The 144,179-nt window shown below is 41.9% G+C and overlaps 2 protein-coding genes across 3 annotated transcripts; one reads left to right on the top strand and one right to left on the bottom strand.

Moving 5' to 3' along the window:
- Positions 1 to 27,004: 27,004 nt before the first annotated feature.
- Positions 27,005 to 59,065, bottom strand: RIBC2 (RIB43A domain with coiled-coils 2). Of its 2 annotated transcripts, XM_063446744.1 has the most exons (8): positions 58,975 to 59,065; positions 54,143 to 54,266; positions 47,002 to 47,083; positions 45,496 to 45,840; positions 42,979 to 43,097; positions 39,363 to 39,590; positions 31,264 to 31,430; positions 27,005 to 27,180 (listed from the first exon to the last, which is right to left on the bottom strand). In XM_063446744.1, exons 2-8 carry the CDS (start codon positions 54,257 to 54,259, stop codon positions 27,099 to 27,101), a joined length of 1,140 nt encoding a protein of 379 aa, XP_063302814.1. In that variant the 5' UTR covers positions 54,260 to 54,266; positions 58,975 to 59,065; the 3' UTR covers positions 27,005 to 27,098. The 2 variants fall into 2 exon arrangements, with proteins under 2 accessions (XP_063302814.1, XP_063302813.1); XM_063446743.1 differs by lacking the exon at positions 58,975 to 59,065 and having other exon boundaries at positions 54,143 to 54,400.
- Positions 59,066 to 59,171: 106 nt separating this feature from the next.
- Positions 59,172 to 136,561, top strand: SMC1B (structural maintenance of chromosomes 1B). The gene is made up of 25 exons (XM_063445056.1): positions 59,172 to 59,321; positions 79,835 to 80,023; positions 80,115 to 80,227; positions 85,760 to 85,963; positions 87,131 to 87,369; positions 88,010 to 88,265; positions 91,897 to 92,037; positions 92,187 to 92,269; positions 95,137 to 95,344; positions 95,482 to 95,667; positions 97,278 to 97,457; positions 101,359 to 101,505; positions 102,367 to 102,504; positions 105,470 to 105,586; positions 106,714 to 106,820; positions 110,757 to 110,898; positions 113,532 to 113,677; positions 115,696 to 115,849; positions 115,953 to 116,045; positions 118,734 to 118,890; positions 125,013 to 125,167; positions 128,977 to 129,128; positions 132,775 to 132,844; positions 133,553 to 133,663; positions 136,331 to 136,561. The coding sequence occupies exons 1-25, from the start codon at positions 59,213 to 59,215 to the stop codon at positions 136,412 to 136,414; spliced, it is 3,681 nt and encodes a 1,226-aa protein (XP_063301126.1). The 5' UTR covers positions 59,172 to 59,212; the 3' UTR covers positions 136,415 to 136,561.
- Positions 136,562 to 144,179: the final 7,618 nt, after the last annotated feature.

Here is a 144,179-nt window from a genome sequence, read left to right as displayed (position 1 = left end):
AAAATTAACACTGCTGTACACAAGAATAGTCCTGGTTCTTCAAACGTACTTTCCAGGCTAATCATGGCAGCATATACACATGGGTTAGCTCCTCCCCTTACAGCCGATAGGACAGGAAAACCACCAAGGTTTTAAAAGGAGGCTCCATCCCTAAGGTCCTCAGTCTTTTTCCTGTCCTACAGCCCTTAGGACGTGAGCAATTTGCTCCCTTAACTTACGGACATGTATGTTTTTTATCTTTATTACTTTACTCCTCGTTCAGGCCTTGAAAGGTTCTGTGTTATAACACTCTAGAGGAGCACTTAGCTGCACTTTGCTTCATATAGGCATTGATTGAAATCATGCCTCCACTGAGTGTGGTGAAGCCAATATGTGACGTACCACTGGTCTCACGGGCCCTGACTGAACCATTATTCGAACCTCTAGAATGAGCTTCCATGGTGGTAGCACAGAAAGTGCTGGTGGCTGGTACCCCAGCAAGGAAAATGGGTGAACTCCAGGCTTGATCCTGTGAACCCCCTTTCACTACTTTTCAACAGATATGGTCATCTTGCATTTGGCATCTGAAGATCCTGCCTATGGTGAATGCTTATCTAGGTCATTCTCTACCTGTACTGAAGGGTACCGATTGAGCGTTGATATCCCTTGTGCTTTGCTTCATGTAAGCAACAATTGAACTCAAGCCTCCGCTGAGGGTGTTGAAACCAATATGTGACGTACCACTGGTCTCACAGACTCTGACTGAACTTCTAGCAGGAGCTTCCATGATTTTAGCCCAGACGTTGCTGTTGCTGGTGACTTGTACCTCAGCAAGGTGAATGTGTGCACTTAGCTGCACTTTGCTTCATATAGGCATTGAATGAAATCATGCCTCCACGGAGTGTGGTGAAGCCAATGTGTGACGTACCACTGCTCTCATGGGCCCTGACTGAACCATTATTCAAACCTCTAGAAGGTGCTTTCATGGTGGTAGCACAGAAAGTGCTCGTGGCTAGTACCCCAGCAAGGAAAATGGGTGAACTCCAGGCTTGACCCTGTGTACCCCCATTCACTGAATTTCAACAGGATATGGTTGTCTTGCTGGTAGCACCAGAGATCCTGCCTAAAGTGAGAGCCTTTCAATGCCATTCTCTACCTGTACCAAAGGATTTGGGGCATTCTCCACTAGTACTGTTACAGCATCTCGTGGGCTTCCATGGCAATGGTCTCTGCTGAAACTTTGTAAAGTTGGCATTTGGACCTCTTTGAAATAGTTTGTCCTGCATTACATATTGGACATTGAAGTAATTCGTGAGGCACAATTTGGACGTCACGTCCGTTCTCTACCTGTGCTGGAGGGTATCAGGGCACTCTCCTCTCATGCTGTTGCAGCATCATGGGTTGCCATGGTAATGGTTTCCGCTGACACTTTTTGTTAGCTAGCATTTGAACCTCTTTAGACACGTTTGTCTGGCATTTCAGACTGTTCGTTAAAACAGTCTATGATGCACAATTTGGTACTCAAGTACTTAACTCAGTTAATTCTTCTATCTATGTTGAATTATTCTGATTATTTGATTGGCTATTCTGTCCCTCCCTTTGTAAGCGTGGGTATTCCCCATGTGTATATGCTGCCATGATTAGCCTGGAAAATGGAAAATTTACTCATACTTACCGTAATTTTCTTTTCCTGGCTATTATTCATGGCAGCATATACTTCCCACCCATTAATGTCTCTATTTATGTACTGTAGAGCTTGTAAACTGACTGAGGACCTTAGGGATGGAGCCTCCTTTTAAAACCTTGGTGGTTTTCCTGTCCTATCGGCTGTAAGGGGAGGAGCTAACCCATGTGTATATGCTGCCATGAATAATAGCCAGGAAAAGAAAATTACGGTAAGTATGAGTAAATTTTCCATTTTTTACAAATACTCTTAGTCAACCCCGTAATCAACATTAATTTAGTGGATAGATTCCAGGCATAGGGGAAATCAGATGGTAGAGGTGGGGTATAGGGAAAGTAGAACGCAGGGTAAAGGGAAATAGGAGAGGTGGGCTTTATGGGATGATGGTGGATGAGGTAGTATGTAAAGGGAAATAGGAGAGGTGGGCTTTATGGGATAATGGTGGATGAGGTAGTATGTAAAGGGAAATAGGAGAGGTGGGCTATATGGGATGATGGTGGATGAGGTAGTATGTAAAGGGAAATAGGAGAGGTGGGCTATATGGGATAATGGTGAATGAGGTAGTATGTAAAGGGAAATAGGAGAGGTGGGCTTTATGGGATAATGGTGGATGAGGTAGTATGTAAATGGAAATAGGAGAGGTTGGCTTTATGGGATAATGGTGGATGAGGTAGTATGTAAAGGGAAATAGGAGAGGTGAGCTTTATGGGATAATGGTGGATGAGGTAGTATGTAAAGGGAAATAGGAGAGGTGAGCTTTATGGGATAATGGTGGATGAGGTAGTATGTAAATGGAAATAGGAGAGGTGGGCTTTATGGGATAATGGTGGATGAGGTAGTATGTAAAGGGAAATAGGAGAGGTGAGCTTTATGGGATAATGGTGGATGAGGTAGTATGTAAATGGAAATAGGAGAGGTGGGCTTTATGGGATAATGGTGGATGAGGTAGTATGTAAAGGGAAATAGGAGAGGTGGGCTTTATGGGATAATGGTGGATGATGTAGTATGTAAATGGAAATAGGAGAGGTGGGCTTTATGGGATAATGGTGGATGAGGTAGTATGTAAAGGGAAATAGGAGAGGTGGGCTTTATGGGATAATGGTGGATGAGGTAGTATGTAAAGGGAAATAGGAGAGGTGGGCTTTATGGGATAATGGTGGATGAGGTAGTATGTAAAGGGAAATAGGAGAGGTGAGCTTTATGGGATAATGGTGGATGAGGTAGTATGTAAATGGAAATAGGAGAGGTGGGCTTTATGGGATAATGGTGGATGAGGTAGTATGTAAAGGGAAATAGGAGAGGTGAGCTTTATGGGATAATGGTGGATGAGGTAGTATGTAAAGGGAAATAGGAGAGGTGGGCTTTATGGGATAATGGTGGATGAGGTAGTACGTAAAGGGAAATAGGAGAGGTGGGCTTTATGGGATAATGGTGGATGAGGTAGTACATAAAGGGAAAAAGGAGAGAAGGGCTTTATGGGATAATGGTGGATGAGGTAGTACGTAAAGGGAATTGGTGCTTAGTGATGGGGGATTACAAAAAGGGGAGAGAGAGGGATCGGGCAAGAAATATGGAAATGGGTGATTAGTGGTGTGGATAAATGAAAGCAATGATAAAAGTGAACTGAGTGAATGAGTTGGTTCTATCTGTCTGTCTTTCTGTCTGTCTATTTAGATTCCCTATTTCAGGGTGCATTATCCAACACAGAAGTCGATATTAATTTCAAACAAACTTCACTCTTTCCTAATGAAAGCTTAATAATAAACTAAAATGGCTACATTGATTAAAAGTCCCAAGAGTGCAGTTCTTTTGAACTGTATATAGATGTATAGAAATAAAGATATATATTTTTTCAGTTTGATTAAATCATCCAGCGTTCCATCAGTCTCTTGGAATTCTAATTTGGGGGAGAGATGGAAGACATTGTAGTGACCCCTGAACGAAGGCTGAATCTCTCATTGTTTCATTGTGTCCTCTGCTTCACCCCCTAGAGCTCGGCTTATTTCTCTTAATGTGTCCTGGTTCGATCACATGGCTAGTTTTCCAGTGGACAGAATGTTCTTTTTGTCTTTATTTTTGGGACATCATTTACATAATGACAGAGCGTTGACTATGCACCAGAAGCAAATCTCTAAAGTGACGTTTTACCCTCTTCATCCAGATGCTGGATAATACATTGTTGTTTAACTGACACTCATGCTAATATCTTGTAAAAGATCCTACATGCAGAACTTGCTGCTTGTCTCCGTACTTTCGTTTAGTCTCCAGAAATGGCTAGCCTTGTTGTAGACTACACTCAGCGTGTCGTTTAGCTATTTATTGATGCTACAGTGAGTTAAAGACTATTTGTAGGGAATAACTTAATAACTAATAAGGTACTCTGAGGGATACATTTCTCCAAGAAATAACCGCTGTTACTTGTCCAGAATCCCCTGGCCCCATATTATGTTTGCTCTTTAATTAATTCCGATTGCAGTCCTGTGTTTTGTCTCTTTAATTCATTCAGAGTGCCGGATTTCATCACACTGATTAATGGATCAAATCTTTCTGCGCTCCTGGCTACGTGTAAAATTCTCAGAAACACAACAGCTGGATGAGACATACCGAATATTATTTATCCAAAGTTGTGGTGATGTTAACAGCTTATGAGTAGAAATCAGATTTTGTGGTGTTTTCTGTCTTAGAGTGAGGCATAAAACAAAATGTTACACGACCTCATGTTGTCACCTGACTGAAGGTGCCGTGCCGTTGGGTACTAGTTCCAGTGAAATTGACTAAAATAAGATTATTTATAAACCCTGTGCGTTTTGGATTGGGAGGTGCAGACTAGATTGGCCAATTGGCTTTTATTTGCTTCCAATATCAATGTCCTTGAGTTATAATAAAATTGTATTATTCCAGGCTGGCTAAACTTTAAATGTGGCCTATAAATTGTAAAAAAAAAACTGAGGGCAGCAGTTAATCCGTGAGGTTTCCCAAAACCTCACAAGCAATACAAGTGATTTATTTATTTTTATTTAGAAAATATTTTACCAGGAAGGATACCTTGAGATTTCTCTCGTTTCCAAGTATGTCCTGGGTTCACAAAACATTGCATTGTTACAATAGGGTACAATATAACACAATATAACAAAAATACAATATACACATACATACATTTAATGCATGACAGCAGATGATAAATATATTCAACCATGACAGGTGCATTCTGTGCTGAGGTATGTTGCCATAGATCCCTTAACATATTTTAGATTTAACGAAGATTTGACTGTGTCCCTGAGGTTATTCTATAATTGGGTGCTCTGTAGGAAAATAAGGATCGAGCCACTTTATTTTTGTATTGCGGTATGCTAAACATCGTGCTAGTACTGGATCGGAGGTTATAGGAGGTGGGAACTGCCGGGGAGAGCATTCTACTCAGATAGGGTGGGAGCTTCCCAGAAAAGCTCTTATGCACAAGGCTGGAAAGATGAAGAGTGCGTCGGGATTCCAGCAACAGCCAGTTTAGCTCTTTTAAAATGTCACAGTGGTGGGTAAAGTAATTACATTCTAGTACAAAGTGGCAGTATGAATTATATGATGTATTACGTTTATTAAGGTGGGTTTGCGGTGCAGTGCATACACTACATCCCCATAATCAATGACTGGCATTAGTAGTTGGTGCACTATCCGTTTCCTTACTGTAGGGCTTAGGCAGGATTTTTTTCTGTACAGGGCACCTAGTTTTGGGTAAAGTTTTTTTCAATGTGAAGACCAAAAGGATAGATTGGGGCCTAGCAACCTACCTAGATATTTAAAAGCGCAGACTGCTTTCAGTGTCCTATTTGAATTTGTTCTGATACACAATTGTTGATTTTGTAATTTACAAGGTACAGTTCCAAAGATCATTGTAACAGTTTTTAGGAAGAATTTGTTAGCCTCGATCCACTTTTCTACGTCTGTGACTTGGTTTTGGAGCACAGCCACAAGCTGCAGTAGCTTGTCTTTACTAGCGTAGATTACAGTGTTGTCTGCATACATGTGTACAGTTGAGGATTTGCAGACGATAGGCAGATCATTTATAAATAATGTGAATAGTAGGGGGCCGAGTATGGAGCCTTGGGGAACACCAAACGTGACTGGAAGAGGGAGGGAAGCGCTATCAGAAATGGCCATATATTGCAATCGGTCTGAAACATACAATCGAATCCAGGTTAGCGGACGATCACCAATGCCCGAGTTTTTACGTTTTTGCAAAAGAATGCCATGGTCTACTGTGTCAAAGGCCTTGGCAAAATCAAGGAAAATAGCTCCAGTTAAGTCTCCTTGTTCCATGCCAATTTTGGATGTCTAAAATTGAATTTCTCAATATGAGGATTTTGAAGATTTGTCAGTCTTGATCTTTATTTGCGGTCTGCAAATTAGTGTCATTTGTTATCTTAGCAAGCAGGGTGGTAGCACATACAAAAAATCATTATTAAAGGCATTTGCTACATCTAAGGGATGTTGCAATGTTTGGTTGTCCATTTTGACAGTGGAGGGTTGGGAGTGGATTGTTCAGGAGAGAATCCGATCTAGCAAGGTATGGTTATGGCTTTTAATGTTTAGGCGAGTTGGGGAGGAAATGAATTGTGTTAGCGTGCATGATTTATTATTTTTAGGATTCAGCCAATCAATATTAAAATCTCCAAAAACCAACAGTTCACTTTTTTGGTTTTGAGCTATGGTTTCACTTAGTAGTGGGCTATGTCAAAAAGGGAATGCACAGGGGAGCTAGGTGGGCGGTAGATTCCAGCAACAATGATAGTTTTACCGAAAGGGATCTCAATTGTGACAGAAAGGAGATCAAAGGCAGAAGGGGAGTTATAGTTTTTTAAAGGAGCAAATTTGATGGACTTGTCAACATAAATAACAATGCCTCCTCCTCTCTTTGCTCTGTCATTTCTAAAACATGAATACCCCTGTATTGCATAGTCGTTAACCATGATTCTGAGAGCACAATGATTTTTGGTTTGTAATGGGAACACCAGGCTTGCAGTGCATCCAGTTTAGGCAGTGAGCTACGGATGTTGCAGTGCACAAAAGAGAGGCCTTTTTTTCGTGGGGAGATTAGGACTAGAATTAGCTGGGGGACCAGGGTTAGACTCCACATCATTTGCGAGGGCAAGTAACATAAGGAATAGGAATTTGGACATCATTTTTGTTTGGCCATATAGTGAATGGGATACTTTATAATTTTGTGAGGTGGGGGTAGGAGGGCTATTTTTTAGAACTCTCCACCAGCACTCAGCAGATAAGTTACAGGAGCAGAGCAGGCCATGGTGTATGATAAATTGTGTTCCAGTTTGAGGTGTGTGCTTATGGCGGTAGTGATGTGAGAAAAGGGTTATTACGAATAACAGGATGGTCATATTTGGATTTATTTTAGTGGTATGAGGTGTGTAGATGGAAATGAAAAACAAAGAGTGAGAAACAAAAATTTAAAAATAAATCAAAGTATATAATATTGGTGTGTGATATATAGCTATTTGTAGGGAGAGAGGGTATGTATTCTATAGGGTTAAGAGATGGGAAGGATGTGCTGATCAGTGTTTGCATCTGTCATTTCAGGAGATTGAAAGTTCTGTGGGAGACTATCTATAAATGAGGAAATGAGCATGGGGTGGGTGGGTGGTTGGGAAACGGTCTTCCAGAAGCCTACCTGTTGCAAAGGGCAGTGGAACAGCTGATTGAGCTCTGGGTGCTTTGCTGGGCTGGGTAAGTTTAAAATCAGACTGTTGGAGAGAGATGTATATTAGGGTCAGATGGGCTAAGGGATGGGGGAGATGCATCTATGGACATTTGATTTAAGGTCATTTAAGGAAAAACAAAGGGTAAGAGTGAAAATTACAGAGCTACGACGACGGAGGTATTCATGAAGGGAAATAAAACCATGAAACAAATAACAAGAAAGATATATGGGCCTGAGCTGGTAAAACTAACTTTTAACATACTGGACAAGACAAAGGCGATAAAATAAGCAATGTGCCAGGGATGAGCAAAGTATGATTAGCACAGGCTGTAGTTACAAAGACATGGAAATAAATACATTGAAAATAATAAAATAAAATAATGATCCCTAAATATAAAAACACACACAACAAAAATAACAGGGTATGTAAAAATAAAATGAAATGTATAGAGGGCCAACTCACACTTTACTGAGCTACTAAGAGCTCTGCTGTTATTCGCCTGGACGGTACAATCCCCATCTATGGATATATACAACTCTATAGTACTTGTCGTCCAATATATATGGAGAAAATAAAGCAGAGAAAGGTCTTGTGGTGTAGTATATCAATACACAAGATAGGTAGTAAATGAGTGGTATCCTACTTACAATATGCAGAGCAATGACCTGCTCTGGTATGAAGAGCGTTGGATGTATTATCCCCACCTGGGATATGCCGGCTATACCAGGAAATATGATGACAGGAATGAGATGATAAAATAATAAAATAGAACTCTTATAAATTAAAATACTTTATTGATATATGGTAAAAAGGTATAACATATCTATTTGTGTAAGGGGCAAATAGCTGTATATGGAGTAAGGATCCAGCATAAGCGTAGGATAGTATAAAGGGAGCAAGTCGGTTGTGGTGTGCCGAGACCGACGATACGGTAGGCCTGTAAATAAAGAGGGCAAAAATGAATAATCAAAGATTTAACACAGTCAACAAATATATACAAATTAACCAGACATTTCCTTAAATGCATTACAGCATTTAATTCCTGGAAGAATTTTGAAGGTAGGAATCTAGGCCCGAAAGTGGACACCATTTGTTGTGGGTAGGATAGTATGTTATCTCTACTGTTGGTCCGTGTTGACTCGTTTCGGAATGTGGTAGAGCCAATAGGTAATGATATATGTGTTTACGTATGTGGGATCGTTGAAGACAATGATCTGTCTGAGTGGTGGTGATGGTAGTGGATTCTCTGGCCTGAGAAAGGCATAAAAGGCAATGTGCATGGCTGGTAATGGCCGACTTGGTAGTATAATTGAATGGTTGTAGATCTAATAGGTCCGATAAGGATGAAAAGTTGGATGGCTATTGGTAATCTCTGAGAGGAACGTGGGGAAATGGATAACTGAAAACCTCTGAGTATATTCTTGTCTGGTATGATAGCATGAAGTTATGGTAGTTTTGGCCATAGGTTATCCTGTGTTGTTGAATGCCTGTAAAATATATAATTAACGGTGTGTGAGATAGTTTAAGGTGTCAAAAAGAAGCAAAACCTAGGAGAAATGTTATGACATAGGTTGAGCTATGTCGTGTTTCAATGAGATTCTTTACGCCAGGTGAAAAGCTGTGTTATGTGTTCTACAAGTATGGGACGAAAGTGCTAGGTGGGATAGTGCATGCTATGCTGCATGAGTATGTCTAATCCATGATTTTGTCTCTGGAATGAAAGAGTGGCCGTGACTGTATGGGCGGCTGTAGGAAGCGTATGATGAACATGCCTGGAATATAAATGAGACAATTGTTGGCAGGGATGTATACCCCCATCTGGTACATGAAAGTGAAATGTGATAAGTGACCAACCAAGTGAGTTCCCCAGAAATATCATGACCTTATGGATGAGTAGTGGCGTTTGTTGATGATATGACATGTGCCTAGTTGTCTGAGTAACAACGGATTGATGACCCAGACCATAATTTACCCCATGCCACAGCAGCTGCTACAATGGGGTAGATCTCCCAAAGGGGCTGAGGTGGTGGAAAAATTTCCAAACCTGGATATCATGGCCAACAGCTCCAAAGCAATCGTTCCCGGTAGATCGCTGCCAAACCCGTGGTAGACGCCGCGTCTGACCATCTGGTTGGAGAAGTGACAGACAATCCTGGAAGGAACATGCTTTTACCATGCCAAGTGGTTAAGAAATTCCCCCCCATGTGCAGGTCTGCTGTTGCTGAGGTGTCTAGGGACATCCTCTGATCGTCATGTTGGAAGTGTGGAAAAAAGGGGAAAGTACTCTGGATGTGAAAGCGTGGTCTTGTGGTATGATTGGAATGGCAAAATTAAGGAACCTAGAAGGGATTGTAGTTCCTTGCAGTTGTAAGTACTAAGCAGGAGGTAGTGATTGATGTAGTTGAGAATGTTCCCTATTTGTCTTGTGGTAACTTGCGTGTATGGATGCCGACTCCAGTCATATGCCCAGTAATGGCCTTCTGTTTCTTATGGGGTACTGGGACGCCCAAGTGGTCAACCAAACTAAGCTGCCGTGAGGCTTCTAGTGAAAAATATGTTATCTTTGATCAACAAGAAGTCTTCTAGATAGTGTATGACTGTAAGGCCTCTGGATATGTTATCATAACCAGCACAGAGTATCTGTGAATATCGATAGTAGGCTAATCTGTAGCTCGAAAGTTGAGCGGGGAAAGGATTGCCCAATTTATGCCATGTAAGTGCCAGTGTGTAGGGTAGATGGTAGCCGTTTACTGCGTTGATGAAATTGGTCTTACTTAACCAAGCTTCAACCCATGCTTGAGTGATAGCTGTAAAGGTAGATAAATGGTGTTGTATAGTAAGAAAACTCCTCGGAGGGTATGAGGGAGTTGAGACTTGGGGTAGCGGAGGTGTGTGGTGCCAATAAGTCTATGGTTAGTCTTTGTTTAAGGGAAGATTCCTTGTTACAATACCAATGTGTTTGTGTTTGGTGCCATGCTGTAAATGGTGGAGATTGGAAGACCCCTCTGCAAATCTTGGCTATGAGTGTGTTTACAGCCAATGGTTTTGTTGTGCTGACTGTAAGTGAGGGCATGCTATATTCCTTGAAGGTGTATTTATGATACCTGTATGGGAGCCCTTTGAAGCTCCAGAGCTTTAGTAAATCTACTACAAGTCTGGAAGGGTGATGAGTCAGCAGTGTTGAAAATGCATTGGTGTGTACAGATGGTGAGTACGTTATTTGTAAGTTGTATTGGGACACATGGTTTGTCATGTTCCCTGAACCATTTGAACATATATGCAACAGTCTATATACAATGCAACTACTCATATCAATGGTCTCTGGTAGTTCAGAGGTGCTGGTACCTGGAGCCTGAGAGTGCTCGTCCATTTGTTTGGGACAAAATCCCTTCTGTATGGGTACCTGCACAAATAAACATCTCTACATATTCCAAATGCCAACCCAACCAAGGGATGGTCAGTTCCCGATTTACCTGGAATCCCTGGATCTGACCATCACAGATACATCATCATACATATATATGCCTTGCTTCCCCAATGTGCTAGGATCATACGTGCAGGGTTAACGTCTTGTGTGTCATAAGAATTGATAGTACCAGGTAACCGAGTTTCGGTTGGTGCTGGTTGTACAGTAGCGTAAGGCCAAGCCTTGTGAGGGCTGTGGTGACCAACTCGAGATTGCCAGTCTGTCATAATTTTTTTGGCTCCTGAGTTTATGAGTGAGGCTAGCATAGCCTGGGTGTCACCTGAGTTGAAGTAGCTGGGCCTTCCCCTGCCCCCGTGTTGTCCGTTGATGTATGGAGGAGTTTGAATAACTCTGCTTTCCTTGCTGTAGCAGGGTAGGGGATTTGTCACCTCCTTAGGTCGGTGGTAATGTGTGGGATCGTCCAGGATCTGATTGCTGCTGGACTAGCAACATCTCCTCTGCTTGAAGGTGTATCAATTCTAGCCGGGGTGCTAGGAAGAGGTGATTCTTCACCATCTTTTTGAGAAATACTTAAATAACAATAAAGATTGCAATTATTATTTGTACCCAGGGTTCTTGTACTGGCTTGCTAGCTAAGCCGTAAGGCGAAACGATTAGGCTTGGTGTTTTTTTTTGGTCACTGGTGAGGCCCTGCTAGTTGCCAAGTGGCTTGAGAGGCTCTATCTATGCTTGGCGCGAGGGGATTTTGTGTGGCCACCGAACGTTGTGGCAGGATGTTGGCCTCTCGGTGACAGTAACCAGAAAATAGAAGGGGGTGTGACAGGTGAGGCCCTCTCTACGATACAATGCGAGGCGGCTAGCTCACGAGTGGCCTGAGGGGTGTATGCCTCCGAGTGTGAGGCGGGTTGTTGGTCTCGCGGGACCACTAACCGAAGCATAATGCAGAGAAAAAAGGGGGTAATACCTATTGGGCCCTAGAACCCTAATTGCCAGTACACTATTAATATTGCAGGGAAGGTAAGAGATGAATAACTACGTGAGCAGGTGTATGTACCTGGTAGTATGGTATTGAACCTGACAATCCGTATAGGTTTTTTAGTAGTAACTGTAACCTGAATGGATAAAACCGTATGACATAAGGAAATATGGCATAGACCAAGCTTATCTTAATACGTACAGTATATGTGAAAAGTAAAGTGCCGTGATGTGTAAATATTAAACATCGTAGCCATACTGGTTAAATATATATCAATCCTAACCCATGAAGTGCCGTATGTACAAGTGAAAATGTGGTCTGTCCCCACCTTGTAAGTTGTATGTCCCCTTGCTTGGGGAAAGTCTGTTGTGTGAGCAGCGTGCTGTGAAAAATGTATGTGAACTATATTACCAGTTACACATATACAGATGCGTCTGCTATTGTGTAATAATATATGTATTTATACCAGGTGTTGATATAGTACTTGCTATGTGAATTGTTGTATGTCTTATTGAATGGTAGGGGTCAGTGAAATGCAAGTGCACTGGAGATCTGCCGAGTGCCCTATAGGTGGCAGTGTAGTTGGATACTGATTGGTATGTGAAATGTTGTTTGTCTGTTGACCTATAGGTGTCAGTGTTTTGGTGTTTGTAAAACCCCATGAAAATTGTCAATGTACTTGACAGACCTGTAGGTGGCAGTGTTGATAGAACCACTGTTGGGCTTGATGTGAAATGTAAATTATTGTGAATTAAACCCGAAGTTGAGCCCGTGCTGGAGTTTAATTTATGGTTTATGGTTATGTTTAAAACAATCTTATGTGTAATTTATATTGGCTGGTAAATTGTATATGACGTGTGAAGACAGTTTTGCTGTTGACCAGTAGGGGTCAGAAATGCTGATTGTATGTTAAAATACCCTTTAACCACTTAAGGACCAAACTTCTGGAATAAAAGGGGATTATTACATGTCACACATGTCATATGTCCTTAAGGGGTTAATCCTACCGTTTGACAGATAGGAGTCAGTATAAAAGCGAAAATGCTGTAGTTAGTTTGTTTGCTTATGAAGTGAAATAAAGTCTGAGAAGCCTGTAGTATACGGATTGACCGGTAGGGGTCAGCATGTAGGTGAAAATGCTGTGTTTAGTTGGTTTGCACATGAAATGCAATAATGTCGGAGAAGCCTGTAGTACACCGTATGACCGGTAGGGGTCAGTGTGTAGGCGCAAATGCAGTGATTCGTTGGTTTGTGCATGAAATGCGATAATGTCTGAGAAGCTTGTAGTACACTGAATGACTGGTAGGGGTCAGTGTGTAGGTGAAAATGCAGTGGTTTATTGTTTTGTATATGAAAATGCAAAAAACATCTAAGACGCCTGTAGTACACCGAATGACCGATAGGGATCAGTGTGTAGGTGAAAAATGCTGTGGTTGGTTGGTTTTTACATGAAATGCAATAATGTCTGAGAAGCCTGTAGTACACTGAATGACCGGTAGGGGTCAGTGTGTAGGCGAAAATGCAGTGGTTCGATGGTTTCTACATGAAATGCAATAATGTCTGAGAAGCCTGTAGTACACGAATGACCTGTAGGGGTCAGTGTGTAGGCGAAAATGCCGTGGTTAGTTGGTTTGTACATGAAATGCGATAATGTCTGAGAAGCCTGTAGTACACTGAATGACTGGTAGGGGTCAGTGTGTAGGTGAAAATGCAGTGGTTTATTGTTTTGTACATGAAAAGCAAAAATGTCTAAGAAGCCTGTAGTACACCGAATGACTGATAGGGGTCAGTGTGTAGGTGAAAAATGCAGTGGTTCGTTGGTTTGTACATGAAATGCAATAATGTCTGAGAAGCCTGTAGTACACCGAATGACCGGTAGGGGTCAGTGTGTAGGCGAAAATGCAGTAGTTTGTTAGTTTGTACATGAAATGCGATAATGTCTAAGAAGCCTGTAGTACACCCAAAGACCGGTAGGGGGTTTAAACGAATGATATGCATGAACATGCAATGGTTTTAGAACAGACTTAGACAAAATGCAGCCGTAAAGTGAGGACCTGACCCGTGCATGGTGCCGTGGGACTGATGCCTGGCGTAACGGGTAGGTTGACTTACGGTTTGTGAGTCACTTGGACACCATCCACGGCGATGGATTGAAGAAAGAAGGTGGTAGGCCGGAAAAGCCTGTGGCTGGATTCCTGACACAAAATGGAGTAATCAGGTAAAATGGCGTCTGGATGACCCGGAAGTGGAAATCATTCTGATGCTGACCTCAAGCGAAATGAGTCAGGTAAGGGGTGTCCCTTATATAGGGGAGTGAATTAATTTAAGCCCCTCCCACAAATACAGGCCAAACGGCCTTAATACATATAAAAAGCAATTGTGAATAAGAGTAAAATCCTTCCACTACCAACACAACGCATTTCACCCGGCTGGGATTCCTCAATACCAGTGTACATCGAATTGATAGAGGCATATGTAAATATATATATTCATATTAACACAAGAGTGTTATACATTTTTACACCTGTAACGGAGCTCCCTGTACCCCTGGCTGGGTACCTCCGCCAAGGACCGCTTCCTAGCTGGAACAGGGGGCAAACCGCAGCACTTCTGCCCACAGTCGCCATGGCTTGACTGGGGTCCTGGAACCGCTCCCTCGTGGCGCCGAAAAGGGAATTCGCTCTATCCACCCCCAGACACTGGACGACACTCAGTCCTGGGAGCTCTGGTCCTTACAAGGACTTTCCCCGTTGAATCCTCCACACTGGAACAGTGATTAAAGAGTAGCCCTTTCCCCTCCCAGTAACCGGATGACACATAGTTCTGGGAGTACAAGCTGGAATACGTTTATTGGCAGCCAGAACTGATCTTATATGCAGGTCCCCATGCAAGGGACACCCCTCCCCCCAGTCCTGAGAGTAAACCACTGTAGAAACAAATGCACAATTCCATTGGCTCTCAGATCCAGGACACTGCCATACATAATAAGATAATCCCTCCCCTGTGCCTGGGAGATAATTGCGTTAAATACTGTATTAAAGCGGCACTGTCATGGCCAAATCCCGTTTTTTTTTAACCCCCCCTCCCGCCTCCACTACATCCAATTGACCCCTTAGTCACCCCCAAATGCCCCTAAGCCTCCCAGATTACCTATTTTTAATCTTTATTTTCTGCCCCGATCTTTATTCAGGGCGCCGCCATCTTTGTGGGGGTAGGTGAAGTCCCTATGGGACACGTCATCTGCCCACACTAGATAGCGCTGTGAGATTCCCGCACATGCCCAGTGAAACACCTGGACATGCGAACGTGAATTTCACCTATTCATTCATTCATCAGACAGACGAATGAATGAATAGAAAAATCAGACGAACCAACTAACACTGAGTATCAGTGTTCGTTTGTTCGTCCAGTTTATTACAAGGAGGGAGCTACTCCCTCCTTGTAATATGTAAAGACAGAAGCGGCAGGGAGCAGTGCTCCCCACCACTTCATAAGCCCCTCAGGTCCCCTCCTCACTCTATGGGAGTCACTATGACCCCCATAATAGCACAAGGGAGATTAAAATCTCCCCAATGCCCCTACTCGCTATACCGCGAGTAGGGGCATGTCCACTAAACAGTGAGCCTGTGGCTGCTCACTGTAAAAAAAAAAAAAACTATTATCTGGCCCCCACCCCTGCGCGGTGGGTGGGGGCCATATATCACAATGGGGGGGACCTACTGTCCTTCCCCCCGACCCGCACCCCTCCGTGGTGGGTGGGGGCCATAAAAATAATGAGGGGGGGGACCTACTGTCCTCCCCCCTGACCCCGACCCCTGCGCGGTGGCTGGGGGCCATAAATCACAATGGGGGAACAACTGTCCTCCCCCCGCCCCCACCCGTGAGCGTTGGGTGGGGGCCATAAAAATAATGAGGGGGGGACCTACTGTCCTCCCCCCCGGCCCCCACCACTGTGCGGTGGGTGAGGGCCATAAATCACAATGGGGGGGACCTACTGTCCTCCCCCCACCGCCCTCACCCGTGAGCGTTGGGTGGGGGCCATAAAAATAATGAGAGGGGAAATACTGTCCTCCCCACCCCTGGCCCCCACCCCTGCGCGGTGGGTGGGGGCCATAAAAATAATGAGGGGGGGGGGACCTACTGTCCTATATTAATATTAATAGTTAATATATTTTTAGCCCCCTCTTTGTTTTTCTCTGCGATATCGATCTTTAGATATATAAAATATAAATGTTCAATATTCACATATGTACACAACGCTCCCACGGGCGATGTCTATACTGGCCACATTGTCTCTTGATACTGTCTCTCCTGGGCACTACGACTCTTGGTCACTGTCTCTCTTAGGGCATTGTGTATCTTGGGCACTGTCTCTCTTGGGCATTGTGTCTTGGGCTCCGTCTCTCATGGGTACCGTCTCCCTTGGGCACTGTCTCTTTTGGGCACATCTCTCTTGGGCATTGTATTATGGCACTGTCTCTCTCTGGCACTGTCTCTCTTGGGCACTACCTCATGGGCACCGTGTCTCTTGGCCACTGTCTCTCTTGGTCACTGTCTCTCTTGGGCACCGTTTCTCTTGGGCACTGTCTCATGGGAACTGTCTCTGAAAACTGTCTCTGAAAAGAAAAGGTAAGAAAAGAGAGATATAAGGAAAGAAAAGGGAAATAAAAAAGAATAGAGATAACTGATCCTAACTCAAACCATGGTTAATAAGCTACCTGTCCAATAATCCATTCTCCCACTCGCTGAGTACGTTTATGTGTTTTGTATGTTAACAATATCTGATCGTGTTTCAAATGAAATTTTTTCGATGTTGAAAAGAAGAAAGAAGACACACGTTTATTAAATGGAATCTATTGTTAATCATAATGTTTTCAATTATGTCGTTGTCTTTATGTTATTAATAAAAAGGAATACAATAAAAAAAAAAACAGCTATCTATAACACTGTGATAAATCTCCCCCAATCCACTTTATACTAAATGTATCTTTGGTTCATATTTCTTATTCACAGCTTAAAGACACCCACAAAACTGTTTATTTTTCTGCACCAATTTAATGAATCATTTAGGCTTTATTAAGTAACTGACCGATGAAGCCTGGAGAGCATTTAGTGGCGAATGTGAAATTCTGTTCTAGATCCTAGTCACATGCACAAACGCTCTGCTCCGGTCTCAATCATCGCCAGAAATGAGAACATTTTTCTGGACTGGAGGCGAATTGACATCATTGCTCGGCTATGGTACGTCCAATTATAACAGTGAAGTCAGTCTAAGTGTGTTCGGAAAAAAAATAAAATTCGATTTTTGGTAGACAACCTTGCAAAAGAAATCTATTTTTTACTCTTTAAATGATTTCTTCGCATCTGGACGGTAGAGCGTTCTCTCTTTTTTTTTTTTATGCAGTATGTTTTTGGTAGAGTAGTATTATACGCTACAACGAATGTAAAAATGAATCCCAGATGTCAGAATGGTGTTTGAGTTTAGCAATCCTGAAGTTGTGCCAAAAAGGAATTTTCACAAAGTAACACGGTGGTAAAATATAAGATTGTAAAACGTCTTTCCATGGCTTTGTTTAGTAATGTGCTCAGACGTAAGTGTCCATTTCTACATAGACATGGGTTCTTCTGTCATTTGTCATTTTAAAGAGTTTACCAAAGCACAATACGCCTTCAGTAATGTTGACAAATAACGCAGTGTTAGTCTGCTAACAGCATTGTGTCTATTTACCCTTATTGTAATACCATCAAAGCAGAGAGCCGGACAAATAGAAGATTATTCAGGCATAGAGAGAAGTTGATTCTAAACAGTTAAATATGTTTTTTAACCTTTGTGATCTACGGATTAGATAGCTGAACAGCTCAGCTTTTGTTTATATTTATTTTACTTATCTTAAAGGTTCATTGTCTGAGATTTAAGACATAATGGGGAGAAATGATTATCCCATAGTTCTGTTGGTTTTTTTTTTTTGTCTCTCCAAAAAGAATTTTGATCTTGATTGAAAAAGTGTCACAGTTGTAGAGTTTAATTCCAGAATAAAAGTTCAGAATAAAAGTCAGATGCTCAGACAGACAGACACACATGTCTACAAGTTATCAAGCAACAAAACGACATATATTGATCAATGATTGGTCTACCTGTTGCAGATAATAGTAGAATGATGCAAGGATACCGTATCAGATGGAGATGTGAGATAATTTTTTCTTATTAGCAGATCTCAAAGAAGAATTAGGACATAAGGAATTATTTTAGGTACCTGGGACATTTGTCATAGGGTCATTGTATGACTGTAGCTTAACACTCAAAGGGTGCATTCCAATCTACACATTCCCTCCACTCCAAGACTGACCTTCTTAAGTTAATTGGTAAATGGGTTGCACAATTATGTTCTGCACCACACACCCCTTTTCCCAAAAAATAAATATATAATGAAATTGATTAAATGTTTTGTGCATCGCTTTCTCTTGTTTGTCTCTTGTGTCTCTCCTACAATCACTTAGCGTCTGCTTTTTCTCTTAATCTCTCTTACATGTTTGGGTGTCTCCCCAAAACCCACATATGCCTGTCCAAATCAATTTACTCTCTAGTGTTTATCATCTCAGAATGTAAAAAAAAGATGTACTCAGCTTTACTCCCCCGGTGCACTGGTCTCACTGCCCATCTCCCCAGCTTAGATAATCAATCATCATTGTAGCAGAGCCCTAGTCCTAGCAGGGACTATCCTCCGCTGGTCACACCAAAATACACTCAGATACAAGTAAAATATTCCAAGAATCTCCCACTTCATCCCCAGCAACTGGACGACACTCAGCTCTGGGGGTATAACTGAATTTTATTGACACCTACACGACCTTTATGAAAATGCAGGGGTTTCAATCCCAAGATCCCTTATACCTGAGAGATAATTGCCTGAGTAAACTCATCTAATTGAATTATCTCTCAGGCACAAAACAATCCACACAAATTGTGTACCCCAAAAGTCCCCCAACCATACCTGGGAACACCACAAAAACCACATTCCCTGATAGCCCGACCTGTGTGAGCAACACAAGAATCACTCAGATCGGTTCGGTAGAACGGGAGTGCCATTGTGTGGAAATTTTGACCGGCCAGACATGAGACTCTAGCCCAAAATAGTACCAGGGAAATATATGTCTTGGCCGGTCTCCGTTTGTGGGGCTCCCGTGCGAAAACCATGCAAGGGAATCTCTTGCTTTCAGGGTACGAATGCTCCCCCTGTTCGGTAGTTTATATCTCCCGAACACCGTTCATGTAGGTGGTTGGCAACAGGAACGGGCAGCGGTCGACAGTTTACCGGTGTTCGTGTGAGTGCCTAGCTGAAAATAATTCCAGGCACTCGATGACCAAGTACCGTTGCCCTTGTTCGGGAGACAAGATGGCCACCATTCTCTCAGCCACATGTTCAGTTATACGAAATGGCAGCCACCCAGGAAAAGTACTCACTAATTGTTTCCCTTGTGGTTTCGCACTTGAGTGGTTGGTGTTAACGTTCTAATGGGACACAGGGGTGGTCTTTGTTCGGGAGATGAATGAATTCCATTCGTATGAAGTCTCCCGAACAGCCAAAGAAGAACCACACAAAATAACCGGGGCAAAATACACGAAATAAGATACGGACAGCCAATATAGGGGATAAAAAGTAGCTTTCAGATGTCCATTCCACTACACTCATGATCTCAGCCAATTCCAGGTTTCTCCATAATGAAGCAATTAGAGGCAATATGGGTCATTTGGCATCTCCACACAGAGTGTTAACTTGTAGTAGTTCTGGTGCCTATAGTGTCCCTTGAATCCCCCTTTCAATCTTGAGCTATGTTAACCCCCCAAAGGTCCTTATGGAATGTCTCACTGGGACTCATTGGGTTTTCCTAACTTTCAGTCTTTTAACAAAAATCAGAAGTAGGGAACAAGTATTCCGATGTGCAGCCACAGAAGCCCTGCTACCCCCCCCCCCCTCCTTGGACCGGTGCGGGTTATCCCATTCCCAACTGGACACACTAACAGAAGTCTGAAATCAGCAGTACCCAAAGAGCGTTTCACGTCTGTCCGCTGCAAAGCAATTCTCAGCTGAGACACGAGGGGCGAGATCCAAAAGCAGAGCCGGCAGGGAGAGCACAGAGGTGGGTGCCTCGTAAAGTTCATCGCCACCGAAGATCTGGACACCCGGAGAAATGCCACCTGCATGGGCCACAAAACGACAGATCATGACAAGAACACGCCTGGACGCAGATACCAGACTCAGGTCCTGTATGCGGCTCACCGAGACATGAATGAATCGGCTGGGCGGGACTGCACTCCGGCCCTAGGTCAGTGGTGAAAAATTAAGTGGGCCACCCGTGAACAATCTGCATGGAAAACGGGTATAGGCTGAACCACGAGCTCAAATACCGCAATTTAGCGATAACTATGACACAAGCTGACGCCACTCTCCTACTCATTGCCTAACACAATGGTATTTGATTCTCCTGTGTTTTATATGTTTAGGTTGAAGTTTCTAACCAGTGGCAAAACGACATGTTATTCTGTGCCTCGTGCTCATGTTATTCTGTGCCTCGTGCTCATGTTATTCTGTGCCTCGTGCTCATGTTATTCTGTGCCTCGTGCTCATGTTCTTTTATGCTATACTATTAAGCCCAACAATAGTTTAGTTACCTAGCCTGCTTACATCATACTACCATTACCATACCTACTGACATTTTATATATGACCACGTTTTATTACAAAAATTGAGCAGTTTACCCAATGTCATGACGTTATGTACTTTGCATTGCCTGCATTAGCTGTCGTGGCGTTACAGGCCTGTTGTAAACCCTTTGCACAACAAAAATAAAGAAAAAAAATATTAAAAAAACAAGAAAAATATTCTTTCCTCACCTAGAAAAATGCTGTCGATTTAACTAATTGGTGCATTAGAAGGATTACCAATCCGGACGTTTTTTCATTGGATAAAGATTTTTAGACGCAACCTAAGTGACTTGTTTGCGATTAGATGAGTCTGTGTGTAATGGCATCCAGCAAGCAATGTCTTACAGAGGATGAAAGGCAGGTTCTGTGCCAGTTTGTCATTTAACATAATTATAATTACTATTGTCTGCTTTCACACAGAGATAAAGGGACGTTAGTATTTACACGGAGGAGGAATCAGCCGGAGGATTGTGAAGTGCTGACAACAAATGAACGAGCTGTAAGTAACTGGTGCAACAGACAACAAAGTACTCTCATAATAACACACTTTAAAAGCTAATTTCTGTCATTTCCTATGAAACGGCACTTCCTCCTAAGATTTTGCTTCTTTAGAAGAGTGATGGCATAAAAGGTACAGTTGGCTTCCTTCACTAAACCAGAAATAGTTGGGAAGGGACAATGTATTTTAAATTATAGGCCAGAAATAACCTCAAACATGCTCAAACTGAGGATTTATTTCCATATTTTCTTTTGCCCTAAATGGCTTTCAATTAGGGATGAGGAGGCACGGGGTTGAGGGTTGAAGTCCTTCGTATTATGGTGGTGGAAACGTTGTAAGTCTGTCTCAGGAGGTACCAACCTCTCTCCCCTACACACTCTTCGTTTTCCGGGTTATAAAGTATGTGAGAACACAACTTACTGGGACACTTTTTGGTTTTGGCCCCGAGACTCCAGGTCTGACAAACCATTACAGGCTTATTATTATTACTTATGAAGCGCCTTCTAATTCCATAGCGCTGGAATAACAGACCAGTATTTGCAACAAGACAAGTTGGACACACGGGAACAGAGGGGCTTGAGGGCCCTGCCCAAAAGAGCACTTACTTTCCAGAGGGAGTGGAGTAAAGTCACAATATATACTATATTTAATGTACAGGAAAAGTGGCTTGCTAGAATAGTTTTCAATTAAGACTTGGTTTTTGTTTTTTGATAACACAGTCAGGGCCGTCTTTACACATGGGCACGCTGGGCAGTTGCTCGGGGGCCCCACAGGCATTTGCCCAGCGCGCCAGCCGACAGGGGAGATCCTTTGACCCGTTTTATTCCTGTGGGCCTTTTCGGGCCGATGGGATCCTCTCAGTAGCAGACTAATGGACTATTCTTCTCTGTGTGTACATATACTTTTTAATTATATTTTTACCATTGCAAATTTTTTATGTGCTTTCCTATACGTCTATACGTCCATTGTCCTTCCTGACCATTATTAATAGGACATTGACACCCACGTCCCCTTCTGGTTTGTGTCAGCATCTTATGTTATATAGACAAGTGGATTTAACTTGGTGATGAAAGAAGAGAGGAGTGGATCATGATGGGAAATCAAGTAACCAACACGCTTGAATTTTAAGTCGCTGTACAGCCGTGATGCCACTGTATGAATTGAGTGTAATAAACATTGCAAATCTTGCAAGAATCTGCTAAACAAGCAAAGGAACGTGGATGCCCTGATATTAATGGAGCGACCTAAAGGTTAATGTGTTCCTTGAAGAAAGCTGCTAAAACGTACTAAAATGGCTTCTGATTTTAGCTTTTAAGTCAAGTTTGCCGTGCATGATGCACTAATCAGTTTTGTTCTCTCCCCCATGCCCTCTTATACGATTATGGCTGCTGTTTTGTTCCTGTACTAACCTGGACTCCTAAGCCCAAGATTTCAGGGTCCAGTTGTTATAGTCCCCCAAGGCAGGGTGCTGATTACCCAATCGGTCCTGCAGTAAGTCCACAGGCTCTTAACTTGCTAGCACGGGGTCTCCTTTCAGTCCTAATAGTCTTTTAGAGGGCTTGGTAGAGGAGAGATCATGCTAACCAAATGTTAGTTTGCAAGTTATATATTGGTTAATTTATTTAATAAAGTCTACCCATTTGCCTTTGTTGGATTGATGTGGGATTATTAAAAATCCTTATTGTACTTGTATTGAATTATTGCACTAACTCCATTTTAACTTTATACTGTGACAATCCTCCATTTTGTCCTCCTAACCTGACTTCTCCAATCCTCCATTTTGTCCTCATAACCTAACTTGTTCATTTTAAAACTACCTTACATGACAGAATTTCCCAGCACATCTAATACAATAGACAAAGACTGTATTTTCTATAAAGACATGATTAACACAGGAATTGCTGACTTTTCCTTAAACTTGCAACATAGTATAATTTGAAGGCCATGAGAACACAGTAGTAATGAAATGTTCTATTCATAAGAGACCTTGCACCTGGCCACGAGGCCTGAGATCACCGACCGTGTAAAATGACGCTCAAGACCCCCTTGTCCCCACCCGTGTCCAGAACAATCCCACCTCTTGGTGGGTGGACACGGGACTAACCACTTAGTTTTTGAGCCAATTAATAATATTGATAGGTGGACACTAATCCCGACACTTAACAATTAATCCAATTAATGATGTTTATTTGCTGATATTCTAATAATCAATGATGACGTAAAATGTCTCTTAAAAGGGCCTGCGCGTCCGCTTTTTAATCACTTGCCAATAAATTTTCTCGAAGTTATTTTAACCTGAACCTTGTGTGTCAGACTTAATTACTTCAGCGTATATACGCAATTCAATTTTATTGATTTGGACAGGAACAGATAGACATTTAAACATTTTGGTTTACTGCTAAAAAGTACCATAACAGGATAAAGGGGTATTAAACCTCCAAACATGATGTGGTCTCAATTAATGTATAATTCTGTATTTATGTTTACGTTATAAAAGGTTACATTGGGCAGAATGAGTACGGCATATAGACATTTAAGTAAAACAGTGGTAAAGTGGTACATAAACATGTTAAATTTAATGATGAAAAAAATAATTTGGGGATTTCTAAATTGGCTATTTTTGCTGATCTTTTGAAAGACCTACCCCCTTGTTTTGTTAATGATGTCAATCAACTTTAACATTAAAAGGTCACTATAACCCTTAAGTCCATAATAGTTTTTAGGCTTTATTTTTAATGCCTGGAGATGAGAGGGCTGCATTGCAATTAATATCTATCTATCTATCTATCTATCTATCTATCTATCTATCTGTCTATCTATCTATCTATCTATCTATCGGTCTATCCATGTCTCTCTCTCTATCTATCTATCTATCGGTCTATCCATGTCTCTCTCTCTATCTATCTATCTATCTATCTATCTATCTATCTATCTATCTATCTATCTATCTATCTATCTGTCTGTCTATCTATCTGTCTATCCATGTCTCTCTCTATCTATATCATGTTCTAAACAGCGGAGGGCGGGGGTGGATTGCATGAGGAAGGGATGGGACCCTCCCACCGTTGCTTGCAAAGGTAGATGCCAATTATGTCAGTTACCAGTTTGCAGTGCCCGATGATGACAGACATTTTTTCACAGACATTATGCAGTTTAGATATGTACTATCATTTAATTATTGTTAATGCATGACTGTTTTTCGTAATAAGGCAAGCAAGTCCTGGAATACAGCATTGTTTGGAGGACAAGCCTGTAACGTGTCTCTTGCATGAACTTTATCTGAGCATCGTACACGGCAGTGTGTTCTGCTTCTAGCAATGTAAACAATTGCAAACACTGGCAAATGATACATGATTTATTGGAAGTGATGCAGATGGATTTTGCAAAGTGTTATATGAGCAAAAACAGGAAATGCTGCCTGTACAGGCCGCTAATCATAATTTCATAAACAAAACTTGTTTTCAATGACGCAAACATAAGATTAAATCACTAAAATGCCATACTTGAGAATTCAATAAGAAATTATAATCGCTGGAAATCTGATTTGTGCTCAAGAGGTATTTCCTCCTTCTGTGTGGGTTTTATTCACTGGCGCTGAAATGGACATGGGAATTGCATGTTTTAGACCTGATGCCATATTCAGTGGAGTAGAGAACTCCCTAAACTGGTACCCGGCCATGTGGTAGAGCTGCCCACTATTTCCATTTTAAATTATAACAAAGAAGGAGCCAGCAGTTCCCTCCTTGTAGCTAAAACAAACTAACAATAGGACAAATTCCACAGACAAATTTTCATCCATCAAGCAATTTGCTTTCCGTTTCCATACTTGTAATTAGTATTTGGTTATTTGTCTATAAGGCGTAGTAAAAATACATAGGATAAAGTTGTCCCTACTTTGTTTTAACTAGTAAGATCAGATATGAAGAAAATAAGAACAGATTGGGAGAGAGGAAGAGAAGATTACATTTTAGGAGAAAGGTACATTTTAGGTGACAGATTTAATTATTACACTCTCTCCCTTTGCTACTTGCCTTTATTTATACTTATTATCTTTATTTTTTTTATTTTTAAATTTTTTATTTTTGCAGTGCATATTAGTTTGACAAACGTGCACAAGCTACCCCAACGGCAATCCTCACGCAATGTTTAGACATCTGTTACAAAGGGGTAGTTGAAAATACATGCACAATTTTTGTTTAACCCCTTAAGGACACATGACGTGTCTGACACGTCATGATTCCCTTTTATTCCAGAAGTTTGGTCCTTAAGGGGTTAAGCAGATAGTCTTGTGTAACTCTAGTGAACTACGGTAAGAAAGTATACAATACATAGTAAAACAGGCTAGATATAACAGTTCCTTTAGATTAGCAATTAGGCTCATGTTTGGCTGACTCATAAGGTGGCTATACATCTCTCTTGCCTACCTAAGCTATGAGTGAGTGATTACATGTTGTGCTAGTCTTAAGCTAGAGTGTGAGTGACGTGAAAATAATAAAGCATCAACAAAATGATAAAAGAACATACATGAGATATATAGGTGCAACAGCAACGTTTAGGATTAGGCTTGCCACTGGCCAGGTTTGCGGGAAGCAGTGTGTGTAAAGCATTTTCAAGCGCTTTTGTCAGCGTTAGATTATGTTACAGTCCAGGGTCATGCATTCAGCCTATTCCGGTCGGCAGGTTGCTCTGAGTGTGGATCCTAAGGGGGTCCCAGGTTTCTGCAGTTGGTGCGGTGTGGGGGATATGCCTCCCGCCCCAGGCCGACTTGCAGGCCAGCATCTTGGATCCACGGTCTTGGGGCCTCAAAGGGTCCAAATCCTGCCCTTCCTTGGGTAGACAGGTGGACCGGATGTTGTGCCTCCGCTGGCTGCGAGTGGTCCCCTGCCCGTGTGGACGATGCACCGGGGTCTTGCCCTCCGTAGCCTGCGGCCTAGGTGGGCCAGAATGTGGGTGTCTGCGTGCGCGTTCCGATGGGATGCCCAGAGGCTTCCCGCCACTTCCACTTCCCACTCTGCTCCGGGGATCCCGTGTGTGTTGAACGGGTATAGCATGCCCCTGTCTTGCCTTTAGGGTAGCGCAGAGTCGCTGACAGATTTCGTCCAGGTGCTGTAGGTATCTGTCAGTGTGGTCTTGTTGCAGCTTCCTGGTCTGTGCTTCACCAGCTCCTGAGGCCGCCGCCATCTTTGTTAAGTAGGTCGCGGGATTTGCTGTCTCAGGGTCTGGGGCTTGTTGTTGCAGGCCAGCCAGTGTGGACCGGGATAACCCCCACCGGTCCAGAGGAGGGGGGGGGGGAAACGGAGCTGTGTCTTGTCCTGCGGACGCCCAGTGCCGCACAGTACAGGCGAGCGGCCGTCTCGCCTGTCCGATGGGCTCACGAGGCCTCCCTCTCCTCTCCATCGTTTGCAGAGGGAGCTGCTTCCAGAGGTGTTCCGTTTGCTCCAGTAAGTCGCAGGTGAGTCTTACATTAAGGGCCACAGGACACTCCGGAGCTCGTGTAGGGCGTTCACAACGAGGTTGGTTGCCGGACAGTGCCAGTCGCAATGTTGCCCAGGCCCCGCCCCCACTTATTATCTTTATTTCCTTGTGCCGGATCTCAATATCTGGGCATTGCTGTTTTATTCTCCTCTGCCCGTTATGTCTGCTGTTTACCCTTCTGGGGGATTGATTTTACTGATGGATTGTGGGTAAATCTGATTGGCAACTGAAACAGATCCTTGCTTTAAGCTCCAGCCATTGTCACGTTTTGTCAACTTGACTGTTATACATAAGGCTGCTTTAATATAATGTAAATATGAACATGTCACACACCATATCCTCCCCTTACAGGGGGGAGGGGCAACAATTCCAGCCCGTTTTAATTGCATGATAGTTCTTTCCCACTAATTTATTCAACCCTTTCAGTGGAAGTGGAATGTTCCATTTCAGAAGGAGTAGAGAAACCAGATGATGAGCCCAGGGCAGGAGATACAAGGCACAATAATGTGAAAATATTTTATTGTTACATAAACACAGACCCAAAGTATGTGCTTTTCTAAAAGGTTAATTTAATGAGATAAGCCATCAGATATGGTAGATCTAATTTAGTGGTTTTATTAATACAAAAACAATCTCTGTACTTTCACCGGCTGCTTGTGTTGAACTGCTCGAAATACTGAACTGTTGGGTTGTTCACAAACACTTCTTTGTCCAAGTAGATCTTCCTGCAAAAGGAAAATGACAGTGGTTAAAAAAAAAAAAAGAAATAATATTTTTTGGGATAAATTTAATTGTTCATTGCAAAATATAGTGATATTCAGTGCAAACCAGTAATCCCACAGAGAGATTTTCTTTCATGTAAGATGTAAACTGTTGCAAGTTGTTCGGCCTAGGATGTAAAATAGATTGTAAATTCTGTATTCGGTCTGAAAGCGTCACTGTCACCGTCTGGGGACTTTGCAGAATTTGCAAAGACACCAGACATTGACTTTTGCCGTTGTGGGTAAATAAAGGTGAGTTCTACTTACCTGAACCTGTGCCACGTGGGAGCGGCCATCTTCTTTCGGGGGGTCTTCTTCAGCTCCGATCACTGCTTGCATGTGCAAGAGTTCAGTATTGAGATCTATGAAGGATCCCTTAAGACTGAGGGATCCCCTATAGACTGAGCCAATTCCATACAACTGTCACTGGTGACGGCTGGGGGGGGGGGGGGGGGATTAACAGGGCAGTAAATGGCAATAACTCCACCCACTGTCTAGAAGTGACAGGTGGAGGAAACATACAGAAACAAAGTAGTCCCTACTCCAGTGACATTCCAACACAGTCAAAATGAGTATTTTATAAAGATTCTATCTTCGTGAAATACTCATTTTTTAGGAGGGTTGGGGTGACAGTGCCGATTTAATACTTAAATGAACTTAAAACCAAGTCTTGATCAATTGAAAAAAATCACACTTTTACAATTTAAACAACATATTTGTTTTCCTGTTGCTTTGTTTGAACCATGCCCTCCGCCCCAAACCTCACCCCCTGCAGTACATACGTTCACTAGTTATCTCATCACATTCATTTTAGGAGATCTAGATCATATCCATTTTGCAAAGATGCACAAGAGTGACATCGCCGCTGGGGGTGCGCTGGCAATTGAGGCATGGAAAGGTGAGATTTACTTACCTGAACTGTCCTTGTCAAGAGGAAAAATACTGAGATAAAGTAGTCCCTATCTTTTCACTGTGTTAGAATTTCAGTGAGAACCCAACACAGTCAATCTGCGTATTTCATTCTATCTTTATGAAATATTCATTTCTGATATAGGCGTGACAGAGACTTTTTAATCACATCTTAGCTGTCTGTGCACTTGCTCTCAAATTTCCCCCTGCTCCCTCTTGTCTCAAGTCCCGATCATAACCTTTAGATTGTAAGCTCTTGAGTCATCTACTTTGTATAAAAAAAGCTGTAAATGTTTTATAAATACCAGTAATGATAATAGTTTAAAGACACATTACTGTGAGTATTATTGTTGTGGCGCTCTGTTTTACACTCAAATATGGATCTCCTAGAAAAGAGGGTAGAAAACAGGGAGGGAATCTGGGTCCAAAAGGATAAATAAGAAAGATGGGAGTTAGTGTCAGGATGCCATAGTTTAATGGACCAGCCCTTAGAGACTCCGTCAAAGGACTGAAGCATCAACGTGGCTGTAAAATAGTTTTACTTATTAGTTAATAAAAACACGATCAGTTTTATAACGAGTTATTAAAAAGAGCAGATGTTGTGGCACTTTAATCTCATTCCAAAATGCCAATAGCATGAAAACTCATCCGATAATTCACCTGAGGCATTATCTCTGTGCTTTTAACCTGCCCTGACAGTAATACAGAAAAGGATGTAGAACAAGAGAAATGGGCCAGAGAGTGTGTGTCTGGCAAGTCACACTCACAGCTGTTTTGTATCGAACTATTAGAGCGATTTCAAGCTTGGCTGAAAGGTAGGAAACTTTTTGAGGTAGTTAATTGTCAAATATAATGAATGATTGCAATGAAATCTGTGGAATTTTAATGACATTTATGATTTTGTTGTGATGACATCGTGTTGTCAAAAGAAACCCAGCACTAATATGCAGAGGTATTAGCCCCTTCATTTTTCAAGGAATCAATAAACAATATCTTCAAAAAGAACTCTTCCTGAGTGGCCACATGGCCAGAATGAATTCTTCTCCAGTACATTCCCTATAAAGGCTGGGTTCTGCACCCATAGGCCATCTACCAAGCCTGGAAACTGATGGCATAGTAAGAGGAATAGCTGGGTTTTATATATTATGGGGCAAATGGAAATATTTAACAAAATCTAATTACGATAATCGCTATTTTAGAAAAAAAGAAAACTTATTACAAAAGTATTTTGAGAGAAGATATTTTTGATGTCTGGCATTTTGAAAATTCACATTTAGTAGTATAATAGACTTTCATGCCAATATTAATTGGTAGAAACTCAAAGCTTGTGATTGCTGTTCTTGTTGTTGTGCTTTCCAAGTCGTTCTGTTTAGCACTTCTCATCACGTCTACATTAATTCACGGTACGGTTTATTTATTGGTCATCAACACTCACTTAGTGATACTAAACCTCTTTGTCTTGTGCTCCAACTAACAGAACTGGCATCAAAACTCCCACAGCTGATGGCACCTTCTATGTCATACTTTTATCATAGTTATCGTTGTTTCATGTGTCTATTTTACATCCTTTCTGGAGAATGACCGTGTATTCTGAGTTACTATTGTGTGATGGAGAATGACCTTGTATTCTGAGTTAATATTGTGTTGTTGTGTTATGGAGAAGGACCTTGTATTCTGAGTTAATGTGTTATTGTGTTATGGAGAAGGACCTTGTATTCTGAGTTACTATTGTGTGATGGAGAATGACCTTGTATTCTGAGTTACTATTGTGTTGTTGTGTTATGGAGAATGACCTTGTATTCTGAGTTAATATTGTGTTGTTGTGTTATGGAGAAGGACCTTGTATTCTGAGTTAATATTGTGTTGTTGTGTTATGGAGAAGGACCTTGTATTCTGAGTTAATATTGTGTTGTTGTGTTATGGAGAAGGACCTTGTATTCTGAGTTAATATTGTGTTGTTGTGTTATGGAGAAGGACTTTGTATTCAGAGTTAATATTGTGTTGTTGTGTTATGGAGATCCTTGTATTCGGAGTTAATATTGTGTTGTTGTGTTATGGAGATCCTTGTATTCTGAGTTAATATTGTGTTGTTGTGTTATGGAGAAGGACCTTGTATCCTGAGTTAATATTGTGTTATGAAGAATGTCCTTGTATTCTGAGCTAATATTGTGTTATTGTGTTATGGAGAATTACCTTGTATTCTGAGTTAATATTGTGTTGTTGTGTTATGGAGAAGGACCTTGTATTCTGAGTTAATATTGTGTTGTTGTGTTATGGAGATCCTTGTATTCTGAGTTGATATTGTGTTGTTGTGTTATGGAGAAGGGCCGTGTATTCTGAGTTAATATTGTGTTATGGAGAATGTCTTGTATTCTGAATTAATATTGTGTTATGGAGAATTTCCTTCTATTCTGAGTTAAAGGGGCACTATAGTCACCAGAACAACTACAGCGTATTGAATTTGTTCTGGTGAGTTGAATCATTACCTTCAGGCTTTTTGCTGTAAACACAGTTTTTTTTTAGAGAAAATGTAGTGTTTACATTACATCCTAGTGATAACTTCACTGGCCACTCCTCGGATAGCTGTTAGAGATCCTTCCTGGGTCATGGCTGCCTAAAATGCATCCAAACATTCAGTATCTCCTCACTCTGCAGGCAGACACTAAACTGTCCTCATAGAGATTCATTGATTCAATTCCTCTCTATGAGTAAATGCTGATTGGCCAGGGCTGTGTTTGAATCATGCTGGCTCTGCCCCTGATCTGCCTCTTTGTCAGTCTCAGCCAATCCTATGGGGAAGCATTGTGATTGGAACAGGCCACCACTTCTAATGATGTCAGCAGACTGCTTGTTTTTCTGAGGCAAATAGCATGCAGAGTTACAGCTTTAGGCTTGAATACAGTAAGATTTTGCTATATTTTTGGAGGCATGAGGAGTCCAGTGGGGCTAGATGGTTGTTTTAACACTATAGGGTCAGGAATACATGTTAGTGTTCCTGACCCTATAGTGATTCTTTGCTATTGTGTTATGGAGAATGTCCTTGCATTCTGAGTTAATATTGTGTTATTGTGTTATGGAGAGTGACCTTGTATATTGTGTTGTGTATTAGTATGTGTTACGAGTTACACAGATACTTACTGAGCTTTGTTTGCCTGTGCAAGCTGCTGATTGATGTGATCTTGCGCTTTGCGCAGCTCTCGTTCTTGCCTTTTCTGCTGCCGTTCTAGGAGTGTCATTTCCCGGGCGGCATGCACTCTCTGCCTATCCCACTCTGCTGCTTTTTGTCTCTCTTCCTCCTTAATTCTCTGCAATGAAAATAAATATTACATCAGTTTAGTTCTTCAATTAAAGAGACACTGTAGGCACCCAGACCACTTCAGTTCATTGTAGTCTGGGTGCTGTGACATTTGTGCACTTAGTGCTGCAATGTAAAACAGTGCAGTTCCAGAGACACTACCATGTTTACATTGCAGCTCTAAGTCTTACCTCTGTGGTTGTCTAACAGGCGCTTCCGGAATCCAAACTGACTTTTGGTCCGTTATCTGACGCTGGGCGTCCTCAAAGACCTCCAGCGTCAGATTTTCCCCATAGAAAAACATTGAATAATGCTTTTCTATGGGGAGGTCTAATGCGCGCACGGCCATTGCAGCCCATGCGCATTAGGTCATCCACGCCGGCTGACGTTGGCGGAGGAGGAGCGTGGGCGGAGCCTGACCCAGCGCCGAGGGACATCGGCGCTGGATTCAGGAAAGTGGCTGAAGGGGTTTGAACCCCTTCAGCCCCGAGGGAGGGGAGTCGCGAGGGAGGTGGGCACTGTAGAGACCTATAGTGCCGGGAAAACGGGTTTGTTTTCCTGGCACTATAGGATCCCTTTAATACTGTAAGCACGGGATACAGTGGCCAGAACATAAACTAATAAACATGTAGATATCCTGCTTATAAATAACTAATTACTATGAAATTACTCCCCAAAACAAAGAGAAATAATGACTAAATGCAGGGTGTGTTAAAACGCCAGAGATAAAAATAAGCTACACAGACTGGAGATAGACACGCGAAATGAACTACATAGACTGGAGATAGACAGGCGAAATGAGCTACACAGACTGGAGATAGACAGGCGAAATTAGCTACATAGACTGGAGATAGACAGGCGAAATGAGCTACATAGACTGGAGATAGACAGGCGAAATGAACTACATAGACTGGAGATAGACAGGCGAAATGAGCACAGACTGGAGATAGACAGGCAAAATGAGCACAGACTGGAGATAGACAGGCAAAATGAGCACAGACTGGAGATAGACAGGCAAAATGAGCACAGACTGGAGATAGACAGGCAAAATGAGCACAGACTGGAGATAGACAGGCAAAATGAGCACAGACTGGAGATAGACAGGCAAAATGAGCACAGACTGGAGATAGACAGGCGAAATGAGCACAGACTGGAGATAGACAGGCAAAATGAGCTACATAGACTGGAGATAGACAGGCAAAATGAGCTACATAGACTGGAGATAGACAGGCGAAATGAGCTACATAGACTGGAGATAGACAGGCGAAATTAGCTACATAGACTGGAGATAGACAGGCGAAATGAGCTACATAGACTGGAGATAGACAGGCGAAATGAGCTACATAGACTGGAGATAGACAGGCGAAATGAACTACATATGCAAACAAAAAGTAGAAAGTACAGGGCGCCACAGTCACTATAAGGGTAATCTGATGAATGGGGTTAAGAAAGAGTAAAAAATCTCCTGAGGAAGTCACACGGACGAAACGCGTTGAGCAACAGCTGGGACCCTGTATTTTGGTATTAGCAGTCTCTTTTTTATGTACTTTGGTTATCACTTGTTGTGCTGCATTTGTATTTGATTAAGTGCTGTTTTTAATTTTTATTAGTGATTTGGTTTTTTGCCTCTTCACTTTGTTGATTCTGCACTTTAGCATTTGCACTTCTCATAATTTGTATGCACCATTGTACTTTATTGTATTGAGCTGCTATACTTAAGGGACCTGTAGCCCATTGTGGCTCTTTTTTTATCTTTTATCTATTGCACATATTATGTGCTGGTATTGTTCAAATTTTCAATAAATTTTCATTTTATCTACCCTACTTTTTTACTCTTTCTTAACCCCATTCATCAGATTACCTTTATAGTGACTGTGGCGCCCTGTACTTTCTACTTTTTGTTTGCATGTTTTGTTTAAGGTTGGAGTGACCTGTATACAGAGGCTTGCCTGCACTTGGGTCTCACTACCATTCACCTGCCTTTTTTCACTATTAAAATTAACTACATAGACTGGAGATAGACAGGCGAAATGAGCACAGACTGGAGATAGACAGGCGAAATGAGCACAGACTGGAGATAGACAGGCGAAATGAGCACAGACTGGAGATAGACAGGTGAAATGAGCACAGACTGGAGATAGACAGGCGAAATGAGCTACATAGACTGGAGATAGACAGGCGAAATGAGCTACATAGACTGGAGATAGACAGGCGAAATGAGCACAGACTGGAGATATACAGGCGAAATGAGCTACATAGACTGGAGATATACAGGCGAAATGAGCTACATAGACTGGAGATAGACAGGCGAAATGAGCACAGACTGGAGATAGACAGGCGAAATGAGCACAGACTGGAGATAGACAGGCGAAATGAGCACAGACTGGAGATAGACAGGCGAAATGAGCTACATAGACTGGAGATAGACAGGCGAAATGAGCACAGACTGGAGATAGACAGGCGAAATGAGCTACATAGACTGGAGATAGACAGGCGAAATGAGCTACATAGACTGGAGATAGACAGGCGAAATGAGCTACATAGACTGGAGATAGACAGGCGAAATGAGCACAGACTGGAGATAAACAGGCAAAATGAGCACAGACTGGAGATAGACAGGCGAAATGAGCACAGACTGGAGATAGACAGGCAAAATGAGCTACATAGACTGGAGATAGACAGGCGAAATGAGCTACATAGACTGGAGATAGACAGGCGAAATGAGCACAGACTGGAGATATACAGGCGAAATGAGCTACATAGACTGGAGATAGACAGGCGAAATGAGCACAGACTGGAGATAGACAGGCGAAATGAGCACAGACTGGAGATAGACAGGCGAAATGAGCACAGACTGGAGATAGACAGGCGAAATGAGCACAGACTGGAGATAGACAGGCGAAATGAGCACAGACTGGAGATAGACAGGCGAAATGAGCTACATAGACTGGAGATAGACAGGCGAAATGAGCTACATAGACTGGAGATAGACAGGCGAAATGAGCACAGACTGGAGATAGACAGGCGAAATGAGCACAGACTGGAGATAGACAGGCGAAATGAGCTACATAGACTGGAGATAGACAGGCGAAATGAGCACAGACTGGAGATAAACAGGCAAAATGAGCACAGACTGGAGATAGACAGGCAAAATGAGCACAGACTGGAGATAGACAGGCAAAATGAGCTACATAGACTGGAGATAGACAGGCGAAATGAGCTACATAGACTGGAGATAGACAGGCGAAATGAACTACATATGCAAACAAAAAGTAGAAAGTACAGGGCGCCACAGTCACTATAAGGGTAATCTGATGAATGGGGTTAAGAAAGAGTAAAAAATCTCCTGAGGAAGTCACACGGACGAAACGCGTTGAGCAACAGCTGGGACCCTGTATTTTGGTATTAGCAGTCTCTTTTTTATGTACTTTGGTTATCACTTGTTGTGCTGCATTTGTATTTGATTAAGTGCTGTTTTTAATTTTTATTAGTGATTTGGTTTTTTGCCTCTTCACTTTGTTGATTCTGCACTTTAGCATTTGCACTTCTCATAATTTGTATGCACCATTGTACTTTATTGTATTGAGCTGCTATACTTAAGGGACCTGTAGCCCATTGTGGCTCTTTTTTATCTTTTATCTATTGCACATATTATGTGCTGGTATTGTTCAAATTTTCAATAAATTTTCATTTTATCTACCCTACTTTTTTACTCTTTCTTAACCCCATTCATCAGATTACCTTTATAGTGACTGTGGCGCCCTGTACTTTCTACTTTTTGTTTGCATGTTTTGTTTAAGGTTGGAGTGACCTGTATACAGAGGCTTGCCTGCACTTGGGTCTCACTACCATTCACCTGCCTTTTTTCACTATTAAAATTAACTACATAGACTGGAGATAGACAGGCGAAATGAGCACAGACTGGAGATAGACAGGCGAAATGAGCACAGACTGGAGATAGACAGGCGAAATGAGCACAGACTGGAGATAGACAGGCGAAATGAGCTACATAGACTGGAGATAGACAGGCGAAATGAGCTACATAGACTGGAGATAGACAGGCGAAATGAGCACAGACTGGAGATAGACAGGCGAAATGAGCACAGACTGGAGATAGACAGGCGAAATGAGCTACATAGACTGGAGATAGACAGGCGAAATGAGCACAGACTGGAGATAAACAGGCAAAATTAGCACAGACTGGAGATAGACAGGCGAAATGAGCACAGACTGGAGATAGACAGGCAAAATGAGCTACATAGACTGGAGATAGACAGGCGAAATGAGCACAGACTGGAGATAAACAGGCAAATATGAGCACAGACTGGAGATAAACAGGCAAAATGAGCACAGACTGGAGATAGACAGGCGAAATGAGCACAGACTGGAGATAGACAGGCAAAATGAGCACAGACTGGAGATAGACAGGCGAAATGAGCACAGACTGGAGATAGACAGGCGAAATGAGCTACATAGACTGGAGATAGACAGGCAAAATGAACTACATAGACTGGAGATAGACAGGCGAAATGAGCACAGACTGGAGATAGACAGGCAAAATGAGCACAGACTGGAGATAGACAGGCAAAATGAGCACAGAGATGGGGATAGAAACGCCTGACACTGTCATGTTTACATCCTCTCCATATGCTATGCACAACAAAAATCACCCTTCCAAGTATAGGAGAAGTGCTGCTTGGCGGTCCTATGCCATAAGACCGGGTTTTTGCAACATGCCAGTGGACGCCGGCCGCTGCGGATCCACACTGTTATGTAGCCCCACGACTGTTCACGATAGTAGCGATGTCAATGTACGGATGATGTCACGCAGAGGACGCGCGCACACGTTCTGGGGTCATATTCACAAGAGGGATTTTTAACTCACTCATTTCTTCTAATCATTGCCCTGTCGTGATTTCCCTTTGTTGGTTATCCGAGAGTGTGCTCCTGATCGTGTTTCTTTGGTTATTGACTTTTGCTTCGTTCTGACTTCCCTGTATTCTGGTATCCCTGACTTTTGGCTATTCCTTGCAACTGTGTTTCGTTGTGTGTTCCTGACCTTGGCTAGTATTTAGGCTGGGGATAGAAACGCCTGACACAGACTAGTGATAGGGTGGGTGATCATAGGCTGGAGATAGAAGCATCCAAGATATTCACAAACAGATACAATCTGCAATGCAATAAGCCTCCTGAAAAACAAGATGTCCTTCTCGTGCATGGCCCGGAGTACAGAGGATTAAGGAGGCATTAGTTTAACAGTGTGGAAAGAGAAGATCATAAACCCATGAAGAGTCCATACAGATGTTCAAACAGCTACTAAATGCATACTTGCAAAAACAGAATATTCAAGGATATAATCTTTCAATATAGGGTAATAACTGCTTGATCCAAGGATAAATCTGACTGCCATTCTGGGGTCAAGAAGGAATTTTTTTCCTAGCTTGTTGCAAAATTGGAAGTGCTTCAAACTGGGTTTTTTTGCCTTCTTTTGGATCAACAGCAAAAAACATATGTGAGGAAGGCTGAACTTGATGGACGCAAGTCTCTTTTCAGCTATGTAACTATGTAACTATGAACAGTGGAGCTGCTAAGGTATCACATCCATGCTTATACTATTTGATTCTGCCTTCTGGTTTCATAACTCAAACTAAAACACTTTCAATCGAGATGTTTGACAAAGTGACTTAGCATAGTACTGGGGAATTTGAGCTATCTAATGTCTATTTAGAAATGTACTGGCTGTAAAAGTTTACCACTCACATTTCCATCCGTGGCTGCACAGGGAAGGATTTGTGTTTTGGGTGTGAGTGAATTATATAGAAAATGTTTCACCATTGTACAGATCTCAAAAAATATTTTTTCTGCATGATTTTTGAGCCGGGACTAGTTGCATCCACGGCACGCATGACCGATGTAATGGAATCTTTCGTTACCATACTTGAAGAGGACTGCAGGTCCGTCTCCTTCCCATTGACTAAGGGCCCTGATGGGGTTCTGTTTTGTTGAGGCAGATAGAAGGGGATCATTCAGACTGCTTCCTCCCCTTCCCCCCCACGGTTTGGGTTTGTGAGGCTGGGATATCCTTGTTTTAAAAGAGGAATCTTTCAGGCTCTCCATTGCCCCCTGTTGATGGAAACTGAAACATGCATTAATTTGCATAATTACAATATGCAAATTAAGAAAATAGCAACAACAAAAAATGACAAGTTGCATCTATAGATCAGTGTTTTCCCATAGTTTGAAAAGTTGTAATTATGTTATATATTTGAGACATCGTTATGTTGCTTGTTCTTCACCTTATGTTTTCTGTTTATATTCTTATGGTCACCACCACATGTTTAATGATTAGTCCCTAAAGGCAAGTCCTGGTTCAAATATAAAGAATGGTATGTTAGTTTCTGGAACTGTGTGTCCTGTGTGGATTTTTTTCAGGAATCCAGGAGCAGAGTCATTAGACCTGTTGACTGGCTTCTTGATCCCTGTAGCCAGGGACAAGTCAAAAAAAGAGATAGGCTTAAGACCCGCAAGTGCATTTCTAAAGGCAAAAGCTATCACAGTGCAGGCAGAGGTGGATACCTGCCTGGAAGGAGAGCTGCAGAAGAGTAGGCAGACAGGAAGCTAGCTACCCTGAAGAAGAGAGCTGCAGCCTGGTTGGGTGGAAAGCTCTAAAGAAATCCCAGTCAAGCTTCGACAACTGGTTCTGCTGTGTTCCAGAGTCCCTTGTGGCAGTGAGGAATCAGACTTGGCAGAGGTACTCGGTAGGCGTACAGGAGCTCTGTCACAACAGAGCTCCGGGCTGCCCAATGTCAATTGTGTACAAACATTATGTGCTATTGGCTTTTACCCTTACTGGCAGCATGCTTGCAAGGGAAAGCTTCAATGTGTCCTTATTCCCTTGGTGCGCTTCCTCCTGGTCTCCACCCCCCTGCATTTTCTACAATCATCCTTTCTATATACACATTTAAATCCTGCCACACATCCACTACTTATTTCTACCCCTTGTGTTCTGAGCCTGGCAGAACAATCTAATCAAATAACCTCGGAGTGATTTTGCGTGACAACAAATGGTGTGTTAAAACAAGCAAACCAAACTTTGCCCGGCACAGGATTCAAGGTAAGTTTTAACTTATTTAAAATGTTTTAGCATAAAAAGAGGAGTGGACATAGTTATTGGTGCCCACCATTGCATTATAAAGTATAAAGATTATTATGTGAAAAAGAGTTATAGCAACCCTTTAAGGTCCAAAAAAAGGTCCGTAAGACATGGTGGGAGTGGGAGTAAAGGATCGGAACCGGAAGTGCCTTCTGGGATAGATTTATTGCCGCTCAGGAGTTTGAGCAGGAACCATTTCATATGTTAGAAAGTAAAAAGCAATTTATTGAGCGTTTCCGCAGGAAAATTCTGAATCAGAGTAGAACTTTTAGAAAATATATTTTAGTATCTTAGGAAAGTTAAGGGAGTAGCTGTTACATCCAGGTTTGGTGTGAACTCTTCAGCTGCTGGACAATGTGGGGATTTGTAGTAAATTTTGGAATTTCATATGCGAGTGTCTTTTCACATCCATGCTGACGTGCAAATAAGCAGAAAACAGAACTACAATTTTTAACAAATATACAATAATATATAAAAGACAGACAAAGGGCATCAAATCTTAAAGGGACGCTCTGGTCATCAGTATGACTTTAATGCATTTTATGGGCCTCAAAAATATTTATTTAAAATAGCTGCACCTATTACCTGGTTCAGGTAGGAGATTTACATTGACTTCTGCTTCGTGATCGTCTAATGCCTACACATCAATACTGTTTATTGAAATTAACACACATTAACAGACATACAATGTGACAGTCGTCCTTTAACTGCCCAATACAATAATAAACACAGTTCTTGTACTAGTATCTCTCCTACATAGTATTTTGGGTTATGGAATGGATACATTACCAGGTGCTCTTGTATCTGCTGCTGTTGTATATTTTGTATTTCCTGCACCTGCTGGGGGGTCATTCCTTTCCAGCGATCTGGGACCACACGATGAGGACCAAACACACTTGATGCCTGATCAGGATTTTCGGAAAGAAGATCCCCTTCTACGAGGTTATTGATTTCCGCCAAATTGTCTTCTATTTCCAGATTCTTCTCCAACTCTTTTCTTTTGGAATTTTCTGCAGCCTGTTAAAGAAAATCAAAGAATCCCAAGTAACCAAGCACATACAGATCCCAGACTGCAGATATCACACACAGACTGCAGATACCACGCACAGACTGCAGACAGCACGCACAGACTGCAGACAGCACGCACAGACTGCAGACAGCACGCACAACTGCAGACAGCACGCGCAGACTGCAGACAGCACGCGCAGACTGCAAATATCACGCACAGACTGCAGACAGCACGCACAGACTGCAGACAGCACGCACAGACTGCAGACAGCACGCTCAGACTGCAAATATCACGCACAGACTGCTGACAGCACGCACAGACTGCTGACAGCACGCACAGACTGCTGACAGCACGCACAGACTGCTGACAGCACGCACAGACTGCTGACAGCACGCACAGACTGCAGACAGCATGCACAGACTGCAAATATCCCGCACAGACTGCAGACAGCACGCACAGACTGCTGACATCACGCATAGACTGCTGACATCACGCATAGACTGCTGACATCACGCTCAGACTGTAAATATCACGCACAGACTGTAAATATCACGCACAGACTGCAGACAGCACTTTTTTATCTTTAGTGAAATGTGTGTCCTAATAAAACATATAAATAATGTCACATTCCATGTTGTAGCACTACAAACTGTGGAGAAGGTCAAGGAGAGGGTGAGAAATGTGCGCCTTATACAAGTTTGACCACATATATTGTAATAACTGCGCTTTGTAGGAGGAAGGTAAACTTAATTAGCGCAGTGTATGCCCATTTAAAGTTTAGTGGCCTTATAAAAAAAAAATTGATGTTTCTTCCCTGTAAAGTGTCAGAAATCCCTATTATTTCTATGAGGCTTTAAACACCAGTTTACATAAAATTAATGTAAAAATTCAAGATCAATTTCAATACAGACACCTGGGGCCATGAACTTGGTGTGTCACTGAAACTACTCATTGCTACAGTTACGGCAAGATCAAGAAGTGGGTAATGGGTCATCAACGGCAATGATTAAAACCTGCAATTAACTGGAAACGTTCTTCAACTTAAAACAAGTGAGCTACGTCTTCAAGGGTTGCTTCAAAGCCTGAAAAGGGCACATTGGAGAACTTAACGTGTACGTTTCAAGAGCTTCAATCTCTTATTTGAAGAACACAGACATCAGCCGTAATTACACAATTCTTAAATAATTATATAACTCTTACATAACAGTCAATCGTTCCCACAAAAACATTCCAGAGCAGTCAGGATAGCTAACTGGAAATAAGAGCCAGCGAGACGTCTAACAGAGCTCATGAGATTGCGCAACTTTCTTAACAAAACAATGTTTATTATTACTATTTTTTCATTCTTCCATTCTAGGGTAGTGTTGAAATCTAAAAAGATGTTTAAACTGCAGAACCCTCATATATTATGACTTGCTCCTCTTGCAATTTGTGAACGGCAGGAGTTCCAATGGCAAGTTTTACGGAGATCAAAATAAATTATTTGGGGTAAAAAAAACTAAAAAATGCTCTTTTATGAGTGGTTTTAGCCTGGAACTAACCCAGGCCTAGGAATGCAGTTAAGTTGCAAAATAACAAGTAGTTAAAATGAATTCTTGCTTCAGATGTTGATTATGGGAAATAGTATCTATTTTTGTGGCCAAGATGTGACAAGGGATATGCAGATCGTAGCAAAGAAGCTGTTATAAAACCCAGGATTGTGTGTGCATATCCTTAATTGTACCTAACCAGGTAATTAGGAATAATTGCAGTATTGTATATCTAAAACAAGAATTGGCCAGTAAACACGGTATCACAGAGTTCAAGGTTTTCAGGTGCACACACCTACCAAGTACCTACTGTGACACAGAGCCTAGATATAATATATAAGGATTCTGATTGGCCAGGATGTGTGTATATATGTATCTACATAATGCCAACAAACAACATTATCTTCAAACAGGTTTTTTTTTTGTGTAAGCTCTTACAAAGAACAGCTATAAACAAAAAAATACAATAAACAAAGCCTGCCATTTGCATTCAGTTCCTTGTGACCCCATGATACTGTAATACATACATGTATTATTACCATTTTATTATTTATATAGTGCCAGCATATTCTGTATCGCTGCACAATTGGGTTACTGGGTTTTATGGTGAGGTAAAGAAAATGCTGTGATATGGAGGCATTGTATCATGGCTTCTGACAAATCAAGTGATCCAATGCCATATAAATACCAAACAGATATGGGGTTTGTGCTATATTGTGGACCTAAGCTCTAGGTAAGTCTATATTTGTGGATGGAAAGTGTCAGATGGTAATGGAGTCTGCTATATGTCTGCTTGGTAAATAAGCCAGTTACACTGCATGAAACACCAAGACAGGGTTATTCCCTAAAACGTGAATTGGAACAGAACTTCCAATATTTAGGTCTGGCGTTCTGGGAAGCTGGTAGGCACAGATATCGTGGGCATCAGCACGGACATGTGGGGGGATCTGGCTGACGGGGAAAATTGAAATACCAGAGAAATGACCCAGTACAAGAGTCCCACAGATCCCACATTGGGACTGTAGACTTGGGAGGTACGGTATGTTGTAAAAGCTGGTACAGTAGAAATAGTGTCATCCCCACACAGCTTACAGTGTAAGCAAGTCTCCTGATCCCCTTACTCACTAATTGCTGACTCTGGGCTTTTTTCAAAAACCATCTTAGATGGTGCAAGACAGGAAATTGGTTACATAGCATGCAAGTCAGCTCAGCAAAGTAACGTAGAGAGGGTTAAGGTGGGACATTCTGCACAAATTGTTCCATTCTGTTTATTAAAGCGGTCTTTATGTGACAATTCGTAAAATCCATGTTTGGTTTGAAAACCAATTGAATTCTCTGGCACCCTAAACTCATCTCCTCTGCTGGGGACATTATAACGAGGAAATTATGAAGGTAGTGTGATTAATTATGTTAATTATTCAGATTCTTGGTTCACCACGGGAGAGTAGATACTGAATTCGGAGGGGTTTATTAACTAAATAGTGGACTGAAGTGAAATGAAAAAAAGAATCACAAAATTTTATTAAAAAGTGCTGATTTGGAAAGAAAAAGTCTCCAACTAAACTATAGTCACAGTTTGGCTTTTTAATGCTAAATTTTGTTATTTGTTTTTTTAATTCACTACAACTCAGCTTCTAGTGAATAAACTTCAGAGACATAAAATTCTTTAACAATGTTTTTGTTACTTGATCCCTGCCATCATACTGCGTTGTTAACGGAAATGCAAGGATCAAAAGAATCACTCATGATGAGCAGTTCTCGAAATATGGGCTTCCTTCCGAGATTAAAGGCAAATATTATATGTCATCTGACAGAGCTGTGCGATGAACAATTACTTTAAATGCCTGCTGGGTTTCTGGGCAATTACCTGCGCTTTGTTGAAATTCTTTGTGTGCATACAGATAGCTTTCCTCGCGCTCTCCTCCATTTTCTGTAACTCCATTGCCTTCTGGTCAAGTTCAATTCTCATCTTGTCATAGAGACTTTCTGCATTCAGAAGAACAGTTTTTATTTTCACAGCGGTCAAACAAAAAGGAGAATTACATGCCATAAAATGAGGATACTTTTGAATTAGATGAATCAATAACAGCAGTAGCACAGCCGCTGGTAGGGATGGGGGTGGGGACTTCCTGGCTCCTTTAAAGGAGCAGTGTGAGCGACCTAAAAACGACTTGTCGTTCTAGTGGTTATGGTGCCTTTAGGCTGTGGGCATTGTCCCATGGTCCTGGGTCTATGAAAAGATGTTCAGCTTGTGCCATCCCAAGGGACTCAGTATTAATTATAATGTGGACATCTGATTCCAATGGTGCTGAATGCATGAATTGCAGAAATATATCTAACTTTTATATATCCATTTTTCAGAAATTAAAAGAGTTATTTAAAACAAGTGCAATTTATAGACTAACAGCATGAATGAAGTATTAAGCATAGAAACTATTGATCACAAGTAAAATCCTGATGAGTAGATTCTCCTCCCTCAGAAGACACATGTAACGGTGAGCGCTGGGTCCTTGTGTTTCAGGACAAATGTTTGGACTAAATAGTGGTAGTAAAACATCATACCTTTACTCCATCAAGATACGGGTACAAGCAGTGCATAGAGGAGGCACAGCCGGAAAAACGTCCATGCGTTTAGTGACTATATAGCACATCCTCAGAAAAAGTACCCTGTAGGCATGAAACGCGTTGTGATGTGATGTGATGTGCCCCCGTTCCCCTCTGTATGCTGTGTTCGTATTTTCTATGCAATTTCGATTAAATAAAAGGTATCATTTTTCACTACCATGATTGGGTCTAGACTTTTGTCCTTAAGCATGAGGACCCAGAGCTCACCATTACAAAAAAGGGTTCCCTTGAATAGTCCTGTTGGAAATCTTATAGAGCTATCAGCTATGTACCAGTGTCATAGACTTGGCAAGGTGGAGCATGGCACGTACCAGCTGCAGTGAGTAACAAAGTGTATCATCAATGTAGAACAATGTGTCATGGCTTTGGTGTGAATAGGATCAATATGCAATGAATTGCAGGTGGAAGGGGTAAATAAAGTTCAATACATCAAAGCAGAAAGAGTGATCTGCGAGATAAGGTCACACAATAGCAATGGTCGGTCTGAGCGGCAATGATAGCAGTCAAATAACTTGTCAGCGGTTGGTAGACTAGGAAACACTTTCACAATGAAGTTCTGAATATCTGAGCAGGTTATGGAGAGCTCAATGGCTTAATTCAATCACTGTAAGACAAAGCTCGGACTCTTTTTCTCATCAGATATGCTGTTTTTGCCCTTTTCACACCCAGTTTAAGACATCTTTTACACCTGGTCCAGCCTTCCGCAAGTCAGGTCTGCACTGCTAGTATAGCAAACTAAAAGACGTCAGCACTTCAGTTATGCATGTGCTAGGTCCAGGGTCCCCTTATTACCCCAATACAAATAGTAGCGATAATAAACCTGCAACACTCAACGCTAGTCCACACTACGTGGAATAAACTCTCAACCTTTCCATAAACCTGTTGTTCCAGGCTCATTATTGCTACTATCCACTACTACCACATCTCACTGCAGGAAATCACAGTATAAAGCACACATTTTGTTACTGAAGAAGCGATTTAAGAGGAATAAGTGGAGTGACTGGTCTCTAGATATGTTTCTGCTGAGAATTCAAATCTTAATGGCTACAAAGATTTGTGGGATAAAGAGATGTGCCCATTTAAAGATGGATGGGGCTTCAAAGGGAAAATTACTTTCTAATAGCTGTCTAAAAGACAGTTCTTACATGTTCTTTTATATTAATCAATAGATTTAAAAACAAAAAAAAAACATTTATTTTAATTTGCACCAAATACAGAGTCATATTGTCACGTTTTAAACGCACCATAATTCCCTGTGAACGGCCCATATAAAAGACATGACAGTCACGACAGTCTTTTAACCAGGTTATAAAATGAACCCCACAAAGCTAGAAAGGGTTCATTAAAAGTCCTTAGACCCAGATCCCCATAAATTAATGACTTCAAATTGTGTAAAAACATGGGGACAGCAAAGGCCTGGACGTTGTTGTGTTACGTCAGCTGCACACTTTGCACCAGTTTATGCCCGATAGCGTTTGCAGGCTTGACTAAAATACAGGAAAGCACATCTGAGAGGTTATAACACCTCGTTATGCCCACGGGTCATTTGGATACTTTAAGCTATGGCGCAAAGGGTTATCTGTCAACGTCCGAATTGTCAGGAATTTAACTATTTGACTCTCAATTCCCGACAATTCACACTTTAGTGAATAACCCTGGAAATTAATTCAAATGTTAAAATCAATGTGGATTCCCTTTGGGTTATTTACTAAAACTGAAATTGTTGGGAATTAAAATAGAAAGAACATGGCTTGTTAACCTGACAGCTTCTGATCTTCTAATGCATGCGCCCACTCATGCTGCTGCTGCAGGGACCATTCTCTTAGCTGCTCCTGTTGATCTTTTTTTCGGTTCCTCTGATTTAAATCTTCTCCCATCAATTTCTGCACGCCGGAAACGCTGCAACGAGGGTCTTCATCAGACAGGCGGGCAGGGAGGTCCTTCTTCAGGGCCTGCGGGTCATACAGATCAAATTCCCTGCGATTCTCTTTCTTCTGCAAGCCCAGCCGGAACTCATCGATGGCCCTGTTCAGGTTTTTAATGTCTTCTTGTTGTCTCTTGTCCAGTAAGCAGACAATGCTGTCATGTTGTTTCATTTGTGAAGCTTTAAGTGAACAAATTTAAAAAAATATTAGACTGATTGACAATGCAGTGATTATTTCAGTTCCAATTAGCAGACAAACCCTAAAGGATGCACCTGGTATTTGCATTCATCTCAATACATTATAAAATTGTATTTATGTTTTAATGATTTTTACTTATCCAAGGAATGCACATTTCCATACACGATACAATGTATTAACTGAAGTTGGACTTGAATACCAAGAATATGTAAAGGTTTAATCCAACCAATAAAACAGTGTTTAATAACACCCCTCTCTCCCTTCCAAAAAGACTAACCCTTGAATCTAACTCCAAGACCGAGTTCTTTTGCAGCCCAAACTCTCGTTCTGGACTGGATAATGCTACTGATTGCTGTGGTCTTACACCTCCGCAAGCAACCCTAAATACCTCTGTATGTGCAGTTTGTATTACTGAAACACTGCACATCCAGGCTCCTCTTCAAAAAACTAAAGTGGTCATTGTGCTTGGAATAACCCTTCAAAGGTGTTAACTGAAGTTTCCCTCCGACTTATTTTATACAAATAGCATTAATAGGACTCTCTGAACTTTTATAAAAGTCCCTAGTTGCACCCTCCGGGCTATCACTCAGACGGCCAGGAGGCTCTTACTTCCTCACTTACTTTGTTTGTTTATAAGGGAAGGCAATGCTTCCCTATGAGAACCATCTGATTGGTGGAGAGCAGAGATTGTTGACGTGCTAAGTGATGATCTCAGCGAGGCCATGACTGTTCTAGGGATACCTTGACAGTAACTCCCCATTCACACATCCAGACAGTCATTAAAACCTTAACTCACACAATGAGCCATTTATTAATACAGAAAGCAATTAACCTCTTCACTTTGTATACATGCCCCCAAGTCCGAATCCAGTGAATATGCAGAGTGCACATGATAGATACCCATTGTGCTTTTGGTTATATGTCTAATACTACTTGCAGGGACATTATTTGTCTGAAAAGAGTTGAATGTATTGGCTATTTTGACCTAAAATTTACCATCCTCTTGTTAATTGTCTGTGATTCACTCACAGTTCATTGAAGAGTCTTTAAAACTCACATCTACAATATCAGTCCTGTCACTCAAATACACATTATATGATGCAACATGCAGCATGTGACCAGGACAACTTTACAGAACATACCATAGGCTTCCTCTCTTTTGTTTTCAATTTCCTTTTGAATATTTTTATTGTGTACTTGGACATCAAGCGCCTGCTTATCAACCTAATCAGGAAGAGAAAGAAAGATTTATAGATGTGAACATGCTATAATCACAGGGCACACAGTGATAATGATTGTAGAAAACTTTCTGTCCTGAGTTCTACTAAGTTCTAGATTAGTGGGGCTAGTACCCTTAAACTCTAAGTAACAAACAGTGTGAAGCATCACCAGAGAACATCATAGAGTCGGACCACTAGGCACTTAACGAAGCTACAAGAGAAAAGATAAGCAAGCTGAAGGGAGCATCAGAATTTGAATTAAAAAAGAAAAAGTGAGAGAAAAAAAAAATAGACATTAAGAAAAATCCCGGGGAGTATAACAGCAGAGGAGAGTTGGAAGAGGACAACCTGGGGAGTTGGGAAATATATATTTGTACATGTAGCATTTAATTTTGGTCTCAGGTCAAAGTATAATTTGGAAGATGCATTAATTCCAAAACCGATTTTATAAAAGAGAGCAAATAGAAAGGTGGCGCAAAATTCTAAAAGGGAAGTTACCATGGAAACCAGTGTAATGTTCCTGCGGATTTCAAAGGCAAGAGTTTATATTTTATAACTGTTACCTCCTTTTCTGTTAGCAGCACAGCAAGTCGCTCCATGTGGATTACGGGAAGCAGTATGTGAAATGTGGCTCGACCTGGGGCAGTGTGACAGCTCAAGTCATAAATAAAAAACTTATTAAATTAAATCGTATGATGGCAGGGACAGGAAGCCTGAAAAATAGCTTACATGCTTCACATTGCTTAATCAGCTTTACACAGTCGCACCCCCATGGTGAACAGGCAGATTCTCAGCATATCAGAGTGAAGGGCAGATTCTGAATGGACAGGTTCTCAGTATCGGGCTGAATAGGCAGACTGTATCAGAGTAAATTGGAAGATTCTCAAGAGTATCATAGTAAATGGATAGATTCTCAGAGTATCGGGATAAATGGCAGAATTTCAGAGTATCAGAAAGTAATGGGCAGACTCTCAGAGTATCATGGTGAATGGGTAGATTCTCAGATTATTGAGGTGAATGGGCAGATTCTCAAAGTATCGGGCTGAATGGGCAGATTCTCAGAGTTTTAGGATGAATGGGCAGATTCTCAGAGTATCATGGTAAATAGACAGATTCTCAGAGTATCAGGTGAATGGGCAGATTCTCAGTTTTAGAGTCAATGTGCAGATTCTCAGAGTATCATCAAGAATGGGCAGATTTTCAAAAGTATCGGGATGAAAGGTCATATTCCCAAAGTATCGGGATGAATGGGCAGATTCTCAGAGTATCAGGTGAATGGGCAGATTCTCAGAGTATCAGGGTAAACAAGCAGAGTCTCAAAGTATCAGAGTGAACAGACAGATTCTCAGAGTATCAGGATAAACAGGCAGATTTTCAGATTCCCAGCGCGAATGGGGCAGATTCTCAGAGTATCAGGCTAATGTGAAGCCTTTTGGCCGTTAATACATTGAAACATTATGATCACTTGGTTAAATGTGGGGATTAATACTAATTCATGTGATAGGATTAGTGATGAGGACGATATTTTATATATATATGTAGAGAATGGATGAACATGATTAACACTCTTTTCTTTAGTAGAATGGGGGTCTCAATTAGTTCTCTTTTCATATGATCTCTGAATAAGTTGATCGTGTCCGGTTGTTATGGAGATGTTATTGCTGGAACGCATGTGGAACGCGGACGTTTCCGCAACGTCACTTCCGGTTTCGGCAGAAATTATTACTTCCGGTATCTGCCCTAGAGGGCCCGAATTACAAATTACAGAAAATTGGAAAACGAAAAACAGCTGCTATAGGAAGATCATCCCTCCAATCAAGTACAAGGAGGATTTACACACCCACTGGATCCACCAATGGACTTTAGGGATTAGCCCTATTTAAGGACACAGGGAGGGGGTATTTTTAGGATATGTTTATTCATGTATTGTATATTGATACATTGTTATTGTTTTAATTGTGGTCCCTGAGGAAGTTCTTACAGAACGAAACGCGTAGGACAATTTTCTGTTATCTATATCCTATGCTGAAATGGTGACTACACCTTTTATTGAATATTTTTTTTATTACTGAACCCTGACCTGTGGATGTCTTTTGGTGGAACAAGGATCCAGAGGTGATAAGAAATACCAGCTAGCCCCCCATTACATCGGGGGAGGCACCCTAAGAGCGCTTATACCGTCTACATCTTGTGAGTGCAAAAGATTGCTGCGCACAGAATATTTAGTTTTATAACAATATCACACTATGTTTTGTTTTATGTTTTCTCTGTAGATTTACACAGCCATATCCCGAATCTTCTTTGTCTTGGTTCACTATATATGATATAGGTCGCTTGTTTGAGTAGCGACCTAGGGAGGCTGTTACACATCTTTATAAGCTAAGTACTATTGCTTTTTATATTATTTTATTTTTTGTATATTGTTTGAGATATACTTGTTAGCTATCAGGCTGAATGGGCAGATTCTCAAAGAATCAGGGTGAATGGGCAGATTCTCAGAGTATCAGGAAGAATCAGCAGATTCTCAGAAAGAACGCATAGATTCTCAGAGTATCAGGGTGAACGGCAGATTTTAAGAGAAAATTGTAATTTTCTCAATATCTCAGTGTATCAGCATGAATGGAAACATTTGCAATTCAAAGGATGTTCTCTGCCGCCCTCTGCTGCTCTCTGTTATTACTACTCTGAATATTGCAAGAATTAAAGGAAACTGTAAGTCACTAAGAGAGGACCCATGATGATTTACCTTACCGCATGCACCACAGAATAATGGCTGGGGGAAAATAAATCAGCATTCTTGGACCAAACAAAGAATCTGCAGTTTTTTTCGAGGAGAGAAGAAAGTACAGTGTTAGAGGCAGAATAATGACTGCACCTCTGCCACTGGACAAGGTGTGATCTGTACTGCAATTTCCATCACCCTCAACCAGACAGAAGCGCTTGGGAAGTAGTATCACTAGTCGTGAAACATGCACTCACTGCATGCACGCTGCCAGTGCTGATCGCACGCTCACTGCATGCACGCTGCCAGTGCTGATCACACACTCACTGCATGCACGCTGCCAGTGCTGATCACACACTCACTGCATACTGCCAGTGCTGATCACACACTCACTGCATGCACACTGCCTGTGCTGATCGCACACTCACTCAGTGCACACTGCCAGTGCTGATCGCACACTCACTCAGTGCACGCTGCCAGTGCTGATCACACACTCACTGCATGCACGCTGCCAGTGCTGATCACACGCTCACTGCATGCACGCTGCCAGTGCTGATCGCACACTCACTGCATGCACACTGCCAGTGCTGATCACACACTCACTCAGTGCACACTGCCAGTGCTGATCGCACACTCACTGCATGCACGCTGCCAGTGCTGATCGCACGCTCACTGCATGCACGCTGCCAGTGCTGATCACACGCTCACTGCATGCATGCTGCCAGTGCTGATCACACACTCACTGCTTGCACACTGCCAGTGCTGATCGCACACTCACTGCATGCACACTGCCAGTGCTGATCACACACTCACTGCATGCACACTGCCAGTGCTGATCGCACACTCACTGCATGCACACTGCCAGTGCTGATCACACACTCACTGCATGCACACTGCCAGTGCCGATCGCACACTCACTGCATGCACACTGCCAGTGCTGATCGCACACTCACTGCATGCACACTGCCAGTGCTGATCGCACACTCACTGCATGCACACTGCCAGTGCTGATCGCACACTCACTGCATTCACACTGCCAGTGCTAATCGCACACTCACTGCATGCACACTGCCAGTGCTGATCACACACTCACTGCATGCACACTGCCAGTGCTGATTGCACACTCATTGCATTCACACTGCCAGTGCTGATCACACACTCACTGCATGAACACCAGTTGCAGTGTGTAACGGATCGCCTGGCAACCCGACTGGGTACCTCCGTTGAAGGATGCTCCTAGCCCTTCCTGAGGACTCCAAGCACTGCAGCAGACACCATAACCACCGAACCGGAGAAACATATAAATTCTCTCATGCATATGAATGCTGTATACAGCCGAATAGGACAAACCATGCGAATAGGTTTACACTCCTAGCAGTCAAACTGGAACAGCATACAATAAATCCTCCCCCAATAATGAGACGACACTTTACTTTGAGGGTTAAGCAGGAACTGCAGATTTATTCACACAACCTCCTTTTAAGACATTCTCCCATGCAAGGGAGGGATCCACAAAAATTAGTACCACAGCTAATAATGTACCAGTTACCTCCCACACATCTCCTCCTCTTAGTGTGACACATAATCCCATTATTCCAGACACAAATTCCCTGGGTTTCTGGATGTACCCCTAACATAGGGTTACCCCTTTAAATGTTACATCCCCTGGTAGCCCTGATCTGGGTGAGACACATATCCAAAAATCACCCAGATCGGACCAGGGGTTCGGGAATTATGGAGGGTTAAAGTTTTGACAGACCGCATGGCAAAAATATCCGAAAATAGTTCCATGTATTTTGGCCCTGCGGTCGGTCACAGAAAAGGGAATGAAAACACACGAATTGCCTGGGTTATAGAGTCTGGGGAGGGTTTGAATGAATTCCCTTGTTCGTGGGGTTCTTTCTACCGAACGGCGGGCCATTCGGTAGTTTCTACACAAATTCATGGAAGTCTGGAGGTCTCAGCGGTGTTTGCCTAGTCGAATGTCCGATTTTAGTTCCAGACACTCGACAACTAAACACCGCTGTTCGGGAGTTTAAGATGGCTGCCGCCACGTGTTCGTTTCCCGAATGGCGGCCACCCAGAGGACAAAACGACACATTACACACATTGCCAATTACCCGTCTGCAACATTGTTGCGAACGGTAATTGGAGGCACACTTTAATCCTGGGTGGTCTGGTTGTTCGGTAGTTTCACTCAATACAATGAATGGAGTGATTCTACCGAACAATCAGACGAATGCTGCATTCACATAACACAGTTTACCGAACACATACTATTAAAGACAGCCTGAATGCAATCTGCTACACAGTCTTAAAGGGGCATTGTTCCTAAAAGTCATAATATGTCCACGGATGGCCCTTAAAGGGCCAGTAGCAGCAATATAAAATACCACATGCCAGAATATTGCATTCAAAGGTACAAATTTACCAGGGACCATAGTCAGCAGGTAGGAGGCGGGGAGCCAGGCCTCTCCAATGCCCAGTGGCGAGGCGGGTTCCGCCACACAGTGACACTATAAACTCACTATGCTGCTGATCACGGTTTCACAACTATCACCTAACAAGAAAAACACTTACAGGGTTATTCACTACAAGTTCCGAGTGTATACATTTGGGTCTTTATGGCAGGATTACGTCTGAGAAACGGGGTGCCCACAATTAATTTTTTAAGGACTTTCACTAAAGTGAGAATTCAAAGTGAATTTTTATTTTTATGTCCAAATAGCCAAACCGAACAAATTCTGTAACTCGGTCACAAATGTTCTCAAATTTGCATTCTCACGTTAGTGTATGTGAAGTATTTTGTTTGTGGGTTAAAACTCTCAGCCAAACACACAGACCTGCAGCAGAGTGCTGAGAGTGGTCTGTGCTGGTGGGGAGGCCATGGCTTACTCCCAATAGTAGAAACTAGTGGTTATACTCAACTCTTGTGCCCTAGAGACAGCGGCTAAAATTTTTATTTTTGTATAATGATATGGAAGAATATTTGTAAAACTACATGATATTTGGTTATTGTTTGAGAAAACTAGGGTTGGCTTATAAGAACACTACAGGGTCAGGAACACAAACATGTATTCCTGACTCTATAGTGCTAAAAACACCATCTAGCCCCCGCCAGTGGTGTATCCTGGTTTTGTGCTGCCCTAGGCTTCCCTATTTAACCCCCCCGGCCACCTTACCTTTGGGAATGCCGGGGGCGGGAGTCTCCCTCTCCCTGGGGTCTAGTGGGGCAGCTGTTCAGGCGGGCGGCGCTGGCGAGGAAGCACTTTCCCCTGAGCTGTCTGCTCAGTTCCCTCGCGCGCCGCAGAGTGAGATCGGGGGACGGAATATGACGTCATATTCCAGCTCCCAGCTTCACTCTGCGGCGCGCGAGGGAGCTAAACAGACAGCTCAGGGGAAGTGCTCCCTCGCCAGCACCGCCCGCCTGCTCCCTCGCCAGTTAGACATTTGATTGGGTATTTGGGGGCGGCTTTTTATGCCGCCCAAGGCAAATACCTTGTTTGCCTCGCGGCTAAAATGTCCCTGGCCCCCGCCCCCACCCCCTAGATATAGTAAAATCTTACTTGTATTCAAGTCGCTGCCTCTGCCCCTGATTGGCCTGATGGTCTGCGCCAATCAAAATGCTTCCCCAAAAGGATTGGCTGAAACTGTCAAGGAGGCAGATCAGGGGCAGAGCCAGCACAAGTCAAACACAGCCCTGGCCAATCAGCATCTCCTCATAGAGATGAATTTCTTTATGAGGAAAGTTCAGTGTCTCCAAACAGAGGGTGGAATAACTGAATGGCAGTACTGCACAGTGTGCAGCACTGCCCCAGGAAGCACCTCTAGTAGCCATATGAGGAGTGGCTAGTGGAGGTATTAATAGGCTGTAATATAAATACTGCATTTTCTCTGAAAAGGTAGTGTTTACTGCAAAAAGCCTAAAGGGAGTATCATCCCTCTCCCATTATACCCCAGGCAGTATCACCCCTCTTCCATTGTACCCCAGGCAGTATCACCCCTCTTCCATTGTACCCCAGGCAGTATCACCCCTCTTCCATTGTACCCCAGGCAGTAGCACCCCTCTTCCATTGTACCCCAGGCAGTAGCACCGCTCTCCCATTGTACCCCAGGCAGTAGCACCGCTCTCCCTTTGTACCCCAGGCAGTAGCACCGCTCTCCCATTGTACCCGAGGCAGTTTCATCCCTCTCCCATTATACCCCAGGCAGTATCACTCCTCTCCCATTATACCCCAGGCAGTATCATCCCTCTCCCATTGTACCCTAGACAGTATCACCCCTCTCCCATTGTACCCCAGACAGTCCCTCCCCTTCCCATAATACTCCTGATTGTCTCACCCCTATGGTCCTGGCTTTGCTGTTAAAGATCCTGTCCTGTCTTTGCAGCTCTGCGTTTCTCCTCCTCTCCAGCAGAGCGGCTTCCTTCAAATCCACAGGTAGATCTAGTTTGTACATGATGGACCTGAAAGAGAGAGAAGGGTAAGTTAGAGACTTTCTACTCCATCCACAGTGTGAGTCTGCACTCATTCCACCATCCACAGTGTGAGTCTGCACTCATTCCACCATCCACAGTGTGAGTCTGCACTCATTCCACCATCCACAGTGTGAGTCTGCACTCATTCCACCAGCCACAGTGTGAGTCTGCACTCATTCCACCAGCCACAGTGTGAGTCTGCACTCATTCCACCAGCCACAGTGTGAGTCTGCACTCATTCCACCAGCCACAGTGTGAGTCTGCACTCATTCCACCAGCCACAGTGTGAGTCTGCACTCATTCCACCAGCCACAGTGTGAGTCTGCACTCATTCCACCAGCCACAGTGTGAGTCTGCACTCATTCCACCAGCCACAGTGTGAGTCTGCACTCATTCCACCAGCCACAGTGTGAGTCTGCACTCATTCCACCAGCCACAGTGTGAGTCTGCACTCATTCCAACAGCCACAGTGTGAGTCTGCACTCATTCCAACAGCCACAGTGTGAGTCTGCACTTATTCCACCAGCCACAGTGTGAGTCTGCACTCATTCCATCATCCACAGTGTGAGTCTGCACTCATTCCATCATCCACAGTGTGAGTCTGCACTCATTCCACCATTCACAGTGTGAGTCTGCACTCATTCCACCATCCACAGTGTGAGTCTGCACTCATTCCACCAGCCACAGTGAGAGTCTGCAGTCATTCCACCAGCCACAGTGTGAGTCTGCACTCATTCCACCATCCACAGTGTGAGTCTTCACTCAATCCACCATCCACAGTGTGAGTCTGCACTCATTCCACCATCCACAGTGTGAGTCTGCACTCATTCCACCATCCACAGTGTGAGTCTGCACTCATTCCACCATCCACAGTGTGAGTCTGCACTCATTCCACCATCCACAGTGTGAGTCTGCACTCAATCCACCATCCACAGTGTGAGTCTGCACTCATTCCACCATCCACAGTGTGAGTCTGCACTCATTCCACCATCCACAGTGTGAGTCTTCACTCATTCCACCATCCACAGTGTGAGTTTGCACTCATTCCATCATCCACAGTGTGAGTCTGCACTCATTCCACCAGCCACAGTGTGAGTCTGCACTCATTCCAACAGCCACAGTGTGAGTCTGCACTTATTCCACCAGCCACAGTGTGAGTCTGCACTCATTCCATCATCCACAGTGTGAGTCTGCACTCATTCCACCATCCACAGTGTGAGTCTGCACTCATTCCACCATCCACAGTGTGAGTCTGCACTCATTCCACCAGCCACAGTGAGAGTCTGCACTCATTCCACCAGCCACAGTGTGAGTCTGCACTCATTCCACCATCCACAGTGTGAGTCTGCACTCATTCCACCATCCACAGTGAGAGTCTGTGTGCCCCCACCCCCAGCACTGTGTGCCCTCACCACCCCCAGCACTGTGTGCCCTCACCCCCCCAAGCACTGTGTGCCCCCAACCCCCCCAGCACTGTGTGCCCTCACCCCCCCAGCACTGTGTGCCCTCACCCCCCCAGCACTGTGTGCCCCCACCGCCAGCACTGTGTGCCCCCACCGCCAGCACTGTGTGCCCTCACCCCCAGCAGTGTGCCCCCACCCCCAGCACTGTGTGCCCTCAACCCAGCACTGTGTGCCCTCACCCCCAGCACTGTGTGCCCTCACCCCCCAGCACTGTGTGCCCTCACCACCCAGCACTGTGTGCCCCCACCCCCAGCACTGTGTGCCCCCACCCCCAGCACTGTGTGCCCTCACCCCCCAGCACTGTGTACCCTCACCCCCAGCACTGTGTGCCCCCACCCCCAGCACTGTGTGCCCTCACCACCCCCAGCACTGTGTGCCCTCACCCCCCCAAGCACTGTGTGCCCCCACCCCCCCAGCACTGTGTGCCCTCACCCCCCCAGCACTGTGTGCCCCCCTGCACTGTGTGCCCCCACCGCCAGCACTGTGTGCCCTTACCCCCAGCACTGTGTGCCCTCTCCCCCAGCATTGTGTGCCCCCCAGCACTGTGTGCCCCCACCGCCAGCACTGTGTGCCCCCACCGCCAGCACTGTGTGCCCCCACCGCCAGCACTGTGTGCCCTTACCCCCAGCACTGTGTGCCCTCTCCCCCAGCACTGTGTGCCCCCCAGCACTGTGTGCCCTCACCCCCAGCACTGTGTGCCCCCACCCCCAGCACTGTGTGCCCTCAACCCAGCACTGTGTGCCCTCACCCCCCAGCACTGTGTGCCCTCACCACCCAGCACTGTGTGCCCCCACCCCCAGCACTGTGTGCCCCCACCCCCCAGCACTGTGTGCCCTCACCCCCCAGCACTGTGTACCCTCACCCCCAGCACTGTGTGCCCCCACCCCCCCAGCACTGTGTGCCCCCACCCCCAGAACTGTGTGCCCCCAACCCCAGCACTGTGTGCCCTTACCCCCAGCCCTGTGTGCCCTCACCCCCAGGCTGCCAGCACTGTGTGCCCCCACCCCCCCAGCACTGTGTGCCCCCACCCCCCCCAGCACTGTGTGCCCTCACCCCCAGCACTGTGTGCCCTCACCCCCAGCACTGTGTGCCCCCCCAGCACTGTGTGCCCCCACCGCCAGCACTGTGTGGCCCCACCCCCAGCACTGTGTGGCCCCACCCCCAGCACTGTGTGCCCTCACCCCCAGCACTGTGTGCCCTCACCCCCAGCACTGTGTGCCCCCCCAGCACTGTGTGCCCCCACCGCCAGCACTGTGTGGCCCCACCCCCAGCACTGTGTGCCCTCACCCCCCAGCACTGTGTGCCCTCACCCCCCCAGCACTGTGTGCCCTCACCCCCCCAGCACTGTGTGCCCCCCCAGCATTGTGTGCCCTCACCCCCCCAGCACTGTGTGCCCTCACCCCCCAGCACTGTGTGCCCCACCCAGCACTGTCTGCCCTCACCCCCCCAGCACTGTGTGCCCCCCCAGCACTGTGTGCCCCACCCAGCACTGTGTGCCCTCACCCCCCAGCACTGTATGCCCTCACCCCCCCAGCACTGTGTGCCCCTCCAGCACTGTGTGCCACCCCCAGCACTGTGTCCCCTCACCCCCAGCACTGTGTGCCCCCCAGCACTGTGTGCCCTCACCCCCAGCACTGTGTGCCCCCACCCCCAGCACTGTGTGCCCCCACCCCCAGCACTGTGTGCCCCCCAGCACTGTGTGCCCCCACCCCCAGCACTGTGTGGCCCCACCCCAGCACTGTGTGCCCTCACCCCCAGAACTGTGTGCCCCCACCCTCAGCACTGTGTGTCCTCACCCCCCCAGCACTGTGTGTCCTCACCCCCAGCACTGTGTGCCCTCACCCCCCCAGCACTGTGTGCCCTCACCCCCCAGCACTGTGTGCCCCCAGCACTGTGTGCCCTCACCCCCAGCACTGTGTGCCCTCACCCCCCCAGCACTGTGTGTCCTCACCCCCCCAGCACTGTGTGTCCTCACCCCCAGCACTGTGTGCCCTCACCCCCCCAGCACTGTGTGCCCTCACCCCCCCAGCACTGTGTGCCCCCAGCACTGTGTGCCCTCACCCCCCCCAGCACTGTGTTTCCTCACCCCCAGCACTGTGTGCCCCTCCAGCACTGTGTGCCACCCCCAGCACTGTGTCCCCTCACCCCCAGCACTGTGTGCCCCCCAGCACTGTGTGCCCTCACCCCCAGCACTGTGTGCCCCCACCCCCAGCACTGTGTGCCCCCACCCCCAGCACTGTGTGCCCCCCAGCACTGTGTGCCCCCACCCCCAGCACTGTGTGGCCCCACCCCAGCACTGTGTGCCCTCACCCCCAGAACTGTGTGCCCCCACCCTCAGCACTGTGTGTCCTCACCCCCCCAGCACTGTGTGTCCTCACCCCCAGCACTGTGTGCCCTCACCCCCCCAGCACTGTGTGCCCTCACCCCCCAGCACTGTGTGCCCCCAGCACTGTGTGCCCTCACCCCCAGCACTGTGTGCCCTCACCCCCCCAGCACTGTGTGTCCTCACCCCCCCAGCACTGTGTGTCCTCACCCCCAGCACTGTGTGCCCTCACCCCCCCAGCACTGTGTGCCCTCACCCCCCCAGCACTGTGTGCCCCCAGCACTGTGTGCCCTCACCCCCCCCAGCACTGTGTGCCCCCCCAGCACTGTGTGTCCTCACCCCCCCAGCACTGTGTGCCCTCACCCCCCCAGCACTGTGTGCCCTCACCCCCCCAGCACTGTGTGCCCCCACCCCCAGCACTGTGTGCCCCCCCAGCACTGTGTGCCCTTACCCCCCCAGCACTGTGTGCCCTTACCCCCCCAGCACTGTGTGCCCTTACCCCCCAGCACTGTGTGCCCTTACCCCCCAGCACTGTGTGCCCTTACCCCCCAGCACTGTGTGCCCCCACCCCCAGCACTGTGTGCCCTCACTCCCAGCACTGTGCCCTCACTCCCAGCACTGTGTGCCCTCACCCCCAGCACTGTGTGCCCTCACCCCCAGCACTGTGTGCCCTTACCCCCCAGCACTGTGTGCCCTTACCCCCCAGCACTGTGTGCCCCCACCCCCAGCACTGTGTGCCCTCACTCCCAGCACTGTGTGCCCTCACTCCCAGCACTGTGTGCCCTCACTCCCAGCACTGTGTGCCCTCACCCCCAGCACTGTGTGCCCTCACTCCCAGCACTGTGTGCCCCCCCAGCACTGTGTACCCCCAACACTGTGTGCCCTCACCCCCAGCACTGTGTGCCCTCACCCCCAGCCTGCGAGCCTTCTCTGCCCTTCCTGGTGATGGAGCCGGAGCCTTCCGTTGCCCTGGGAGACGGTAACACATGCGGTTGCTAAGAGGCCAGTACGTGCCCACCCACTCCCCTTTGCTACGCCCCCTCGCTTGGGTGGTCACGTGACGCCGTTAGCAGAGGTCTCCGCCCCCTGTGAGTGCGCGCGCGGGTTTTGGCGGGAAGGCTGCGGTTCGGATCCTGTCAGAGGGCGGAATGGGCTTCCTGAGGCAGCTCGAACTGCAAGACTTCAAGTCATGGCGGGGCCGGCAGCTCATCGGGCCCTTCAAACGGTTTAACTGTGTGATCGGCCCCAATGGCTCAGGTAAAGGTCTGCCCTGACTGAACTCCAGGGGCCACAGAGACAGCCAGGGGCCACAGGCAGCCACAGAGACAACCAGGGGCCACTGGCAGCCACAGAGAGAGCCAGGGGCCACTGGCAGCCACAGAGACAGCCAGGGGCCACTGGCAGCCACAGAGACAGCCAGGGGCCACTGGCAGCCACAGAGACAGCCAGGGGCCACTGGCAGCCACAGAGACAGCCAGGGGCCACTGGCAGCCACAGAGACAGCCAGGGGCCACAGAGACAGCCAGGGGCCACTGGCAGCCACAGAGACAGCCAGGGGCCACTGGCAGCCACAGAGACAGCCAGGGGCCACAGAGACAGCCAGGGGCCACAGAGACAGCCACAGAGACAGCCAGGGGCCACAGGCAGCCACAGAGACAGCCAGGGGCCACAGGCAGCCACAGAGACAGCCAGGGGCCACAGGCAGCCACAGAGACAGCCAGGAGCCCCAGGAAGCCACAGAGACAGCCAGGAGCCCCAGGAAGCCACAGGCAGCCACAGAGACAGCCAGGGGCCACAGAGACAGCCAGGGGCCACAGGCAGCCACAGAGACAGCCAGGGGCCACAGGCAGCCACAGAGACAGCCAGGGGCCACAGGAAGCCCCAGAGACAGCCAGGGGGCACAGAGACAGCCAGGGGCCACAGGAAGCCCCAGAGACAGCCAGGGGGCAAAGAGACAGCCAGGAGCCACAGAGACAGCCAGGGGGCACAAAGAGTCAGAGAATCAGCCAGGGGCCACAGAGACAGCCTGGCGCCACTGAGAATGCCAGGTGTCACAGACACAGCCAGGATCCACAGGTAGCTTATGAGACAGCCAGGGGGCACAAAGAGTCAGAGAGACAGCCAGGGGGCTCAGAGAATCAGCCAGGGGCCACTGAGACCGCCAGGGGGCCACAGAGAGCCACAGAGGCAGCCAGGAGCCACAGAGACAGCCAGGAGCCACTGAGAATGCCAGGTGCCACAGAGAGCCACAGACACAGCCAGGATCCACAGGTAGCTACAGAGACAGCCAGGGGCCACCGAGACAGCCAGGGGGCACAAAGAGTCAGAGAGACAGCCAGGGGGCACAAAGAGTCAGAGAGACAGCCAGGGGGCACAAAGAGTCAGAGAGACAGCCAGGGGGCACAAAGAGTCAGAGAAACTGCCAGGCGCCACTGAGACTGCCAGGCGCCACTGAGACTGCCAGGGGGCACAAAGAGTCAGAGAGACAGCCAGGGGGCACAAAGAGTCAGAGAGACAGCCAGGGGGCACAAAGAGTCAGAGAGACAGCCAGGGGGCACAAAGAGTCAGAGAGACAGCCAGGCGCCACTGAGACAGCCAGGATCCACAGAGACAGCCAGGATCCACAGGTAGCTACAGAGACAGCCAGGGGGCACAAGGCCACACTCCACTCTCACCTTTAGTTGTGCTACTTTCCTGTTATTTATTATAAAATATCCTCCTTTATACTTTAAAGTGTTGCAGAATAAGATAGCACTGTATAAATGTCAGTAATAATAGGAACAATATTGGGTGGGGGTAACAGGAGATACCAGGGTCAAAACTATGGGGGCACTGGTAATTTTCACTATGGTGGTGGTGAGGTGGGTAATGTGCCAACATGTGCTGTCTGGCTCCAAATTAGCACATAATTCTCATTAGCAACCGGAAATCCTTGTTCTGGGCTGGCTAATGACACCTCTTAATTTTCATATTTAAACAGTTTTACAGATAATTCCCCTATTTGCTATATTTATGTTGGATTTCTGTATTTAAGAACACCAAATAAGGGAGGTGTCTGCGAAACATCACGCTAATTGTGGATTATTCTAGCCTTGGTGAACGAGTAATCTAAAGAGCAAAAAAACAGTTAACAGAAGCGGAAAAGAAACAACCAATCAGCACAAAGACAGGCATATAATCTATAAGAATGGAGTAACCAATCAATACTACCAAAGCGAAATCCAACGGTAACCGAACAAATCTGGATTAAACTGGAAAAAGAGAAAACGTTGTGAAAGTAAACTGTAATTGCAGGGTATCATGTAGATCGACAACAACAATGCAAATTAAAGGGAAACTATAGTCACCAGAACAACTACAGCTTATTTGTTCTGGTGAGTATAATTATTCCCTTCAGACACTTTCATGCAAACACTGCCTTTTCAGAGAAAAGACAGTGTATTCATTGTCCACTAGGGATACCTCATAGGGCAATGCTGCATAGTAGGCAATGCTGCATAGTCTCCACCCTCTGTAACGATACCTTACCTTTCCTCCTCGGATCCGCGCAGCAAGGCATCCTCTTCCGGTGAGCGGCACAGCCCTTCTGACGCCGGCCGCTCACACCGCTCGTCTTCTTATGATACGGCGCATGCGCGCCATAGCCGTCAAGGGAATGACTACGTAATTCGTACGTGGCAACGCCCCCGGACCTTTTGGGGGCGTGGTTTTCAAGCAATATACACCACACTATATAAAGGAGCCCCATACATTGGTAAGGCGCCCTAGTGTGGTTCTTGTTGGTTCCTCTAGTGCTCTCAAGCTACTTTATTGATTCTTTCCTGGTTATTGACTATTGGCTTTCCTTATTGACTACTCTACTCTCTGGTTCCCCGTACTTTGGCTTGGTTATCGTTTATCCGTCTTCCGTACTCCCTTGATCTCTGGCTATTCTTTTTGACTACTCTAAACGTTAGTCCGACCATTCTAAGGTCCGGTATACGTTCTATTTTAGGTTACACTCTGTGAGAAGGGGTCACTATCGTGACACCCTCTGCATGGAGACGCTGAATTTCCCTCATAGAGATGCATTAATTCAATGCAATTCAGTGCTGATTGGCCAAAACAGCGTTTGGCTCTGCCCCCATTCCACCGCCTTGCCGACTTCAGCTAATCCAATGCTTTCCCTATCATTGGCTTGGGTAAAAATCGTACCTTCAGATGTCACCAAGGAGGCGGGGTGGGGCCAGCACTGGCAGACCCATGCGGTGCTGGAAATAAGATTAGTTTTTATCCCTTGTTAGGGGTGGCAAGCAACCGAAATTGTGGTTTTAAAAGGATAGGATCAGGAATACATGTTTGTGTTCCTTTAACTATATCATACATAATTCCAGCAATGCAACTCATCATGCAAAATGAATCAAACATGAGAAAACCAAACTGAATCAGAAGAAACACACAGCAGGGATATGCACCAGAAAAAAGATAAATGGGGGAAGAAATTGTTGATAGGATCTTGTGGATCTTTATGGAGAAGCTACACCCTTAGCTGAGGGATACCAAAGATACCCTGAGGTGCCTGTCTTCCATAAGGGTACCACAGTGATCCATTCTCTGCAGTCTCGATGTGATACCCCGTGAATTGGGCTTGAGAAATGTAACGTCCTATTTAGATTCTAGGGGGCCTGAATATCAACAGCATACCGTCTTTGTAATGTCATTGCTGAATTTTATACTAACGCATAACTTCTTCCTCTTCCATAACAAATGCTACCACCAGGTGCGGGGGACAGCGATGGGGACATCTTGTGCAGCCTTGTATGCCAACCTCCACATTGGATGGACAAAATATAACAAAGAATATGCGGGTGTGGTATAAAAACTCACCCACGGACTATACCGCAACGCAAGTTAAAATGTCTTAAACGTCAGGTGACATTTATCCTGAGATCAAGGCCTTGATATGATTAAAAAAAAAAAAATCTAAAATATTAACAGGTAGCTTTTGAAGTTTGTTAAAGGGACACTATAGTCACCTGAACAACTTTAGCTTAATGAAGCAGTTTTGGTGTATAGAACATGCCCCTGCAGCCTCACTGCTCAATCCTCTGCCATTTAGGAGTTAAATCCCTTTGTTTATGAACCTTAGTCACACCTCCATGCATGTGACTTGCACAGCTTTCCATAAACACTTCCTGTAAAGAGAGCCCTATTTAGGCTTTCTTTATTGCAAGTTCTGTTTAATTAAGATTTTCTTATCCCCTGCTATGTTAATAGCTTGCTAGACCCTGCCAGAGCCTCCTGTATGTGATTAAAGTTCAATTTAGAGATTGAGATACAATTATTTAAGGTAAATTACATCTGTTTGAAAGTGAAACCAGTTATTTTTTTTTCATGCAGGCTCTGTCAATCATGGCCAGGGGAGGTGTGGCTAGGGCTGCATAAACAGAAACAAAGTGATTTAACTCCTAAATGACAGTGAAATTGCAGGGGAATGATCTATACACTAAAACTGCTTTATTTAGCTAAAGTAATTTAGGTGACTATAGTGTTCCTTTAAAGGAACAATAAAGTCACCAAAACAATTGTAGCGTAATGAAGCAGCTTTAGCATATAGATTTTGCCCCTGCAGTCTCATTGCTTAGCTCTTTGCCATTTAGGAGTTAACTCTTTTATTGTTTCTGTTTATGCAGCCCTAGCCACACCTCCCCTGGTTGTGACTCATAGCCTGCATGAAAAAAATATTTTCACTTTCAATCAGATGTTACTTAACCCCTTAAGTCCGGAGGGCGTACTATTACGTCCTTTTAAAAGCGGCTCTAAACGCCGCCGGACGTAATAGTACGCCCTCCGTTTTTTAGTAACTTACCCGGTCGCTGGCGGTCCCACGCCGGCGATCGCGGTTCGGGGGACTCCCAGGGAGCCCCCCGCGGCACGTCCGCCCTCCAGGAGCCCTCCCGGCCATGTGAGAGTGAGGTCCTTGCGAGGACCTCACAATCACATGGCCGGTATAGCTGCCTGCTGCATTGCCAGCAGGGGGACCAACTGTAATGACAGTTGGTCCCCCTGCTGGCTGAAAATCAAATAAAAATGTTTTAAAACAGTGTTAAAATAAATAAATTATATACTTAGATCATATATATATATTATATATATATGATCTAAGTATATATATACACATATACACACATACACATACACCGTCTAGGTGTATTTTAATATTAATATATATATAATTATATATATATATTAATATCAAATTACACGTAGACTGATACTGATTAAATATATATATAATTATTGTTATATATATTTATAAATAATATAAAAAAAATTAATATGTAAATACGTAAAAAATTAAATAAAAAAAATAATTAAAAATAAAATATAAAAAAATATATAGATGTGTTTTATTTCGTTCTAACTGTATTCTGATATTAATATATATATATTTATATCAAAATACACTTATAATGAAATAATATATATATCTATATACATAAATATATACGTATATATCACTATATATATACCTATATATAAATAAAAATATTAAAAAAAATATATATATATATATACGTATATATACACATATGTATATATATACATATATTAATTCTACACATATATTTATGTAATAATTTTACATAATTAGGTATCCTAATTAATTACAATTAGCGGGACCTGCCTGACCACCCATGCCGAAAGTATAGGGAATTTAATTTGCTAGCACTATATTTAACCCTATAACTTTCCAAGACACCATAAAACCTGTACATGGGGGGTACTGTTTTACTCGGGAGACTTCGCTGAACACAAATATTAGTGTTTCAAAACAGTAAAATGTATTACAACCATGATATCGCCAGTAAAAGTGAAGTTTTTTGCATTTTTCACGCACAAACAGCACTTACAGGGACGATATTATTGCTGCAATACTTTTTACTGTTTTGAAACACAAATATTTGTGTTCAGCGAAGTCTCCTGAGTACAACAGTACCCCTCATGTACAGGTTTTATGGTGTTTTCAAAAATTACAGCGTCAAATATAAGGCTTGTGTTTAATTTTTTTCACATTAAAATTCGCCAGATTGCTTACGTTGCCTTTATGACCCTATGGTAGCCCAAGAATGAAAATTACCCCTATGATGGCATACCATTTGCAATAGTAGACAACCAAAGGTATTGCAAATGGGGTATGTCCAGTATTTTTTAGTAGCCACTTAGTCACAAACACTGGCCAAAATTGGCGTTTTTTGCATTTTTCACACACAAACAAATACAAACGCTAACTTTGGCCAGTGTTTGTGACCAAATGGCTACTAAAAAAGACTGGACATCGCTTATTTGCAATACCTTGGGTCGTCTACTATTGCAAATGGTATGCCATTATGGGTGTAAATTTATTTCCTGGGCTACTATACAGTCTCAAAGGCAACGTAACCAATCTGGCGAATTTCAATTTCAAATGTAACACGCTATATTTGACCCTGTAACTTCCCAAAACACCATAAAACCTGTACATAGGGGGTACTGTTTTACACGTGAGACTTTGCTGAATACAAATATGTGTATTTTATTGCAGTAAAAGCAAACAGTATTATGACATTGACAGTTAAAATGTCATGAAGAACGAAAAAAATAAAAAAAAATCTTATTTTCTCCCATTTTTTTCATATTAAATTATGTTTCATAGCTAAATATTTGATATTAAATGAAAGCCCTGTTTCCCCTGAATAAAATGATATATAATAAGGGGGGGTGCATTTAATATGAAAGAGGTGAATTACGGTTGGACAGACATATAGCGCAAATGCCAGGTTTTGTTTACGTTTTGTTTCGTTCACAACTTGTACATTTGGCTGCGGTGTTAAGGGGTTAATTTAAATGTTTTTATCTCCTCTGTAAATTGAACTTTAACCCCTTAAGGACTGGACTGTTTTTGCGATGTTGTACATTTGCGACCAGGCCTCTTTTTACACTTTTGTGGTGTTTGTGTTTAGCTGTAATTTTCCGCTCTCTCATTTACTGTTCCTATACAAATTATATATTGTTTTTTTCAGGACAAAAAAGGCTTTCTTTACATACCATTATTTATATAATCTCATGTAATTTAATTTTAAAAAACAAACAAATATGATGAAAAATTTAAAAAAATACATGTTTTTTTTTTACTTTTACTTGAAAAATCTTTTACTCATCTACAAAAGCGAATAAAAAAAACTGCTAAATAGATTAAAAATATTGTCCTGAGTTTTAAAATACCCAGTGTTTACATGCTTTTTTGATTTTTTTTTGCAAGTTATAGGGTTATAGGTACAAGTAGGATATTGCGATTTCAAAACATATATTTTTTCAAATGTATCAATAGTGACATTGTAACACTATTATCTGCCAAAAGTCTCTGAATAACACCCCACATGTACATATTTTTTTTTTAAAGTAGACAAACCAGGGTATTCAATATAGGGTATGTCCAGTCTTTTTTTAGTAACCACCTAGTCGCAAACACTGGCCAAAGTTAGCGTTCATATTTGTTTTCTGTGTGAAAAAACTAAATTGAACGCTAATTTTGGCCAGTGTTTGTGACTAAGTGGCTACTAAAAAAGACTGGACATACCCCATTTGCAATACCTTTTGTTGTCTTCTTTTGCAAATGGTATGCCATCATGGGGGTAATTCTCATTCCTGGGCTACCATACGCTCTCAAAGGCAACATAACCAACCTGGCCATTTTCAATGTAAAAATATTTCTCCCATATATTTGACCCTGTAACTTTCAAAAACGCTATAAAATCTGTACATGGGGGGTACTGTTATACTCGGGAGACTTTCTTGAACACAAATATTAGTGTTTCAAAACAGGAAAACATATCACAACAATTATATCATCAGTAAAAGTGCTGTTTGTGTGTGAAAAATGCGAAACAAAGTCTCTTTCACTGACAATATCATCGCGGTGATAGGTTTTGCTGTTTTGAATCACTAATATTTGTGTTCAGTGAAGTCTCCCGAGTAAAACGGTACCCCCCATGTACAGGTTTTAGGGAGTCATAGAAAGTTACAGGGTAAAATACAGTGCTAGCAAATTAAATTCTCTGGAATTTCGGCCTGGGTTGGCAGGCAGGTCCCTCAAATAAAAATATTACATAAATATGCACGTAGAATTTAAATATATATGCATATTTATATATTTGAAGTCTACGTCTATATTTATATAATTATTTATGTAATTTTGTATATGGACATATGTATATTTCGTATTATATTTATTTATTTATATATACATAGATATATATACAATTTCATTCTAAGTGTATTTTGATATAAATATATATATTTTAATATCAAAATACAGTTAGAATAAAATTTCATATAGATATGTAATTTTTTTAAAATTTTTATTATTTTTAATTTATTTAATTTAATTTACTTATTATTTGTATTTTATAATATATATATATATATTGATAAAAGTCCTTCGTGGACTGAAATCTTGATAAAAGTCCTTCGTGGACTGAAACGTCGACTTGATCGTTTCTGAATGTTTGCACGTTTGCAAAATAAACTACATTGATTTTTTCAAAAAAGCCCTCTCAAGTGCACTCCTTTCTATTTTGTTTATATATATACAATATATATATAGTTATTATATATACGTGTGTAATTTAATTATAAGTGTATTTTTATATTAATATATGTACATATTAATATAAAAATACACTTAGTATGACATTATATATATATATGATATATAGACGTATATAATTTTTTTTTTTTTTAATTAACTTTTACTTTAATTTTTTTATGATTTTACACTTGCAGGGAGACTGCCTGTCAGCACAGACAGTCCCCCTGCAGGCAGACACATGGACACCTATTGTGACCATGTGGTCGCCCTGTTGGGTGATACATGGCCACAGGGGTCCTAATCCGCCATGGGGAGACTGTCTGGGCTGCAGGCAGTCTCCCCACAACGGGAGCGCCGCCGGGGGAACGACGGCGATCAGGTAAGTACATCTGACCGTTAGGACGGTTCAGGACCGTCATCGGTCGGCAACGCAAAAATGCCGATGACGGTCCTGAACCGTCCTACGTCCTTAAGGGGTTAATCATACACAGAAGGCTACTGCAGGGTGTAGAATGCTATTAACAGAGCAGGAGATAAATTCTAAATAAAACTGAGTTTGCAATAAGGGAAGTAAAAACATTAGATGACTCGTTACATGAAGTGTTTATGAAGGCTCTGTGACATGCAGAGAGGTGTAACTAGGGCTGCATAAGCAAAGTGATTTAACTCCTTAATGGCAGAGCATTGAGAAGAGACTGAAGGTGCAAGATATATACACCAAAATTGCTAAATTAAGCTAAAGTTGTTTTAGTGACTGTAGCGTCCCTTTAAACAACCACAAATAAGGGGCGGGGTCAAGCCAGCAAGCCGAGAAGTCGCATGTAAGCTGGGCTCCCGCTAAAACTCCAAGAACCCGACAGAAAACTTGCTGAAAGCGAGACAAAAACACACCGGGACCCGCCACCTACAACAGGGGTGACCTGGTGATATACCTGAGACCCACATCGAGAGTCTGGAGGTTCAAGGACCCACGATGGAAAGCCGCGGCCTGTGGATGATGGAAACGGGGAGAGGCGGCCGCTCTCCTCGCCTATGCATTGCAGGTGCTACCCCACCAAAGCCCTGCTCCCCCCCCCCCCCCCCCAGGACCGGCGGGGGTTATCCCGGTCCAACACGGAAAGGCAACTTAAATGTGAGAGCCCCAGAGACAAAACTATGGGAGCAGCCGGAAAACATGCAGCTAAGCAACATGGCCGCCGCCACATGCTGGGACTTTGATGCTAAACTTAACAACCTGCTTACAGCTTTTTGGGAAAAACTAGAAATGAGGCACCAACAGGCTCAGACACAAGGCAAGCCAGAACACTCACCTCAAAAGACACCCTCCCGATCCAGTGGCAAACCCAAGCTGACCAAGGTGCAGAGAACCCGAAAATGGCAGACCACACGACGCTCACACGCGGCCCACCGGAACGCAGCCAGGCAGCCCTGCACAAGAAAAGCGGTAAAAGCACCTACTAACCTGCCACAATCCCACCGGGCTGCCCCTAATCGCCTGCCTTATAACCTCAGCCAGACCCGGAGACCATACAGAAGAGGCTTCAGCGCCTCCATTGCAAGGCAAGATGGCGGAGTGCCCCTAACGGGTCAAAGAAGAGACTACCTGCTCGAGCACATAAAAGGCATCGGGTGAAGATCAGCAGCTACAAGGACTCATTCCACCGCAGTTTAACACAGTCCCCAATTTTTACACTTGTTTCACATAACCTGAATTATTGCTCCCTAATGCCCTGCCTTTCCCTAACTACTCCAGCAGTCTCAAGACACAAGCACAGCCAATATTTAACCCTATAATTAACAGTCAAGTTATGATGTGCAAATATTATACTCTCTTCTTGTTATCACTGCTATGTTTTACAGCATGTACTCTACATACTATAACTTAAGCTAAAGTATAACTAACGTTGATTTATGTATACTGACTACCTAACTAGCATGCTTATCACAAACCACTGAAAACCCACAACCTATCTTTACATGTTATTGATGCAACCGCAACCTATATTCTAAAAAATGTGCAAGACATATCTCATACCCCACTGTTACTAATGTTTTATCTGCAAAGTGGAATGCCGTTGGGGTACCACTTGCCTGTATGTCACACCTTTTATGCACTGCAAAAATAAAAATAACCACAAATAACTTATGTATCCTATAATTAGGAGTTATGTTTTTTCATGGAACCTTTCACGTTTTAAGAAATGCCTGACTGCACAACTCGGCAAATATGTTGATTCCCAATATACAGGTGTGCTCAAAAGTTTGCATACCTTTACCATACCACAAAGATTTGGTAATATATGTACCATTTTTAAAGAAAACATGAATGAGCTGGCAAAACACATTTATTTTATTTCTTATGGGATTTATATTTAATTGTTTAATGGCACAATCATAAAACAAAACATGGCAACAAAGAAGAAAAATGAAACGACCCCTGTTCAGAAGTCTGCCTTCCCTTAGTTCTTTAGCATCAATAACAGCGTGCAGTTGTTTGTAATAGTTGTCTTTGAGGCCCCTAATTCTTGCAAGCGTTAAAGCTGCCCATATATTTTGGCAAAATGCCTCCAGGTCATGCAAAGTCTTTGGTCGTCTAGCATTAACTGCAAGTTTGAGATCTCCCCAGAGTGGCTTGATGATATTAAGGTTTGGAGACCGTGATGGCCATTACAGTCAGTCATCTTTTTCTGCTGTAACCACTGGAGGGTCAACTTGGCCTTATGCTTCGGATCATTGTCATGCTGGAAAGTCCAAGAGGGTCCCATGCGCAGCATTCGTGCAGAAGAATGCAAATTGTCTGACAGTATTTTCTGGTAACATGCTGTTTTCATCTTGCCATCAATTTTCACAAGATTCCTAGTGCCCCCAAAACATCAGTGAGCCACCACCATGCTTCACACTGTGGATGGTATTCTTTTCACTATAGGCCTTGTTGATCTTTCTCCTAACATAGAGCTTATGGTTGTGACCATACAGCTCTACTTTGGTCTTGTCACTCCAAATTACAGTGTGCCAGAAGCTGTGACTCGTGTCAAGGTGTTATTGGGCATATTGTAACCAGGCTTTTTTGTGGCATTGACGTAGTAAAGGTTTCTTTCTGGCCACTCGACAAGGCAGCTCATTTTTGTTCAAGTATCGTCGTATTGTGCTCCTTGAAAAACCACACCGTCTTTTTACAGAGCAGCCTGTATTTCTCCTGAGGTGCCCTGTGGGGTTTTCTTTGTATCCCAAACCAAGGCTCTACAAATCCCAAGCGCCAGGTCGCCACGGCGACTAGAAATTTCACCCTGGCGTCTGGGATTTGCCAGCTCTGTAGTTAGTGTGGGAGGGAACTTTGATGGCGGCTGCGGGTATGTGGAAGCGACCGCCTGCCCGCGGATACATGGAGGAGGCCGCCCGCCCCTGCAGGAGCATTATGGGTGGCACGTGAGGGAACAGTACTCTGTTTGCTGCTGCTCTCTGCTCCCTCGCACTGTCTAATGATGCCAGGAGCCGGAATATGACGTCATTCCGGCCCCGGCATCATTACAGAGCGAGGGAGCAGAGAGGAGCTACAGGCAGAGTACTGCTCCCTCGCACACAGGAAGAGAGCAGCCCCACTGGACCCCAGGAAAGACCCACTCAGCTATCCCAAAGGTAGTGAGACTGAGTGGGTTTCAATTAAAACAAAAATGTGTGTGTGTGTAAGCCTGTGTGTGTGTTTGTGAGAGAGCCTGTCAGTGTGTGTGTATGTGTGAGCCTGTCAGTGTGTGTGTGTGAGAGAGCCTGTCAGAGTTTGTGCGTTCAAGCCTGTTGTCAACATGAGTGTGTATGTGAGCCTGTCAGAGTGAGAGTGTGTGTGTGAGAGAGCCTGTCAGTGTGTGCGTGCGCACTTAGGTACCTGCCCCTTCTGATCGCATGAGGAAGATGTTTTTACTCACCTTTTTTCCCATTTCCCCATGCCATGCCAGTTTCGCCATGGCTGAGATGATCAATCTTTATTATCTCAGCTAAGGCAATGCTTTCCCTTTCCCTTAGGAAAGCATTGGGAGGATTTTGTGCATGTGCAGCAAATGTACCAATCCGCATCTCCTCATAGAGATGCATTACATTAATCAATCTCTATGAGGAACATTTAGTGCCTCCATGCAGAGCTTGGAGACACTGAACCTGGGTGCTGCACGTGGTGTTACTAAGCAGCAATGTAAACTCTGCCTTTTCGTGGAAAACGCAGTGTTTACATTGAAACACCTGCAGGGACAAGCTATAGACACCAGAACAACTACATCGAGCTGTTACGGAGGTGTTTTTTTTTTTTAATTCTTTATTTTATTGTGTGCATGAAATAACAACAGCCTTGGTGTGCCACAACAGCGACATCAAGGTACATCATTGAACATTTGCGTAACATGTTGTGGCGATCGATTGTCAGGCACAATTTTTTTTTTTTAAGTGCAGATAACAAAATTGTAACGGTTTAAATTCTTAAGTAGCGTATACATTTGGGAGTTCAGTGCAACTGTAAAATACAACTGTAAGCTAATAGAAAACATCAATGCTATTATAAAAAGCTCAGTAGTTAATCAAGTTGTCAGGCTAGATGTTGGCATGAGCGGTTACTCAGGATAAAATCAGGCTAACACGGGTAGCAGCAGCTCGTCAATCCCTACCACAATATTAGTGTACTAATGGCTAAACTTGTCTGACGATCCACTGTGTTGTGGTATGAGGTTCCTGTAAAGTATGATTGCGTTGCGAGAGCTTAGTGTAGTATGGCTACATGTGTGCCTGAGTGTCAGACAAAGGAAGAGATATACAAATAATAAACATCAGGCATGAGGAATATCAGCCTAAGTTATCCGGTGAGTTAACGATTGGGCAATTGACCACTAGGGTATAAGGGCGAAATTGAGTCAATGCTTGTCTGTTACCTCTGATGTGTAATTTAATATTAACTCTGAAGCTGCTTGTCTTGTGCTTATGTGATCATCACCAAGATTTATAGATAGTAACCTGCTTAACATTGCAGGCTCGCTATATAAACGCTTAGATCACATGTTATATCGCTGAATCTTACACATTGTAAAAGGCTGCACAAAAGCGTTTTAAGGGCGCGTACTAGGTAAAGTCAGATCAACGGTTTCTGCAGGAGAGAGTATAACATGTTAACACGTTTCATAATATAGCAGTAGCTGGGTACTATACGGCATACATGCGCATTATGCTCTGTGTGTTTGCTAGGAGGCATGTTCTATTGCATAACATCACAAAAACCTGTTTAGATTGTCAAGTAACATTGCCATGTTCTCTAAACATATTAAACTTGGTTCTGCAAATAATAGCTAAGTAGCATAGCATACCACTGGCTACAAGTTCCATCATAAATGTCAGTATCTTCACAGTGCAATGCCGGCTTGGGGCACAACCTGTGTGGGATGTGTATGAGGCATCTGTGTCTGGGTGGCCCGTTATGCGGATTCCGGACAGTCCAGGCTCAGAGCGCTCGTGTGAGGCGAGTCAGTGGTCGCTTCAGCCGATGCCCAGCGTTGGTAAGCCCTGGGTGTTTTCTTTGTTCATCTCTCCGACGTTGTTCCCGGGTTTGCTTTCTCTGCTTCGTGGGTCAGCTCCAGCGGTGCTCTGCAGCGTAAGCAGCCGCTCAGTCGCTGGAAACGCAGCGTTCTCCGTGTGAGGTCTGTATCTGCTGCGCTGGGCGTCGAGCTTTTGCTTGTGTGTGTTCCTTGCTTGTGTCGGTTGTTTTGTGTCGCCAGGCGTTTTATTTTGCGGGTAGGAGAATGTGTCCGTTGGACTAAGCGCCGTTTTTCTGCTTAGGGCCTGCGGTTGTTTGTGTTGCCGGGCGGCCATGTTGGAGGTTCGTGGTATCTGCCTATAATAGCTGCGTCGCGCAGTAGGCCGTATCCACGATTTCACAGTTTTCTCTGCTTGACGATGAGATTGTCCTCTGCCCCGCAAAAGGACCTGAAGGCTTGTGCAGAGTCGGTCAAATATCTCCAGTGGCGACCTGGGTGGCTGGGTTTGAGAGCTCCGCTTGTTATAGTTATGCTGGGCGGCCATCTTGGGTATGCCCTGTGTGTCAGCAGCCCCAGCGTGACTTATGGCCGGCTCGCCGGCTTGCAATCCTGGTCGTCGTTTCCAGTGGGGACCGGGATATCCCCCACCGGTCCGGGGGGGCTGAACGGAAGGTGAGTCGTTTGAGAGTTCTCGCGCCGAGGAGAGCGTCCGCCTCCCCCCGGCTTCTGCCCCAGTAGGCCGCATGCGTTTCTCCGAGTTCCCGGCCTCGACGGGCCCCGAGGTAGTATTGGTGTGATCCGGAGGGCACCCCCGACGTGGGTGGTGCACCCCCGGGTGACTTTAGGTTATATTGCCGCTGCTTTTACCCCGGTTTGTGTCCGCTCAGCAGGAGCTCGTGTCAGACACGTCTGCACGGCTCAATGGTCAGGCTCCGCCCCCCTTACGGAGGTGTTTTGACAGTTCTTTTCTGCTCCTCATGGCTCAGTATCTAGCCTGTCCATCAACGTGACAGCTAACAAACTATTCATACACACACTGTCACGAACGCACCCTACTTCAAGAGTGTGCGTTATGTAGTTGTGGTGGTGAAAGGGTTAAAGTTCACTATTTATCTGCACTAGACTGGAAATAATGACAAAATCCCCCGTAACACCACCCACACTTAAACATAATAATATAACTATTACTATTTGAACGTTTCCACCTCCAAGACAATTTATAAATGGGGCACCTTGGTCCCCCAGGTAAATCAATAATAAAAACCCACCAAATGTTACTTAACACAATATCTATGTAATTGCTAAATATTAGTTATTCTTAACCAGACAAAGGCAGAACTTAATAAATTAATGTTTATTATGAGCAACAAATAGTGCATACAAAATATATGATAAACAAATTATTTACACCAACAACAGATAAAAACAAAGAGTCCTTGTTTTCAACGTAAAACTTTTACACAGGGGGTCTCTGGCAAGGAAGGATGATGGTGACTCACTCAAAATTAGATCTTGGCCCCAAGCAAGTACATCAACACCCCTCCAAATCACTGGATATATACCCTGTGGATTATCAAGTTTTGCCCAGGGGTGAAGTTAAGGCGTACCTATAGAAATAATAAGTGACCACCTCCTTTGTTCCAGACCAACCTCCTTTGTTCCAGACCAAAAGTTTTACACAGCGGGCCTCTGGCAAGGAAGGATGATGGTGACTCACTCAAAATTAGATCTTGGCACCAAGCAAGTACATCAACACCCCTCCAAATCACTGGATATATACCCTGTGGATTATCAAGTTTTGCCCAGGGGTGAAGTTAAGGCGTACCTATAGAAATAAGTGACCACCTCCTTTGTTCCAGACCATCATCAACATTTGACTCTATCGTCTCTTATGTACCTGCCACAGAAATAATAATTGCATCTATGAATTTATTATTCTCCCATTCTATACATATGTCGCACACCTTACTGGTGACCACAGATGGCGGACATCACAATCCCTGCCACACGGTTTAAGTTGTGCAACTCACGTTCAGGCTTAATTAAAAGATTGGGCTTGTCCCATTCCAAATATAATAAAAATGAGGCTTAATTATTAAGCTGTGGGTAAGTATTAATGTTTCTCTTGGATATGATACTGGAACGCAAAGGTCTTCATGAAACTAATACCATTACTATATCAAAGGATTGCACTATCACTTGATAGTTTCAGGCCATATGGTCAAAGTCTGTTAGTTTACATTGAAACTAGACATACAGGCGGCTCAATTGTAAAATGTCTCCTTTTCACACCTTGCAGAAGCCCCTTTTGATCAAATTAGCAAATTCTCTCTGCCATTTGTCCTCTACCCAGGGGTAAAATTATTGATACACTACACAAGCTATATTAAATAGCAATATTCCATAGTGTAATAATAAATTATGCACCCTTGCCATGACAGATACTAATTGCAATCTAAAAAGCCACAGTTGTGGGAAATTAACCTTTAATTGTAATTTTAACCTGTGTGTGTCACCTTGTGTGTCTGTAACAAGGCCAAACATTCAAGGGAATGTAAACTTTTTTTTTTATTCTTTATTTTTGTGGGTATGCAGAGTATAAAATTGCTTTACATCAAGTGCAATACGTTTTCACATTGTACAACACATATGAGATTGGTAAAATCCTATGGCAACCATTACACTTTTGCTAAGCTACCCGTTTTTGTTTGTATAGTCTGAGCGAATACACCTCTTGCCTAGTGTTTAGCCGGAATGCCGTTTGGTATGAGGGTGCGTGGAGCCGGCTGGGTGGGCCCTGCTCAAGGATGTCGGGGCTGAGTGCCTACAAGGGCTCTCAGAGTTAAAGTTGAAAACTCGTGAGTATGTGGCCATAGGCCGCCTAAACAACCAAGTAAAGGGGGGGGGGGGAGGGACGTCTTAAACATCATCTCTCGCTGTCTGCTTACGGAGCCAGTGAACATGTATTAGAAACTAAAACTGACGATCAACGCTAGAATTTTAGTACAACATTTGAGGACATGGTGTAAACTAAAGCTAAACATGTGTTTAAAAGATAAACGGAAATTAAAACAAAACAAAGCCGCAGTTGTATCATAGGTACATTAGCTTGTGCAGAGAGTCCAAGTCACCGTCCTGCATTAACGACCCGTTTGGGTCAAAGTGGGTAACAAGTCCGCTGGGCCATGAGCTCAGGTCAGGGAGCTTGCCGCCTTCGGTGTCGGTTCTCTGGGCGCAAACGGGGTTATGTCCTCTACATTCCACAGCGGCTGGGTACTCGCAGATGCTGTAGGCAGTGTAAGTCCTAGCGGTCTGAGGAAGCTGGACGCCTCGGATATATGGGAGAGGTAAGATGTCTTGCCGGCCCGCTCTATGATGAGGCGGTGAAGACCCCATTTATACGTAATGGAATTCTCCCGAAGCAGTGTAGTAACCTGTCGGAGGGATCTGCGCCACGTGAGGGTCTGCCTGGAGAGATCCCTATAGAACGTTAGGGTATCCCCCTCAAAGGTCACCGTTGGGGAGCCTTTAGCGGCGCCCATCAAGGCCCCTTGATCTGAGTCCCGGATAAATTTGATCAGCACGTCCCTGGGTGCTTCCTCCGGCGCTTTAGCCGCTTTAGGTAATCGGAAGCAAGAATCCAATCCCACTTGCTTGGCCTGCTTTGGGATCAACAGCGTAGCCACAAGCCTCCTGCAGTAGTGCGGCAGTTCCATGCTTGTGACCGATTCGGGCACCCCTCTGATTCGCAGGTTTCTGGCCTTCACCTTGTCCTCCATGTGGCAAATCTAGCCACTACTGAACTATATGTATTGTAGGTTGTCCATAGGCTGAATGTATACTGTAGATCTTTACCTGTAATAATGCTATGTTGCAGCCGTTCGCATACTGGCCCCCGTACCCTGCCAGCACACAAAGCATTCGTTGACGGAACATGGCTATTCCGGCCGTTCACCGTACGAATGCGGGCTCCCCAGGTAGACCACACATTCACCAGCCGTGTGGCACCAAGTAATCGATTGCAACAATGTTGCAATCGGTAATCAAGGGCTCTCCTAGGTGGCCGCCGATCGGCTACCGACCATGCGGCGGTCGGCCATCTTGGATCCTTTGTCTCTGCAGCGGTGTTCGGTCGTCGAGAGCCTGGAATCGAAAACGGCTACTCAATGATCCGAACACCGCTGGACTTCCAGAGCGTTCGGGAGTGCCGCGTTTAGTATGTTGTGTTCCCCATAAATGTCCGGTACTGTTGGGCCGAACTCAATGTTTGAATGTATTTTGTGCGGCGTTCGGTTGGTTTAGCTGGGATCGGAGCGGTATTCTCACTAAATGTGCCCGCCGACCCCAGCTATCTACCGAACGGTCCCTCGTCTAAAAGCGAGTAAAAATGTATAAAATATAGATTTCTGTATAAATTGTCGGTTTTGCGCCACGAGGGGATAATCCACTTAATCGTCCATTTTAGTGGGAGTATCCCTCTCGTGCCGCAATGCCTGTTGGGATAATTACAATGCCTGATGGGAGAAATCCCCTGTAATAACTGTAAGGAAACCCCTTGCACGGGGAACTGCATAAATACAGAAGTCTGTGAATAAAGCGAGTTAGTTGACTCCCAAACTGTGTTTCGTCCGGTTATTGGGAGGATGGGGAATATTGCCGTGCTTTCTGTCTTGACTGTGGATTTCCTGAAGATACCAACGGATATCGTGGACTAATATACTGCGTTCCGTTACACTCCATGCCGGCCAACTGGGCCGTCAGCTTCGCACACTGCTTTTGGAGGGACCCCAGCGATGCATCCGTGGCCGATTGTGCCACCCTGGTACTCTTGAGGGACTCCTCAGCCGTTGTCACACGGCCAGATAGCGCGGAGATCTCACTGCGGACGTGCGCCATGTTGGCATCGAACATTGCTTTAATGTTGAGCATCAGGGTCTTTATGTCTGCTTTTGTGGCAGGAGCTGCATCTCCGAGCTCATGCGGCTGTGGGGCTTTGAGTAGTGCCCTGCCGGGAACGTAAGCAGAGTCGGACAGGCTCTCCTCATCCGAGGAGTGCGTGGCGTAGGCCTCGCTCGCCGCCATCTTGGCGGGCTCTTTTCGTTGAGTCGGGCGTAGAAAATTGCCAATATCTTGAGATCCGGAGTTAGGATCAGCCCTGCTTTTCTTCGCCTTCGCCTTAAGGGGTCGGGGGTCCGAATAATTGGTCCCGGAATTTGTTTTTAGCGCTAAAACACCAGTTTTATCGGGTCCCGGTATCAGAGCTGTTGGAAGCTGCGACTTTCTCGCTCAGGCGCTGGCTCCGCCCCCCTCAAATGTAAACTTTTTATCAGGGCCATTTGGATGATTTCTGTTATCATTTTGATTTAAAATGGAGCCAAACAACTATGTGATAATAAATAGCTTCATATGATCACTATCCTTCAATAAAATATGTTTTGCTTGATCAGTCATTTTCAAAATCAATGCCAAAATGTCACCATTTCTGCCAGGGTATTGAAACTTTTAAGCACAACTGTAAGTCTTAAAATTGCACGCTCAATAGAGAACTAATAGACAACTAGTATTAATGCTCTCTTGTAGAATATTTTCTTTAGGGATAGCCACATTTGAGCCTCCTTTTGTCTGGTCGGCTCACAGATACCACACTTCAAGTATTGGCATTGATCTGGCAAGGTAAAGGCTTTACTATTCAAATATGCACCGTTGGGCTTAGCTTAGGCATAGACTTACTGACTGAGAGGAGGAGGCAGGGAGTGATGCCAGGGGGACCCCAGGTAAGATGTTGAATGCTTACTATATGGTCTGACTATTTAGTAGGGGAGGAGGGTGCATTCCTTGCACCATAACCAGATATGTCTAGTTTCCAAGTACATCCTGTGTAATGCTTGGAGTGTTCCTTTAAATATTTCTCCTAAAGCTGTAAATGGGTTACTGTATATACTCGTCTGTAGGTCGATCTCGTGCCGTTTTTGACCAACAATTGTAAATTGAGCTATGACTCGTGGATAAGTTGAGGGTTCGACTTTCAAATGGAATTGTTCCCCTTCTGTTCGGTTACCGAACAGACTCTGTGTGGTCCCCCTTGTTAACACCTCGTAATCACAGACCACCCCTAGCTGTTAACCGCAAACAAGCATTCCCTGGGTGGTCGGCATTCGTATATAAGAACGCACGTGTTCGTCTCCTGAACCCAGGCTGCGGTACATGGTCGTAGGCGGTATGGATCTCTGAGTCGGCTACGTAAGCACGTGAACCCCCGCTGAAACTTCTGCCTCTGTCCGTTCGACTTCCCAACCAGCTAGGAGAACAGCGTTCGGGAGTTGACATTGCCACTCATTCGACTCCCGAACGCCGCACAAAATTCTATCAAAACTAGCACTGACCCGTGGATAAGTCGAATCTGCGTTAAAAATTAAGTTTAGAACTAAAAAAAATTTGACTTATACACGAGTATGTACGGTAGTTTTGAAGTACCCTTTATCCAACTTTTCTAGTTTCACAGCTCCGCTGAATCTATTAAATGACAATGTGTATGTTCTTTTGTGTTTGCCTTATATGTAGAGTTATGAATTAGTAAAGTGTCTTCCAGCCCCTTGTCCTACCTTGTAGGCATGTTTGTTTTTTCAATAATTGCACAGTATTTATTTTTAAAGGAAAATCTAATTTAATGGATGCACTGAGTTTTGTAATGGGAGAGAAGACGGCAAACCTCAGGGTAAAACATGTACGGGAACTTATTCATGGATCAAATATTGGGAAACCAGTGTCTTCTACAGCAAGCGTTCACTTACTTTATTGTGAGGAGAATGGAGAGGAAAAAATGTTTTCACGAATCATAGTAGGTAAGAATGCATTTTCTCTTTAGGTTTACCCTTCTGGCACTAAAAACGTGTGGCTTAGAATTTCAATAATATGGATGCATTTTCCTTCAAGGGAATTCCTGTGAGTATCGGTTAAACAACAAGTCAATAGGTCGTTCAGCATATATTTTGGAACTTGAAAAAATTGGGATTATTGTGAAAGCCAGAAACTGTCTAGTATTTCAGGTAAGTTATTAATAAATTAATGATATGTTTGTCCTAATGACTGCCAGAGGTTTAGCAACCACTGTTATAGGAAAATATATGATCATGTGACATATGCTGATGATCTGCACCCACCTGTGATATATCTCAGTCCTCTGTGGTGTTTACCCCTTAAGAATCAAGACACTTTTTGAGATACTGTGCATTAATAACCAAGGCCCTTTTGTGATGAGTTTGGATGCCATCCCCCTTGGTTGAAGAGTAATAAGTGCCTTAGAATAAATGTTTGTCTCTAATGACTAGTTGTTGACTTTCTGACTTTATTGATGGCTGCAGCTGGGCTTCTAATTGTGTCAACATTGTGAGATATCCTTTCAGAATATGGGGATGTTTTTTAGTTTAATGTACAACTAACACCTCTCTCTCTCTCTCTCTCTCTATATATATATATATATATATATCTCTATCTATCTATCTATCTATCTATCTATCTATATATATATATATATATATATATAATTTTTTATTTTATTTTATTTTTTTCATATCATTTCAAGTGCCTGAATACAGTTTATTTAAGACAACTCCCAGCCTAGTCATATATATATATATATTTTTATTTTATTTTTTAAATTTGTAGTTATGTAGGCACGTGTAGATATGTGAGACTTTACAAATATATTGGTTGTTGACTTTTCACCCATGCGGTTTATCTTGTCTATGTAAATATCTTCAAATTATTTTAAAACAAACACGCCACTTTCAGGGTACAGATCCTTCAGACCTGATTAGTCTGCTCTCACAATGTCTCTTATCACCAAAAATAAGTAGTAGTACTATTGTATAAAAACGCTAAATGTTTAAGCTGGAAGAAAAGAAAATGGGAAAACAATTCCTAACCACCTTTACTTTCACATCAACGTAAAGAAAAACTATAGGGTCAGGAACACAAACGTGTATTCCTGACCCTATAGTGTAAAACCACCATCTAGCCCCCCTAACCCCATGCTTTCCTAAATATAGTAAAATATTACATTTTCTCCAGTCTGCTGCTGCTGGCTCTACCCCTGATCTGCCTGCTTGGCTGAAATCATCAGAAGTGATTTATCTCAGCCAATCACAATGCTTTTACATAGGAAAGCATTGGATTGGCTGAGCTTGTCAATGAGGCAAATCAGGGGCAGAACCAGAACAAGCCAAACAGCCCTGGCCAATCAGCATCTCCTCATAGAGATAAACTGCATCTCTGTGAGTAAAGTTCAGTGTCTGCATGCAGAGGGTGGAACACTGAATGCAAGTCGCACTGCCCCAGGAAGGTCCTCTAGCCGTCATCTGAGGAGCGGCCAGTGAAGGTATCCCTAGGCTGTAATGTAAACACTGCATTTTCTCTGAAAAGACAGTGTTTACTGTAAAAAGCTTGAAGGGAATGATTATACTAACCAGAACAAATACAATAAGCTGTAGTTCTGGTGACTGTAGTGTACCTTTAAATACTCAAATGATAAAATAAATAACCAAGCTATTAAAAAATAAGTAAATAAAAAATGGAGCGTGTACAAAGGCAGCTACACATTGGACACTCACACCATCAGCAGACCACTAATACAATATACATACAAAAGTGGAGCACCCAATATACACATTCATATACAAAAAAATATATACCGTATTTTTCGCTCCATAAGACGCACCTCACCATAAGACGCACCTAGTTTTTAGAGGAAGAAACCCAGAAAAAAAATATTCTGAACAAACTGTCCCACAGTGTTTCTTACTATGGGACAGTTTGTACAGAATATTTTTTTTCTCCCCTGTCCCATAGTGTCCCCCCCTCCCATAGTCTTCTCCTCTCTCCCATAGTCTTCACTCACCCCCTCCCCATAGTCTTCACCCACCCCCTCCCCATAGACTTCATCCACCCCCTCCCCATAGACTTCATCCACCCCCTCCCCATAGACTTCATCCACCCCCTCCCCATAGACTTCATCCACCCCCTCCCCATAGACTTCATCCACCCCCTCCCCATAGTCTTCACCCACCCCCTCCCCATAGACTTCACCCACCCCCTCCCCATAGACTTCATCCACCCCCCTCCCCATAGACTTCATCCACCCCCCTCCCCATAGACTTCATCCACCCCCCTCCCCATAGACTTCATCCACCCCCCTCCCCAGAGACTTCATCCACCCCCCTCCCCAGAGACTTCACCCCCCCCTCCCCATATTCTTCTCTCCCATACTGTCCCCCTCCCCTTGTCCCATTATTACTTACCTGTCTTGCAGCGTTGGCCGGCAGCACAGGGCGCACCGCGGTAGTGGAACTTGAATTTCATGTTCCGGTTTCCGGCGGGACTGAAAGGAAGTGCGCACTCAGCTTCTGCACACTTCCTTTCAGTCCCGCCGGAAACCGGAACATGAAATTCAAGTTCCACTACCGCGGTGCGCCCTGTGCTGCCGGCCAACGCTGCAAGACAGGTAAGTGAAGCTTCATATTCGCTCCATAAGACGCACAGACATTTCCCCTCACTTTTGAGGGGAAAAAAGTGCGTCTTATGGAGCGAAAAATACGGTAATAGAGAAGTATTGTTGAGGTGAACAATCTTGTCTGGCTAGTTTTCCCTGCTCGTCAGATTTGATCCTACTTCATGTCTAGACAGGTTATCATAGCCTGCTTATAATATTAAAACTGTGCAGTGCTTAAACACCTTAGTGACCTGACAGTTTTTCAACTTACTTACCATTAAGAACCAGGGCTGTTTTTACATTTTTGCGGTGTATGTGTTTAGCTGTAATTTTCCTCTTATTCATGTACTGTACCCACACATTATTTACAGTTTTTCTCGCCATTAATTGGTCTTTCTAAAGATACATTATTTTCATCATATCTTATAATTTACTATAACAAAAATTATAAAATATGATGAAAATTTTTTCAAAAACACACCTTTTCTAACTTTGACCCCCAAAATCTGTTCCGCATCTACAACCACCAAAAAACACCTTTGCTAAATAGTTTCTAAATTTTGTCCTGAGTTTAGAAATACCCAATGTTAACATGTGCTTACCTTTTTTTTTTTGCAAGTTATAGGGCAATAAGTACAAGTAGCTATTTCCAAACCATTTTTTTTTTTTTTTAAATTAACAAAAGTTATATTGCAACACTGATATATGTCTGGAATCCCTGATTAATCCTTCACATGCATATATTTTTTAAAAGAAGACAACGTAAGGTATTAAACTTGGGGTATTTTTACTCTTTTAATGCAACCATTTTACCACCAATCTATGCCAAATTTAAAAATAAGTAATTTTTTAACACACATAGCAATTTAAGAATACATGTACTGAGAAATTCAAGGATTACAGCCAAAGAATACCCCAATATGTGTTTAGCAACGCTTCCTGAGTACAGTGATACCCCCCATGTATAGGTGTGTCGGGTTCTCTGGGAGCTAAAAGACCTTATTTGGAGGGTGCGCATTCCAGTTTTCCAACTTGGAATTCTCACAGCTGGTCATCATGCACCCATGTCCTATTTGGGACATTTTTGAAGCCGGCCAATGTAATTTACCCCCATCAAGCCATATATTTTAAAAAAGTAGACACCCTAGGATATTTTAAATGGTGTTATTTTAACACTTTCCATGCACTAATTCTACCACCAGTCTTTGTCAAACCTTTAGGTAGTCATTTTTGTGTTATTTTTCTCTCACATTGTACTTTAGGTGTGGATTCTCAGTTCCTGTTATGTTGTTCTGGTGACTAAAGTGTTCATTTAAGTGGTTAATAGACCATACACTAAAGCACTGGTTCATATTTCCTGATGGTGGAAAATTATTATTCATTTTTTGTGGTTGTTTGTAATAAATCTTCAAATGGTTGTATTTGTTGGCTATATTTACACTTTGGGGAGAATTATAGAATTGTTGCAAACAAATGTGAAGCCAATTTTGAAACAATCCCCTTGGAAACAAATAAAGTCTACAACTACATTGCATCGACATTAACTCAAAATAGTAAAAATTATAATAAATTGGTTTTACTATTTTGATTTCATTTTGGGATGTATAGACTTTTCTTCACATTGGGTCATTAACATACCGGCTCATTTCACCCTCTGTTAGGGGCAGAGATGCATGTATATTTTCCCACTGTGATTATTGTGAATCTAAATATGGATATCTATTACAATACATATTTGCTTTCTTGGAGAGTGCAGTATCACTAATAAATATGTCAGCCTCAGTTCACACCACACCTCACACCTGGTTTGTGATATGTAATGTTGCGCAATGGTTACCTCAGAATGAACATCAGTATACTGGTACAAAAGAATATGCCTACTATATAGCACACTAGAAAAACACCCCCCCAAAAAAGTGTACCTCACACACACTATACAGAATACGTGCACAAGACGTGTATATAACCCCAAGGGTAGTATACACTAGTAGAGGGTGGTACAGAACAATACAACCTGGATATGGCTGATAATGAACGTGTAATCTACAAAATACAAAATCTGGTGAAGTATGTAAGAATAGGATAAGTAGCGCACGTGGTAGAGAACTTACAAAAGAGAAGTTATGTTCACGCCTGTCACCCTTTCAGGGGTACTGTCCAAACCAAAGACCAGATGTATGGATTGGGACTGGATAGCAGTGGACACAGATGGTAATCCCACAAGTATAAAAGGAGAATTCCAAACTAATTCGTTTACACGATAATATGATTTCTTCTTAGACTCATAGATGAAAGAAAAAGAAGAATAGTGCAGATGGTAAAGATAACAAAACGTATTCAAACAGATTGCACTTACAATAGATCAGTAGTAAAACAGCATATCTCCACAATAAAATGATGACCAGGACTCCAGCTGGAAATGGAAAGAAATCCCAAGGTGTGCACACCTTGGACTTTTTATATTATTTACTATTCCAGTTCTATGTTATTATAGTCCACTTTTGATTTTATTTCATTTTATTATTTTTCTGCATCTCTACCCTGTGATTTCTTTCCATTTCCAGCTGGAGTCCTGGTCATCATTTTATTGTGGAGATATGCTGTTTTACTACTGATCTATTGTAAGTGCAATCTGTTTGAATACATTTTGTTATCTTTACCATCTGCACTATTCTTCTTTTTCCTTCATCTATGAGTCTGAGAAGAAATCATATTATCGTGTAAACTAATGAGTTTGGAATTCTCCTTTTATACTTGTGGGATTACCATCTGTGTCCACTGCTATCCAGTCCCAATCCATACATCTGGTCTTTGGTTTGGACAGTACCCCTGAAAGGGTGACAGGCGTGAACATAACTTCTCTTTTGTAAGTTCTCTACCACGTGCGCTACTTATCCTATTCTTACATACTTCACCATATTTTGTATTTTGTCATTTTGTAGATTACACGTTCATTATCAGCCATATCCAGGTTGTATTGTTCTGTACCACCCTCTACTAGTGTATACTACCCTTGGGGTTATATACATATCCGTATACTGGAGTTTGAGAAGGGAATCATTTTACAGCCCATTTTGTTGTGTAATGATAGGGAGAAGTTGAATCCATTGCAATGAAGAAACCCAAAGAGAGAACACACCTTTTTGAGCAAATAAGCAACTCATTCGAGTTAGCGCAAGATTATGAGAAAAAGAAAAAACTAATGCTACAAGCCGAAGAAGATGCTCAGTTTGTCTACAGTAAAAAGAAAAATGTTGCAGCTGAGAGGAAGCACGCCAAGCTGGAGAAGGAAGAGGTGCTCTGGCTTTCCCTTTGTCTGCTTGTGTTTCTGTCTGTACTTGGTCTTAATTTTCTTCCAATTTACCCATTTTTTCTTGCAATCAGCTGTTTACTTCCCACTCTTTATAGTTACTGGTTTGGAATAACGGTTTTCAGGATAGGATAGGTGGTGTATAACATATCTCACCCTATGTTATCTGTACCCAAGAGGTGCCTCTGACAGGTTAAGGCACAGGTGGCTAGGAATTAGCCGTACAGCCAATCTAGCAAAATGGGTTAAGGAGTACTTAGGTTTGGAGAATTGGGGTACAGATTACAGGGCAGCATCTTATGTCCTAACATGAAGTGAAATGCATTCTCTAGTACTGACACATTGCCAGGTCCCGTGATGATGTATAAAAACCATCTCCATTTGAAGGTATTGCAGATAATTTGTTTCCAGGTAAACAAACGCGAGTACCTGACTAATTTCAGGTATTAATTGAAATTGGTAGTTGCTTTTGACAGCTTTAGTTGATAATGGGGTAATTGCGCAACACATTCTATTATTTATGGTTCTTGGAAAAATTATGAGATAGGGAGTAGGGTAGTTGAATTTTAATTTCTAGGATTTGTATTTATTTATTTTGCAGAAAAGTGGTCTTTCCAGCCCAAGCATGTTTCATCTTCCTTTTGTTATAAGAAGAAATGAAAAAAGACAGCACTTCAAGGGAATTTGGGCCCCAAAATGTATTTTCAATAAGTACTTTTAATAAATTGCGTTCTCTTCTTTTGATGCATTCACTTGTGTTAATTTGAAGATGAAAGATATTATGTATGTTTCTGTCATTAAATTATAGTTATTAAAAGGCTGAACTTGATGGACGCATGTCTTTTTTCAGCCTGTGTAACTATGATTTTAAAGGTTTTAATCAAAATGGACAGTTAAAAAAATGCTGAGTGATGCATTAATAGAAAAACGTCCATATGGATCCAAAACACACAAATTGCATAATGTAACATTGCAAACATAGCAAGTAGAAGAAGAAAACGTGTGATTTTCTGTGTTTTATTTAATGGTGCATTCCTCCTAAAGTAGCAAATAAGCTGACGGTTAAATAGCTGTGATGTCACGAATGCTGCCACAGAGGGTTGGTTAAACTGCATACTGCCCCTGATAGACGTATTCTTTTGTTTGTTACAGGCAGAGCGTTACCAAATGCTGCTTAAGCAGCTAAACGAAAGCAAGGTGAAGCTTCAGCTATTTCAGCTTTATCATAACGAGCACAAAATTGAAACTTTAGAGAAGCATTTGGAAGAAAAGTATATTGATACCGGTAGTCAAAAAGAGCAGCTTTCTCTCTCTGAATTTGCACTAAAAGAGGAAAAAAAGATTCTTGGCAGACTAAACAGAGATCTGCAGCAGATCGAGAAGGAAATAAAGTAAGTGTCTGCTCTGGCGTGTTTATGAATCATAGCACTAGCATATTTTATCTAAAATCGATTAATGGATTTCCAGTCAATGTATTAAGCTTTTGTAAGATTCTAGATCAGTCATGGAAATGCAGATATTTGTGAACTTTACTTCCATTGAATGCTCGGCCAGCCTCCTCCTGGACACAGAAGGAAGTAAGAAACGGATAACTTTGTAATCCGTGTAACAGAATGCTTTGCAGCTGTATAGGTGATGAGGAGTTATCACTCTTTAACCCCTTAAGGACACATGACATGTGTGACATGTCATGATTCCCTTTTATTCCAGAAGTTTGGTCCTTAAGGGGTTAAACATACAGCATTCAGATAATATAGGCTGGTGCAGGGATGAATAAGAATGGATTCTGGCTAAAGATCACTAACTCTATTGCTTGTCTTCTAAATTTGACACCATTTCTATATTTTTGGTCAAACTATTTTTTTATTTATATTAAGCCTACTTTATTCTAACGTTTTAATGGCACTAATCTGTGAAACTTAGCAAATTTAGTTTATTTCACAAGTAAAGATAGTATTGTGATTATAATACTATGACATCCTATATATGTAAGAATCAAATATGTCATTAAGTCTTGTCTTTTTTCTGAAGAGCTCAAGAAATAGCTTTAAACCACTCAAGACCACAGTATATTAAAGCAAAAGAAAATACTTCCCACCATCTCAAAAAAGTGGAAACAACCAAAAAATCATTGAAGAACAATGAGAAGCACTGCTTGAAACTGGAGCAGGAGATGAATGAGCTGGAGGCCGAGGTAGCTGATGTTCAGAAGGCTTGGAGAGAGTTTGAGAAGAAAGAGGAAGACCGAGCGAAAATAGAGGGCGATGTGGAGCTCGTAGAAAGTCAAGTGCGTCAAACAAACAATAATAGCAAGATTTACTATTGTTTTAGAAAATGTTTCTATCCCATAATACACTGCACACTTTATATTGAGTGCTTAAATTGGTTTAATACCGAGGTTTATCATGTACAGTGCGCTCCACTCATATTGGCACCCTTGGTAAATATGAGCAAAGAAGGCCGTGATAAATTGTCTACATTTAACCTTTTGTTAAAAAAAATACTATACTACTCTCATGGAAATCAAACAATTGGGAACACAACATTGATTTGAGAAGAGTAGCAGCGCCTTGGTGGGGTCCCCAGGTTCAATTTAAAATGCAAGATAAAAGAAACGAGGGCTAATACGTTTTTGTAGTTGATAGAAGAATAAAGAAAAGCACTTACAATTTTCTGGAACTTCTAAATCGCTCCAATGATATAGCCATAGCGGTTTGATCCCCGCCTGTGGCTATATGCGTAATCCTGGTCTGGTCAGATCCTGGGTTAGTAGCCAGCAGCAGGTGTGTTATAGTAGGGTCCCGAATGAAGTAGGGAGAAGTTCTTACTTGTAAGTGTGATAACAACAGGTCACCGATATGTAATATGTGGAGAATAAAACAAAATATAGTTTATTTTATCTTGCATAATGATTTGAACCTGGGCATCCCACTAAGGCGCTGTTACCCTTCCACCACTCGTTTTTGTATTCACCACCAGAAGAAAGAGACTCTGGTTTGGGTCATTCCAGCTGCCTACCAACCTTTATACAAGCGCTAAAAATTCTACTAGTTATTTACAACACAGATTTCTTTAAAAAAATAAAAATAAAATAAATAAATATATATATATATATATATATGTGAAATATATGTGTGGCACAATTATTGGCAACCCTATGAATTTATAGGAGAAAAATGTATTTGAAGTATATCCATTAATATATTACACATTTTAGTACACCTCGGTGACTGGGAACAGGACATTTTTCAACCATGACTTCCTTTTTCACAGGGGTATAAATATTATGTAACACTTAGGCCAAATTCATCATTCATCACAATGGGTAATACCAAGGAATATAGGTGTGATGTGCAGCAAAAGGTTGATGAGCTTCACAAAATGGGAAGTGTGTTTTAAGAAAGTAGCAAAAGCATTAAAATGCTAATTTCCACAATCAGCAATATTTAAGACATTCCAGTCAACAGGAAATGTTATGAAAAGAAAATGTTACTTGCGCTTTCTCCTTAATCCCTATGTATATTTAGACAAATGGAGGTCATTTAGTTGCTCCAATGGCCATTGGAGGGAATGCCCGCCTGCCAACGTCAAGGCAGACCCCCCTAAGCGGGTCCTAACACTGACCCTTCAGCCTGCTTCCTTGAGCTTCTGGCAAAGATATCTCTAATGAGACAGAAAGGGGTATTTTTTATATACACCCCTATACTTATTAACCCTTAATAGGGAACACATGGCATGGGTAGCAGCATTGTAACCAGGCTGTGTGATACAAAGTAAATACAAATACAAAAATAAATTTTATGAATTGACCTAAAAAAAGCAAGTATATCCTTTGTATTTTTCAAACTCACTGTGAAGAGGATGGTTCGAGTGGTCAAAAAATCTCCAAGGATCACACTTGGAGAACTGCATAAGTTCGTTGCCTCTTGGGGTTTGAAAGTCTCAAAAACTACAATCCGACTTCACCTACATCACCACAAGTTGCTTGGAAGGGTTTTATGTAAAAAACCTCTACTCTCATCCAAAAACAAGCGCAAGCTTTTTGGCAATACACAACAGAGGTGGGATTAGAGCACACGGAGAGGTAAGCCAAATGGAAAAATTCATTATACTCATGATTAAATATGGTGGGCCTCTTTTGGGGCTGTTTTTCTGCCAGAGGACCTGGATATTTTGTTGGGATACAGGGCATCATGGACTCTGTTAAATATCAACAGATTTTACATGAACACCTGACTGCCTCTGCCAGAAAGTTTAAAATGGGCTGTGGTTGGATCTTCCAGCAGGACAAAAGCCTCAAAATCAACACAAAAAATGGTTTACTGACTACAAAATCAAGGTTCTGCCATGGCCATCACAGTCATGTAACTTGAACTCCATAGAAAACTTGTGGGGTGAACTAAAGAGGGAAGTTCACCAGTGTTTACCTTAAAATTTGAAGGATCTGGGGAGATTCTGTAGGAAGGGATGGTCTCAGATCCCTTGCCATGTATTCTTCACCCTGATCATGCATTATAGGAGAAGACTCAGAGCTGTTACCTTGAGGAGGTAGCACTAAGTGTTGACTAGAAGGGTGCCAATAATTGTGCGGCACATATATTTAACAAAGATTATTTTTTGTTTGCAATTATTTGATATCTATCTATCTATATATATATACTATATATCAAAAAGAAATCTGAAATATAAATACTCCCTCAGTTGTCTGTTTTTTTTTATCGATTGAAACAAAAATCTTTATTTCCATACACACTTTAACAGGTTAAACTTTCCTGTGGTGCAGCGCAGTTCCAAGCATACTTTAAAAACGTTATACATTGTTTTTAGTCTGTATACCAGGACAAGACATTTATTAGTGCCCAACCACAGACTAACAACCATGAATATAATATTACAGCCATGCATTCCCAATAAGATAACTGATAGAGGAGGTATGGTGTGCATACTATACTCTTTTAAGTAATGGGCTGTAAGGTTGAGTCTCAAGAAGGCCTGAGGGGCTCGTTGAATGATGGGAAATCAGGAGAACTCTCCTACAGTGTGTTCTCCTGCTCTTTGTTACCATGCTATTCCTCTAGCTAGCTAATATACCTCACCTGCTGTGAGATTATAGGGACAGAGTGTGCTGATGTCACGCCACTGGCAGTGAAGCCAGCATGTTGGTTTCATGGCAAAAATTTGGATGGAAAGGGGCAAAAAAAACATGGCATTCATAGTAATGGCACTGCTATGATGCTGATAAGATGGTAAAACCATTACACCATCTTTATGATACATTTATATATTCATTACTGTTTGCCATTAAGGTGAACTTGTCGTGACAGCTTCTTCTTAAGAAAAATAAGTATTCTAAAGAATAACCCATCTTTTAAGAATATGTAATATTTATTTTGTTTTGTGTGTTCTTTCCGTTTAAATTCATTAGCCGTTTAACCTAATTGGACGTGCAAATTAACTGTCATATTTTAATTAATTTGCATGTGATGGTGACTTGGTGACATCAGAAATAAAAAGGTAACTGATAGGGTTAAGTTACTAAACAAGTGATTGTGTAGAATTGACAAGGGCACAACAAAGTTTAGGCTATTGTAACTGGATTATTTCCAACTCGGCTGTTTATTTAGTTCTTAGCTCCTACATTTTAGTCTAAACTATAAAAATTCCCTGTCAATTCCCAGTTTAGTAAATACATGCTGTCAGGTTGTATTTTTTTATCTATACATTTGTTACCAAAATGTATGAAACTATTTTTGTACTTGTTGCGTTCTGACTATTTCTTTGGGCTTATCTTTTTAAATTAAATAATAGGTGTCCGATTACATACGGTATTTTATACTGGGGGGGGGGGGGGGGGGTTGCATTGTACAGTTGACCCAATTCACATCTGGCTTGTGCTTTTATGCCACCTACACCTACAGCTTGCCCAGTACAGATCTCTGAAGGAGGAGGCAAGGAAGAAAAGTGCAGTATTGGGGCAGCAGCTTGAGAAACTGCAGTGGGAACATCGAGCAGATCAAGAGAAGCTGTTGTTTGATCAGAGGAGACAGAAAGAATTACAGGTTACTATGTAACATTATTTGAGTACAGAGGTATTCTATATACCTTATAGGTTGGATTGAATGTCACCGAATAAAGTACTAGCACCTGTCAGAATGAATTAACTAGTTACAGTCTTGTGGGGTTTTTACATTTTATCTCCATCCTATAGGCAAACAAAAAACAGATAGAGGAACAGATTGAAGAACTCAAAAAACGGATGGAGAAGTTGGAGGATTACATAAGCACGTGCATGTATGTAGAGTTAAAACAGCCTGACGTTGAAGTAATGTACATAATTCTGTCTGTAGCAAGGAATACTGTAATGTACTATATATGTTGCTGCTGTCATGTAATCCTACACCTGCTTTCAAACTACCATTATGGCAATCTATCAAGCATTAGTCCATTGTGAGTCTGTATCATTTACACTATTTTGACTTGTTTGTCATCTGTTATAGTGCACCAACATATTATGACGGGCTTTACAATTTTGCAGGTATTTAAGTGATCAAACGTGTCTTTTCATTTGAGTCTTTCAAACTTTATTTTTGGATAAAAGTATGAATTCATAATATCTATGTCATATTACTGCTTGTTCTACACCTGCATGAAATGACACAACAACATGATACTACAAAACATGTTAGAAACCATGTTACTTATTTTCTATATTACCAAATAAACTGTTTGAAACATAGAATGTGACGGCGGGTAAGAACCATTCGGCCCATCTAGTCTGCCCAATTTTCTAAATACTTCCATTAGTCTCTGGCCTTATCCCTATCCCACGCATGCTTAAACTCCTTTACTGTGTTAACCTCTACCACTTCAGCTGGAAGGCTATTCTATGCATCCACTACGCTCTTAGTAAAGTAATACTTCCTGATATTTTTAAACCTTTGCCCCTCTAATTTAAGACTATGTCCTCTTGTTGTAGTAGTTTATTTTCCATTAAATATAGTTTCCTCCATTACAGTGTTGATTCCCTTTATGTATTTAAATGTTTCTATCAAATCCCCCCATCTCGTCTTTCCTCCAAGCTATACATGTTAAGTTCCTTTAACCTTTCCTGGTAAGTTTTATCCTGCAATCCATGAACCAGTTTAGTAGCCCTTCTCTGAACTCTCTCTAAAGTATCAATATCCTTCTGGAGATATGGTCTCCAGTACTGCGTACAATACTCCAAGTGAGGTCTCACCAGTGTTCTGTACAATGGCATGAGCACTTCCCTCTTTCTACTGCTAATACATCTCCCTATACAACCAAGCATTCTGCTAGCATTTTCTGCTTCTCTATTACATTGTCTGCCTACCTTTAAGTCATCAGTAATAATCACCCCTAAATCCCTTTCCTCAGGGGTTAAAGTTAGGACTCTATGAAATATTCTGTACTCTGCCCTTGGCTTTTTACGTCCAAGATGCATGATCTTGCACGTATCCACATTAAATGTCAGTTGCCACAACTGACCATTTTTCTAGTTTACCTAAATCATTTGCCATTTGACTTATCTCTCCTGGATCATCAACCCTGTTACATATCTTAGTATCATCAGCAAAAAGACATACCTTACCATCAAGACTTTCTGCAATATCACTAATACATTTTTTAAAGAGAATGGGTCCAAGAACAGATTCCTGAGGAACCCTACTGGTGACAAGCCCATGCTTCAAATATACTCCATTGACTACAACCCTCTGTTGCCTGTCACTCAGCCACTGCCTTACCCATTCAACAATCCAAACTCAAAGATTGCAGTTTATTGATAAGCCTTATATGTGCAACAGTGTCAAAAGCCTTACTGAAATCTAGGAAAGCAATGTCTACTGCACCACCCTGATCTATTATTTTAGTTACCCAATCAAAAAAATCAATAAGGTTAGTTTGGCATGATCTCCCTGAAGTAAACCCATGTTGTCTCTGATCTTAAAATCCATATGATTTTAGAAGTTTAACAATCCTATCCTTTAACATGGTTTCCATTACTTTCTCCACTACTGAAGTAAGGCTTACTGGCCTATAGTTGCCTGACTCCTCCCTACTACCTTTCTTGTGAATGGACACAACATTCGCTAACTTCCAATCTTCTGGGACTACTCCTGTTAACAATGATTGGTAAATAAATACATTAATGGTTTTGCTAGTTCTTTGGGTGCATTCCACTTATTTGTCTTTACTTTTGACAGTTGAAATAGAACATCTTCAATTGTAAACTCACATGTAACAAATTACTCATTTGTCCTTTTTCCTAAACCTTCATTTTCATTTGTCAATACTGAACTATTCATTGAGGCAGTCAGCTAGACCTTTATCCTCTTCTACATATCTTCCTTCTTTTGTTTTTAATCGAACTAATCCTTATTTTACTTTCCTTTTCTCATTTATGTACCTAAGAAATGTTTTGTTCCCCTTTTTTACTAACTGCTATTTTCTCTTCAGTGTGTGATTTGGAAGCTCTTATAACTTGCCTCTTTCTGCCTAATCTTATAGATCATTCTGTCTTCCTCGCTCTGGTTTTTTTTATAATTACTAAATGCCAACTTTTTAGTTTCTTTACTATTTTGGCCACATCTGCAGAGTACCACTGTGGTTTCTTTATTTTTTTTGCTTGTACTGACAAGCCTGTGCCATTTTCTGTTGCCTTCAGCAGTGCAATTTTTAAATAACCCAGTTTCTATTGGACTCCTTTTAAATTGCTCCAGTCTGATAATGACTCCTTTACACATATTCTAATTTTAGAAATGTCTGTTTTTCTAAAGTCTAAAACTTTTGTTTTTGTGTGGTGTGACTCAGTCACTGTTCTTATATTAAACCACACTGACTGATGTTTACTGGATCCTAAACTTTCACCTACAGTAATATCTGATGGCAGATTTGGCTAGGCCATGCAGCGCTGTCTGACCCCCTTTCCTGTTTGTGTTTATGGATGGTCTGACCTTTATTCTGCATGTCACCTTCATTAAGACAATTTATAACAAATAAAACTAAAGTTAAAAGGATATTCTTATAATAAACATACAGGTAGAAAGATAGAAATACAGAATGTCATAGTCACTGCACCAGTAATTATTCAACATCCTCTTTATTTATGTTACTGACATAACTTTTAATTTTGGGTAAAGTAAATCTCTGGAAGAACACAGAAACCAGGAGGTGCAACTTGTGAACGAAATTGAGGCAGGAAAACTCAGAATGCAGGAGGTTAATGATGAACTGAAAGACATAGTTGGAGAACTGCAGAATGCACACATAGAGTTTCATGAAGGAAGTCGACAAAGGATGAGAGCAGAGATTTTAGAGAGCATGAAAAGAATGTACCCTGATTCTGTGGTAAATAATTTAATCCTAGCTGATTTATTAGAGTTCCAAGGCTTATTTATGCAGCTTCCATTGTGAATAGTGTAATGGAATCATAGAATGTGTTCTGCTTAGTGAATCTTAGAGACATTTTGTGTTCTTTGTTTTAGTTTGGCAGGTTATTTGAGCTCTGTCATCCGATTCATAAAAAGTATCATTTGGCTGTTACCAAAGTCTTCGGCAGATACATGAATGCCATTGTTGTGTCTACGGAGAAAGTGGCTAGAGATTGCATCAGATTCCTTAAGGAAGAAAGAGCCGAGCCAGAGACCTTTCTGTCCTTGGATTACTTGGATGTAAGTATTGATTCTCATACATGCAATCTTCACATGGCATTCTGACTTTAATCTGCTGGAAAATGACTGAACTTTAATGTATTATGTAATTCCCTTATTACTCCATTGTACAGCGCTACGGAATTTGCTGGCGCTAGATAAATAATAATACTAAGTAGAACTTTATCATTGTGATATTTTACAGTACATTTCACGGTGAATGACAGTGTATTAAAGGATGTTGTGACTAATAAGATATTTGAAACCTTTTTAGAGCTATGAACATTATTTTGTTATTTTTATTGTTTTATTTGGTTTTTTATTGTTTTGACTATGCATAAAATACTAAGCGTCAATTCTTCCATTTAACTAACAAACGCATACGTTTTCTTTTTGTTTTGACAGTTTTTTCAATATAATGACTAGTCTACAGAAACATAGAAAGTGGTTATGTTAAAGTGTTACTTTAACCCCTTAAGGACCAAACTTCTGGAATAAAATGGAATCATGACATGTCCCACATGTCATGTGTTCTTAAGGGGTTACATTTTCTTCTCTGTAGTTTTTCTTCATTTCTGCCCCATGGTTCCCAGTAAGATATTAAAGAGCTAGGCCTAACTGATTTTGAAAATTGATTCATATGCTTTTTTTTTTCCCCAAATTATTTACTCATAATGTAGAAATAGAAATACTCATTTCAGTTGTACACCAGTATGAGAATGTGATAAGCAATCTTTTTGATTTGTAAATCAGTGCATGAAGGATACATGCTTTTGTGTTTATGTGGCATAACAAATCCTGAAACCAATTTTTAGAGATTATTTCTGGGTTATTCACTAAAGTGAGAATTGTTGGGAATGTATAGTGAATTTCAAATTTATGGCTAAAACAGCCAAAGGGGAAAAAATATTATGCTTCTAGTGAGGCTACTTTAGCCTTAATTTGGAAATTCCCAAAAATTCAGAGAAAAGGCTCTGCTTATATTTACTGCCTAGGAACAACTCTAGTGGCAGTCACCCAGCCAGCCACTGGAGGTGCTTCCTGTATCAGTGCTGCACAGTGTGCACTACTGACGTTTAGAGTCTCCACGCTCTGCATGGAGACGCTGAATGCTCCTCATAGAGATGTACTGATACAATGCATCTCTATGATGAGATTCCTATGGAAAAGAATTGGATTGGCTGAGATCAATTTTGAAAAAGGCAGGATTTGAGCCACCTCAACGAGAACAGTGCAGCGCTGGAAAAAAGGAGAGTAAACTACCTTTTTAAACTTAGGAGAGGGGGGCCGAGGACCTAAATTATGCTTTCAAAACTATAGTGTCAGGAATATACATTTGTATTCCCAATGCTATAGTGTCTCTTTAATAAAAATTAACATGAGAGGAGGAAACTTCAATCTGTCATTACATTGAGGGTCTTAGCCACATTTCTAGAAAGGTATCAGTTACTGCAGGGAGAACATGGAATGGATTTGATGAAAAGTGATAAGCACCTAAATTGTAATGCCTATAGCCCCACTAGAGGTATACTAGGCTCATAGGTAGGTGACAATAGACTATTTGAAAGTTGTAAACTGACTCTGTATTATTTCTGTATAAGGTATATTAACGTTTTTGTTAACACTTTCAGGTAAAACCAATAAATGAAAAGCTCAGGGAAATAAAAGGAGCCAAAATGATGATTGATGTAATCCAAACTCCTAGCCCCTCTCTGAAGAAAGTGATTCAGTTTGTGTGTAGTAATGGGTTGGTCTGCGAGACAGTAGTGGAAGCCAGACATGTCGCATTTGATGGCCCAGAAAGAATAAAAGTAAGTAGCAGCCTCTCTTTTATAGTCAGATCACTTCCTGTGTCAGTGTGATATACCTAACATTGCTTTATTATTTATTTGAAACAAGTGGCCCTGTTTTTATAGTAATATGCAATAAACATTTGTTAGTCTTTGTCTTTCTAAGAATAGTTGTTCTTTTTAGCAGTTTTAAAGGTTGAGGTCTCCTCTTAAAGGGACACTTCTGCCTAAATATAAAATTAAAATTTCTAATAGAAATCAGAACTTTTATAAACTGCAATTAAAAGCTGAAGTTGTGTGTGTGTGTGTGTGGAGTGTTTCTTAACTTTAGAGAGCTGCATGTCAGTAATGTATTTACATGAGTATGTATAAGCTCGTTTGAGCAAGACCGTCTTCCTCTCATGCATCTGTCAACATTACTTGTGCCTGTCAATTACTTGTTTTTAAATAGCTCTATTGTACTGACACAGGTCTTTGGCAGAGCACCAGACCTCGACCCATGGCTATTCCTTTTAAGTAGGACTCTGGACGGCTGGACTAGGCAGGAACAAAAGCTTCTCCATAAGATTACCTTAGCAGCAAGCAGGGCCGTAGCCTCAGACTGGCTTAAGCCAGGCACACCGCCTATCGCAGGGGTCATCAACAGAATAAAAGAAGTCCACCTAATGGACGACCTGACAGCTAGAATAAGGGGCACCCAAAAAACATTTCAAAAGATCTGGGAACCCTGGGAAAACTCCAACCTGAGTAACTAACACTCAACCTGACCCCGTTGTCAACTTACCGGCACCGGCAGCGGATCCCCCCTCCCCACTATCCCCTTTTTCAATCTGTTCACTATCTCTTTCTTTTCCTCCAAGCCTACTTGGCAATATCAAAATATTTGACCAACGTAATGCATTCACGGGAGCCGACACATGGGACATACGGAAAACTGACACTTCGGAAGAGGGAAATGGTTGTATAGCCCTTCACAACACCATGTGACTTGCCATGGGCAAGGCGCAAACTTTACCTAACACTAGCAAGACAATAATTGGGTCGTAATGACCAGTGATACAGTTATGTATGCTAATGTGGAGCAGCAACATAATAACGAACGCAACAAAACGTGTTCACAAGATAAATCCAGGGACCCCTATGGCATGTCCGTGGAATGACTATGTTAAGTCCACGTTACTCTCTGTTAACTCATGTCTGAACCATGCTAACCCATGTTTAATCCGTGCAAGTTAATTTATGTAACATGTCATGTCAAGACAAAATAAAGAATTAAAAAAAAATAAAAAATTGCTCTATTGTATAATGATAAGGTGCAGTAGTAAGTGTTGCTGCTCTGTAAATGATAATTGTAGATTATGCTAATGAAGTGTACTTATCTTAATTTTAGTAATGACAGGAGGAGGTATTTTGCATAAACTTTCTTTACTCATAACTCCAACAGCACAGATCAATCATAAAATCCACCAATCAAAAATAAGGTAACATTCTCTAAATAAAACCCTGACAGTCCAAACTCCTCCTCCTTTCTTTGATGTGAGTTTAGCAGAACAAAATAAAACAGGAACAGGAAACAAACGGAAGAACTGGACAATGACTCCAACAGGTTCCAGAGAGAGGACTCTGCGTGTAGTGAAGAGACCACCAAACCTGGTAAAAGATGGCAAGGTTCAAACTGAAAAGAACAGAAATAAATGAAAGGCAATGGTAATGGTATTATGTCAACATAACAGCGACAAGCAAAATTTTAAGCAATGCTTACATGCAAAGTAGATTATTTAAGGAACATAACAAGACTAACCATGAGTTACATAAAAATCAGATATGTATAATATCCAATTCTGAAACACATAAAAGAAACAGAATAGAATATCATCAACAGTACAGAAGGGTTGGAATGAGAAGGGAGGGAAAATACTCGCCTCTGTCATTAAGATTATAAGTACACTCCGTTAAAGATGCGCCTGTCCAAAAAGCTTGCAACGCAGCAGCTCCACGCACGGAATGAGTGCTGAAACATGATTCAACACCGACCAAGGTCAGAAGCCAGCGAACCCATCTCGCTAGAGTAGTGGTAGATACAGGCTTGTGTAGCTTGACATAAGAAAGGAGAAGTGGTCCATCTGGTGAACAGCATATAACTTAGCAATACCTTTACCGTGCAAAGTTGCGGAGCTGTAAGAAAAAAGAGGCAGAAGACGGATGATGAATTTGTCTTTGTAGTCCGCGAAACCGAAAAAGATACCCCCTCTGCTGTGAAAGAGAAACTGTCCACGTCGAAAGCTCGAACGTCTGCCACCCGTAGAAAGGAGACCAGACAAAGTATTTATCTGAAGAAAACAAATGAGACAAGTAATTAAAGATAATAGGTATAGGGGCCGTAAAGGGATCGGAGTCCCTATCCAAATACAAACTAGTCCATTTGTTCCAGGCAGAGAGGTAACTTTGTCTAGTGCCTTTCACCCATGAGTCCCATAACAGGTCCTTAGTGGTCTGCAATAGGCCGTCGACAGACCAAGATCCCCTGAAATCGTCTAGACCACAAGGTCCAGTCGTTCTTGAGGGACGAGGGGATGGGGTTCTCCACGGGGATCGGACAGAGGAAGCGAGAACGATGGCAGAAGGAGAGGATGGAAGAAATAGAGAGAAATCCTCTGAACATGAATTTGGTACAGAACCCTCGCCAGCATTGAGAACGGTGAGACTGCATACACCCCTACGGGCGGCATCCACTTCCTCGGGTTCTGGAATTGAGAGCCAGCTGAAAAACCTTGAAAGTTGACGGTTGGTCCAGGAGGCAAAAAGGTTGACCCTGCAGTCAAATAGCTTGTGGAAGCTTGTGAAGCCGCCAGTTGCTTCCATCCCGCCAATGACAAGACTACCAATCTGCTAGGAAGTTGGAAATTAAAGGAAGGTACTTTGTATGTCTTTGGTCGCTTTCGACAGTGCTTGAAAGCCGGCCCCGGTTTAAATAGTGGGCTGCTGAGACGTTGTCCATGCGTAACCAGGATGCAACAATTGGACATTTCATGGGCTAGACTGCGAATATCAAAGGAGTCTGCAATCCGTTCCAGGAGGTTGATATGTAAATCGGTCTTCTTGTCTAGCCACAGTCCCTTTGTGGATGAGTCCACACAATGCACTCCACAGCCCTAGAGGATTGCATCCGAGTCCACCACAAAATATGGTGAGGGATCCTATTATCTCCAAGCAATTATCTAATCCAATTATCTCCAAGCACAGAAAAACATGCAATACAACAAAAGTACCCCTAAAACACAAGGAAACCCCACAAAAGTCATATCTTCTGATAGGCCCGATCTAGGGAACCAACATATCCAAAAATCACCTAGATCGGTTCATGGGTTCGGGATTTCCATGGAAATCATAATTTTGACCGACCGTGCACATGGTCCTATGCCCAAAACAGTTCCAGGGAATTAGGGCCAACAGTTGGTCTCTCTTTATGGAGTACAAAAGTACACAAATCACATACGTTTTTAAAGGGCAAATAGTCTTTTGGCAGGGGGCTGGCCAGCAGGCCCCATCAAGAGCACGTGGCAGAGTCAATTCAGCGATGGCACAGAAATTAATTATAAGAAACATAAAATGTGAGAAATGACAGAACTGAAATCCCACACAATGTAAAAAAAGACAACACAGATAGCTAATACTCTGACCTGTGCACAGCAGGAGCAGCAAAGAAAAAAAGAGTCGTTTGGACTGTCAGGATTTTGTATAGAGAATGTTACCTTGTTTTTGATTGGTTATTTTATGATTGATCTGTGCTGCTGGAGTTTTATCATGTGATAAAATTATATATACGTACGTGTGTGTGTGTATTATATTTGTTTGCAAAAAAAAGTTGATTTTGCTCATTAAATCAGCATTTCAACAAGCATGATATCATTTAATTTTTCAGACTGTTGCACTGGATGGAACATTATTTTTAAAGTCTGGCGTTATTTCTGGAGGATCAAGCGATTTACGCTTCAAAGCAAAACGCTGGGATGAAAAAGAGATACATGAATTGAAAGAGAAAAGAGATACATTGATCAATGAGCTCAGAGTAAGCCTTGTACACATTTTACCATGCACACTTTACCAACAGTAATGACAAGAGGTGAAGCCTAATTTTAATTGGAAAATAACCTTTCAAATAAAAATTCTTAAACCCCCATCTGCAACAAACCTTTACTATAAGGATGAATAAAAGTTTATTCTCTAAACAGTGATGTTTAGTCAACTGAAAACTGAAATGCAATTTTTAAGCCCCAAAATTCTCCAAATTTCAGTGTGGCCTAAATTTTGCAATTCATATTTCAGTACACCACTGTTTACTGCATAGTGAATTTAATCCTAACCTTCTTAATAATAAAACTTGTATAGTTGCCACATGTGGAAAGGTTATGGTGACCAACACCTGGATAAGTGTAAATAAAGTAAAGGAAAAAAACATAATTCAATCCTGTCAACATCTACAGCATTCATAGCACTGCCTTCACACTTTATATTCCGCTTACTACATTTTATATTTAAATGGGTATATATCTTGCATTATTTGCACTCCAGTCTCAATTTAAAATAGGTTATAGTTACGTTTCTTGTACTGTTTGTTTGTTCATATGCGCTTATTGACTGTCACTTCCTCCCTGCTCTGGCCATCGGTAGTCAGGCCATGTTGTTTAAGTGTCTTCTGTGGCTGGATCCAGTTGATTTTTTCTTTCTGTTTTTTTCTTGATTTGTTAAACCATCCAGAAAATTTACTAAAGTGAGAATTGTCAGGATTTCAAATTTAAATCCAAAATAGCTGAACTGGAATAATTCTTCAAGTAAACTCTGCTTTCAGTTCAGCTACCATGGTCTCAAATTTGAACTGCCAACAATTCTCACTTTTAGTGAGTAACCCTGCTATATTTTCCACTCTTAGGATCTAACAAAATTAAGGCGCAAGGAAAGTGATGTAAAGCAATTGCAAGCCCAGTCCCAAGGAACTCAGACTCGTCTCAAATATTCACAGAGTGAACTTGAAGTGATTAAGAAGAGACAACTTGTCAACTGCTCAATGGTAAATACACGTTTTCTGACACATATGTGCCCTAACATTGATTTTCTTTTCTTCTTTTATGATGTCAATGATATCTGAATATACATTAATGCCTGTCAAAGTATTCATTTTGGAGGCTTAAGATGAATCTACTAAGCAAGAACAGGAAGAAAATGTTCAACGGAAAGAGGCTAAAAACACGCTATTAAATACACATGAAAAATCTGTTGGATAACAGGCAATGGTAAAGAGGGCTCACCTTAAAGGGACACTCCAAGCACCCAGACCACTTCTGCCCATTGGAGTGGCCTGGGTTCCAACTCTCATCACCCTTAACCCTGCAAGTGTAATTACCTTACAGGGTTAAATCCTCCTCTAGTGACTGTCTATCAGACAGCCACTAGAGGAACTTCCGGGTTCTTAAAACATGAAAAGTGTTTCAAACAACACTGGACGTCCTTACACTATGCATGAAGACCTCCAGCGTCGCTGGAATCCCATGCTTTCCTTTGGGGAGGTCTAATGCACACGTGCGACCATTGCTGCGTATGTGCATTAGGTCTCCCCCGCAGGCTGACATCGGCGAGGGAGGAGAGTGGGCGGAGCCTGACCCAGCGCCGAGGGACATCGGCACTGGATTCAGATAAGTCACTGACAGGATTTTAACCCCTTCAGGAACATGGGATAGAGGGAGGGGGTCACTGCAGGATTCTGCAGTGCCAGGAAAATTGGTTTGTTTCCCTGGCACTGGATAGTCCCTTCAATAACAAAGCAGGTAGTATGTGATTGCCAATAATAAATACAGCACTAGCAAACATGTAGTACAACCCAAATTAAAAAAGGGCTCACCATACAGCCATACATGCAGGGAATATTGGTTAATATCGATCTAAATTTAAAAAGGGCTCACCCAAAGCCATACACGCAGGGAATATTGGTTTATATTGATCTAAATGCAATCAGACATCAGAAACAGCAGCAGAGGGTCCTCTACATCGGTTGTAATTTCTACACACAGCACACATACGAAACAAAATGGTTGGAACAGGTCTTGCGGGAAGCAGAATCCAAGATGGCAGCCGCGACTGTTATACCACATCATACACAAAGATCAAAACTAGATAGGTAGGATTACAAACCACAGTGAATAAGCAATTTGTCTGTCAAAAAGAACAGAGCCCCCCAGTAGTAAAATGGATATGGGAGGGAGTAGGCGATCGCAACACACCACATGAAGAACAGGCGGGAATGAGAGAAAGCAGCCACGGATAGGTAGAGCTGGGATAAGAGCCTCAAAGTACAGTAGCAGAGGGAGTAAGGACCCAGAGAGAGAGACCCTTAGTCTCTACCACAGTAATAGTAATATTGTAAGAGTGCATAGAATACAGTACTATGAAGAGACAAAAACTCTGAGTTGTCCTTGTGTGGAGCAGCATAGAAAGATGAGGTGCTTTAGGCCGCATCACTGTTTGGGCTTCTATTCTCGATCGGGGAGATATTTCTTTGCTGCAGCCAAAACTTACCACTCAGATTCGATTGTCACACCCTCGAGCCTGGGAAGCAATAATTCTTACAAACACGCATGTGCGCTAAATAACAACTTCGGTTTATTACGTTCAACAATACTGTTTTCTAGGATTGCAACAGAATGTGAAAACAAGCTTCTTAATCTTGAAATGATACACACAAAAACAAAAGGAGTTGCAATATTTGGCATATGATCGAAATTGTTAAATACAAAAAGTGCTGCTAGACAGAATTTTCAGTTCAGTTAGATTTGACCAAAAAAAAGTACAAAATATTTGATTAGCAGAATTCTTGCTTGTCAATATAGCATTATATAGTAACCCTTTCATTCACCTCATATACACATTGCTTGTTTTTGATTAGTTCTTTGTTTCTATGTTTTTTCTTTGCTACTGTGGTGTTCAATGAAGAAAGATATACAAAATATGAAGCCTGCTGTCATGTAATATTTAGGTTTACTGCAGACGTATGGCTCTCACTTATTTTAGTGTATGTGCCCTACGTTTTCTGATGCTGCTGGCAGACTGTATGTTGGGACACAGAAATTGTTATTCATCTCAACCCATTTAGAATCATCCACACAATCAGACAGGAGACCAGAAAATTGGTCCAGAGGAGTAGAATAGTAAGAGAGGCAACTTTAAAGTAAATAAAAATTCTTCTACCATACATTCTCCAGCACAATGAGATATCATTGAATGGGTCTAAAGACTGCATAATTAATTAGATCTTTGTCTTGGTGCACTCTACAAAGTGATTACTATATGTTAATAAAACACTGAAGCATCACCGATACTGTGTGCTTAGACTGGACTTGTGGTCATCATGACAAGTCTGAACTGGGACAGGCTGTTTATTTATTGGTATCAGAGAAAGTAGAGATCCTTCTGTCCACTTCTGGGCCTCATAGCCCACACAGTATGTAAAGCAGGAGTCCCTGAGATCTGCCCTGCAGTCCATTCAGCAGGGGATATTGATGTGATACCTCCACATTCTGGATTTACTCTTCAGCCTTCATACAACTCCTTACCTGTTCATCAAGATGATGGTTGCACTTAACAGTTTGGATCAGCAGTGACTCCATTAGTGAATGCATTCTCATCCAGGTGATCTTCAACAAGGAGCTCAATACAGTTGTAATGTAGTGCTTATCGTAAAAAAACGATGTGTATTTATCTCCAGTTACCATATATCAAAACGTATTAGTGATCTGGTACTGGCATTACTCATCTCAGGAGAATGTAAAAGCATGTGTTATTGAAACATGATACATTATTGAAATATGATACATTAACTAAACTCTGAATTGTAGTGCAACAAAATCCAAATTGCTAAATTTAGTGACTTGGTGAGTTTTGTGAATTTTTCAAAATCGGCCATTGTTGCATAAAGTTTATGGAAATATCTGTTTTAGAAAGCAAAATGTAATCAATACCCTGTCCTTCTTAATTCCCCCTAGGAGAAATCAAGGTTAGAAAGTGACTTGGCAAACATTGCTTCTCAGCTTACAATGCTGAATGAAGAGATTGATGTCCGAACAGGGAAACTAGAAGACCTTCAAGAACAAATGAACAAGGTGGTTATATAAGTTTTTAGTTTTGGAATTTTTGTGTTGTTTTTTTAGTAGAGCAGTGTCAGGAATGGGTGAATTCTCCCCATATTATTTCTGTAAGATATTTCCAAGTCTATGTGCAAATCAGAGTGCAAGTAGATTGTGAAAGGATTGCTGTGTGGAGAAAAGTCATGGTGAGAGTGCTTGGAATGAAAGGCTTGACCAATCCTACTAACCAAAAATGTCAAGGCTGTCATAAACCCTTCCATGTCTCCAGTATTAAACATTTGTAAACCCTTTTGTGAAGTTATATATATATATATAAAATAAATAAGGTAGGAGAAGACTTGAAACAAATGTGTAGCACTAATTTAAATATAGGTCTCTTAGCATTGGTAATGGTGTTCTTAAATTGTCTCTCTCATGTGTAAGTTTTAGCAGAAATCTGTAGTGTTAGTTTTTCCTTTCCATGTATATATATGTTAACTTCACTTTCTGTACTTCCACCTTTGTCACTCACAACATACTACTCACTGGCTTTACTGCTGCCTGATCTCAGCCATTAATCAAGTCAGCAGGAAAGAAGAGGCCAATCGGAATTCTGATATTGCATTCCAGAAATAAGAGATATATATATATATATATTGTCAGAATTTTTAGTTTGTTTGGTACTCGGTTTTTGCCTTTCAGGGACTGGAAAACACCTTCCATATTTCAAACACTGGAGTTTTCTTTTCCAAGATAAACAGGGTTTTTCTGACGTTTCTCTTATCCATGCCATTAGCATTAGTAGAGTATTGTGTCTTCCTTTAAGCCTATGAGGTTTACTGCCTTTAACACTCTCAATGTCCTCTGACCTGGAAACTAAATTTGATTGGGCCTGTTTATTCTTACCATGGCAATTTGTCCATCAACAATGTAAAGTAGTATAGGATTTGTTCTTTTTGGTCCATGCGCTTTGCTACTGCGTTGTTCATTGTGTCAAGTCTCTAAAAGTAATCTTATTTTTTTATTCATAATTTATTTTTTTCCAATATCATATATGCTTCTATGTGAATGCAGTTCATCTTCATTGCCGTGGTGCATTCCTCAAGGGCTAGGAGTGCTTCCTAGCAGATTTCTACCATTAAGTATTGTAATGTCATATCTAGGTGGAGGACAAAGTGTTCAAGGATTTTTGTGAAGAGATTGGAGTGTCCAACATCCGGGAATATGAGGAAGAACACATAAAGCAACAGCAAGAGGCAGAAAAGAAAAGGTTCTTCTGTTTGAGAATGTAATATAGTTGTAATCAAATTATTCAACACCCTTTGAAAATAAAGTTTAGTGTCAAAATTGAAAGACTTTCAGCTGTATGCAATGAACACATCAAACAAAAGCAAATGAAACCGTTAAACACAATGAATGCTTCAAGTGGATTCCCTAAATTCAACTGAAAATGCAACTTGTAATGACTTCTCAAGTCTCAAAATTATTCCACCCCTGAATAGAATCCCTCATAACAGCTCAAATATGAAAAACAGGTGTAATGCAACTAATCAAGGGCTCCTTTAGTTGCACAAGGTGTGCTTTAGCTGGAACACTTGAAATACCTGAACTGGACTAGTTGAGTGTCACGTTTGACTGCATGTTAGAAATATGGCTAAGTCATAAGAATGGTCCACAAAGTTAAGAGAAGAGATCGTCACCCTTCACAAACAAGGAATAGGATACAAAAAAGATCCTAGAGACACCATTGGAAGCATAGCTTGCAAGTTCAAAGTCGAAGGAACAGTGGTTACACAACATCTGGAAGTCTGTAAATTTTGACAATAAACCTGATTTTCAATGTGGACTGAATAATTTTGATTACAACTGTATGTGTGATTTATGTGTTAAACATAATGAGTGAATGTATTATTTGACAAACCATTATTAAATAGGCATTACTTAACCATACATTTTACAACCTGTTTTACACCATAGAATAATTTATAAAAAATAAAAAAAATGTTGCTGAAGTGGTCCCTAATACACAGGTGTTCGAAAAATTATAGCTTGTGATTGTCATCACAAACAATATAATTTAATGGATATATTTTGCAGCCACATTGTTAATTGACATAAATACATTCCTACATAACACAGAAGTCCTCTACCTTATATGTCTACTCTACCTTCAGAGAAATGTAACATGTATTTGGGACAGTAGTAAGGATTGGGTGTGCTATCCTGATAATTGGAGGAAGTGTGAAATGAGATGCTAAATAATGCTCAGCTGGATCAGGATTCACCAGTCCTCCATAAGAAACTAAACTAAAGAAACACTAAATAAAATAGTTGGGGGACCAGGAGCTACTATTTAGGATATAAAATGCAATACGAGAGAAGGCAGGGAGAAAGGAAAGGAAAGGCTCTAATGCAATATGTGATAAAAACAGATAATGTAAACATAGTAAAATACCTAGGTGTTAAAGCTGCTGAATGGGATATAGTCTAAAACACCAAACAAGAATAAATTAAAAAACAATATATGAACTAGGGTAGATAAGACCATACGTGTTCTAATCCAAGTCCCATAAAGGTCCAAATGAAGTCCAAAATATAGCACACCCGAATTTGGTGCTGTTGCAACAACTAAGCAGCCATGGGGTAAATGTATGCTGAGCCCAAACATGTTTGCTAAAATTATATCGTACTTAAAATGTAATTTTACAGGTAAGTACAAATAACCTATGATCTAGTCAAGGGTAATGGTATAAATATTCACTAGGTGTCCTTAGCATACCTTCCAGTTACACTGGATGTCTGAATAACTTTTAAAGAATTGAGCAAATGTAGTAATAAAATTATCCTCTTGGTGGCCTCAGGATACCTAAAAATATAAAGGTTTTTTTGCTTTCTGTATGATTAGACACTTTATTTGACAACATAAAAAAAAACACTCACATTTCACAATGGGTTAAAAGCCAAATGGGGAATAAAACCCTATCTCCTGGTCTCTGGGATGGCTGTGTGGGATGGGGGCTTCAGTCCTCCCAGCTGTGTAGTTCAAGCTAAATGGCTGGGAGGACTCGCCTAACATGTTTCATTCATTAGAGATCCAGCCTCTGAAAGTGGATCTTTAATCCACGAAACATCTTAGGTGAACCCTTGCACTTTTAACTACAACCAGTGAACGATCACATTTCATCAAACAAAGCCATCCGCCAAAGTGACTGTTTGGAACACACAACAACTTGGTCATCAGCTCAGAATACCTGGCTGGGAGAACTGGAGCCCCTTTAACAGGACTCTTAGTGCCGTTCACCCATGTGTGTTCAACACACCATGCACAGAAAACAAACAAATATATAACAGAAAAAGTGGAGCATTATTTTCAAATATTTGTGTAAGGAATAAGGAACCCCAAATAATATTGCCTTGTGTTTGTTTTTTTAAAGATATTCATGTTCCACACTACGTACATGTAAAATATAAAATCAAAGCACATATAGTGCAGATGGTTTAAATCCTACAGAAAACATTCTATTGTATTCATTTTTATTGGAGTTAAATAAAATTGCTGGTCATTGAATGGTGGAGAGTGGAATTATTGCATATGGGAGAGGTGAGTGACAACCTATATGAGTCACATAAGCTAAATATACTAGCGTGGTTTAACCCCTTAAGGACACATGACGTGTGACATGTCATGATTCCCTTTTATTCCAGAAGTTTGGTCCTTAAGGGGTTAAAAGCTTTAGTAAATGTGAGTGTGTGTGTGTGTAACAATCATATTTCATATAATATTTTCTAGACCATCTACACTATATGTCGTTTGGTTTTATTTTTTACATGAACGCATTGTAAAACATGGAGAACATCCTATTGATAAACCACAAGGTAATATAAGTATTTTTTAGGTTCTTTATTCCTTACACAAACATTTGAAAATAACGCTTCACCTTCTCTATTATATGTTTATTTTGGACATACCCTGGACATTTCATACAGTATAATTAAAGAAGACTCTATTTCCTGATATGCCTTTTATGTTGTTTAAAATGGGTACAACAGCAATCCGCTCCATATTAAGGCGGGCAATACAAGTCCCGGGGAGGGTCTGGAATAGCAAAGACCCAACACAATTCCTGTGTGATATCCCAGTCTTTCAGTACTCTGTCAACAGACATTCCAGCGCTCCACCTTCAGATTTTATCAGCAGGAGAATGGTACCAATCTGTAGCCCACTATCCCTGTGTGCTGGCATCCCAGTGGGAAGTTGCTTTAATTGCCAGACCTCCCCTGGTCAGGGCACTTTGACATCTGTCGCATGGTCTGCCAACCTACTCCCAGTACTCTGCTCTCCAGGTTGGTTGAAATAACATGTTAATGATGTGTAAATTCTGCATTATCAATGCTGCTGGTGAAGGGGAGTTCTCTAGGTGTCTCTGAGAGCTTGTTTTTTTTTTTTTTTTTTTCAAACCACTTTTAGGAGTTGGGGGATGGTGGCCCTTTTTTACCATAACCACTACACTGAGCAGTATCACCTCCCACTGACATAGATCACCTCAGAGAATGCCTGAATCAGGTCCCCCAAATTACAGCATCCTCCACATTAGGAGCACTACAGCATTAGGAATATAAGTATGTATTTATAATGCTAAAGTGTTCTGCTTTTTTTTTTTGTTTAACTTACTCTTTTTTTCAGCACCAAGACTCACTTCAAGCTGCTGTTCATTCAGTTTCTCGTGCCGTTTGCCTGGAGGTTTTCTCCTCTTCGTCTTCTCATCCAATCCAAAGCTTCTCATAGTGGAACATTTTTGGACGAGAAGTGCATGTGCAGCAAGCGGCAGGCTCACCCAGTCAAATGCTTCTCCTAGCGAAGTATTTAATCCAGTGCTTCCCTATGATAAGCAATGGAGGACTTTCAAGGCCCTAAAGCAGTTAGTGAGGATGTAGAATGTCTGACTTGGTCATATGAGCACAGGCACCCTCTTTTGACTGTCAGGGAGACGCCCACTTCAGGAGGGTTAGCCCTGCAGTGTATCTACGAAACAGCAGTTGCTTATTTTGCAAGACGAAAACGACAGGGCAACTGCTTCCAGACCACTTAATTGAGTGTTCTGTGTGCCAAATAGTGATCCTTCAATGCCACTATGCACAATGTTCCCATTGTCAAGGAATTCTTCACTTTCTATTTATTATCTATTTTATTAATTATCTATTTTAGATCGGAGTTTGAAAATCAGAAGACTCGTTTAGGAATTCAGCTGGAATACAGCCGTGGACAACTTGAAAAGGAAGGAAGGAAGGTGGAAAAGCTAGAAGAGACATTGCGTGTAGAACAAGAAGAAATATCCAAGCTAAAAAAAGTAGGAATTTGTGCAGTAAACTGAACAACCACAGGAACACAGTCTTTACTAATTGTCATTTTTTGAGCTATTCAGATTGCTTAACAAGACATAAGGCTGTGTACTCTTGGATAAATACCCCAAAGCATTACACTTAACATGAGTGCAACACTATTACAGCTCAGGAAAACAGTTACATGTGTACCATCCCTTTACTGTGTGCATTGTTTTGTTTTATGTATTGAAGCTGTTGTGGGAGTTTAAGTGCAGGGCTTTATTTTGTGTGACTATAACAGCTCTATTCATAAAGGAGCATAAGACCAAAAACCACATAGGTAAGAACTTTATAAATGCTGGCAGAGAATAGAAGTGCATGCCATAAGAAATGCACACGATAGCAGAGGCCACCAAATCCCCTGTTTGATTAATACATACCGCAAAACAATCAAAAAGGACATATACAGGGGAGAAAAAAACAAAGAGAAATTATGGCACAACAAATGTATTCAAATAACACACAATCAAAGTGGGTAAAAGAACACTCACAAACATAAATGCACAGAAATATGACTGTGCAAAAACAGCATAAACGCCTTACAGGCCAAGAAAGATCCAGCACTCAGTCTAACCGATACATCTTCCGGAATAGGGCTTGTAGATCCGATGGTCTCAAACTTAAAGGTGTGTCCAAGCTCCTCAAGTCGCCAGGAATCTTTCTATTACACATGGAGTGTAAACAAAGAATGGCTGGATTGGGTTAATTACCAACTCGAAGGATACCACCTTAACAGTAAATATACCATAACACCAGAGGCATCATTGAAAACGGCCAATGGCAGTGTAAGGATGCTGGCCTTTTATCAATGCCACATGCTGTTTTGAATTTATCACTTCAGCTTTACCATTCTTAATGGGTGCCAAAATTGTGATCATTCACTGTTGTAAATATATGGACAGGCCTGAATTTTCACTAGCCAACTGTCTGTGACAACTAAGAAAATTAGCAATAGCAAAATAAAATCAGCTTTCCTTTTACTTTAATTGAAAATGGTTTAACAATTAACTTTTACCTTCCTGACTAGTAACTTTTTCCAATGGTTGTTGAACCTCTTTTCATACATTCATTTCAGTGTTTGACAAATGCCATTAGCTTTTATTAGCCATGACCAAAAGAGAAAAGTCAGGCAATATTTTCACAAGTGACACATACTCCATCAGCCAATCTCACTCTTACATGTACCTAATTAACCAAACGCACAATCATTGCAAATAAGCCACTCTAATACTTACATACCCCATTAGCTGCACACTGTCAAACACATGCACACTCCAGCAGCAGAGTTGGCCTTTCTGCCCCTAGTCTCCCAGATTGCATTCTGTCCGAATGGTAGGAGGAAATAATGTCATATTGCATTGACCCATGGTTGTCAGTCAGGATGTGGGAAGAAAGGGGAGCAGAAAATCTGTCTCTGCAACCATAGCATGAATGGCACAAGCTATGTGTTTTCGTACCATTAGGCCATTAGGGTTGACTGAAAGATATCATCTGAGTGACAGGAGCAGGAATTCTCTGTGTCAGGTATTTTCCATATCTGTGTTGAGCCATATTTTATATGGAAGTTACATGGGTGGTAGCTGATCTGCACATCTTTAGGGTTCCTTATAAATCTGATGGCAGACAGAGAAAACTTTGACACTGTTCCTCTGCCACAACTGCGAAGATAAGGCATTGTATGCTGAACCTCAGTCTGTAGCAGAGCAGAATGACTTGGTTTGAAGAAGGGATGCCTCTCTGTGTCACTACACACCTGTAATCCACATTTACTATGCCCTCCACTAATATTGGCACCCTTGGTAAATATGAGCAAAGAAGACTGTAAAAATGTATCTTTATTGTTTAACTTTTTGTTTTAAAAAATTCTCATTGATATTAAACAATTGCAAACACAACACATGTTTATTAAAAATAAATAAGTATTTGGGACAATTATTGGCACCCTTATAGCCAATTAGTCCATATTTTGTGCTGCCTATCTTTGCCAAGATAACAGCTCTGAGTCTTCTCCTATAATGCCAGATGAGGTTAAAGAATACATGACAAGGGATCTGAGACCATTTCTCCATACAGAATCTTTCCAGACCCTTTTAAATTTCGAATTCACTGCTGGTGGACTGTCCTGTTCAGTTCACCATACAGGTTTTCTATTGGGTTCAAGTCAGGGGCCATGGTAGAACCCTGGTTTTGTGGTCAGTCAACCATTTTAATGCTGATTTTGATGTATGTTTTGCATCATTGTCTCGATGGAAGGTTCAACCACGGTCCATTTTAAGCTTTCTGGTAGATGTAGTGAGCTGTTAATTTAATATCTGTTGATATTTGATAGAGTCCATGATGCCATAAAAGCAGAGTATTTTTGTGTATTTTCTGAACAATATGTCAAAAGGTTAAACAGCAAAATCAATTTTTCTCAGCCTATTTTGCTAATATTTACCAATATTAATGGAGAGCACTGTACATCGCTTATGAAGCTGAACTAGAGCTATTAGTGTGTATAGGTCAGAACAATAGAACATCTATGCAGGATAGAGAGAACGGTCCAAATTACTTCAGTCTTTTTCAAAATGCATATAACGTTTAGATTAATCCAAAATAGGAGGAAGCACGTGCTATGGCTCTGGTGGATGAAGGTTTACGTCAGCTGCAGGAATTTAAAAATACCTTTACCTTCAAAAAAGCGGAAGTTGCAGATGCCCAGAAAATGGTCGATGAGACACGAAAAAAAATATTAAGCGTGAACAGGTAATGGAGATTGTAAAAGCTGTAAACTGAACTAAACACTATGAATATAAAATGAAACAATTGGTTCAAAACAAAATGTTATTTTCTAACTTTTCATGAATGAATTTTATTAGATCAGACCATTCTGACTACTTTTAGCTAGTATATCACCTCTAAAAACCGGGTCAATGCCTTGTGGTGTGTTTTTTCCATTTCTTTATGTTATATACATTAAAAAAAAAATCAATGTATATAAAGTGTATTAAGGTCCTAAAACATTATGATAAAAGGACTATGCTTAACGCTGAAATGTATTTATCATAGTCCCCCAAGTGTGGGACATGTGGTCTATACAACCCCTTAAGGACTGAGCGTAAACAAAACATGGAATTTGACTATATGTCTGTTCAACCGTAATTCACATCTTTCATATTAAGTGCACCCACACTTATTATATATAATTGTATTCAGGGGAAACATGGCTTTCATTTACCATCAAATATTTAGCTATGAAACATAATTTAATATGAATAAAATATTTAAAAAATGGGAGAAAATAAGAAATGTTATTTTTTTTTAGTTCTACATGACATTTTAACTGTGAATGTCATAATACTGTTTGCTTTTACTGCAATAAAATACACATATTTCTATTCAGCAATGTCTCACGTGTAAAACAGTACCCGCTATGTACAGGTTTCATGGTGTTTTGGAAAGGGTCAAATATAGCATGTTACATTTTTCAGTTTTTTTCACATTGAAATTCGCCAGATTGGTTACGTTACCTTTGAGACCGTATGGCAGCCCAGGAATGAGAATTACCCCCAGGATGGCATACCATTTGCAAAAGTAGACAACCCAAGGTATTGCAAATGGGGTATGTCCAGTCTTTTTTAGTAGCCACTTGGTCACAAACACTGGCCAAACTTAGTGTTAATATTTGTTTGTGTGTAAAAAATGCAAAAAGCTAATTTGAGCGCCAATTTTGGCCAGTGTGTGTGACTAAGTGGCTTCTAAAAAAGACTGGACATACCCCATTTGCAATACCTTGGGCTGTCTACTGTTGCAAATAGTATGCCGTCATGGGGGTAATTTTCATTCCTGGGCTACCATACGGTCTCAAAGGCATTGTAACCAATCTGCAGCTTTACATTACATTGGCTTTATTCAATTTTTTTTGGCTGCAACACGCCGCTTACCTAGCTTACCTAATATTTTATTGTGGCTAGCCTAGGGCACACCTGTGCAATAATCATGCTGTCTAATCAGCATCTTGATATGCCATACCTGTGAGGTGGATGGATTATCGCGGCAAAGGAGAAGTGCTCACTAACACAGATTTAGACAGATTTGTGAACAATATTTGAGAAAAATGGGGGCAAAAACAAAAGTGTTGCGTTTAAAATTTTGTTCAGTGTATATGAGAGAATGCCGATTGACTGACATCTATTTCCTGTTTGTTTCTGAGTGGTCAGCAAAAAGATCATGCCCATAAAGGCAGAGAATCAAGCATTGAGATTGCAGGGGCATGATATATACACCAAAACAGCTTCATTAAGCTAAAGTAATTTTGGTGACTAAAGTGTCCCTTTAAGTTTGAAAAGGGCTCAAGTAAGTGCTGCTGTGCACTGTCCGTTAATAAAATACTGCCTACGTGAGGAAACTTCCGGGTGTGTCTGGGTTTTTGTGGACTTTGGGAGTTTGTCCTTCTTTTCTATATTGCTGCACTTGGTTAAACTCACAATTCGGATTTAAAGAAATCCATTTCAAATTTTTAAATATGTAGATATCTGTATTCTGTGCATTTGGGCTTTCCTGAAATACAGCATACTAAAATTCACTTTAATGTTTCTCACCATAATGGTAAAGGTTGACATTTGCACATACGTAAATATAAAAAATAAGAAGAGTGATTTTTTTTGGTGTGCCAATTATAAGGAAACAGGAATAATGCTTGGGGTGAATATTGAACTATTGCCATTTTGTAATATCTATCTGGAGAGAAAGCTTTTAAATAGTCAAATTTTTGCTTTCTATAGGGATATTGGAAAGCGACAGAAGGAATCTATGGTGATAGAAAGTTTGCTAGAACAGAAAAGATTGGAAAGGCATAATTTGCTTCTGGATTGCAAAGTTCAAGATTTACAAATAACTATCGTGACCGGCTCACTGGATGATATTACTGAAATCGAGGTAGTGAAATGCATAACTTGACGTAATTTGACGAGTCTGTGTATGCATGTCAGTGTGTGTAAATGCTTGCATTTCTATTTAAGGATTTGTTTTTATTTTGCAGCTGGAATCTGAAAGCACTCAAAGAACTGCAGATATTTATGAAAGAGAAGGGAACATTGTCTTAGACTATAGCAAACTTCCCAATGAGCTAAAGGTAGTCTTTTTACATTTGTCTTTTCATTGGTTAATGTTGTGTTGGAGAATGTTACTGGTTCAATAAAATGTTATATTATGCAAACAAAAATACTTTGTTATGAAGTACATTAATGTGTAAAGAGACATTCCAATCTTCTGTGCATCTTACATGTTTATTAACGCTTTTAAGGAACACTAAAGGGCCAGGAATACATGTATTGTTTAATCCACCATTTAGGTGGCTTGCCCCCCTAGAAAAGGTAAAAACTCACCTTATTCCCAGCGCCGTGCGGGTCCACCGATGCTGGCCCTGCCTCATATCCACCTCCTTGGTGATATCATCCAAAAAAAAAAAAAAGATTTTTGCCAGTCCAATGCTTTCCCATAGGCTGAAATCATCAAGGAGGCAAGATAAGGACGGGGCCAAACACCATTTTAGCCAATCAGCACCTCCTCATAGAGATGTATTGATTCAATGCATCTCCATGAGGAAAATTCAGCATCCCCATGCAGAGCGTGGAGACGCTGAACGGTACTGCTGCCTTCTGTGCAGCACTGAGCCAGAAAGCACCTCCAGTGGCCATCTGAGGAGTGGCTACTTGAAGGCGTCCCTAGGGGGCAATGTGAACACTGCCTTTTCCCTGAAAAGTCAGTGTTTGCATTAAAATGCCTGCAGGCAATGATTATATTCACCAGATCAACTACATTAAGCTGTAGTTCAAGCATGTCAAACTCAAAGGCTAGCACGGGCCACATAAACAAGGTTTAAGTTTATGTGGGCCGCAAAAAAAATAAAAAACCTTACATTTTCATAGAAACGTAGGTTTGTTTTAAAAAGTACAGTATTAAAAAAAAATAGCATCCCCCTCTACTAAACCCCAGTCCCCCCTCTACTAAACCCCAGTCCCCCCTCTGTACTAAATACCAGTCCCCCCATCTGTACTAATTCACAGCCCTCCCTCTGTACTAATTCAAAGTCCCCCCCTCTATACTAAATCCCAGCACTCCCCTCTAGTAAACCCCAGCCCTTGTTTAGAAAAAAAACAATATTAGCCAACAAGCAGACTCCACTCACATTGCCGCTGCCAGTATGCGACTCCGGAGTCCAGCCTGTGGTATACCCCCTATGGCGCCGCCGCATCCTGTGCCAAACCGATCCTCCTGCTACTTCTTCAAAACCTGTGAAGGTGGAGCACGTTAACGTCACGTCAGAATGTGGCGTTGCCTTCCCCGCCAGGTTCTCCACTGTCCGCACACTGACAGACAGACAGAGACACACACACTGACTGTCACATACACTGACAGACACACACACACACACTGACAGACACACACAGTGACAGTCACACACACACACTGACAGTCACACAGACACACACTGACAGTCACACACACTTCAACAATCTGGCACACACTCACATTATTGTATTCATTGCTCCCTATCTTTAGGAGCTGGTGTGGGACCTCTCCCTGATCTTCTCTTGGGAGCTTAGTCTTCTTGCTCCTCACTGCTCCCGCGGGCGCAGTGTAGTGATGCCGGGTGCTGAAATATGACGTCATATTCCGGCGCTCGGCTTCACTTCAGACGGCGCGTGAGCAGTGAGGAGCAAGAAGACTGAGTTCCCTTGCTGCCGCCAGAGACCTCTCCCCAAGCTGTGAAAATGAGCAGAGTAGGCACCTGCAATATGGGGAGAGCAGATACCTACTCTGCTTTAGTAAGCATGTCAAGCTTGTGGGCCGCAGAAATATTCATTGTGGGCCGCATGCGGCCCGTGGGCCACTAGTTTGACATGCTTACTGTAGTTATTCTGGTGACTATAGTGTCCCTTTAAAGTAAGACCACTTAATGTACATGGTGTAAGTCGTCTTGTTTTTAAAAAATGCAGATAAAACTTGCTAAATTTAGCCCCACATTTAGCTTCTGCTGTCAGCTGTAAATAGTAGAAAACGGAATTCATTCTGAAAAGCTATCATTGGCTCAAATACAACTCATCTTGCACGCCTGCATATATCTCAGTGGATTTTCTAGGAAAGCATTGACAGTGTGCACACAATCGTGATTCATGTTTCACTCCTGTATATTTATAGGAGAGAATGCTGATTGACTGACATCTACTTCCTGTTTGTTTCTGAGTTGTCAGCGAAAAGATCCTGCCTTTTTTTAATGCATTGCTTTCATTATCTAAAGAAATAGGTTAACTTTTAGACTTTTGTTTCCCTTTAATTTCTCAAATCAAAAGAACAGAAGTTTCACACCTGAGTCTGTCTGTTACTGTCAGTTATCATAGTGCCCTACAGATAGAACGGTTTTATTTACTAAACAGGTAGGTGTGCTGAGTCTAAATTAGAGTTGCAAAATTTGGGCCACAAAAAATAAAACAATATAAATATTTGCAGTTATTTTTACAGTTCTGTGTTTAATGAGAAACAACAGGAACATGGAATAAAAAATGGGTAATATTCTTTAGTAGTCATTTCATCTTTTATGCAGTTGAAAAGTATATTTCATAATAACTGTCAAAGTGCAGTAATTGTAATGAATAATAAACTAACAACTAGAAAATGTCTTATCTAGGGAATTATACATTGTTCTCTATTTTAAGTAGTTATCATAAAGCAAGTGTTCACAGCTGTACTTTAACTCTAATTATTGGGAACCGTCGAATATGTGATGGTATATATGAAAGTTTACTCCCTTTCCAAACAGTGTGCTATGAGTGATAAGGAGATTGGTGCTGAACTTACGAAACTGCGTCAGGAATGTATAACACATGAAAATACATTACTCAAGACGTCTGCTCCAAACCTAAAAGCATTAGAAAAGCTACAAATTGTCAGGAATAAGTTTCAAGAAACTGCCGATGGTAAATATCAGTTTCAGTTTAATATTTTTTTCTATGGAGAGCCTGTGTAAATTTTCCTCTAAAGTAACAATTTTTCAACATAGAAATTAATATATATAGATCATCACCCCATTTAGCATGATACAGTGAATATTTCAAAATTCTAAAATTAAAAACTGCTATCGCATATTTTTTCCTGTTTGGAACACATTACTCTAGGTATAATAACAGTCTGCTTTAAATGGTAGGATGATTAGGGGGCGGTTGACCTATTTTAAATGATCTATTCATTATGGCCATACGTAATCTCTTCACTGAAAAAGTATGGTGTCTAGTTGACATGTTTGGGCAAAAAAGAGATTTTGTGCAAGTTCTGTATATTTCCATACCACCAGAAGTGACAATTGCCAGAAACTGATTCTAGAATTTTAACATTCTGTTCAATAAACAATGCCTTCATCAATAAATTAGCATAATAACAAATTTGCAGCATTTTTGTGCTGTTAATGTAAGAACGCTGGATAGACACAGTTGTTTTTCTATTTCCTTTTAATTTTATTTCTTGGGTTTGTGTGTGTTTTCATGTTCTTTTAATTGGTGCTTAAAGGATTACTCCAACCACCATGACCACTTCAGTGATTTGAAGTGGTCATGGTGGTAGGAGTCAGTATGTGCCTTGTTTCTGCTTGAAACATTGCACATATAGAGATATTGTTAATTGTGTGCTGGAGGCTAGTTGCAACCCCAGTACACACGACTTGGGCAGCCCAGAACTCTGTGCCAGACTTTGTGTTTAAATGCAATGAAAAGCTTGCTCTCTCTTCCCTCGCTTCCTTCCACATTGTGCTCCCTCCCACCTACCTCTGTGCACATTCATCTTTTTATTAAAAAGCCCTCCCTCATCTCCACTCCCCTTGCCTGCTCAGAGCACGCATGCTCTCTGAACAGGCAAAATGATCTATTCACAGGCTTCTCTGTGAGTAGCCTGTTGTCACGACTATTGGATATTAGATGTCAGTTAGTGGAGTCTGAGTTCTCATACCTGTGATTGAACTGTGCGTGGCACCAGTGACGTTGAGAGAGGGGTGCCGAAGAGCAGCATCGGGACCTTTGCCCGGCGCTGAAGTCAATGTAAGTAAAACCCTTTTTTTTGCATATTTTACTGCAAATTGAGAGGGGGGCCTTCCCCATAGTGCACAGTAGTGCATATTATGCCATAAAGGTCCCTCTATAGTAACCCTTTAAATATTTTGTATTTGTTGTATTAAGCTGTTAAGTTGACAATTTGGCTAGGAGTTCAGTTGCCGTATATTTGTAATTTATTACCAATTGTTTTCAATTTTCATCAGGATTTTTAACTTGAAGGAACTGTATAGATAAAGAAAATAGCAAATCTCCCCCCTCCCCCCCCCGCCCCAACAGCAAACCTAGAGTCGCTAAATGCTTTTTCTCTAAATAGTGTTGTGACGGACCGCCTGGCACCCCGACTTGGTGCCTTCGCCAGTCGCTGCTACCTAGTAGCCTGGAGTATTATAAGCACCGCACCAGACACCATAAGCACCTTAGACGCCGCAGCTTGGCTGGGGTCTCAACGTCCTTCATCCACCCTGGATCCAAGACCAGGATCCAGCTTCCAGTGGGTAGACCTCTCCTACTAGAGAGTGTAGCAATATGTTCTTAAAAGAGCAAGTGATTATAATCCCAGAGGAGTATAGTGATATAGCAACCCCCAGAGTGAATATAGCTGTCCCCTCCACACATGAGACGATGCTCTATGTTGAGGATGAAGAGGAACTCGTTTATCGGTAGACATAACTGGTTTTATATGCAAGTTCCCATGCAAGGGGCACTCCCCCCTGGACCTGAGCGTAAACCACAGCAGAAACAAACACACGATTACATTGGCTCTCAAATCCAGGACACTCCCATACATAATAAGACAATCCCTTCCCAATGCCTGGGAGATAATTGAGTCATGAACTGAACTAAACTCTTTTCTCGAGACACAAAAAACACACATATCACAAACACCCCAAAAGTACCTAAAAATACATAAAAACCCCATAATAGCCCATGATAGCCCTGATCTGGGAGACCAATATATCCAAAAATCACCCAGATCAGTTCAGGGGTTCAGGAATTTCCTGGAAGTCATAATTTGACCGTCCGCACGCATGATCCTATGCCCAAAATAGTTCCAGAAAATCAGGGCTTGCGGTCGGTCTAGTCCAGTAGTTTCCAAACAAACAAATACCGAACATAGTCAATATTAATACCGTGGAGCTTATTCACCTCATTCAGAGGAACGATTACACCGAACAGCTTCGAAAATGTAAAGTACCGCACATAGGCTATGAAGGAAGATCAGCGGTGTTCGGGAGTTTCAGTGTCCGAAAACAGTTCCATGAACTCGACGACCAAACACTGCTGCCAGCGTTCGCAGGAACAAGGTGGCCGCCACCTCGTGGTCGACCATACGAACTGCGGCCACGCACACGAACAATTTGAACGCTGCAGTTAGAATCGTTAAGAGGCGATGATAGGGCTTAAAAAGCTCCCTTGTGGTCATTGATTCGTCCATCTGTTCGGTTCCTGAACAGGACAACAAAAGCGCACGAACAAATTTTTTTATGAGCCTTTTTGCATGGCCCATAGTCCTGAGGCAGGAGGCTGGCAAACAGGCCCCTCCAAGAACCAGTGGCGAGGTTACCTTCGCCACAAGTATAAAAATAAGCTTCAGAAGTGCCTGTTTTAATCTTTACTTTGATCAGATTTCCTTCTCCTTCTCTGATTTAATGTCATTTTCCCATTTTCTCTCTCCCTGCTTCCTGTGTTTCCTGCTTCCTGTGTTTCAGCCAGATTCTCTATGAGAATCAGTAATGACACACCCACAATGTCTGTCCACCAATGGCCATGCTCCAGTGATCCTCTATGAGAATCAGTAATGACACACCTTACTGGGCGTGCCTGAGTTTTCATTCATGCCTGCCCAAGCCTCCTCAGAGTCCTCCGCATTCAGACTATAGAACTTACAAACAATATCACTGTGGTGGAACCAACCTCGCCACCGGCCACTGGTGGAGCCTTGTCGCCCGCCTCCTGCCGCTGGACTATGGCCCCATGTTAAAAACCTTTTATTTTCCCTGCAGAAAGGCTTATTCGTGCCTTTCTGCCCGGGCGTTCAGTAGATTGAATCTACCGAACAAACGACCGACCGATCGACCACCTGGGAACTGGAGTGTGCCGTCAATTAGCCGCAGCTTAATCGACAAACGCTGGCCTTTGTTTGTTTGCAGAACACGTGGCAGCGGCCATTTTAAACTCCCGAACGGCCAGCGGTGTTCAGCTCCAAACCTATGGAACTCAAAACTGACACTTATTTGCACGAACACCGCTGAGCCGCCGACTTCCCTTCTCCTGCAAAGAAACGAACACCGATTCATTCGGGACTTTCATTATGTAAACAATGTTACCCCAGATAGTTATGCCATGGAGCCCATACGTATACTGAAAGACTGTATGAAAGACTTGGGCTCCATGGCGATTGAACTATGTGTATGTGATCTGAGCGCCATTCGGTAAAAATGTGCGCTCAGATCTAAGCTATCTGGGGATATGTTGAATGTATATGCTTTGTGTAATACTTGCAACATTGTATATTTTTCTGTCTTTTTGGGACCATGTGCTTAATGGAGTTTGCCTCTGTCCTTGGAGATAATTGGATTACTTCCCAATTATCTCCAGGACAGAGAGGAGGGATTGCAATGCATTGTGGGGTCTTTTTAAAGGTGTAAGCTTGTGATTGGTCCTTTTACCCTTTGTGTCCCAGTTTCCCATCTGGTCCCCTAGGGGAGTGTTCCCCAGGTGGGAGACCTGCATAAAAGCCGGGCAGGTAGCCCCAGTAAATCAGTTCTGTTGATCCTCCAACGAAGTGTCGTCTCGTCCTTGGGGGGAATTGGATTGTATGCTGTTACAGTGCGACTGCCAGAAGTGTAAGCTGTTCGTATGGTTTTTTCCTGTTCGGCTGTTTAACAGCATTCGTGTGTTTCCTGTTCGGGAGTTGGAGGATTCGTATGGTTCCAGTTCGGGAGTTGGAGAATTTGTGTGTTTGCAGTTCGGGATATTGGTGATTGCAGTAGCTGCCTCTGCATCTGAAAGGGGAACATCGCCTAAATGGTTTTTAACCTCTTGTGTGCAAAACGGTCCATGACAATCACACACACACATATCCTCACCACATTAGAAATCATAAAGTGTCATATGAATATTATTAATAAATAAATATAAAGAGACAGAAACACTCATAAATACCTAAAGAGCTGTCTCTCTCTAGCTATCCCTATTTATCTACCTTTCTATCTAGGGGTTAACAGTGGGTAGTAAGGTTAACTGGTGGGAATGGGTTAACAGTGGGTAGGGAGCTTGTCTGACTGGGACTGACAGGGAAGGGGTTTAACAGTGAGTAGTTAGGTTGGGTTTTAGGGAAGGGGTTAACAGTGAGTAGTGAGGTTGGCTGACAGGAAAGGGGTTAACTGTGGGTAGGGAGGTTGGCTGACTGGGACTGGCAGGGAAGGGGTTGACAGTGAGTAGTGAGGTTGGCTGGCAGGGGAGGGGTTAACAGTGGGTAGGCAAAACATTTTACAGCACTGCAGGAAAACCACACAGAATTTAAAGAGAAGAAACTAATCACTGGTATTTTTAGCTTATTAGCTTTAATGTAAGCTTAACTTGTTCATCTGACTGGAGTGTCCCTTTAAATATAAATATATATTAGATACTACATTCTCCATTCCATTTAATGATTTTGAGAGCTTTTTGCAAACAATCACATGGACCATGTGCACACACATTCTGAGAAGACACTGGAAAAAGCCCAATATTTATTTTGTGTCAAGTATTCTGTTTATACATAGAAATAAACCATGTAACGTCCATGCATTAATATAAGAGGATAAAATAAATGTACCATTTCTCTCAAATGGCTGCCAGTGATAGACTGAGATTGTCAGATGATGCTTCCAGACTCACCAAAGTGAGAATTGCTAGGAATTCAAAATGGACTTAGAGTGCATTTAAAATTTAAGGCCAAAATAGACAAACTAGAAAAAAATAAATTATCCAATTCAGCCATGTTTGCAGTTTGGCTATTTTTACCCAAATACAAAATTCATTTTGAATTCTTGACAATCCTATGTAATGTCATGACATGACACCATGTGTGAAGCAATGTCCCAGAGATCTCTCCCTTCTTCCTGTCATGGAATAAAGTAATGTCCTAATGTCAGCATATCAGTCACAAATCACCAGGAAGGCAAGTTACATTCATCAAAGTATAGATATAATGTATATGTTGTGCTACTGTTATCGTCGGCAAATGTATAAAATAATCATTGTGGTGCCATCTTATTGTCTTGAAATGCATTGGACATCCTTGTGTCACTCATTGGTTACAATGTACACTTGCCTGAAGATCCCTTCTTCCCCATCCAGTGTGACATCCTGGAATGGGTGAGACTAAGGTACATGCAGCCAGCATACCCCCAAATAATGCTCAAGGCATAACAAAATGTTTAGGATGTTGGTGCACTCCAGGAGTTGTGAGATACAATTGCATCACTATAAATTGATGCACCTCTGGTATGGGAAGTAACGTTAAACATTAATTTTAAATTTTGATCCTGTGATATAAGCAAAACTTAAAATCTTGTTGCTACCTGAACTGTGTAAGTTTACAAATATACTCTGTTTTACACTCACTGCAGCCAGACTATTTATCTTGCTGAGAGTTTGCTTTGACATCATCAGTGCACGCACAGGTCATTCAGTGATGCCTGCCTGTCACAGTAATCCTGTTACCAATTCCTAGTGATAGCCAGCATGTGACATTAGCTATTGAAGATGCTCCTTTCAGAGCCAATAAGACAGCCAGACCTAGCTACAGAGTTCCCAGGTATAATTAGTAATGAGCCAAAACTAAGAGCCCAAAGATTTAGGAAACACACAGATTTCCACTAAATCTGACAGACTGGAATAGCAATGTTTATATATGATGTATTGTACAGTGAGTTTCTCTGATTAACTGCAATCTGCCATTTGTTATTCTCTGTCCTTATATTACAATCAGTTTGTTTATTTTTTCATAGCTTTTGAGGCCAGCAGAATGAGAGCCAGGATGTGTAGACATGAATTTGAGCAGGTGAAACAGAAGAGATATGAGCTTTTCAGCAAGTGTTTTGAGCATGTTTCTATAGCTATCGATCAAATCTACAAGAAGCTCTGTAGAAATACCAGCGCTCAGGTTTGCACGCCTTCACTTGTTGCCTTGAATTTACTGATACGTTTACCATAACTTAACTTAAAAGTCAGTTTAGATTGAATCGTGCAACACTATGCTTAAGTTACTTTTGAAGTTAGTGGCCATACATGCTTACTTGTTGTTATATTAGCCACTTCACTGCTAAGCACTTTTTGATTTACAAATATTAGCGTAGCATGTATTTAAAGCAAGGAATGCATAGCTAGCATGTGAATATATCATATCACATTAATTGTGTGTATATATTGCTTTGCAGACAGATGTAAAAATTAAAATTATGCAAATTTATACAATTTTATAAAAAATATTTGGGAAATGAAAAGCTTTGGACAGTATACAGTTTCCTTTATCTTGCAATATTTTACACATGGTCTGAAGTTTTAAAAACCCAAGCAAAAATTAATTTTCTAACACACAGTTGATATATAGATAAGTAAAATGGGCAAATACCTTTCTTATAGGTATTTGTAAGAAACCTAAAGGCATTATTTGCATTATAACTTACTAAAAATGGAAACAGGATATAAAAAGAATGAATTATGCCCACATACTGTAAATGCAGTTAAATCATATATGTCTAAATTAAATTTATTTAATACCACTATAGCAATATTTATCAATCTCTGGAACTGCTAATATAATGCTAACAGTTACATGGTAGATTCAATTCACTCTTCCCCCGTCCCTGACTGTAGGAATAGTATGTCCCATCAAAACTTCCTTTACTGCTTGAAAGCTAGGGGTGAGCTTACAATTTTAGAAAATTTGGCATTATATCAGTGACTAGTGGCTTCTGCCAGAGAAATGTTTCCTCTACAGGCTAGTAATCATAACTAGATAATAAATGAAAATGAGTGAGGCTTTATGGACTAGATTTTATACTGCAAATTACATGAAAATTAAACTGCTAATGCTCAATTTAGGTAGAGAAGTGGTTAAAGGAAAACTAGAAACATAGAATGTGACGGCAGATAACCATTCAACTCATCTAGTCTGCCCAATTTTCTAAATACTTTCATTAGTCCCTGGCTTTATCTTATAGTTAGGATAGCCTTATGCCTATCCCACGCATGCTTAAACTCCTTTACTGTGTTAACCTCTACCACTTCAGCTGGAAGGCTATTCCATGCATCCACTACCCTCTCAGTAAAGCAATACTTCCTGAAATTATTTTGAAACCTTTGCCCCTCTAATTTAAGACTATGTCCTCTTGTGGTGGTAGTTTTCCTTCTTTTAAATATAGTTTCCTCCTTTACTGTGTTGATTCCCTTTATGTAAACTATGTAGTAAAAGTCACTTTAATAAGAAACACTAACATAAAAATAAATATACACATTTTAATCTTGGAGTGTTCTTCTAAACAAATAATGTTAACAGCCAAGTGTATAGCTAGTTTAATTCCACTTTTTGGCAGCATTATAGTAGATTCACATACATAAAATATTAGCTGGGGTAATTGTGAATATGAACTTGACAGCATTCCTTGCATTCAGATATACTTGTGGTTACCTTCTCTGATGTTGAAGCAGTCTTCCTAATCTTTTCATATTTTTTTCATATGCTTACATAAAGAATGAACCCACTGCAAAAAATAGTCTTCTACACTTTTCAGGTGACCAACTAAACACCCTTATATATAGAGGCAGGAGCCAAACAGTCGCCATAGAACTATGAATGTTTAAAAAAGGTTGTAAGAAACATATTCCTCTATACTAATAGATAATATTTCAACATAACTGGAAAGGACATCGTTTTGTTCCACAAGAGAAGGCTTGATACTGTAAAGGCAGTGGGCTGGTGCTGTAAAGTATAGGGGTCAAGTAGTGGAGAGAAAGGGTTGGCCAGGATCACATCCTAGTCAGTGTAGGAAAATTCCAGCTATTTTAAACCTTGTCTTCCTCTCAGCTCTCCAGTTCTTTCTGTCCTGCACATGTGCAGTTCTCTCGCTCTCTCTCTCTGTATTAATTTCTCTTTGTGTAGTAATTAATACTTTAGCATTAGCATATGCTATTCCTTTCTATGTATGGTGGCTTCTGGATTGTCTAGAAGACTCTACATGACTGTAAGCAGGACTTCTACCATGAAAATTAACGTTGATTTAATGGGATTCTATAGTTCCAGGGGGAAAAGGCCATTTTCCTGGCACTATAGAATACTACAGTGCCCCCTACCTTGCGCCGCCCCCCCTCCCGCAGAACTGGAGGGGTTTAAACCCCTTTAGTCACTTACCTGAATCCAGCACCAATGTCCCTCGGCGCTGGGTCAGGCTCTGCCCATGCCCCTCCCCTGCCGACGTCAGTCAGTGGGGGAGACCGAATGTGCTATGGCTGCACTTGCATTAGGATTTCCCAATAGGAAAGCATTAATCAATGCTTTTCTATGGGGAATAAAAATAGGACGCTGGAGTTCCTCATGCAGAGCGTGAGGACGTCCAGCGTCAGATACCGGACCAAAGCTCCATTTCAAATCAGGAAGCCCTCTAGTGGCTGTCTGGTAGACAGCCACTAGAGGTGGAGATAACCCTAAGAGGTAATTATTGCAGCTTCTCAGAGACGGCAATAATTACCACTAAAGGGTTAAAGGACCACTATAGTGCCAGGAAAACATACTCGTTTTCCTGGCACTTTAGTGCCCTGAGGGTGTCCCCACCCTCAGGGTCCCCCTCCTGCCGCGCTCTGTGGAGTGGAAGGGGTTAAACTTACCTCTTTCTCCAGCGCCGGGCGGGGAGCTCTCCTCCTCTTCGGCGGAATGCGCATGCGCGGCAAGAGCCGCGCATTCAGCCAGTCCATAGGAAAGCATTATCAATGCTTTCCTATGGACGCTGGCGTCTTCTCACTGTGATTTTCACAGTGAGAAGCGCAGAAGCCCTCTAGCGGCTGTCAATGAGACAGCCACTAGAGGCTGGATTAACCCATTTATAAACATAGCAGTTTCTCTGAAAAAGGGTTAATCCTAGCTGGACCTGGCACCCAGACCACCTAATTAAACTGAAGTGGTCTGAGTGCCTACAGTGTCCCGTTAATAATTTGTGTTTGATATTTGCCATGAATTTAAAGGGACACTCCAGGCACCCAGACCACTTCTGCCCATTGGAGTGGTCTGGGTGCCAACTCCCACTACCCTTAACCATGCAAGTGTAATTATTGCAGTTTTCATAAACTGCAATATTTACCTTGCAGGGTTAACTCCTCCTCTAGTGGCTGTCTACTAGACAGCCGCTAGAGGGCACTTCCGTGTGTATAGCATACTATGTGAGGACCTCCAGCGCTGAAATCCAAATAGGAAAGCATTGAAAGCATTTTTCAATGCTTTCCTAAGGGGAGGTCTAATGCTCCACACATGCGCATTAGGTCTCCCCCTGCCAGTTGCCGCGCTTGCGCAATAGGTCTCCCCGCCAGATGACGTCGGTGGGGGGTGTGCGTGGGCGGACCCTGAACCAGCGCCAAGGGACATCTGCGCTGGACACAGGTAAGTCACTGAAGGGGTTTTAACCTTCTTAGCAACATGGGATGGGAGGGAGAGGGTACCTGCAGTGCCAGGAAAACAGTTTGTTTCCCTGGCACTGGAGAGTCCCTTTAAGGTTTAAGGCACTAATCACATGAGATCAAAGCCACAGGTTTTTCCAAACATAGAAAACAGTATTACAAATTATGAGGTACAATTAAAGAGATAAGACAGGTGATTTAGTTCTTATGTATTTTTTTTTTACAATTTGTTATCTGTTGCTTAAGATATAACTTTATATAGCAGAGACTTTCAGATATACTGATTATGACAAATATTATTTTTAGGCCTTTCTTAGCCCTGAAAATCCAGAAGAACCTTATCTGGAAGGAATAGGTTATAACTGCGTTGCACCTGGAAAGCGCTTTATGCCCATGGACAATTTATCTGGTGGAGAGAAGTCTGTGGCTGCATTGGCACTAGTGTTTGCAATACATAGGTAGGTCACATTGGTCACTTGCAGACAAATCTAACTTTAACTGAGTTTTGTGGGCTATAATTAGCCATTTTAAAGATTTAAAGGAAAACAATGGCAGTTTTTCTTGTTAGATAACTGCTTATATTGCAAACAATGTGAGCAGCAATGTAAACAGAAGCACTCCAATTAAAACGACACTGTAATTCCGAACTTACCTTTCTTTAATCGCTTCCTCTTCTCTCCCTCTGTCAGGATCTGTTCTTCATTTCTTCCTATCTGCCCTAGTTTTCTTTAAAACATAATACAAAGTAGTGACTACTTTGTCTTATGGAGGTTTCCTATGCCTGACCATATATGACCAGCGGACGAGCAAAGTGTGCTCCATTTCCTATGGTCAGAGACATTTTCCCACAATTCTCACCTTTCCTCCGTGCTCTCAGGATGCCTCCTTTCCGTATTCCAGAATGGCGGCAAAACTACCAAATTCTGTCCTAACAGAATGAAAGCAGTTTGTCCATTCGGACTTTGTTCAGTTCGAAATTTCATTCAAATGAATGAAATTCCGATCCAATCGTGCTTAGTAAATAGCTTCCTAATTCCCACAGTATTAGGGATCTATCTACCAAAAGGCTGAAAGACCAAGATTGGTCTTTGAGACAACTTTACCAATACCAAGTAAAAATTACTTAGTATTCGTAATTAATCTGCCCATACTCACTATATCGCGAGTGGGGGCATGTCTAGTAAACAGTGTTGTTAAAAAAAAATGGGGGTGCGGGTGGGGCCCTAAATTACAATATGGGAGGGTCCTATTGTCCTCCCCCCGGCCCCCACCCATGAGCTGCAGATGGGGACCTATTGTCCTTCCCCCACCCATGGGCGATGGGTGGGGGCTAATTGTAAATACCTCCCCTCACCCAGTGACTAGGGGTCCCCAAGCCCTTAGTCACCCTCCCCACCTAAGTTTTTTTTAGTAAAGACCTAGTAATCCATCTTCACCCAATGAGGGCACAGCGCAGACTGAGCTCCAGCAAGGCCAGGAAAGGCTTATAATTTGACTCATAACAACACGCTGATTGGTTGCTTTCAATCAACCAATCAGAGAGTTAAGAGTCAAATTACACAGCATGGGAAAATTCCAAAGAACATTTCCACGCTGTGTAAAATTACTCAGAGCACTCTGATTGGTTGTATTTCAAGCCAACCAATCAGAGTGCTGGGACAGGTAAATGTAGAGACTTACCTGTCAGTCTCTTCATTTACCTATCAGAGCATTCTGATTGGTTGGCTTGGAATCAACCAATCAGAGTGTTCTAAGCCTAATTGCAGGGCGTGGGAAGGCTTTATAAGCCTCAGTCTACGCGGTGCCCTCGCTAGGTGAAGATGGGTTACTTTTTTAGCATCGGGTTACTTTTTTTTCATGGTTGTTTTTTTTTGCGCTCAGGTATTTTATTTTTAAAGTTCGACTAGTAATATGGATTTTTATTTGCCCTTTTTTGGGGCTGAAAAAATAAGATTTTAGAAAAGAGAAGACATCAAATGGTAAGTTATTTTTTATTTACAGGGATTTAGTTTTCTCGTTCCCCCCTCACTATTTTTAGGGTGAGGGGGGTAGGTAGGTCTTTATTAAAATACATTTGGGTGGCGGGGTGACTAGGGGCTTGGGGACCTGTAGTCGCTGGGGGAGGGGAGGTATTTACACTTAGCTTCCGCCGCTCATGGAAGAAATGAAGAACAGATCCTGACAGAGGGAGAGAAGAGGAAGCGATTAAAGAAAGTTGCCGGCATTCAGTTTTTCTTATATTAATTTTGACTGTGATCTGCTATTGGCGTGGGTCTCTGTCAGTTACTGAACTGTATTATTTTTTATTATAATTTATAAAGCACCGAAAATGGGCACTGTACAATGGGTAAAGACCTTCATGGGCTATCTAAAACTGACATTTGACTGGTTATCATATTACATTTAAAGAGAAGCATAAACATTAGTTAAACCAGCTCCGTGTGACTACGCATAGTTCAATATTTTGCCGACACCCTCACCAACAGCAGGTCAAAGGGGGTCAAGCCCATAACAGGTTGATATCATGCAGAGAATAGGAGGTGAAAACAGTAGCTGAGGAAGGAACCTCATGAACTCCAAAATAGTTCGTTTTACATTTACAATGTGCCTTTATTGGATTACTGAGAGTTTGTCTAACAGAAATATATTTCATTATTTTCCTTGAGTGATTTTATTTTTTCACATTTGTATTTGTTCTTATTTGTCAGCAAAACAGTAATTCTACTTATTATGTATTACTGAGATTTAAAAATAAACGCAAAAAACTAAGGAAACAGTAAAATGACTTCACTCCAGAGCCCTGATTCAAGCCTTCTCTAACTCTCCATGACAGGATTATGGGAGTTCACAAAGAAATGTGCAGTAAATACAGCCTACTGCATCATTTCTTTTGACTTTGTTAAAATATTTGTATTGCCTTGTTGTAATTTAGGTCACTATTTAATATTTTTCGATAAGTTTTTGAAATATTTTATAAAATATTTAAAAAAATTTAAATAAAATATATCTTTTTTGATACTTTCTGTTGACTGGAATGTCTTTTGGCACATGCTCAGAATCTGCGGGTGCACATTCTGAAACGTGCAAGAATGAGTATAGATCCTCTGGTTTGCAACACTGTTACGGCCTACAAGACCCTCACAAGCAGCTGCCTGACATCTACCAGGGAGTTCATATCTGCATGTCCAGACTCAAGGCTTCCTCTCTTGCTTCTACAGCTAGTACCTGTGTGAATAGGGTTCAAACAGGAATCAAACTGTATGAAAGTCTTCCTATGCTGGTCTGTCAAAATCACCTTGGTAACCGCTGAAGCTTCCTTAGTTCTATGTTCGCTGCAGGCAGAAAGGCTACATGGTTACTGATCTTCTACTGTTCTGCTCCTTGAGTAACTGGTGTCATATTAGGGAGCTTGCACCATTTTAACTGCCAGGCACGCCCTTTATTTAGTTATTTATTGTTGAATATAATTGAATGCTCTACTGCCTCCATACAGTTTGACTGAAAATTCATGTAGATAAGCAGTGTTCATGATAGACTTCCTAATGCATTCTACTGGTCTTGAATGAGACTGGAGACATGTCCCTTGGGTTTTGTGTTTATTTAATTTTTTTTTTTTTTTTTTTTTTTTAAAGATGGTATAAACAGCTCTGAGAGGCTGTATGTGTATGTGCCCTGATCTTAGACCTGAATTAGAAAATACTGCACAACATAGATCACCTCTTGCAAGTTAGAAATAAGGGTGTGAGCTGATGCAGAGTTTTGTATTTATCCTGCTCCCCCCATCTGACATTGCTCAATGTTTTCCTTCCGTAACTCTCAATTAGTTTACAAAAAAAAAGGTGGCGATTGGTGCTTTGAATTTCTAAAACAATTTCCTATAAATAGAAACAAAATCCAAAAATCATGACAAAGATATTAACCCTCCCCCAGCTCTTTCAGCCATTCAATGTTAACCGAGTTGAATGAAATGGACATTAAAGTGTTCATTCAGCATTTTAAAAGATGGGAGCGGTCCCTAGATGTACGTATGCTGTATGTGGTCTTTTAATACAATAGTTTGTCAAAATGTTTTTATAGTAATTGTAAGATTTTGATTGTTTACAGTTTTCGTCCAGCCCCCTTCTTCATTTTGGATGAGGTTGATGCTGCTTTGGACAATACAAATATTGGCAAAGTAAGTTACAGCGGGAATAAAGCCCCTTATAGAGCCAAACAAATAAAGCAAAACTAAAATAACCTTTTTTTTTTATTTACATATATGGCATCTTTAAGGGACCCATAAGGTTTTAGAAAAAAACTTTATATTCCTACCTTCAGTAAAAAAAAAACACAAAGGGAGAGTTTCCATGCTTTATCACCATGTTCTCAATCAGAACAGGAAATCTCCAAAAAATAGATATTGTAATGCATGAAACTGCATTTTTATGGCTGCAGTGTTAGCGATCCAGATAGGGATATTCATCAAATTGGGGAAGTTGCATATTTTAGGCCAAGGAGCAAAGCTGGAAAAATAATGTGAACTGGAGAATTTTAACCATCTATTTTTCTTTTAAATCCGAGAGATGATCAGAGCTCAAAAAGACTGTAAAAAGTGCAGAAAAAAAACTGCTGAAAATTACATTTATTTATTTGATTTTATTTTACATTAGTGACAATAAACTTTTATAGGTGTTTTTTCAGCACATTGCTACCAATTTGAAGACCTAAACATTGAAACAGTAATGCCCTTTATTTTGTGGAATTCCAATATAATAATGCTTGTTCTCTTGCAAATTGCCTTAAGATTTTTAATATTGGCCCAGCCGTTTAACTGTCACAAAATCATCTGAACTGGTGTAACATGTATCCTGTTTTAGTTGTTACCTGTCTGTTTTGCTTTTAGGTAACAAGTTATATCAGAGAGTTGTCACGAGAACATTGCCAGATGCTGGTTATTTCTCTGAAAGAAGAGTTCTATTCTACAGCTGATGCATTAATTGGAGTCTGTACAGAGGTAAAGAAAATTTTACTAATGTGTAATATTTTCTTTTATTAAATATTCTAGAGCAGAAATGTCTGGTTTTAGCTTTTCAGCACTGGGCCCAAATGTTGCTGGCATAATATCAAGATGGGGCCAGCTAACAATCAAGGTATAAGTTAAAACGCTGGCTATGCAATAGGTTAGATTAAATAGTCCAGAATTAAACAGGCTACCTGGATACTCTGTTAACTGGTGGGGTTCAGAATGTGAATTATTTATTCACATAAATAGTGAGAATGTTAATAAAACTAAGCACTCTGTACTCCCATTTTGTGATAGAATGTACCAATGACTGTTAGTAGGGGGTCCTGGGATGCTATTTCAACTTTTATTTATTAATGACCTAAGCAGTTGAAGAGAGATATCTGCCGTCTTTAAATATGCCTCAAAATGTGCAAATTCCAGGGCAATATACAATCAATTCATTGGGATCACTGTTATCATTTGCGGGACCCTGTGCAAGAAACATTTGCTAAACCCACCCCCACATACACATACATGTAATTAACCATATCCACACTGCTAACCATAACCTTCCACATACCCCAACCTAATTAGATACAGGTGCATGCACATATGTAACACACACAAACATTCAATAGATAAACAAATACACATACACAATCATAAATACAATAACATACACACATGGACACATTGAGAACCATACTCGAGCTGCACAGACTTACATTGACAGTCATATACTGATACTCATACAGACACTCACATTCTAAGTTGTATCCCTCCACTCTGGACTGCTCTCCTGGGATCCACCCACCTATTGAGGAGGGCACAAGAGTTCCTTCCTGCCTCTCCTTGATGTCACATTCTGGCAACCACTTTCACTAACGTAAATGTGCACTTAGTGTGCCCTCTGGGTGTGTGCACACAATTACCATCCAGGACCGACATTGTCATTGTGTGGAAGCTGCAGGATCACAACTTCCACATCCATGGGCCCCTACAAAGTGCATGACTCATTCGCCTTGCCTAAACTGTGTTCCTGAAATTCAGCTTTTATTAATGTCTGAACTCCAATACCTGGCATGGAATGGACATCTGGGGCTGATTTCTAAGCAGACACAGCACATTCAAGGGACATCTCCAAATATGACCCTCAGTTGCCCCTTTTCAGGAACTTTCCAGAACATTTACAATTTGATAGCATATTTGGATCCATGTAATGCTTGTATGTGAAATAAATAATATATATAAATATGAAAGACAATGCATTTAGCCAGTAGTATGTTGGGATGTAGCTGCTGATACATTACTATACACTAGGGGGAGCCAACAGGTGGGGTTCCGTCTGTTTTATTAAATGCACTCTGTAAGCACAGTAACAATCTATGCCCTTTGCATAGTTTATGGTACATCTTTTTCCCTGAACACTTTAAGGGTTATCTACTAAAGTGAGAACTGATGTGAATTTCAGATTTAACGCCATAGAAGCTGACCTGGAAGCATAGCTGGATTGGAGAATTGTTTCCAAGTTAGGCTATTTTGGTCTTACATTTGAAATTCAGTGTGAATTCCTGACGATTCTCACTTTAGTAAATAAACTTGATATATGTGCAAAAATCACCCTAATAACCAAGGTGTAGCTAACCCCTCCTCTGAGAAATATGCCAGGACAAACCAGATGCTTCATCTCTGCCCAATCAAGTACCTTTCCAGAGATGTGCACTGTATTCTCACGTACAATTCAGAGGATTTTGCACAGCAATCATGTCTGATAAATCTAATCACAAAACTGTGAATGGAGAGGTTAGTAAGCATAGCAGGCACTGTATAATATGATGAAACTACTGCAGATTGCTGAACTGCTTGAATCGGTTATATACACCAATCCCATTGTATATAATGCTGGCATCCTAACTGTCTGAGTCACTTCCTGGTTTGGTGAGAGCTTACTGCAGAATCTCCAAACCCCAAAGGTATCCAACAAATTGAGGTATCTTTTGTATTTCAGTTTTTAGTTTTAGGGATTTTTCTTATTTTCTTATTCAATCTTCGGGCTGTATTGGTTATGGAGCTTAGAGTGCCTCTTTTAATATAAGATAAAAAATAATTATTAGAAATTGTGAGTAGTATTATATTTGTGAATTCTATAGAAGTTGGTAATTAAAATGTTATTAGCATATTAGGCTAAATTGATAGAAAAAGTATGGAATACGTGTTATTTGTAGAGTTTCTTTTTTGGTATACAGGTTTAAACTACCAGTTTGGTTGCTGCTTTGAAATGCAAACCAAATCCGTTTTCTGCCATAGTCCTTCATTTTTAAATCAGGACTTGTAGGTTTGCTACAAATTGCTGAGCTAAAAATTTGTTGAGTTGGAGAATTTTACTTTAGTGGCCTGAAAATTGCACATTTTCTTGTCACCGAGTGACATTAAACTAAGTGTTTGGAGGTCAGACAGATTAGCTTGTGTTTGCTGCTCGAGTCGGCACTATGTTTTGTGTATATGCAATTTCTTTTAAATTTGTAAGCACATCCTATAATTTGTAAAATGTTATACCTACCTGAAACTGGTCTTGACATTCATAGCTTTTGCAGAGTAAAGATTCCCTTTAGAAAATAAATAAAAGTAATTTCTCATTTACATATCCAATATTAATATTTTTTTCTTATCGTTCAGCAAGATGAAGCCATTTTGAGTCAAGTTCTGACCCTGGACCTTTCCATGTATGCGGAAGATGAGGAAAGTGACCAAAAAAAGTAGATTGGCAGTCTGAGAGTCCCAGTACTGTTTACGTTTTAATTGTATGTTTACAATCGCTACATCTTCGAATGGTTATGTGGTTTGGGCTCTTTCAACATGTATAAATCTGTTTTTGGTAATATTTTGAATTTCATTATCCAAGTAAGTAGCTATATGTTTAGATGAATTCAGTTATTGTTGTTTACATTTAACACATAAAATACATTTGTGTTATCAAATTACCTGTTGTGTAATTAAACTTCATTCAGCATATGTTGTTTTTCATGTATATATTTTTAAACAGGCGCAGCTCTTTAAAGACAAACGATCTCACTTCTTTTTTGGTATTTTTTATTTATTTTCGTGTTTTATATGATGTCTAATAGCATATGTATTGAATCAGGTAATATGTGCTGTTATTTTAAATGTTTGCGTTTCCACACCGATCTCCCTCTCCGTCCTGCTTGTAGTGTACTGCTGGCAGCAAACAGGGGTGGGAGGGAGGGAGAGGGGACCCTGGGGAGCTCTAACTTGCCACTCTGATACCTGGTTCTCCTCTCGCGAGCTCGGAGCGTTTCTGCAGTTACCACGTCAACGCTCCGAATATCGCAAGAGTGAACTCTAGCAGCTCCTGAGGCTGCTAGAGTTCACTCTCACCACTGGGACCACCAGGACTTCCCCACCAGGGTTTGCAGGGAATGTCCCCCCTCCCAGGCAATGGTAATCAGGGAGCGGGGGACATCAAAATTATTATTATTATTTATTTTTTTTATAAAAAAAAATAAACAAAAAAAAACTTTTCCCTTACACACACACACACACACACACACCGCCCCGATAACCCCATATGTACCCTGCCCCCCACGCACACACTGCCCCCATACACACACACACACACACACTGCTCCCCTCACAGACAGACACACACACTGTACCCCTTACAGACTCTGCCCCCCATACACACACACACACTGTGCTCCTCACACACACTGTACCACTCATACACACCCTGGACCCCTAACACATACTGTCCCCCATACACACGCACCGTACCCCTCAATCACATTGCCCCCCTCAATACACATGCACTGCCCTCCACGCACACACTACATCCTTCACAAACACAACGCACCCCCCGTGCACACACTGCAGCCCACACACACACACCACTATCCCTATCCCCTACTACGGCCATGTCCTGGAAGACTTGTCTGTTTTGCTTTTAGGTAACAAGTTACATGAGAGTTGTCACAAGGACATTGCCAGATGCTGGTTATTTCTCTGAAAGAAGAGTTTTATTCTACAGCTGATGCATTGATTGGAGTCTGTACAGAGGTAAAGAAAATGTAACTAATGTGTAATATTTTCTCATATTAAATATTCTAGAGCAAAAATTTCTTAAACAGTACTTACTCTGGGAGGGCACCACAGTACTCCTGGCACCATAACCACTACAGCGTGCTGTAGTGGTTATTGTGCCTAGATTGTTTCTTTAAATAATCTACAAGTGCCCCTGACAGGGAAACATTTAACTTGGGGTGCCTTGAACCTAAAACGTTTCGGAACAACTGGTCTAATCAATTGCATTGGAGACTAAAAAATATTTAATTATACATTGTATCTGGAAAAGATCTGTGAACATGATTTTACAAAAAGAAAGATTATAATCTCTCCTCTCTTTTTCCCCGGAAGCTTAGTTTAGTGCACATAACAGTTATATGTAAGGATAAACTGCAGTATTGGCTTCATAAATACCATTTTATTACAGATTTTACTCAAATTTTTTTAGTTTATAATATAACCGCCCTATATGTTGTATAGGAACCGCTATAAATTCACGCATGCAAATACCAACTTAAATAAAGTTTTTAGTGCCATTATTGTCATTACAGAAACAGCCCTTTATATGGTTCATAGTTAGTAGGGGTGCACCGAAATGAAACTTCTGGGCCGAAACCGAAAATTCAGGATGCCCTTGACCGGAAACCGAAACTGCCTTTTTGCCCAAATACTTTTAAAATACTTTTTTTTCCCTATGATTTTATTAATATAATTGTTGTGGTCACTGGCCCGCCGAGTCTCACGGCCGTGCCCGACCGGCACGACCGCGCCAACAACACGAGCTTACCTGCTCGTCGGCGAGCCGGGAACCGCTCACCCAGGTCTTCCGGGCATCACGCCCAAATCCAACATGGCGCCGACCGCGTGGTCGCGTCTATGGCTAGCCCCGCCCCCGAGAGTTATACCAACGTGTGCGTGACGTCACGACGTCAACGCACACGCACGTTTTGGGGTCAGAGGTCGCCCTCTGACCAATCACAGCATAGAGAGGGATATTTAAACCCCTTATTCACCCCAGTACTTTGCCCTGTCGTGGTTTCCGTTTCCTGAGAGTGCTATTTTCGTGTTTCTGATTTCCTGGTATCCTGATCTTGGCTTTTCCCTGGTTATTCTAATTTCTGGTTTCCCTGACTTGGCTTGTTTAACGGTATTTGAGTATTTTCTGGCTTCCTTGACCTCGGCTTTCCCTTTGACCATTCTCTGTCTCTAGCGTATTAGTCCGGCCATTCTAAGGTCCGGTTTACGCTCTGTCCTTTCATTTTCCCTTTCTTTATATATGTATATGGTTACATAGTTTCTGCGTGCTGGACCACATTAGTAGTCGTGACAATAATTCTTTTTCATGAATTTAATAAATCAAATATGAAAAACTACAAGCCAATAAAATAAATAAAACCGCTTATTGAGAGCAAACAGTTAATTTCTTTAGGGTACTGCTTTGTTGGTGAGTCTCTGATTAGGAGGCTGTAGTGTGGCACAGACAGCGTCTGTTGTAGCAGAGGCTATGATTGTGTACCCCTGCAGGATCCTGATTTGTGAGTTCGCTGTTAGCCTATGCCCTGTACTGGGACGGGCTTTTGGGACACTTGTAAGTCCTGTCGGGGCATGGCTAGGTGCATCGCCGCTGGGTCTGGTAGCTGGCTCGCCCGTCCGCCGTTGTGGAGGCTTGCTTCGATGACATAGGTAAGTCGTGTCCCCCTCTGGTACTCTGAGGCTCTCCGCGATGCCGGGTGGGTTTGGGGTCGTTTGGGGAACTTGCCAGTAATTGGTTGCGTTGTGGGTCTTGGCTTATTGCTTGGTCTGTGGGGAGCCTGCAAGCTGCTTTGGGTAGGCCTCTTAGTGCGGCGAGTTCTTGCCTGTTTATGGGCGGGCGGGAGGGGTCTTCTTCTCCAGCGCCATCTTGTAGGTCCCATCGGATGGGGGGCCTTGCGGATCTGGTGGGTAATTGCGGGTTCTCCATTGGGTGAGTGTATTGGTTCTGTGGCCCTCCGTTCGCCAGCTTTGCCCAGAAGGCATCGAATAACGCATCAAGCTTGACCTGCATGTGGTACCTTGCTGTGAGGTAGTTGTGATCCCAGGTAGCGTCCGCCATTGTTTAGGCCCTTGTAGTGAGGGGTTGCCTGAGAGGTTTCGCTGTCAGTGCTCGACTGAGCCCCGCTGCCTGGAATGGTGTCCATTTTTGCAATGGTATGCATTTTGGGAGTAATTCAAATACATGAGCTACTAAAATACCCCCAAAATGCACCATAAACCCATCTTCAATTTTCCATTTAAAAAAACAAAAAAAAACCTGCAATGTACAGGTTATAATTACAACGTTGTACTTTGACAAAAATAGTTGACAAGGGCATACAAAAGGGGTCATTCTGTACTCAGGAGATACAGTTGAGCACAATTTAGTAATTTATTTTATTACAGTAGCACATATCAAGTTTACATCATATACTGCTAAATTGCATGTAAAAAAATAAATAAGTGATAAAATAACTTGTGATATATGATATTACCATATGATATTCCCCATGATGTCTACTTTCACAAATGGTATGCATTTATGGGGTAATTTGAACTGTCAAACTGCCCCAAAATGCAGAATAGGCCCATAATTTTTCTATCAAAATTCTAACTGTAAAAACTGAAATAGTCAGGTCTCTTATATGGCACTGAACATTCAGAAGAGTTTGCCGAGTAGGTGGGAGGTTTGATCACAGTGGCATATCGCAGATGTGAAAAATGCCCAGTTAAAATGTAATGTGAATGTAAAAGAATGCAAAAAAAAATTCTACCACAAACTGGCGAAAAAATGGCAATACATTAAGGCACAATATACAACATCCGAGATACCCTGCAGTACCTACTTTTACAAATTGTGGGGTAATTTGAATAAACTGCAACTACAATGCCCTAAAATGAACCCATCAAATAAGACTCAAATTCTAAATATAGAAACTGAAATCGCCCGGTCTCATGATGCTGTAGCTTCACAGTATAGTGGCATACATTGGGGGTTATGTTGCATTCAGAAGATGTAGTTGAACACATTATGGAGATTTGCTCTGTAGAAGCACACATCAGTTTACGAAATACACACTACCAATACCTTGTTCAATGTGTGTTAAAAAATTGTTTTAGAGATTGGAAGTTAAGTGTTAAATACCTCTAGGTAAATAGTCTTTGATGTCAACTTTATATAAATATTTAATTTTGTGCAGCAAAACATACCAAATTTTAAAATCACTCCACATGGAATTTTTTTTACAGCAGGCACTTCTCTCACGGCACGTCCGGCACTTCCGGATAGAAGGTTGCGCGGCGGCAGTGTGCGGTCTTCTCACAGCGGTACCAGGGCGGATGGTGAGCTACTGGGTGGGTGACAAATCCCAACGCCCTATTTTCTGCCGATATGTGCCAATATCGGCCGAAATGGATTAGGTCCATTTTCGGCCGATACTTTCGGCCGCCAGAATTTTGGTGCACCCCTAATAGTTAGATTTGATGCTGGTAGTCAATATCAAAAAGAAAACTGGAATGTAAAATCCAGATCATATGGTTAATTTTAATTAAAAAAATAAATAAAACTATTTCAAATGCTTGTTTAGTGTTTAAGACTAATTTAAAGGTAAATTAGTACTAATCAGGGCATGATTTCCTATAAGAATTTTACAATGCACATTTGCCTTAGTTATCCATGGTGATGAGGGAATTACTTTATATTTAAATACCTGATGTCCCCTGGTTTATTCTTCAAATGTATCCTCTAACACCAGAGCTGCATCTGTTACCATGGATTCTAGCAGCATCACAAAATATGCAATTAGAATACACAGATCTTTCCTGGAATCTGGCTACGCCACATAACCAACACTTAGAATACACAGTTCTTCCCTGTGTAAGAGGGTTCTGGCTACGCCACATAACCTACACTTAGAATAAACAGATCTTCCCGGGAATCTGGCTATGCCACATAACCAACACTTAGAATACACAAATCTTCCTGGCAATATCTGTGTAATCTGAATAGTTTGATATTTACAAAATGGATATCTACAAAGGGGAAAAATGAAGACAACTCATAGGGTAATATATTCTAAATAAATGAATGTCTATGGTTTCAAGGTTGCACTCACACACATTAGTTGATTGTAGGCATATCAAAAAAGTTATGATGCTGATATCGGAATAGTGTAGACTCCTCAGACTTCAAACCAAAGGGCATGTGGGAACAAAAAAATAAATACAACAATAAGTGCAGACTTAAAAGACCAGTAGTAGCGCTGGTATAGATAACACTTACACACTGGAGGTGTAGTTCAGGCACATAGTTGCTCCAAGAATGGAAGGTGACTTTTTGATAATAATAAAAGTAAATTTATTAAGTATAACAAAGAAATAATCAAAAGAGAAATACAAATAAAACCAAAACATGAATAAATAATAATAAATAAAAGTCCCAGTTTTTAGGGAAGGGGCGAGACCCAAGAAGGGGGGAAATAACTCAATTTTTCCAACCCAGATCACAAACTCTTAATTTAAGCAACAGATATGCTCCACTAGAAAGTCCCAACACCCCAGGGAAAAGGAGGAGAATAAGTGGGAGGATGGAGCCCTAGAGAAACTAGGCATTTTCAACATATCTAATTGCCCCCTTTATTTTGAAGAGATTTCCCTTCTATGTAAAGGATTACAATTTGCCCCTAGTGAACCACCTAATCCCTTTCAATTGTACATAGATACCCAGAAATTTATTAGGAAACTATGTCTTAAGAGGCTCTTCATCAAAAAAGAAATAGAAGGTCCCTCTTTAACATCTAATGATATGAAAAAAGACACGATTATGAAGTTTAAACCCAAATCTACTTTTTTTTCTAAATGATAAAGGTTCCCAAATTGAGGCATTTCAGAAAATGGTTAACAAAGATTTTGAAACATTATGTAATAACAACAACAAAAAAAACAAATGGAATAAATTGACAAAGGATGAATCCAAAAATTTAAAACACCTAAAAGATAGAAAGGATATAATAATCAAAAATGCCGATAAGGGTGGAGGTGTCGTGGTGATGTCAATGGAATATTATCTAAAAGAGTCTGATAGAATTTTGAGTGACCAATCAACTTACTCTAAATTGGTAAGGAACCCCAATACTGGTTTTAATAAGATTTTAAAAAGGATTTTAGAAACAGCAAAATAAAATAACTTATTAATTGATGAGAACATTTTTAAATTCTTGTTTATAGAATCACCTAGAGCAGTGCTCCCCAACCTTTTTATCGCCGCGGACCGGTAAACATTTGATAATTTTTCCGTGGCCCGCTTGTTTTGATTTAATAAGACAAAAAAAAAAAACAGTCACATATATTAAAAAAACACATACAGACACATACATAGTCAGAAAATCACAAACACAGTCACATAAAGACATAGACTCAAAATTGTGTGTATGTGTGTGTGAGCGGTGCAGTGTGTATGTGAGGGTGGCAGTGTGTGTGAGAGTTGCAGTGTGTGTGTGTTTGGGGCGGTGTGTGTATGGGGGGCAGTGTTTGCGGGGCAGTGTGTGTAGTGTGTGTATGGGGCAGTGTTTGGGGGCAGTGTGTGTAGTGTGTGTATGGGGCAGTGTTTGTGGGGCAGTGTGTGTAGTGTGTGTATGGGGGCAGTGTTTGCAGTGTGTGTAGGGGGCAGTGTGTGTATGGGGGCAGTGTGTGTAGTGTGTGTATGGGGGCAGTGTTTGGGGGCAGTGTGTGTAGTGTGTGTATGGGGGAGTGTTTGTGGGGCAGTGTGTGTAGTGTGTGTATGGGGCAGTGTTTGTGGGGCAGTGTGTGTAGTGTGTGTATGGGGGCAGTGTTTGCGGGGCAGTGTGTGTAGTGTGTGTATGGGGCAGTGTGTGTAGTGTGTGTATGGGGGCAGTGTTTGCAGTGTGTGTATGGGGCAGTGTGTGTATGGGGGCAGTGTGTGTATGGGGGAGTGTTTGTGGGGCAGTGTGTGTAGGGCAGTGTGTGTAGTGTGTGTATGGGGGCAGTGTTTGCGGGGCAGTGTGTGTAGTGTGTGTATGGGGCAGTGTTTGTGGGGCAGTGTGTGTAGTGTGTGTATGGGGCAGTGTTTGGGGGCAGTGTGTGTAGTGTGTGTATGGGGGCTGTGTGTGTAGTGTGTGTATGGGGCAGTGTTTGGGGGCTGTGTGTGTAGTGTGTGTATGGGGCAGTGTTTGGGGGCAGTGTGTGTAGTGTGTGTATGGGGGCAGTGTGTGTAGTGTGTGTATGGGGCAGTGTTTGTGGGGCTGTGTGTGTAGTGTGTGTATGGGGCAGTGTTTGGGGGCAGTGTGTGTAGTGTGTGTATGGGGGCTGTGTGTGTAGTGTGTGTATGGGGCAGTGTTTGGGGGCAGTGTGTGTAGTGTGTGTATGGGGGCAGTGTGTGTAGTGTGTGTATGGGGCAGTGTTTGTGGGGCTGTGT

Source organism: Pelobates fuscus, chromosome 3, assembly GCF_036172605.1.
Source record: "Pelobates fuscus isolate aPelFus1 chromosome 3, aPelFus1.pri, whole genome shotgun sequence".
In the NCBI taxonomy this organism is placed as follows: domain Eukaryota; kingdom Metazoa; phylum Chordata; class Amphibia; order Anura; family Pelobatidae; genus Pelobates; species Pelobates fuscus.
Note: the sequence above shows the minus strand (reverse complement) of the source record. Positions and strands in the feature narration are given on the sequence as shown.

What these genes read in the sequence shown, in the direction of transcription:
- RIBC2 (XM_063446743.1), bottom strand. Translation starts at nt 54,331, where the DNA reads ATGAGTGCAGACTCACACTGTGGATGGAGTAGAAAGTCTCTAACTTAC. An exon ending in AGAAGATCAGAAGCTGTCAG is followed by an intron (nt 43,098 to 45,495) that starts GTTAACAAGCCA and finishes TTCTGAATGCAG; the next exon opens with AAAGTCTCTATGACAAGATG. An exon ending in AGAATTTCAACAAAGCGCAG is followed by an intron (nt 39,591 to 42,978) that starts GTAATTGCCCAG and finishes TTTCTTTAACAG; the next exon opens with GCTGCAGAAAATTCCAAAAG.
- SMC1B (XM_063445056.1), top strand. Translation starts at nt 59,213, where the DNA reads ATGGGCTTCCTGAGGCAGCTCGAACTGCAAGACTTCAAGTCATGGCGG. An exon ending in GTTTTCACGAATCATAGTAG is followed by an intron (nt 80,024 to 80,114) that starts GTAAGAATGCAT and finishes TTTTCCTTCAAG; the next exon opens with GGAATTCCTGTGAGTATCGG. An exon ending in CAAGAGGCAGAAAAGAAAAG is followed by an intron (nt 106,821 to 110,756) that starts GTTCTTCTGTTT and finishes TATCTATTTTAG; the next exon opens with ATCGGAGTTTGAAAATCAGA.